Source organism: Oryctolagus cuniculus, chromosome X (assembly GCF_964237555.1).
Source record: "Oryctolagus cuniculus chromosome X, mOryCun1.1, whole genome shotgun sequence".
Lineage (NCBI taxonomy): Eukaryota > Metazoa > Chordata > Mammalia > Lagomorpha > Leporidae > Oryctolagus > Oryctolagus cuniculus.
This window is the reverse complement of record NC_091453.1, coordinates 21,427,675-21,571,853: the sequence shown is the minus strand read 5'-3', so window position 1 is coordinate 21,571,853 and position 144,179 is coordinate 21,427,675. Positions and strand designations below refer to the sequence as shown.

At 38.0% G+C, this 144,179-nt stretch overlaps 1 pseudogene; it reads left to right on the top strand.

Moving 5' to 3' along the window:
* Positions 1–31,805: 31,805 nt before the first annotated feature.
* Positions 31,806–93,098, top strand: LOC100358295 (large ribosomal subunit protein uL24-like; annotated as a pseudogene).
* The last annotated feature ends 51,081 nt before the right edge of the window (positions 93,099–144,179 follow it).

Genomic DNA, 144,179 nt, shown 5'->3' with positions numbered 1-144,179 from the left:
AAGGATCAAGTTAGGTCTGTTTGGAAAAGGTTGATCTCTACATACATGCCACAATGTAGTACTGATTTAGCAAAATGTGCTCCATTTCCATTAGACATATTTCCATGCACACACACATGCACATGTACACAGCCCACAAATCTTCACTATATTCAATCACAGATATCTATTTATCAAAAATACTGTAAATATTATATTTCCATATTCTCATTACTTCTCTAACTGTAGATATATTTTGAGTTATGTCTTGACCAATAGAAAGATTGTACTATGGAATGTTCTCAAGATTTTACATGCGGGAAAAAAATGGAAGATGAAGGAACAGCACGCTACACAGCGTTCAGAGAATAGGGTGGGAGGTATTCGCTAGGCAGAGAAGAGTAAACCACGCAGGAAGCCCCACGTGTGGAGGGAAAATAGGTTGAAACTCTGTGGTGAGTGCTAATGTGCACACAGAGAGCCACAGCCATGGACAGCCTGAGCCGGCGGCATTATTGAGACAGCTGGGGAAGGTCGGACTGCACCAATCCCTGGGGATAGAACCAGAGAGATCCTGGCACAGGTCCGGGTTGGAGCCCGGGACTCTGGCTCCGGGGAGCTGGCGGTCGCCTGGGGTCCTAATGGAAGTAGAGAGAGATGGCTAATTCAAAGAAATCTCTTCAAAACACAACCTGCCACTCAGCTGAGGGGGCGGGTACCATTTTAAATCAGTGCAACTCAGAAGCCTGCAGGCGCATACATAACAGATTACTGAAACGGGAAACCTGAACGCAAATGTGGGCAAGCATTAGACCAGGGAATCTGGTGTGCGCGCCTCACCCAGAGCTTCGAATGAAGGGGTGGGCCCACAGCCCCCACTGCCTCAGAGCTCAGTGGCAAGGTGGCTGGGCAGCTAGGAAAGACAGAGGAGCGTCAGCACCAACAGCACCCTGTGGTCCCGGTGTCTATGGGAGCCCTATAAGCTAACCTCCTGGGGCTTCTGTACCTACATGAAAAGGTGTAGAGCATAGCTGGCTTCTGAGGTCTAGCATGCCCAACGTGGGTATTACCCTGGAAATTGGCCCCACCCTAGAGCAGTAACCAGAGTCCCCAGGACAGACGCACAACATGCCTCCTGGTACTCACTGAAAGGGCAGACACTCCACAAAGCCACAGAACCATAACCCCAAAGATAAAAACAAAAAGAAGGCAGAATTAAAAAATGAACTTCACAAATGCCAAAAAATAAGAGTTGGAACTCAAGAAACAAAAATAGGGTCCGGCGCTGTGGCTCACTTGGTTAATCCTCCGCCTGTGGCGCCGGCATCCCATATGGGCACTGGTTCTAGTCCCAGTTGCTCCTCTTCCAGTCCAGCTCTCTGCTGTGACCTGGGAAGGCAGTGGAGGATGGCCCAAGTGCTTGGGCCCCTGCACCCGCATGGGAGACCAGAAAGAAGCACCTGGCTCCTGGCTTTGGATCGGCATAGCTCTGGCTGTAGTAGCCATTTGGGGAGTGAACCAACGGAAGCAAGAGCTTTCTCTCTGTCTCTCTCTCTCACTGTATAACTCTGTCAAATAAATAAATAAATAAATAAATAAATAAATCACCATAACCCCCCAGAGGAACACAACATTTCAATATTAGAATGTGAAGATGAAGAGATCAAGGAAATGCCAGAAATGCAATTTAGAAAATTAACCATAGGATTACTCAAAAAAGATTAGTAGCAAATCCACAATATAAAGAAAAGCATACATGGAATGAATGAAAATTATCCAAGGAAATTGAGATTTTTAAAGAGAAATCAAAATGAAATTTTAGAAATATGGGGCCGGCGCAATGGCTCACTTGGCTAATCCTCTGCCTGCAGCACCGGAATCCCAAATGGACTCCGGGTTCTAGTCCTGGAGCTCCTCTTCCAGTCTAGCTCTCTGCTGTGGCCTGGGAAGGCAGTGTAGGATGGCCCAAGTGCTTGGGTGCCTGCACCCGCGTGGGAGACCAGGAAGAACTGCCTGGCTCCTAGCTTTGGATCGGCATAGCTCTGGCTATAGTGGCCATTTGGGGGGTGAACCAACAGAAAGAAGACCTTTCTTTCTGTCTCTCCCTATCACTGTCTGTAACTCTACCTCTCAAATAAATAAATAAAAAATCTTTAAAAAATAATTTTAGAAATAAAGAATTCAATGGATCAAATAAAAGTGTGGTGGAAAGTCATTTTTTAAATTCATTTATTTATTTGAAAGTCAGAGTTACACAGAAAGAGGAGAGGCAGAGAGAGAGAGAGAAAGAGAGGTCTTCCATCCAATGGTTCACTCCCCAGATGGCCGCAATGGTCGGAGCTATGCCAATCCGAAGCCAGGAGCCAGGAGCCAGGAGCTTCTTCCGGGTCTCCCATGCGGGTGCAAGGGCCCAAGGACTTGGGCCATCTTCTACTGCTTTCCCAGGCCATAGCAGAGAGCTGGATTGGAAGTGGAGCTGCCAGGACTAGAACTGGTGCCCATATGGGATGCCAGTGCTTCAGACCAGGGCGTTAACCACTGTGCCACAGTGCTGGCTCCAAATGTCTTTTTTTTTTAGATTCATTTATTTATCTGAAATACAGAGTTATAGAGAGACAGAGGCAGAGAGAGAGACTTCCATCCATTGGTTCACTCCCCAGATGGCCACAATGGCTGGAGCAACACGGATCCGAAGCCAGAAGCCAAGAGCTACTTTCAGGGTCTCCTACTCAGGTGCAGGGGCACAAGCACTTGGAGCCATCTTCTGCTGTCCCAGGCCATAGCAGAGAGCTGGATCAGAAGTGGAGCAGCCAGGACTTGAACTGGTGCCCAAATGGGATGCTGGCACTGCAGGCAGCATTTCTACCCACTACGCCACAGCACCAGTCCAGCAGTGGTAAGTCTTAACAGCACACTTAATGAGCTTGATGAGGCAGAAGAAAGAATAGCTGAACTAGAAAACTTAAAAACAGTGTTGGAGATCTATGGGATACTATTTAACAACCAATATAAGGGTCTTAGGAGTTTCTGAAGGAATGGAAAGAGAGAAGGGAAAAAAGTGTATTTAGTGAAATAATTATTGAAAACTTCCCCAATTTGGGGAAAGAAATGGGTGTCCAAGTTGAGGAAGCACATAGAACTCCCAAAAAACATGAGCAGAAAAGACCTTCACCACAACACATTGTAGTCAAACTTTCCACAGTAAAATATACAGAAAAGATTCTGAAATGGGCATGTGAGAAACGATAGATAACTTTCAGAGGTTTGCCAATTAGATTCACAGTTGACTTCTCATCAGAAACCCTACATGCCAGAAGGGAATGGCAAAATATAGTCCAAGTTTTAAAAGAAAAATACTGTCAACCCAGAATACTGTACTCTGCAAAGTTTCCATTTATGAATGAATGCAAAATAAAGACCTTCCATAATAAACAGAAATTGAAAGAATTTGTCAACACTCATCTAGCCTTACAGAATACTTAAAGATGTGCTACACACAGAAACACAGAAAGATAGCCATCATTATGAAAGAATGAGAAGGCAGAAAAACCACCAATAGAAATAAAAAATAAATCCAAAGCAAACAAAAGGAATATTTACAGAAACATGGCAGGGTCATGTTATTATTTATCAATAGTCACCTTGAATGTAAATCGCCTCAATTCTCCAGTTAAAAGATACAGACTGGATGAATGGATTGAAAAACAAGGCCCATTTATTTGCTGTTTACAAGGAACACATATCACCTACAAAGATACACATAGACTGAATGTGCAAGGTTGGGAAAAGGTAGTCCATGCTAACAGAAACCAAAAAAGAGTGGGTATTGCCATCCTAATATCAGACAAAACAGACTTTAACATAACAACTGTTAAAAGAGACAAAGGAGGCCTGAGCTGTGGCGTAGCCAGTTAAGCCGCTGCCTGCAATGCTGGCATCCCATGTGGGCACCAGTTCTAGTCCCAGCTGCTCCTCTTCCGATCCAGCTCTCTGCTATGGCCTGGGAAAGCAAAAGAAGGTGGATAAGTCCTTGGGCCCTTGCACCCGCGTAGGAGACCCAGAAGAAGCTCCTGGCTCCTGACTTTGGATCAGCGCAGCTCCAGCTGTTGTGGCCAATTGGGGAGTGAACCAGCAGATGGAAGACCTCTCTCTCTCTCTCTCTCTCTCTCTCTCTCTGTCTGTCTCTCCTTCTCTCTCTGTGTAACTCTTTCAAATAAATAAAAAAATCTGAATAAAAAGAGACAAATGGCACTATGTAATGATTAAAGGATCAATCCAACAAGAATATGTGGCTATAATAAATGTAGATGCACCCAATTACAGAGTACCTGGCTACTTAAAAAAAGTTAATAGACCTAAAGGAAGACATAGACTCTAATACAATATTAACGGGGGACTTCAGTACCTCACTTTCATCAATGGACAGGTCAACCAGACATAAAATCAACAAGGAAACAACAGTTAACCGATACTATAGACCAAATTGACCTAATGGATGTCTACAGAACCTTCACTCCACCAGTGGCAGAATACACATTCTTTTCATCAATACATGAAAGATTCTCTAGAACTCACCATATGCTAGGCCACAAAGCAAGTCCCAACAAATTCAAAAAAAAAAAAAAATCAAAATCATTCCAAGCACCTTCTTGGACCACAATGGAATGAAGCTAGAAATCAAAAAAAAAAAAAAAAAAAACCTCAAGAATCTCTAGAACATATATTAACAAAGAAGACTGAACAGCATGCTCCTGAATGAACAGTGGGTAGTAAAAGAAATCAAGAGAGCAATAAAAAAAATTCTGGAAACAAATGCAGATGACAATACATCACAGTAAAACCTATGGGAGGGGCCATCACTGTATGTAGGGGCCTAGTATGTAGAACCACCGCCTACAGTGCCAGCATCCCATATGGGCACTGGTTTGAGTCCTGATGGCTCCACTTTTGATCCAGCTCTCTGCTATGGCCTGGGAAAGCGGTAGAAGATGGCTCAGGTCCTTGGGCCCCTGCACCCATGTGGGAGACCTGGAAGAAACTCCTGGCTCTTTGCTTCAGATTGGCACAGCTCCAGCTGTTGTGGCCATATGGGGAGTAAAATAGTGGATGGAAGATCTCTCTTTCTCTCTCTCTGCCTCTGCCTCTCTGTAACTCTGCCTTTCAAATAAATAAATAAATCATTAAAAAAACCATGGGATACAGCAAAAGCATATCAATTGGTTCCTGAATGAAGAAACTTGAAAGGTACCAAAAAATGAGCTATCAATGCATCTCAAGGACCTAGAACATCAACAACAAACCAATCCAAAACTAGTAGGAATAAAGAAATAATTAAAAGTAGTGAAGAAATAAACAAAATTGAAACAAAAACAATATCAGAAATCAGTGAAAGGAAAAGCTGATTTCTTAAAAAAAATAAACAAAATTGATACACCACTCGTGCAACCAACCAAAAAAGAAGGAAAAGACCCAAATCAATAAAATCAGAGAAGAAAAAGGAAGTGTAACAACAGATACCACAGAAATAAAGAGTCATCAGAAATTATTACAAAGAGTTGTATGTCAAAAAACTAGGAAACCTAGATGGCAAGGATAGATCTGGAAAGATACAATCTACCAAAATTAAGTCATGAATATACAGAAAACCAAAAAAGACCAATAACCAAGATAGAAATCAAATCACTAATAAAGACCTTCCTAACAAAGAAAACCCCAGGACTGGATGGCTTCACTGCTGTATACTATCAGACATTTAAAGAAGAACTAACTCTAATTTCTCAATCTATTCAAAACAATTGAAAAGGAGGGAATCTTCCAAAACTCCTTCTATGAAGCCATGAAGCCAGCATCAACTTAATACCAAAACCTAGAAAAGATACAACAGAGAAAGAGATCTATAGACCAATATCCCTAATGAACACAGATGCAAAAATTGTCAACAAGATATTATCCAATCAAATCCAACAACACATCAGAAAGATCACCCACCCAGATCAAGGATTTATCCCTGGAATGCAGGGATGGTTCAACATTCACAAATCAATCAATGTGATAGATCACATTAACGAATTGAAGAACAAAAACCATATGATTATTTCAATAGATGCAGAGAAAACCTTCAATAAAATACAACACCATTTCATGATGAAAACTCTAAGCAAATTGGGTATAGAAAGAACATTCCTCAACACAATCAAGGCAGTTTATGACAAACCCACAGCCAGCATCCTTTTGAATGGGGAAAAGTTGGAAGCATTCCCACTGAGAGCTGGTACCAGACAGGGATGCCCACTCTTACCATTGCTATTCAATATAGTTCTGGAACTTTTAGCCAGAGCCTTTAGGCAAGAAAAAGAAATCAAATGCATTGGGAAGGAAGTAGTCAAACTACCCACAATATGCAGATGACATGATTTTATATACAGGGGATCCAAAAGACTATACTATGAGACTATTGGTACTCATAGAAGAGTTTGGTGAAGTGGCAGGATATAAAATCAACACAAAAAATCAACAGGCTTTGTATACACAAACAATGCCATGGTTTTGAAATAACTCCTAAGATCAATACCATTCACAATAGCTTAAAAAATCAAATAGCTTCTAATAAATTTAACCAAGGATGTCAAGGATCTTTACAATGAGAATTACAAAATATTAAAGAAACAGAATAAGACAGAAAAAATGGAGAAATCTTTCATCTTCATAGATTGGAAGAATCAGTATCATCAAAATGTCTGAACTTCTGAAAGCAATTTATAGATTCAATGCGATAACAATCAAAATACCATGGACATTCTTCTCAGATGTAGAAAAAAATGATACTGAAATTCATATGGAAACACAGGGGACCATAAATAGCTAAAGCAATCTTATACATAAAAAACAAAGCCTGAGGCATCACATATCAGATTTCAAGACATAACCTAAGACAGTTATAATCAAAATAACATGATACTAGCACAAAAACAGATGGATAGACCAATGGAACAGAACATAAACGCAAGAAATCAACCCACTCATCTACAACCAACTTATCTTTGACAAAGGAGCTAAAACCCATCCCTGGAGCAACAACCATCTCTTGAACAAATGGTGCTGGGAAAACTGGACCTCCACATGCAGAAGTATGAAGCAAGATCCCTACCTTATACCTTACACAAAAATCCTCTCAAAATGGATTAAAGACCTAATTATCATCAAATTATTAGAGAACATTGGGGAAGCTCTACAAGACATTAGCATAGGCAAAGAGTTCTTGGAAAGGACTCCATAGGCACAGGCAATCAAAGCCAAAATCAACAAATGGGATTACATCAAATTGATAAGCTTCTGTACTGCAAAAGGAACAATCAGCAAAGTGAAGAGGCAAACAACAGAATGAGATAAAATATTTGCAAACTATACAACTGATAAAATATTAATAACCACAGTATATAAAGAGATCAAGAAACTCAACAGCATCAAAACAAACAACACAGTTAAGAAATGGGCAAAAGACTTAAACAGTTTTCAAAAGAGGAATTCCAAATGGCCAACAGACACATGGAAAAATGCTCAGGATCACTAGCTGTCAAGCAAATGCAAATCAAAACCACAATGAGGTTTTTTACCCCCATTAGAATGGCTTTCATACAGAAATCAACAAACAAATGCTGGCAAGGATGTGGGGAAAAATGTATCCTAATCCACTGTTGGTGGGAATGTAAACTGGTACAGCCACTGTGGAAGACAGTAGGGAGATACTTCAGAAATCTGAATATCAGCCTACCATATTACTCAGCCATGCCACTCCAGGGAATTTACCCAAGGGAAATGAAATCAGCATATGAAAGAGTTATCTCTACCTCCATGTTTATTGCAGCTAAATTCACAATAGCTAAGGCATGGAAGCAGCCCAAGTGCCTGTCAACTGAAGACTGGATAAAGAAATTATGGAATATGTACACCATGAAATACTACACAGCATTCAAAGTTGAACCCAGTCATTTGCAACAAAATGGATGAAATTGTAAAGCATCATACTTAGTGAAATAAGCCAGTCCCAAAGGGAGAAATAATGTATGTTCTCCCTGACCCATGATAACTAACAGAGAACATAAAAGGCAATTTGTGGAAGTGAAATTAACACTTTGAGAAGCAATGACTCTGAACAGCCCTTGTCTTGACTGTTGAGGAACAGTTTTTTTTTTTCTTTTTTCTTTCATACTAATCATTGAACTCTTTTTTTGTGTGTGTGACAGGCAGAGTGGACAGTGAGAGAGAGAGACAGAGAGAAAGGTCTTCCTTTTGCCGTTGGTTCATCCTCCAATGGCTGCCGCGGCCGGCGCACTGCTGCCGGCGCACCGTGCCTATCCGAAGGCAGGAGCCAGGCGCTTCTCCTGGTTTCCCATGGGGTGCAGGGCCCAAGCACTTGGGCCATCCTCCACTGCACTCTTGGGCCACAGCAGAGAGCTGGCCTGGAAGAGGGGCAACCGGGACAGAATCCGGTGCCCCGACCGGGACTAGAACCCGGTGTGCCGGCACCGCAATGTGGAGGATTAGCCTACTGAGCTGCGGCACCAGCCAATCATTGAACTCTTAACATACAGTAAACAATAAGTGTATAAAGTTAATTAAAAATAGATCTTAGTTAAAAAAAAAGACTGAGAATAAGAGTGGGAGGAGGAAGTGGGGGGGAGTGTTGTTTGAAGGCCAGGCATGGTGGGAAGAATCACCATGTTCCTAAAGTTGTAAGTAGGAAGTGTATGGAGTTTGTAATGTTAACTGTATAATTCTGTATACATTCTTATGGGCTCATTTCTAAGGGTACAGTTTAAAAATTTGTCATGGGACCACAAATCCTCTTAAGCTGGGGGTAAAAACAGTATTTTAAGTATTTAGCAACCATATAGATAGGATTAAGTGTTAAAGCAATCATGTAGATTGAATTAAGTGTTAAAGTGATCATATAAATAGGATTAACTGTTCGGTGGTAATGACAGTAGAATTAAAAAGGAGCAAATGCTCCAACATTGAAAGCAGTCCACACAGCAGACTCATAGAATGACAACAGCTTTAAGTAGTACTCTGACCTCAGAATCAGCCCTTAAGGCATTCTGGTCTAGCTGAAAAGCCCATGAAAGTATTTCAGGCATGGAAAGGCAACACACAGTGGCAACATGTCTTACATGAAGGATCTCTATGGGTGAGACCCAAGTGAAAATAAGGGGCCATTAAAGAAAGATGCAGTTTTCTCTGATGGGAAGAGAGAACTTCCACTTTGCTTATAGCCTTGTCTAAATACTGACAGAGTTTGTGGATTCAAAAGGCTTCCATAGCCTGGGTGGACAATGTCATGTGCCTCACTGATTTCATACATAAGAGTGTTAATTGTTAAATTAACAGTAGTCACTGTACACTAACTTCCCATGCAGGACCTCTGCTCCCAAAGTGTTGTATTAGAAGAGTTAGCACTAAATTGTTTTAAAAGACTTATTCCATTTTAGTGTATTTAGTAGAGGATATACTTATGTCTCCTAAGTTTTAGTTATGCTAAAGTGTTCAACTCCATTGCTTGTTTTCTTAGGTTCTTCTTTAATTAATGATAAAACTTGTTCCCAAAGACTTACTTTCTTTTAATGTATTAAGTGGAGGATATTCTTATGTGTCATAAGCTACAGTTATGTTTAAGTGCTTGCAAAAGATGTACAGTCTTGGGTGCTTCTTTAAAGTTTCTCAAAAAAAAGAAGTGAAATTAACTTTGAGATGCAATGACTTTGAATAGCCCTTGTCTTGATTGTTGAGAAAGTTTTTTTCTTTTTTTCTTCTTCCTTCATACACATTGATGAACTCTTCACTTACTATAGACTTAATCTTCTTTGTATAAAGTTAATTGAAAATAGATCTTAGTATAAAATAAGACTGGGAATAGGAGAGGGAGGAAAAAGAGGGCTGGAAATGTGGGTGGGAGGACAGGTATGATGGGAAGAATCACTATATTCCTAAAGTTGTACTTCTGAAATGCATGAAGTTTGTATTCCTTAAATAAAAGGTTTCTCTAGGGAAAAAAGATTTTACATTTCAAAGGGAAGGAAATGCTATCCCAGGCAATAATTTCTAGGAAGCGTGTTCATATGGAGGCAAGAGTCATAAAATCTAACCCTTTGATTCTCTCCAATGATCTCAAGTACCTAGAGTAAAAAGAAATCTTTCAAAAATTGGAGCCATGTCATGAATAACTTGATCTTTTGATCTAACCCTACTCAACTAGATAGATCAGCAACTAAATAGAATGTGAAATAATAATCTGAAGTTCTACTCTTAATTATTGCATAAAAGCAGCAAGACACATGGAGATCATGCAGGCTTAACCTGCTGCACCACAGCGTCGGCCCATCTAATATAGTTGGTTCTGGAGTAGCACTGGGGATTCACTGCGATAGTAAAAGAGAACATTATGACAAAATAGATTTCTCTCTCTGTGCAGAGCTATTTGGCACCACTCAGATACACTCTGAGGATTGAGTTTGGGCACTACAAATAGGCAACTCATAATGATTAAGCACGGACAGGCAGATGTGCAGTGTACCTCCATAGACAACTTGCCATGACTGCATCTTCAATTCAGCCTGTACTGAAAACACCTGTTAGCACTTTGAGTAGATTGCGAAGAACTGACTCCTTCCCTCCTTCTCACACTCTGCTGCTCCCTCTTCTAGAAAATTACCAGCCCGTTTTCCATTCTCCTTGACATTTCTAACAGCCAGCAGCTGCCATTAAGTAAGTGTGACCAATCAGGCTTCTGGTGGAAGAAACATGCCAGAGGGAAAAATTTTTTTTTTACACAAAATTGAAAAGAACTCCTTATTTTGTTATCATACTAGAAACATTACTTATTAACTAATACAAATCAGGGATTCAGGAGACACTATAAACAAGGTAAACATCAAAAGAAACATAAATAATTTTTACTTCTGATGTATAGTTTTATTCTGCCAATACTGTGTTGTTCTTTTATTTATTTATTTGTATAAGACACCAAGTTTAGCTTATTTCCTCTCAAAAACAGTGTATGATTTTATTTTCTCAGTCAATCATTTGTCAATGTCACAGGGATCTGGGGTGTTCTCTATTCCTCCTTCCTTCCTACTCTCTCTCTCTCTCTCTCTCTCTCTCTCACACACACACACACACACAAACACACACACACACTCACACACATACACACGCCAATCATGTTTTTGTCTAAGTTCACAACCCCTGCTTTAGGAAACTGGAGGGTAGGAATAAGGATTTATATTTTTCCCTTCTTTAGCTTTAATTCACAAAGCATCAGATGCTCTTTCATGCTCTACATACCTAGATGAGGTTCAAAAACCACCACTAACATATTTATTTTAATACATCACCTGAACAATCACATAGCAGATGCTGTGCTAAGCCCTGGGGTGATACTACTTCAAAAAGCTAGGCATCATTCATTACTTTTTGAACTCATAATCTAACAGGGAGGATAGATATTAAACATTTCATTGAAACCAGAATGAATATTATGAAATGCAGAGTACCACTAAAGGAGAATGTAATAGGGAGGCGTAACCCAATCCAAAGTTCAGAGAAGACTCCCATGATGTGCTTAGCATATTGGAAGAAGCAGAGTAAGCAAATGTAGAGAGAAGCAAGAAATTAGATAAGTAGCAAACACTAGCTATTGCTAAGACCAGGTAGCATTTAAAGACCATCATGATCCATTGCATGGTTTAATACAAAAAATAACACTGTTTTCATTCCACATTTAGTTTGCCATCTTCAAAATAGTGGAACATTTTCTGGGGCCGGCACCGTGGCTCACTTGGTTGATCCTTCACCTGCGGTGCCAGCATCCCATATGGGCGCCGGGTTCTAGGCCTGGCTGCTCCTCCTCTTCCAGTCCAGCCCAGCTCTCTGCTGTGGCCCGGGAGGGCAGTGGAGGATGGCCCAAGTGCTTGGGCCCCTGCACCCACATGGGAGACCAGGAGGAAGCACCTGGCTCCTGGCTTTGGATCAGTGCAGCGCTGGCCATGGCAGCCATTTGGGGAGTAAAGCAACGGAGGGAAGACCTTTCTCTGTCTCTCTCACTGTCTATAACTCTACCTGTCAAATAAATAAATAAAAAGTTTAAAAAAAAGTGAAACATTTTCTTCCCAATACATTACCATGCACAGAGTCCATTTTCAAAACCATTTTAAAGCATTTTTATTTTTTATCTTCAATTTATCTCAAAGGCAAATTGACAGGAAGAAACATATAGACAGAGAGATCTTCCATCAGATGTCTGACTCGCCAAATGTTCACAACAGCCAGGGCTGTCCCAGGTTGAAGCCAGGAAATAAGAACTCAATCCAGTTCTCCCGTATGAGTTGCAGGAACCCAACTACTTGAGCCACCACCATTGTCTCCCTAGTGTGCACATTAACAGGAAGCTGAAATAGAGAGCTAAGCCAGGACCCAAACCTAAGCACTCCAGTATGGGGTGTGGGCATCCCAAGCAGCATGGTAACCACTGCTCTAAATGCCCAGATCTCAAAATGATTTTTTGTAATGTCTATAAAGTTACTTAGATATTTAAATCCACTATTCACAATACTAGCATCATCCTCTACTTAATATAGGTTTATATGGTAATCATGTTCCTATATGCTTGTGCAGCAATTAATAATAATGTGGTTAGTTAAGGAATAATCTGATGATCATTTTATTCCAAGTTGACATCGACTCATGTGTGAGAATTCCCAAGACATCTATTACATGTAAGAAGCATTTTTTCTGGTTTATTGATGATTTTCTGCAGTTTACAATCCAAAATCTTACCCAAATGATGATTTATTTAATCTCAGTAGATGTCCATTTATACCTTCAGTTCATATATACTCTTATTATCTCATCTTATCCCTGTGTTAATGTTCTTACTTGTATCCACTGTTTTAAAACAGGAATGTAATTTAGACAAAACTTGAATGCAGAACACTTCCATTCTGAGAGTCAATGATCAGTTCTAGATCACGTAATGTGTTGCAACTGAGAAGAACCCTCTGCACTGCTCTCCTCATTAGATTTCCAGGTTTTTGAATATGCCACACAGCTTTCCACAGTCCTAACTTGTAGGTTAACAAGACATTCACAAAACTAGTAGGGATAAAAATGTGGGACACTGGACTAACATCAGTGTCTCCTGTATTAGTATACCTGATGTAGTACTATACAGCTGAATTTAAGGACTGTAATTAAAAACAAAATCAAAACAAACCCCTGCCAAAGCAAACCCCAAACTTTAGTTCCCATCTTTTAAAAAAAATAAGGGTCATCAGAAACTTGACACATAACACTAGTGTACTCAATGTTTTCACTGATTGCTACTAGAATATTTCTCTTTTTTAAAAAATAAACTTTTTACTGTAAATTTTTATTGATTTATTTTCAGCTTTTTGAAAGGCAGAGAGTGACAGAGTGAGATCTTCCATCTGATGATTCATTCTCCAAATCCTCACAACAGCCAGCAATGGGCCAAGCTGAAGACAGCAGCCAGGAACTCAATCCTGTTCTCCAACATGGGCAGCAGAGATCCAAGTACCTGCTTTCTTTCAGGGTGTGCATAAGCAGGAAGCTGTTTTTGGGTGCAGAGGAAGGACAGGAACCCAGTTTGATATGTGATGTTGTCCCAAGTGGCAACATCGCCATTGTACCAAAAACCAGCCCCCAAAAAATGTTTACTAAAAAATTGCAAAGGGATTCACAAGCTTTTAAAAACCCATAATTTGATGAAATAATATAAAATAAACTTAATTGATACACTCAATTTTATTTAAGGAAAATCTAACTTTTATAAAGTTAAGGAACAATATTTGAGAAAGTCTTTTGAATTTATTATTCCCGAATATTTTTAAAACATGAGAACAGATTTAATTTGTTCATCCTTAAACAGGAGACTGTTGTTTCCATTCATTTTGGCAATAATAATTTTGCTTGGTTTTTGATATTTACTCTGATATACTCTGTGGGTTATGTATCCCACTGGGTGCTAAATAAGTGGTTGCTATCCAACTGACTGACAGATGTGTTTGATCTCCTAAGTACCATGGTAGTGAGCACAGACAGATATCCAGATGCTAGGAAGGAGAAGATCGGAGATTTAGGGAGTGAATCAGGGCAAGGGAGGAGAGCAGTGCACCAAAGTGTTCCGACACTGAGTCAATGCACCATTTAAAATTCTCTCCTGCCAATTATTTCGAAACATATGTAGGGATTTAGTGAATCTGAGATATGCTTTAAAAAAGTATTAAATATTATTGTTATTATTAAATAAAGTAGGGTTCTACCTTGATCTTTCGTTTCCTTCCAAATATTTTTATAAATTTCAAGAGGTTAGCAAAGCTTACCAGTAGTAAAGCCTAGGCAGGCCCCAGAATACACCAAATATTTATAACCACCTCCCATTGGCCAGGTTCTGTATTCTGGCTCAATATGTAAGGACAAATAAGACATTTCCTCCCTGGAGGAGATCATAAACCCAGTCATACAAGTGAGGTGTTTTTCTTACCATTGGCATCAGACTTGTATTCACAGTGCCGACACTTGGAGGGACTGCCCCTTTCAGGAATAGACAAAGCAAATCACTTTCCTGGGAGCATACCTCTCATATACAAACCGATGGATCCAGAGCACACATGTCCAGTCATCTTCCTTATCAAGATCTTACGTTTCAGATCACTATTCACCCTCACTAAACATCCCAGGGCAAGGTACCAGCCTCCAAGTCCCCAAGCCTGTCAAAAGTGTTCAAATTAGCCAATCCTAAACTTGCCTGTGCTACCTTACTCATTCCTTTCTATAGAAACCACAGTAAAGTCTTGGTCACATGTCCCCCACTCCTTCCGCCTTCTAACTAGCCCTAATAGTTTGCTATATAGTCCTCTGTGATGTGCTGGGCTCTTGTTTTAAGGGATCTGTAATGACAACAAAAGTCTTCCTTCAACCGTCATTTCCATGTCTGTGTGTCTTACCATACCTGGTTAAAACAATCTTGCCTGGGGCCGGCGCTGTGACATAGCAGTGAAGCCACCGCCTCCAATACAGGCATCCCATATGGGTTGCCGCTTCGAGTCCCTGCTGCTCCACTTCAGATCCAGGCTCTCTGCCATGGCCTGGAAAAGCGGTGGAGGATGGCCTAGGTGCTTGGGCCCCTGCACCCACATAGGAGACCTAGAAGAAGCTCCTGGCTCCTGGCTTCAGATTGGCCCAGCTCCGGCCACTGGGGCATGAACCAGCGGACTGAAGACCTTTCTCTCTCTGCCTCTGCCTCTCTGTAGCTCTGCCTTTCAAATAAATAGATAAACCTTTTAAAAAACAATCCTGGTTGTCTTTATATTATAAAAGCATCAAACTATTCTTTGTTTAAAATAAAGGCTCTGTGATCATTATATATGGGCGGAGGACAGCATGGGTATGCTGATGGTAAGACAGCAAGCATCTACAATGTAGAATTTAAAAAGTTATGAATTCTTTGTAGTAAAAGAAGGAAAAATGCTATGAAATAAATTCAAAAGAACCATATCCCATGTATGTTCAGTGTATGGAAAGCAGTAACTTGAAAGCACTTATTAAAAGTAAAATTGAGTGCCAACATTGAAAGAACATTTCAGAAATGAACAGTCAATCTAAATGATAGAAACTCTATTTACCAATTTTATTTGAGCTGTTTCTTTGCAATCATGTTGCCAGGTTTTAGACAGGGTGGGTGAAAATATCTATGGTCAGAAAATATTGATGGTGGCAGTTGAAAGTACTTGTATATTGGAAGATTAGATTGAAACTCTGGACTGAATAATTTTATGAACTAATGAAAAATAATGGATCACAATGAAGTATTAAATGTTTACAGTAATATATGGAATATGATTATTAATTTCATTTAATATTGGTAGAATGCACTCAGTGTGTTTAATATTTTAAAATCAATTTTTCCTGTTCTTTGTAAGTCTATGATTATGAAATTATGATTAAATTAAATGTGTTTTGCTTTGGTGCAGAAGGAACAGGAGTAAAAGAATGAAGATGATATTTATTTTCAGAATGTGGTGAATAATATAATTCTTTCCTCTCCAGCACAGAAAAATTCCAATAGTCCCCATAACCATTTGCATGAAAACCATTTATAATGTAATTACATGCTTTATCAGTATCCATGATGTGGGCCTTCTTATGCCTGGTACTACCAGATCACTGGCTCCAAACTGGGCATTCCTGTCTCCCTATCACACACACATGCTTCATGGCAATTAATAGACAAAGCAGATGCCCTGTATTTTTTTTCCTGTTGTGTTTTTCTCACATTGATTAAATTGTTGTGTCTGTATTTGTGTATGCTCTGTGCTTAATATTTTAAAATGCAATTTTTGTATACAAGGGTACTTCAAAAATCACAGAAAATGCATATTATGAAAACTATATATGGGTTTCAAATATTTTGCACCACTTTTTTTTAACTCCATTTTCCATGAACTTTTTGAGGCACACTCATGTGTTTACACATGACAGTTTTATCTTTATTCACTTAAACAAAGAAAGAAAGCAAAAGCAAAAGTAGCAGGAAAACTGCATTATAAAGATTCTCAGTGAAATGTGTTTACTCTTCAGAGAGATGTTCACACCGTTATGTTTATCCTGAGAAAGCATCCTCTGAAATGTTGCAGCTGTGCAACCTAATGAAAATCCAGAGCATCTGTACCGTGACAGACATTTATTGCTGAGGCCCTGCTGACGGCCCACTGGTAGGCGTGGAAAATGTTCACCACCGTCTTCAAGAACATTCTTCAAACATTCCAGAATCATGATGACTGGCCCCATAGAAAGACACATTTATCAAGTCATTGCAGCAGATTGTGGATTTTTTTCTGCAGTTGATGTAAAATAGAATAGTGACATTCATCTAGAGTCAGAGGTCATGTTTGTCTAGGAAAGAAATATGCATAACAAAAATCTACTGCTTACACTGAGCTAAGAAATCTGAGTGGTCTATTGTAGCAGCAAACTAATAAAAGTGAAAACTGAGAAAATAAACTTTCACAGGGATGAAAGCACTCATGAATTCTCTCCATACATTAGATGCTTGGTGAAGGAAAGGGTAAGAAACTTTATATATATTGATTAAAATGCCTCATGCTCTGTGTTACAGGTTTTATCTTAGGTGATCACATTTTAATCACCATGATAGCTCAATAAATAATTATAATAATATCAATAACATTATTAGTAGTAAACAATTGCTGAGCACTTGCTATGTGCCAGATATTAGGAGTTATACATCTATGAGGAATTTTCAAAAGTTCATGGAAATGCATATTATAAAAAACTACATATATTTCAAAGTTTTCTTGCAACAAAGCCAACTTATCTTTTAATACATTTTTCCATGAACTTTTTGAAGTTCCCTTGCATTGATTCAGGAATAAATTTTCTCAATAAAGCTGAGTGGTAGGATATTTTAGAATCAAGGAGGTTGTGACACAAAGAACATGTAACATCCCCAAAAGCCAGAAAATCAAAGAGACTCAATACATTCAATACAAAAAAAAAAAAAAAAAAAAACTAGTGAAAGTTTCAGTAAGAAGTGGGGTTTGAGAATGAAATCAGGTAGATGACCAACTGCAAATGTGTGAAGAGCTGTCATCCACGGGAAGAATGAGATTCAAGGGAGTGTTCTTGAGAAGGCTATTGAAGCACTCTGTGACAATTTCCTCATCTGTACAAATGAAACAAATCCTGATATGTGGTACACAGATAATGTCTGCCACATGGTAAGATCAATACAATGTATCACTCAGCAAATATGCCAAGGTCCTTCTAACAATAGGTTTATATTTAGCTAGCACATTTTCAAAGTGCGAAGTTGTAGTATACCCTGACTGGCTTACATGCAAAAACTAGATACCTGTTTACTACTTTTGTCTTTTAACTTGTATGTGGATTTTATTATTGACAGTTCTGTAAGAATTTTATATCTAAGGAAAGAACAGAGATCACTGGGTGAGTATATTTAGGAAATTCTGGCTCATGAATTCTGTTTCCATGAGACAGAATTCTAAAAATTTACTTCATCTTGTGGTGGTTGTATTGGATATAAGGGTCTTTCTAAAAATTGAAGGAATGATGCCTAACTTCTTACTTACTCATTCTGTAGTTTTCCTACTAAAGTGATTCATTTGCAGAAGAACCTTTTTGTGGATTTGTCCTTTTCTTACATTTGTCTGTTGTGACATATTTTCCCTAAAATACAGCTGCCAGTTTGATCTACATGCTGCGTCAGCTGGAGGAGTATGAAATGCCTCGCTCACGATTCAGCTGGTCCAATGGAGTGGCTTTGATTTTCTTTTCCCAGCTGTTGTGTGAATTGGCTGCTCCTTCAGTGTGTTAGAACTAGTTTATGTTTCATCGAATTTAATAGCTTTAGAATTACTAGAAATAGCAGTTATGAGAGACATGAAGACGACAGCACCTCTTCTTCTTGAAGTTTAAGAGACACAAAATGCATTTCATCCCCTACTTTAACAGGTGAAGGCGAATATTACACAACATCCATGATTACAAAACTGTGATCAAGTTTTTTGGAATGTTCTAGAAATCTCCCTTCTTTAATTTCTCTCCATTTTAATTTTGGTTGCTTCATTTCCTTTATTTTAATGTTTTGATATCTGCGATGGAAATAACCCTTTACCACCTCAATTTCACACAAAATAAAAGACTAGATATATATACAACACTTATTTTCTGAATTAAATATGGTCTTTGCTATGGAAAACAGAGTAAGAAAAAACAGAGACTAGAGAAATATAGATATGGAATTTGTCATAAATGCTAGGTTCTGCCTCTCACCAATTTAAACCCACCCAAGCCATTTGATCTTCTTTCTAATCTCTCCTAATTCAGCAAATTCAAATGAATGTAATTTAATGGATCCTATATATTTTTTACCAGGGATAAAGACTTTCATCTTCTAGGGAGAGTCTAAGAGCTCTAAATGTAAATAGCCTGTGAAAAATGTAATACATGTAATTAAACTCACAGTAAATATATGTACCTGAAATATCCACTGTTTTAGGAGGGAAGATAATGTACTAGATCACTGAATAGTTGAAAATGATGACAGCTCTGTAGACAAACTAAAGACAAAACTTTCTCCCAATTCTTACTAGAAATTTCCCTGTGCTTAGCCAAATATAATAGAATTTTGATTCCAATTTAGCCTTCAGGTTATCAGTGAGGGCATCCTTCTTGTGTTAATCCTTGTTCTCTGAGTTGGCCCTATTTATTCTTCCCTCAAACAACCTAGTGAATCTGTCTTCCTGTATTCTTTCCCTCATACTTAAACTTGAATCCCTGAAAATGTCTAAACTAATATAGATATAAAAAGTCATCATACTTACTAATAATCAGTCATAATATTGTGAAAGTAGTAAAAAGAAAGTCTTAATTCCTTGATATTGTCTTTTCCTTACCAACTAAATCTCCACAAGGACTTGAAGGATTTGCACCATACTCCCAGGCACTAAATCTCTTCTTCACCTTGTATTTTTCAATGCACTTACTAAGAGTCTATTTGTTTCTGCCATCTTGACTTGATGCAAACAAATACAAAGAGAAGCAGTCATCATTTGGGTGCTTACAACCCTAGGTGGATAGCACTGTCAACTTCTTCCAAGGTAATTTTAACTGTATCTTTTATGACAAGGATTCTCTCCCTTTCTCTCATCTCTATAGTTTTGTTGATTTTATACTCAAAGTATCCATTTGAACAAGATCTGCGTAAGCTGGTTCTTTTAATGGTGCCAGGTGGCATGGCTGAGTGTTTGACCCACCTTTCATTTAAAAAAAGTTTTCTTTGCAGTGAGCCAGCAAGCCTTCTATTCCAGACTCAAACAAAGAGCTGAACAGACACAGGACACATGGCCTGTCTGTAGCCATCTGGTTCAAGCGACTTTCAACTACACCCAAATCTGTTCCCACCTGTGAATTCACCCTGTGAAAATAAGCAAGAGTCAAAAGGGCAGCCAGAGTTTCCCTGAGTCATTGCTCAGTTTAGGTTTCACATCTGACAGGAAGGATATATTAAGTCAGCTAACATCCCTCTCATGGCAAATACAAAGTTGGTTAAGTAATTGTAAGAACCAGAAAATACTTTGTATAAAAATGGCTTTATTCATACTGCGCAGTTTGGGGACTGATAGTCTAGTTTAGTCCTGCACTATTAGAAGAAATAGAAAACACAGTGGACTTTCATTCTGAGATATAGTTGTCATTTCAGTGAAATAATATGCCCTACAAGAAGACACAATTAGATGTGACTACCTTCTCTTTAGAAATTTTCATGTCTTGTCTGTACTGTATTAAATTCTCTCTATGTGCTAACAAGAGACCAGTAGCAGAATGGTAAAGTTCTGATGCTACCACCTAAACTCACAGGTACAAAGTGTGATGGTGGATGGAGGTTCCAACCTTTTCAGTACAATTTGAACAATTTTTGCATTTGCTTTTCCATGTCATCATATTTATTTTCTCTCTCATGTTAATTCATATATTTTGAACATATTTATTTTATGGCCTCAAGAATAGGATCATTGTTCTTTCATCATTCAGAGTTGCCAAGATATTTATATGATTCTATGCATTGTTTTGCATTTAATCAGTTTTAAAACTTCAGAGCTTTGAGCTAAATTTTAGATTACCAAGACTAAGAATGCAAAATTACTCATATTTTAGGGGAATTTTAAAAAATTTCATCTCTTAAACTGGCAACTGAAAATAACAGTGAATAAACAAAACACACAATCTTTTATACCCAGGGTTGACAAGTTTCAGGATAATGAGATCTTCAATGTGGCTGTACAATATGAATCTTCTCCTGGTTCAATTTTATATAAATTTGCTTATTTTATGACCTTTACTAGAATTTGTCATTGTTTTTAAATAGTCTCCTTGCTGATATGCTTGTCTCCTTAGAGTCAATTCTCAAAATAGCAGCCAACATAATTCCTGTAAAACAAGTCAGATCATGTCACTCCTCTACCTAAACCCACCCCTCAATGACTTTCTGCTTGATTCAGTAAGAGGTTTGGCAGAGTAGAATAGATTGTACATTCAAAATATTCAGTTTTAAAGAGTCTGATGAAGAGACTACATTTAGAAGTTATGGGATTAAGGAAAATGATAAGGAACAGTGAAACAATTAGGAACTAGGGGGAGGGAAGCTGTGGCCATACATGACTAAGACAGAAGTTCTTATTTCTCTTCTCTCCTGCTAGTACATCCTTCTAAGTGGCTAGACCCGAGTGGAAGTCACAGGGCAAGAGCTCCAGGGTGGTGCAGTCTATAGATTTCACTTCCTAAGGCCCACTGAAAGAAGATAGGAAAAAGGTGAAAAGGATATTTTCAAGGACAAACAAAGCATACCTTCTTCATGAAGCTGAAGGCTACAGCTCTTTCTATAACATACAAAGCCTTATACACACATCCTTCTTTCACTCTCTAACCTTTGCCTTTTTATCTACTAGTCTTTCTGCCAAACCAGTCTTCTTGCAGTTCCTGTAGCATGCACAAGGCATGCTCCCTCCTTATGGACTTTAAATAGGACTTCTATTATCTTTATTGCTTTTGCCTCATGTGTGTATCCCTGTGACTTACTCATTTAGTTTAGGGGTCTGTTCAACTGTCACTTTTTTCCTTGACCACTCTTTTTAATTTTAAAACTAATTTTAATTGACCAATAAAAATTATGTACTATATTTATAATATACAATATGATGTTTGGAAATATGCACATGATGCAGAATGGGTAAATCAAGCTAACTAATATGTGCATTGCTTTATATATCTTTAATTTTAGAATTAATTTTAAATATTTTTCATGCTTATTTCATATGTAAATATTAGGTATACACATGTACACTGTTTTTTGAAAGAAAGGATATTAATACTGATAATTTAGGATTCATAGCAAGGATCTTAAGTGAGGAAAGATATATTATTATGTAGAGGTGTAATTCAGTGGAAACAACATTTATAAGTATCTATATACTACAGAACTTGGAGCTAGCCTCTTCCTACACTCTATTTCCCTTCCCTGTCTAATTGTTCTCTCTGGAACTAACCTCCATCAAATATGCCTTAAAGTGTTATTTTTAGGAGATCATGTAATTGTGTATGTGAAGTATCTTAGAAGACTTAGAATATGACATTCAATAAATGAAAACTCTCCTCCATATTGTATCTTCTGTTTGACTGTTCATTACTCTCACCCTCATAGTCTAATGATTTATTCTCTTATTCCTAAATACACGCTGACCTGATACAATTCTGCATCTCTGGGGTCTGAATCCTCCAGTAAACTCCCCAAGGCTACAGGCGGCCCATCTCGGGTATTAGGGAAAACATCACTTCACTTGTTACATTGCACATGACTAGTAGAGTCTAAGGACAGCAGATAAAACATTTTAGATGTTTAGACTTGATGAAGGAAAGGCAGATCAACTGGTCACAGATTTAGTACCTATAGTGAAATATGAAATAAATAAACTTTCGTGTCAAAAGAAAAGTTCAATGTACCTGCCTGTCATCAAATCATTTATCATAGAACTTTATGTGGCAAAATTTTCAGGTTAGATCATTGCAGGTGTGATGTTGGAAGTGTCCTGTATTTTCCATTTGCTGGTTATTTCAGAGTGTAAGAGATGACAGGATATTTTATTTACTTTAATGCAGTCAAGTGTCAAGGTTAAAAGGCTTTAATGAGGTACTTTCTTACACCAAGTTCTTTGGGGAAACTCAAGAACTCTGAAAAATCCTCCTTTTTGAACCTCAAGTGGCTCACAGGATTTTACTTTCTTACTGACAAGAAAGCTGGACACAATGAACTCAACGATTTAAGTTTAGAAGAATATTCAGGAATAAAACAGATCATTGCTTATTTATTCAAAGAAATGCAGGTATGCAGATGCAAATTGGACATGTGGATGGAACAAACAACATCTGGAGACTCCATTTATTTCCCATTACCAAACTGCCTTGAGCTCAAAGAAATCAAATATTCTGAAGAATCTTATAACTATTTTGTGGGAATTATGTTAGAATTTTAGAAGATATTCAAAGATATTTAAGTATGAGTTATGTTGTGTCTGTGCCTATCTTTGAATTTAAATCTCTGGCTATGTCAAAGTTAGCAAACATCATCCCCATTAACATAGAATAATTTATGGAGGATCTGCCTGAACTAGAAGCAAATTCAACTGACCCAAAAGCATCCTTAGAAGTTTGGTATTGAGGGGCCAGCGCTGTGACACTGTGGGTGAAGCTGCTGCGTGCAGTGCCGGTATCCCATATGGGTGCTGGTTCGAGTCCCAGCTGCTCCACTTCCGATCCAGTTCTCTGATATGGCCTGGGAGAGCAGTGAAAGATGGCCCAAGTGCTTGGGCCCCTGCACCCACGTAGGAGATCTGGGAGAAGCTCCTGGCTTATGGCTTTGGATCAGTGCAGCTCTGGCCGTTGCAGCCATTTGGGGCCTGAACCACCGAATGGAAGAACTCTCTCTCTCTCTCTCTCTCTGCCTATGCCTTTCTCTAACTCTTCCTTTCAAATAAAGAAACAAATATTAAAAAAAGAAGTATGGAATTGAGTAGACAAATCTCAGGATTAACCACAAATTGCTGATGATTTAATTTAACTATGGAAATATTTCTTTTTTTTTTATATTTTTTTTTCATGTTTAATGCTTTATTCTTTTTTTTTTATTTAATGAATATAAGTTTCCAAAGTACGAATAATGGATTACAATGGCTTCCCCCCCATACCGTCCCTCCCACCCACAACCCTCCCCTTTCCCACTCCCTCTCCCCTTCCATTCACATCAAGATTCATTTTCGATTATCTTAATATACAGAAGATCAGCTTAGTATACATTAAGTAAGGATTTCAACAGTTTGCTCCCACACAGAAACATAAAGTGAAAAATAATAGATGATTTTTTTTTTAATGATGATGAAATCAGATCAGACCTATTGTCATGTTTAATCCCAGTGAGAGTCAAGTTGGGAGTTGATAGTTTTTTCTTTTTTTTTTTTTTTTTACAGAGGATCAGTTTAGTATGCATTAAGTAAAGATTTCAACAGTTTGCACCCCCATAGAAACACAAAGTGAAATATACTGTTTGAGTACTCGTTATAGCATTAAATTTCAATGCACAGCACATTAAGGACAGAGATCCTACATGAGGAGTAAGTGCACAGTGACTCCTGTTGTTGACTTTACCAATTGACACTCCTGTCTATGGCATCAGTAATCTCCCTATGCTCCAGTCATGAGTTTCCAAGGCTATGGAAGCCCTCTGAGTTCTCCGATTCTTATCTTGTTTCGACAAGGTCATAGTCAAAGTGGAGGTTCTCTCCTCCCTTCAGAGAAAGGTACCTCCTTCTTTGAAGACCTGTTCTTTCCACTGAGATCTCACTCACAGAGATCTTTTGCCAGAGTGTCTTGGCTTTCCATGCCTGAAATACTCTCATGGGCTTTTCAGCCAGATCTGAATGCCTTTAGGGCTTATTCTGAGGCCAGAGTGCTATTTAGGACATCTGCCATTCTATGAGTCTGCTGAGTATCTCACTTCCCATGTTGGATCACTCTCCCCTTTATTTATTCTATCGGTTAGTGTTAGCAGGTACTAGACTTGCTTATGTGCTCCCTTTGACTCTTAGTCCTTTCATTATGATCAATTGTGAACTGAAATTGATCACTTGGAATAGTGAGATGGCATTGGTACATGCCACCTTGATGGGATTAAATTGGAGTACCCTGGTATGTTTCTAACTCTACCATTTGGGGCAAGTCAATAATTTCACTTTGTGTCATGAAAATATTGAAAGGAAAGTTGAAAATCTTCTCCACTATATTGAGAATTGATAAAAGACATAAGTAAATGGACCCCATTATTCTCAATAATGGTTTTATTGTATTTTAAATTAGTTTTCTTTGAATTAATAAAAAATGTTCAATCTACCTGTAGGTACACATTATGCACTTTAGTATAAAATGCTTATGAAAATTATGGGGGGTGTCAGGTGTTATGGCACAGCAGGTTAAGCCGCTGCTTGGGATGCCCACGTCCCATGTTGGAGTGCTGATTTGTGGAGTCCTGACACCTTTGCTTTTGATCCTACTTCCTGCTGATGCATTCTTTGGGAAAGCAGAAGATGAATGAAGTTCTGGGGTCCCTGCAATCTATATGGGAGACCTGGAAGGAGTTCCTGGTTCTTGGCTTCAGCCTGGCCTTCCTGGCTGTTGTGGGCATTTGTGGAGTAACCAGTGGATGGAAGATCTCTCTCTCTATATATATATCTATTTCTTACTCTCTGCGTCTTTCAAGTAGACGAAAACAAACAAATGAACAAACATTAAAACATTTTGATAGTACCCACAGAATGCCATTATTTCTATTTTAGTTACTGGCTTGCCATACATAATGCTCCAGATATTTTCACCTGTATTATCTCTTTAATCTCCACAACAGAATTTAGAGATGGATGAAATAGTGTAGTTTTTCAAATGCTGTTGGTGAGGCTGAGAGGGTTGAATGGATGGTCAAAGTGATACAATAATCATAGACATATGATCTGTCAATTCATATCCACATATGTGCTTCTTTTCCCCATTTGGAATTGTTGGATGGATGAATCTAAAGAAGTGGTGTTTTGTCATGTGTTGGTGTTTTAAGCAAATTAACAGCTACCAGAGGATATCCATATCTTAAATCCCAAGAACTTGTGACTATGTTACCTTACATGGCAAAAGGGACTTTGCAGATGTAATTAAATTAAGGATCCTGAGCTGGGATGACTACACTATCTGAATGAGCCCACTGTAATCAACAGGGTCATTATAAATGGAAGAGGGAGGTAGGAGAGTCAGAATCAGAAAATAAGATATGATGAAAAAACTAGAGGTCAGAGTAATGGGACTACTGGAAGGGTGCCATAAAACAAACAATGCAGGCAGCCTCTAGAAGCTAGAAAAGTCAAGGAGATGAATTCTCCCCTAGAGCACCAAGAAGGAATGCAGCCTAGCTATCACCTTGATTTTAGCCTACTGAAAACCATTTTGAATTGCTGACCTTCAGAACTGTCTGATTACAATTTTGTGTTGTTTGAAGTCACTGAGTTTATGTTACAGTATTGAAATGCAATAAATATCAGTGGTAAGATGGGTTAGCTGTATAACATAATAACTACTATGAAAATTCTCCCAATACTAAGGCTAAAGTAAAAATATGTGGTTTATAAAATTTTCATTGATATCACCCACATTTTCTGATTTCTTATATCCATGATTATTATTCTTCTGTTTTTTCATGACTCATAAATAGAAGATCTCAGCTAATTGTATTGTAAATTCTATAAGTGCTAAATAAGGGGGTTTGTGAACTTAAATATAAGGTGGCTAGACTAAACCTAAACTTAATGTTAGCCTTTCTTCCACTAAACTCTTATAGTCACAGTGGCTGATTGTTTTCTCTCTAACTCACCTTTGATTAGCCACCTATGAGCCTTTGAACATGAGGGTCTCGCCATTGGCAATGCCTTTCACATCCTCTTAAGTGTATTCTATTAAGTTTTCAAGGACCCTGTGTCCAATTTGAATATTAACGTTTTCATTGTATCTCCCCTGGGTACCAGAACACTTGTTTGTGAACTCCTGTGTTTATGATTTAATGACTACATGCCAGATGATATGTTAAATACTTTCTGTCAATAAAATGTCTACTTGCTAGTAGATAATTTTTTATTTTCCTATATTATGTCCCTTCTTCCTCAATAAGTCTACCCTTCTACCTCAATAAGTCAAGGAATCTTGAGGAGACTGAAGAGTGGGCACTTATATAACACCACACTAAAAGTGGTTCTTGCTTCTCACTTTGTGACCCTCTAAACTTCATTTTTCTCAACTGTCAAAATGAGGACCTTACATTTAAGTCCCCCAAGAGTAAATGTGAAAAGTTATTGATGTGGTATAGGTGGAATTTCTTGGGGCATGAATTAGTCACTACATAAGTATTTGATTTTTACATCCTCCTGTTCATAAGAAATAATTACTGAGCTTTTGATGATTTGCAATTATGTCTTTCATCATTATTCTTAGGCCTCACCCAGATTTTTCAAAGAACATAGACCACAATCATTCATAAAGCCATTTCAGACACTGTCAAATAAAACACAAACAAAACAAAAGAATGACCACAATCCTGCAGGAGGAGACATACCTGGAGAAAAACTTGGAGGCTAATTTTGAACTGACCTTGGGAGGCATTTGTGCTGTACCTTGTTTTGGCTCCTCCTGATGTAGCAGTTCAATAATTTTACAGCTCTGGTTCCAAAGAACAGACAGGGGACACAGAGGACATCACATTTGATTCTCCAGTTTCTAGTTTGGCACATGTCATGGAATATTTTGAAAGAACTTCCTAGCCTTGAGATTAATTCTACTTCCAAATAGTCTTTAAATCCACTGTATTTTACTCCCACACTCTCTTTTAATTCATTTCTCTTGATTCCATATTCTTTTTTTGAAGGTGCCCGAATTGGAGCATGATTGTAGCCAATCAAATTTCAAGCCAATCTATCAATAGCAATAGCTCTGTTGTGTCTCCAGGACCCACCTACACTATTCATGAAATAAAACAGCTTCTTTGGGAACAAGTGGAATGTTTCAAAATAATTTATTCATCTCTTTTATCCTCTTAGAAATTTAAATTTGCCTTTAAAGTCAGACATGATGCTTATCAATTTGCCAATCTTGGAATTTGCACAGCCTGTGAAGACTGCTAGGAATAGCATTTTTGATCTGAATTATTACTGAAAAACTTTTGTGGGTTTTAAAAATCAGAAAACTTTTATTAAATTGGCTGCAAAAAGGTAATAAACATGTGTTCTTTCAGCAATATGCTTAACCTCTTTTCTCATATCATTTGGTTAGAGATTATAGATCTGTTCTCCACTGGGCTAATTACCAACATTTAGCTTATATAATTAAAGGCATTGACTTTATTTTCCCCACTTAGAAATGCTCAATATGAAGTGCAAATATAGTTTTTTCCAGTGTTAGTACATAACCTATTTGTCCTATCAGTCCTGCTTGTCCTCTAGCATTGCTGATGACACTAGACATTCCTGAAAAGGCTATTCATAGGGATTAATTGATTGGTGACATAATTAAAACATTAAATTCCAGCACAAATGTGAGGAATAGACAGCCAAACTTTAATAATGAGCTTTCAGATAGATGGAAGAAAATGCTCTCATGTGTATTGTACTTTTCATTTAGCATAAATAAATGCTATTGACAAAAGGCACTGATGATTGCTCAAAGAATAACTGGAACACACAGCTTAATTATAATGCATCTAAATTGAAAATATTAATAAAATAACGGTAAAATAAAGCATTATGTTAATGTCAATTGTTTAATCCATCAGTTTTTTTTTTTCTGAGACTTCTATAAATTACTATTAAAATATTTTTGATAGATGAAAAATGTTTTTAAGAAGTAGAGGGGAAAATTCAAATTGATACAAAATATTTTATCCTCTGTTGAGCCAGTATACATTTGATCTCCATACTTGAATGGTGCGTAGACCCAAAGGGCTCTCCGCATATAATGAACTACAATGTAGTTTGATGGGAAAGCAGGTTAGAATCAAATACTGTTGTAGCTAAGCAACTGAGGCCCAGCCAATCAGAGTAGCCAACCTCTTGGCCTTTACAGGGTAAAACCTGCCAAATTATTCACAAATTAAGCAAATGCTGAACTGCACCAATCAGGAAATATCTGTATGTTTGTTCCCCTCTTTCTAGTTATAAAAACTAGAACAACATGATAACTGAATCACCTTCAGTTTGGAACACTGCTTGGTTCTAGAACCTTTTCCTTTCCCAAGTAAACTTTGCTAAATTAAATTTGTCTCAGTTTTTTTTTTTTTTAAACACCTACTCATATCAAATTTAGGTACCATTACCCATCTTTGATAAACCACAATAGCCACATAATTGACTGTTTCACTTTCTTGATGTACATATGTTGAGTGAAATACATCTGCTTATACATTTCAAATAGTCTGCACTTGCCCACATAGAGCCACATTACACACCCCCACACAGTTTTCAATGAAGGCTTCTACAAGCTGGATAGAGAAGATCCATGACTAAAATTCAGAATTATAGAAAGTGTTAATCAATATTTTCTCAACAGTTTAAGTCCATTTTATTTTTTCCCTTTAACTTTTGGCTTCAAATGTATTTTATAACTTTTGGCTTCAAATGTGTTTTGTCTGACAGCTTGCACCAGTGTAGCCTACAACATACTGAGCTTTGAGTTACAAAACACAAATACCCAAATCTCACTGCTTCTTATTGGTGCTTAATAGTCTTATATGGTAGAGGCTGTTAACTGTGCTCAGGTGGAAAAAATGCTCTGTGTTAGGAGCTGTTAACCTTCTTACATCATTCTTCTGCTCAGAGTCAGAGCACAAGCTCCAGTGTGAAGCAAATGTGATTCCACTGGATACACAGTGAGTGAACTTGACCATAGCACCAATGGGAAGACTTCTGTGGTTAGCAGACAAGATTCAGCGCTTTCTGAGATCCATGATATTAATAATAGTAGTTTGTAATAACAGCATTTGCTGAATATCCATCAAATTCTGTTTTAAGCATTGCCTTGGGCTATGCTCCCCTGGAAACAGATTCTGAGCATGCAGTAGGCTTATCAAGGCTTCTTTCCTTACAGACTCCCATGAGAAGTGAGGGAAGCACCACTGGGCAACAACAGAAGCTCCAACCAATGCCATAGGGAACGTGGAAGCTGGATGGCTTTCCAGAGTTATCCTGAATTGAAGCAAGAGGAACAGACAAAATTGAAAATTATTTTGGCCTTGTACAGCCCCTGAGATGGGGGCATAACCTTGTTCAAATAGTTCCCCTCTGCAGAGGGCAACTCCATAGGGGACTCTCTTGTAAGTCATCAGCAGCTAATTCCACGCAGCTGTGAGAATGAGTGTGTCAGTTCTGAAGTGGGTATCTGGATGGTGCCCCACACCACTGACCATATACAAGAAGTCTTTAAAAAGTGCATGGAGGCCGGCGCCGTGGCTCAATAGGCTAATCCTCCGCCTAGCGCCGCCGGCACACAGGGTTCTAGTCCTGGTCGGGGCACCGGATTCTGTCCCGGTTGCCCCTCTTCCAGGCCAGCTCTCTGCTGTGGCCCGGGAGTGCAGTGGAGGATGGCCCAAGTGCTTGGGCCCTGCACCCCATGGGAGACCAGGAGAAGCACCTGGCTCCTGCCTTTGGATCAGCGCGGTGCGCCGGCCGCAGCGCACCAGCAACGGCAGCCATTAGAGGGTGAACCAACGGCAAAAAGGAAGACCTTTCTCTCTCTCTGTCTCTCTCTCTCACTGTCCACTTTGCCTGTAAAAAAAAAAGTGCATGGAAAATGTAAATTGTGAAAAACAACTATTCGTGGATTTCAGAATTGTTTGCACCAAATAAATTTATGTTTTAATTCCATTTTCCCACCAGTTTTTGAAATATGTCTTATATGTATTATTTCATTTAACATTCATGGCCATCCTAGGAAGTAGACACTCATTATCCATACTTCATAGATGAAGAAACTGATATTTAATGATTAGTAAATAGGGAGCCTTTGGTCTTTAAGCCTTTGGTCCCACACTCTGAAGGGAATGTATAGCATTATACTACTCTCAATTAGTGTGTAATAAACTTACTTGAAAATGTATGTGGGAAAATAACAGATTATTTCAGCTTTACTGTTAGACAAACTGTCTAAATTTTTAAAGCAATTGAAATTCATTTATATAATAAAATTTACTTTAAGATAGCACAAACCATCATTTGTATTTCAAGTTCCCTGTCAACTGAAACTCCATGTTGATTTAAACCTTGATGGTGTGTATAGAGAAGTTCATTATGTAACATTTGTCAACATAAGTAAATGATTAATTTTTTCAAAATGAACACTTTTAAGTCACAAGAACTTGAGGGGTTTATGGGTGAGGTCTATATGATATTAAAGGTAAACTATTAATTTCAATATAATCTAAAATATTCCAGATGAATAGAGAAAGATTAAACTTTCCCCAATGTATTTTATGATGGTAACACAACTTTAATAGCAAACTTGACAACAAAAGTTAAAAATATAGTCTAATCTGGGGATGGCACTGTGACTTAGCAGGAAAGCTGCAGCCTGCAGTACTGGCATCCTATATGGGTGATGGTTCAAGTCCCGCCTGCTCCACTTCCAATCCAGCTCTCTGCTCTGGCCTGGGAAAGCAGTAGAAGATGGCTCCAGTCCTTGGGTCCCTGCACCTGCATGGGAGGCCTGGAGGAAGCTCCTGGCTCTTTGCCTTCGGTTTGACCCAGCTACGCCTGTTGCGGCCATCTGGGGGAGTGAATCAGTGGATGGAAGACATCTCTCTCTCTCTCTCTCTCTCTCTCTCTCTTTCTCTGCCTTTGCCTCTCTGTAATTCTGCTTTCAAAGTAAATCTTAAAAATATTTATGTAAAAGTATAGTCTAATCTTACTTATGGATAGAGATGAAGCATTCAAAATAAAATCATATTTAATGAAGTCAGAAGAATGGCACATTGTGTCCAAGCAGGTTTTTTTTTTTTTTTTCAGAGAATGCAAGCAAGGGCTAATGATCATAAATTATATCAAAATAGCCTTTTTGCAGCCATCTCCAGAGTGGCAGCAACCAGAATGAAGTTCAGTCCCTTTGTGACTTCTGACTGAAGCAAGAACCAAAAAAAGCATTTCAATGTCCCTTCCCACATTCACAGGAAGATTATGTCTCTCCATCTTCCCAAACAGCTGAGACAGAAGTACAAAGTGCGAACCATGCCTATCTGAAAGGGCAATGAAGTGCAAGTTATGTTAGGACACTGTAAATGTTAGCAAATTGGCATAGCCCAAGTTTACAGGAAGAAATACATCGTCTGCACTGAATGGATGCAGCGAGAAAAGGCTAATGGCACAAATGTCCATGTAGGCATTCACCCCAGCAACGCGGTTTTCACTAGGCTAAAACTGCACAAAGACCACAAAAAAGATCCTCGAACAGAAAGTCAAGTCTTGCCAAGTAGGAAAGAAGAGCAAATATAAGGAGAAACAATTGAGAACATGCAGGAATAAAGTAATCTTACATAACTTTCATTAAAAACTGCTAAAATGAAGAAAAAATATATCAACATAAACCACTGTAAAAAAAAAGTAGGAAAGTTTCACCATCACATCAACAAATGCTGAAAAATCCTTTGCTAAAACGTATGGCTTCATTAATAAAGTACCAGGTAAAAAAATAAAAGGGAATTGCTTACAGCACACTTCCTACCAAAAACCAACAACAAATACATAGTAAATGAGAGTCACGGACTTCATAAGTTATAAATTGGGAACTAAAACAAAAACACCTGTCTTTTAGAGTCACGTTCTTTCAACATCTATTAGTATCCTAGCACTGCTATAACAAATTACAAAAAACTTTGCTTACAACAACAAAAATGTATTCCCTCACCAGGTACCAGTGGAAGACCCTTCCTTGCCTCTTGATTCTGGTGATTGCTGGCACTCCTTGGCATTCCTTGGCTTACTGGATAGGTCTCTTCAATCTCCACTGTCATCTTCACATAGACTTCTCCCCTGTGTCTATGTCCAAATTCACTTCTTTTGACAAGGACAGCAGTCACCCTAAAGCACTGTGACTTTATCATAAATTGATTACATCTGCAAAGAATCTATTTTCAAATATCACCTTCACAGGTAACATTGGGAATGATTTTAATGTATTTTGTGGGGAAATAATTCAACCCATAACAATCTACCAAAAGTTACAATAAGCATCAGCTTTGGCCCAGCAATTCCACTCCTGGAAATTTTGACCACAAAGTAAAAGCCCTGTTTTCAGGGGAGACAGAGACTTAGATTAGATATAAGTATATTCATATACATGTATATATGTAGTTTATTTTAATGTTGAATGTCATGAACTGAGGATTTTTGATATATTCAAACCATGTACTACATGCAGCAATTAAAATTAAAATATTTTAAAATAATAAATTACAGTTGGATCAGTTGTCATGAAGGATATTCTGCAAGGTGAGTGGTAATGAATAAGAAATACAAGATGCAGAGAATGATGTACACTACGATCCTAATTTTTTAAAATAATAAAACAATTCAGTAGTATACATATTTTAATATATTCCAAGTTAGTGTGGAAGAAAATTTAAGTACTCAAAGTTGTTGTTAACATGTATTAATTATTTGGGTGAATATAATGGAGGTAGGAAACACAAGAGAAAAAAAGGTTGATCACATCATGAAAGTAAAATGGCTGCATGAGAAGTCCTTTCAAGAATATATCATTCGTGTTCTTGTAATACTGTGTATGTGTGTGTGTGTGTATGCATACAGCTACATGTGCACATGCATGAATGCATGTGTGTGTTTAAAAAAATTACCCGCACAGCCAATATAGATATTCTTACATAAAGATTTCTAAACTGAGTAGACTTAGACAAGATCATTATACATAGTTTGGTTATATAGAGACATATAGTTTGATCAAGATTATAGCATATCAAAGAAGTAGGCAAAAAATCAATAAATAAGTAACAAATACATATTAATGGTAAAACTTTAAAAATGTTTAAAATTTTTCCTTAAAATAATACATACCATACCATACCATTTTCACATGTTTTGTGTGTATGAAGTAACATTTTACACTACTGAAATTATTTTAATTCCTATCATAGAATTTGATACAGGAATATTCCATGGAGTTCTAGAGATAGCACTGTGTCTTATGGATGCTTGTCCCTCCTGAATTAACGTGAAAACTTCCTTTCTTCAGTATCACACTCCATGTTAGCCAGTAGGTAGAATGTGAAACCCAAGTGGTCATATATATTCTGGGAGTAAGCAAGGAATATGATATTAAAAAGATCTCTTATTTGAAGTATTTTATCAGATAAAAGCAGAAGAAAAAGTGGTGCAGAATGGAGAAAATCCAACCAGAGTTTTTTAAACATGTGCTTTGGTGAGTTTACCATAGGTTTCTTAAGTCTTTGGGCTGGGTATGCCAGAAACTGGAATTTTAACTTTTCTATATCTTACTACACCACAATGATAAGATTAAATAAAATAAGCACTTAAAGGTGGAACTATTTTTCACTGATGGAAGCAGCTTTTTGAGAATTAAAGCCCAATCATAGAATCTATTAAACATAATACAAACCAAGCCCAATGTCACTGCTCTAGTGAGTATCCAGGCTAAATCAGATGTTTTTGTTAAGCCGTATGGATGCAATGATTTATATGATATGAAACCTTTCTTTAAAGTGTTTCCAGGCCAGGAAAGTAACTAAGTCCACAATTTAGCATAATTCACAAGAGATGTAGAAAACTTATAGTATAAGAGCAGATAAGACCATAAGCAAAAAAAAAGTAGTTTAATGATCTCCAAATTAAGTAGCCAAGAAGTACACATAATTAATTCCAATAAATGTTCATCTAATTCTCCAAGAAAGACTGAAAATATCCAATATTTCAAAATAGGTTCTTCTTTGTTTCTATTGCATTTAGCACATGCAGCATTTAAAAGTAAATGAAGGGAGAAGCCGAGCCGGGGGACCGAGCTGCGCAAGCCGTAGGGTCTGCGCGCCAGTGCTCGAAGGGGAGTGTGTGCCACACAGAAAACAGCGGGGAGACTTGGGACGTCCAGGGCTCCGAGTCCACACATCGGCGCTGGAAGGGGAGCGGACCTGCGTGGAGAGCGTGGGAGCCCACAGTTCGGGACACCAGCGGCAGACTCAACACACCAGCGCTGGAACGCGAGGTGAGCCGAACCTCAATAGCCCGAGACACTGGCAGGCAAGCGGAGAGAGGAGACTAGAGGGCATGACGCCCCGGGGGGGGGGGGGATCTTCACAAGGCTAACTGGAAGAGAGAGAGAGGAAAAAAAAAAAGGTGACTGGTACGGACACGGGTTTCTCTCTCTCCGCTCACCTCTCAAGGGCGAGCAAGACAAAGAGCAGGCGCCGTCTTGGACATACGTCATAAGCAGAGCGACCTCAGGTCTGCACCGGCCCTGAGCCTAGCAGAAAAACCTGACTCTGGGCGGGGCGAATTAACAGGAGATTAGGACCTAGTAAATTTGTGGTGCTACTGAACTGAGACTGTGAAAAAAGAGACGGTGGGGGAGAGAACTCACGGAATTCACGTGAGCACTCTCCAGAGATGCTACAATTCCGTAACTTTGGCAACCCAGTGGGAGACTGAAGGAGAATTTGAGCCCACTCTGAGGGCTGAACAGATTCCCTGTGTGGTCCTTGGGAAAGAACTTCTGATCTCTGGCTCCTGTGGGTATATCATTTGCCTGCTAACTACCTCCAACTTCGTTCAGCTGTGCAGAATAACTTCCCTTTTGAATAAAAAAAAAAAAAAAAAGAAAGAGAGAGAGAGAGGTTTACCACACCTAACCTGGGAGTGTCACCTTTGGCACACCAAACAGAGCTCTCAGGCCACACCCATCTCAAGCCCTAAGGCTCCATCAAAAACAGATAGTCCACTTAATCTAGAGTCATAGTATAACAAGAAAAAGCACCACAGTGAAGAAACCAAATATCTCCAATATGCCAAATAACAAATGCAAAAACCAAGGTAATAAAAACAAGGAAGTCACCATGAAGCCCTCAAATGAAAAAGACACCCCAATTCAAGATTATGAGGATGATGACATAGAAGAAATGCAAGAAGCAAATCTCAAAAAATTGATAAGAACATTAAGAAGTTCTCAAAAACAAATTCTTGAACTACAGAAATCCTTAATGGACAAGATAGAAAATCTCTCTCATGAAAATGAAATATTAAGGAGGAATCAAAATGAAATGAAGCAACTAGTACAACAGGAAACTGGGATAGTGACTGAAGTGAAGAATTCAATAGATCAAATGAAAAACACAATAGAGAGCCTTACAAACAGAATGGGTGAAGCAGAAGAGAGAATATCGGACTTAGAAGACAGAGAACAGGAAAGGATACAGTCAGACCAAAGAAAAGAAGAGGAAATTAGAAATCTAAAACATATTGTCGGGAATCTTCAGGATACTATTAAAAAACACAACATTCGGGTTCTAGGAGTTCCTGAAGGCATGGAGAGGGAGAAAGGATTAGAAGGCCTTTTTAGTGAGATATTAGCAGAAAATTTCCCAGGTTTGGAGAAGGACAGAGACATCCTAGTACAGGAAGCTCACAGAACCCCTAATAAACACGACCAAAAGAGATCCTCACCACGACACGTTGTAATTAAACTCTCCACAGTGAAGCATAAAGAAAAGATCCTAAAATGTGCAAGAGAGAAACGTCAGATTACTCTCAGAGGATCTCCAATCAGACTCACAGCTGACCTCTCATCAGAAACTCTACAAGCTAGGAGGGAATGGCGAGATATAGCCCAGGTACTAAGAGAGAACAACTGCCAGCCCAGAATATTATATCCTGCAAAGCTATCATTTGTGAATGAAGGTGAAATAAAGACTTTTCATAGCAAACAGAAATTGAAAGAATTTGTTGCCACTCGTCCAGCCCTGCAAAAGATGCTTAAAGATGTGTTACACACAGAAACAAAGAAACACGGTCATCAATATGAAAGAAGGTAAAGGAAGGAAACCAAGGAAGGAAAGCTCACAGCAAAAGATCACAGGGAATTCAAAGCATATATTAGAACTTATCTTTGGCAAATGGCAGGGCAAAGTTACCACTTATCATTAGTCACATTGAACGTGAATGGCCTGAACTGTCCACTTAAAAGACACCGATTGGCTGATTGGGTTAAGAAACAAAACCCATCTATTTGCTGCTTACAAGAAACACATCTTTCCAACAAAGATCCATACAGACTGAAAGTGAAAGGCTGGAAAAAGATATACCGTGCCAACAGAAATTAAAAAAGGGCAGGCGTAGCCATCTTAATATCAGACACCATAAACTTTACCACAAAAACCGTTAAGAGAGACAAAGAGGGACACTACATAATGATTAAGGGATCAATTCAACAGGAAGATATAACAATTATCAATGTATATGCACCTAACTACAGGGCACCGGTTTATCTAAAAGATTTGTTAACGGACTTAAAGGGAGACTTAGACCCCAATACAATAGTACTGGGGGACTTCAATACTCCACTTTCAGAAATAGACAGATCAATAGCACAGAAGATCAACAAGGATACAGTAGATTTAAACGACACTATAGCCCAAATGGATCTAACAGATATATACAGAACTTTCAATCCTACAGCTAAAGATTTTACATTCTTCTCAGCAGTACATGGAACCTTCTCTATGATTGACCACATACTAGGCCATAAAGCAAGTCTCAGCAAATTCAAAAGAATTAGAATCATACCATGCAGCTTCTCAGACCATAAAGGAATGAAGTTGGAAATTAGCAACTCAGGAATCCCTAGAGCATACGCAAACACATGGAGATTGAGCAACATGCTCCTGAATGAACAATGGGTCATAGAAGAAATCAAAAGAGAAATAAAAACTTTCTGGAAGTAAATGAGGATAACAGCACAACATACCAAAACTTATGGGACGCAGCAAAAGCAGTGTTAAGAGGAAAGTTTATATCAATAGGTGCCTACATCAAGAAATTGGAAAGGCACCAACTAGATGAGCTTTCAATTCACCTCAAGGATCTAGAAAACCTACAGCAAACCAGACCCAAATCTAGTAGGAGAAGAGAAATAATTAAAATCAGAGAAGAAATCAACAGGATTGAATCCAAAAAAACACTACAAAAAATCAGCCAAGCGAGAAGCTGGTTTTTTGAAAAAATAAACAAAATTGACACCCCATTGGCCCAACTAACTAAAAAAAGAAGAGAAAAGACCCAAATCAATAAAATCAGAGATGAAAAAGGAAACGTAACAACAGACACCACAGAAATAAAAAGAATCATCAGAAATTACTACAAGGACATGTATGCCAGCAAACAGGGAAACCTATCAGAAATGGATAGATTCCTGGACACATGCAACCTACCTAATTAAACCAGGAAGACATCGAAAACCTAAATAGACCCATAACTGAGACAGAAATTGAAACAGTAATAAAGGCCCTCCCAACAAAGAAAAGCCCAGGACCAGATGGATTCACTGCTGAATTCTACCAGACATTTAAAGAAGAACTAACTCCAATTCTTCTCAAACGATTCAGAACAATCGAAGAAGAGGGAATCCTCCCAAATTCTTTCTATGAAGCCAGCATCACCTTAATTCCTAAGCCAGAAAAAGATGCAGCACTGAAAGAGAATTACAGACCAATATCCCTGATGAACATAGATGCAAACATCCTCAATAAAATTCTCGCCAATAGAATGTAACAACACATCAGAAAGATCATCCACCCAGACCAAGTGGGATTTATCCCTGGTATGCAGGGATGGTTTAATGTGCGCAAGACAATCAATGTGATACACCACATTAACAGACTGCAGAAGAAAAACCATATAATTATCTCAATAGATGCCGAGAAAGCATTTGATAAAATACAACACCCGTTCATGATGAAAACTCTAAGCAAACTGGGTTTGGAAGGAACATTCCTCAATACAATCAAAGCAATCTATGAAAAACCCACAGCCAATATCCTATTGAATGGGGAAAAGTAGGAAGCATTTCCACTGAGATCTGGTACCAGACAGGGATGTCCACTCTCACCACTGCTATTCAATATAGTTCTGGAGGTTCTAGCCAGAGCTATTAGGCAAGAAAAAGAAATTGAAGGGATACAAATTGGGAAGGAAGAACTCAAACTATCTCTCTTTGCAGATGACATGATTCTTTATTTAGGGGACCCAAAGAACTTTACTAAGAGACTATTGGAACTCATAGAAGATTTTGGCAAAGTAGCAGGGTATAAAATCAATGCACAAAAATCAACAGCCTTTGTATACACAGACAATGCCATGGCTGAGGAAGAACTTCTAAGATCAATCCCATTCACAATAGCTACAAAGACAATCAAATACCTTGGAATAAACTTAACCAAGGACGTTAAAGAGCTCTACGATGAGAATTACAAAACCTTAAAGAAAGAAATAGAAGAGGATACCAAGAAATGGAAAAATCTTCCATGCTCATGGATTGGAAGAATCAATATCATCAAAATGTCCATTCTCCCAAAAGCAATTTATAAATTCAATGCAATACCAATCAAAATACCGAAGACCTTCTTCTCAGATCTGGAAAAATTGGTGCTGAAATTCATATGGAGGCACAAGAGACCTCGAATAGCTAAAGCAATCTTGTACAACAAAAACAAAGCCGGAGGCATCACAATACCAGATTTCAGGACATACTACAGGGCAGTTGTAATCAAAACCACATGGTACTGGTACAGAAACAGATGGATAGACCAATGGAACAGAATTGAAACACCAGAAATCAACCCAAACATCTACAGCCAACTTATATTTGATCAAGGATCTAAAACTAATTCCTGGAGTAAGGACAATCTATTCAATAAATGGTGCTGGGAAAATTGGATTTCCACGTGCAGAATCATGAAGCAAGACCCCTACCTTACACCTTACACAAAAATCCACTCAACATGGATTAAAGACCTAAATCTACGACCTGACACCATCAAGTTACTAGAGAACATTGGAGAAACCCTTCAAGGTATTGGCACAGGCAAAGAGTTTCTGGAAAAGACCCGGGAGACACAGGCAGTCAAAGCCAAAATTAACTATTGGGATTGCATCAAATTGAGAAGTTTCTGTACTGCAAAAGAAACAGTCAGGAGAGTGAAGAGACAACCGACAGAATGGGAAAAAATATTTGCAAACTATGCAACAGATAAAGGGTTAATAACCAGAATCTACAAAGAGATCAAGAAACTCCACAAAAACAAAACCAACAACCCAATTAAGAGATGGGCCAAGGACCTCAATAGACATTTTTCAAAAGAGGAAATCCAAATGGCCAACAGGCACATGAAAAAATGTTCAAGGTCATTAGCAATCAGGGAAATGCAAATCAAAACCACAATGAGGTTTCACCTCACCCCGGTTAGAATGGCTCACATGCAGAAATCTACCAACAACAGATGCTGGTGAGGATGTGGGGAAAAAGGGACACTAACCCACTGTTGGTGGGAATGCAAACTGGTCAAGCCACTATGGAAGTCAGTCTGGAGATTCCTCAGAAACCTGAAGATAACCCTACCGTTCGACCCAGCCATCCCACTCCTTGGAATTTACCCAAAGGAATTTAAATTGGCAAACAAAAAAGCGGTCTGCAGCCTAATGTTTATTGCAGCTCAATTCACAATAGCTAAGACCTGGAACCAACCTAAATGCCCATCAACGGTAGACTGGATAAAGAAATTATGGGATATGTACTCTTTAGAATACTATACCGCAGTAAGAAACAACGAAATCCAGTCATTTGCAACAAAATGGAAGAATCTGGAACACATCATGCTGAGTGAAATAAGCCAGTCCCAAAGGGACAAATACCATATGTTCTCCCTGATCGGTGACAACTGACTGAACACCAAAAAGGAAACCTGTTGAAGTGAAATGGACACTATGGGAAACGGTGACTTGATCAGCATAGCCCTGACTGTTAATGAACAACTTAATACATTATCCCTCTTAGTAGTTTTTTTGTCTGTTCTATGTAATATGACTGGTTTAATTCTGTAATTAATACACAGTTATTCTTAAGTGTTAAAAATTAACTGAAATGTGATCTCTGTTAAACATAAGAGTGGGAATAAGAGAGGGAAGAGATGTATAATTTGGGACATGCTCAAGCTGACTTGCCCCAAATGGTAGAGTTAAAAACATACCAGGGGATTCCAATTCAGTCCCATCAAGGTGGCATATACCAATGCCATCTCACTATTCCAAGTGATCAATTTCAGTTCACAATTGATCATAATGAAAGGACTAAGAGTCAAAGGGAGCACATAAACAAGTCTAGTACCTGCTAACACTAACCGATGGAATAAATAAAGGGGAGAGTGATCCAACATGGGAAGTGAGATACTCAGCAGACTCATAGAATGGCAGATGTCCTAAATAGCACTCTGGCCTCAGAATCAGCCCTAAAGGCATTCGGATCTGGCTGAAAAGCCCATGAGAGGATTTCAGGCATGGAAAGCCAAGATACTCTGGCAAAAGATTTCTGCGAGTGAGATCCCAGTGGAAAGAACAGGTCTTCAAAGTAGGAGGTACCTTTCTCTGAAGGGAGGAGAGAACCTCCACTTTGACTATGACCTTGTCTAAACAAGATAAGAATCGGAGAACTCAGAGGGCTTCCATAGCCTTGGAAATTCATGACTGGAGCATGGGGAGACTACTGATGCCATAGACAGGAGTGTCAATTGGTAAAGTCAACAACAGGAGTCACTGTGCACTTACTCCTCATGTAGGATCTCTGTCCTTAATGTGCTGTGTATTGAGATTTAATGCTATAACGAGTACTCAAACAATATATTTCACTTTGTGTTTCTATGGGGGTGCAAACTGTTGAAATCTTTACTTAATGTATACTAAACTGATCCTCTGTAAAAAAAAAAAAAAAAGAAATTATCAACTCCCAACTTGACTCTCACTGGGATTAAACATGACAATAGGTCTGATCTGATTTCATCATCATTTAAAAAAAATCATCTATTATTTTTCACTTTATGTTTCTGTGTTGGAGCAAACTGTTGAAATCCTTACTTAATGTATACTAAGCTGACCTTCTGTATATTAAGATAATCGAAAAGGAATGTTGATGTGAATGGAAGGGGAGAGGGAGTGGGAAAGGGGAGGGTAGTGGGTGGGAGAGACGGTATGTGGGGGAAGCCATTGTAATCCATAAATCGTACTTTGGAAATTTATATTCATTAAATAAAAGTTAAAAAAAAGTAAATGAAGGGAGCATTGAGTTATAGGTGACTTTTTGAGCATTCTGTACAAAAGGTTGCCCTGGAAAGTACACTTTGCAAAGCTGAGAAGCAGGTGTGCATTCTTTTGTACTAAGAATAGAGCAGAAAAATTACATTAAGTGGTCAGCATCATGCTAAAAACAGCTGGTTTCTCAAGTGGAGAAAAGTCTACACGAAGTTGAAAAGTATAAGCACTGAGTTTTAGTTCTGATTTTTCCTTCATTTCAGCCTGATGTGCTTAGATAAATCATTCACATTTTTTAAAATTACAAGAGGAATTAAAAATCCATTGAAATATGAATCGAAACTAAGTGACAATAGTAATTCTTTATTATTGAGTTATAGGAAGGTTAAACATGTACAAAAATGTTTTTATCTGAATGTAAGGCATCACTATCAAAATACTTACGGATAATGGAAGGCATCACTATCAAAAATACTTATGTGTAATATGGGGGTTAAACATAAGTTGTTTCAAATGACAATGCAATGAACAAATAATCTCTAAATTCATATTAATTCTCAACTTGAATAATAATTAATACAATGATATGGATATAAATTTCATGGATATTTTATACTGTGGTTGAGAAAAATGAATATTTGAATCATAGAAGAGTAGGATCTGAATTAGGATACAATTAACCATTGACATAATTTAAAATAGGATACCACAATTTATTAAAACTGTATTACAGAGACTTAGGACCTGGCTCAGATTTATGAAAGTCTTGGAAATCATCATTCCAATCCTTATAAGAATAAAAAACTGGACAAGCTGAATATTAGCAACTTTTCTTGGACACATCAGATAACTGACATTGCAGGGAATACCACCAACCCCGAATTTGGAGAGATGAACTCCAAACCTACGCATTTATTTTCCTAGAGCAGGAGTCATTGGGTAGATGCTGTGTAAATAAGAAGAAATCTTAAACTGGAAAATGTGATGAATTAATAGAAGACAAGTATGAGACCGAGAAGGTCCTAGAAATCATAGTCATGTTGAGGTACTCACGTTTTTCCAGGTTTTTCCTATAGGAACCCAGGCTCTCACAGGATCAAGAATCCTGGGAAAGATCCCTGCTGATCTCCCTCTAAATGGCCCTAGTGTTTGTGAACGTCACCCAGATCCTTCATCTTTAGAGAACAAAAGGTTTAATCTCCAGGAAGTCCAACACTGCTACTTGGTACCAGAGACATCTCATTAATCTGGGTGAAGGGAATGCTGCTCTATCATAGCTTCCTTGTGTTACTTGAGGGAAAAAAACTAAATATATAGTGGAGAGGACCTTAAGTACACAGACTGGGAACACTAGAGAATAACCTGTGTAGTGGAGGACAGTTAGAGATCAGGGGATGAATAAGCAGAAACACTTGTAAAGGGCATAGTCCCTAGGCACAGGCCCATAATGCACTCCAAAGACTAAGATTAGAAAAAACATCAGTTCCTTCATATCCCAGTACCTCATCACCATCACAATCATAAGCTCCCAGGAATAGGAACAGTGGTTTCCAGCTGAAAGAGTAGTAAGAGACAGATTCACTCTAAGAACTAGTATAAACAGAAGTCTCAGAGTAAAGAGATGAATTAAAAAAAAGCAAAAATGACAGTGGAGGAATTTGAAACCTCTTTGTACCCATAGCTACAAAAAATACCAAACACAACCAATTCCTGGCCAGGATAAAATAAATTGTCATAGTAAAGCTCTTTTTAACTCAGTATTTACTACACTATATGATACACCTGACTTTCAGCAAAAAATTAAAAAGCATGCCAAAGGGAGAGATTCCAAGATGGAGGAACAGGGAGCTTTCTGCTATAGGATAGGGAAGATAGTTAAAAAAAAAAAGTGGAGAGAGTGTATTCTCAGGAAGAGTTAGGGATAAAACCGCAGTGGAAATTCTATGGAAGGAAGAGGAACACCATGGATCTGAGTGCAAGGTGCAGACATGCAGCATGAGCACAGGTACAACACAGAAGCCTAAGAGCCGAGAATCTGAGTGCCAGCTATGGAGAGTGAGATGAGAACAAACTGCAGCAGCCTATGCCACTGGCAATAGAGCTAGGGAAGAGCCTACCATGAGCCCTGTGGGGGCAGGGTACCTGACAACCTAGAGGAATAAAAGGGCCATGTTTCTCTCTTCCTGTCCCCCTGACAATGGTGTCTGGCAACCAGCTAAGGGAGGACAGACTCCATTTTGGACATATACAACACCTGTGCCAGTTCGTGTCTGCACATCCAGCAACCAGCCAAGAGGAGATGCCTGAGTCTGGGTGGGAGAACTGACAGGAGGCTGGGTACCCATGCAGGACTGTGAGGTACCCCCAGCCTCCCAGCATGACACAGGCTCTGGGGCTCAAACTGCTTAGGTGGAACACACACAGGCTAGCCATAGTTCCTTCTCTGTAAATGGGACAGACTGGGGGTGGGGAGAAGATCCTCAGCACCCCATGACTGTGGGAGCTGATATTGTGGGAACACTGTGACTGCACGAAAGGGTGCAGGGTGTAGCTGGGTCTCTGGGCAATCCCAGTGAGCAGCTCCACACATTCATAACTACCTGATTGCCTGCAGTGTGTCATTGCAATGGGATCTGTGCTCACACTGAGGAATGCACAGATCCTTTATGCAGTCCTATGGCAGTGTTGGAAGAGTATTGCACCCACTGTGGGCTAACGCCTGGGCATTGATCACCTTGGAAGAGAGGAGGTGAGGGTTTGAATACAGCAACAGAGCTGATCAAAACCTCCCTTCTGATAAAAAAAAGAGAGATCTGCTACACCCAACTTGGATGTCATCCTGGATAATCATTCCACTCTGCAACACTGACCAGAGCTCCCTGGCCACATCCAGCACACACCTCTGGGTAGTCACTGAAAGAGCAGACACTCCACTAAACCACACAGGCATAGTCCAAAGATAAAGCCATCTAAGGAAAAGAACCAACAAGCATCTCCACAAATGCCTAAAAGTAAATGCAGAAATTCAAGAAACAAGAATGACAACATGACCAGTGCACCTCCAAAGGAACACAATAACACTTCATTATTAGAATGTGAAGATAAAGAGATTGATGAAATGCTGGAAATGGAATTCAAAAGATTAATTATAGGATTATTCAAAAGCAATCAGAAGCAAACCCATGAATTAAGGAAATCCGTACATAACATGAATGAAAATTTTTCCTATAAAATTGAAATTTTAAAGATAAATCACAGTGAAATATTAGAAATTAAGAATTTAATAGATCAAATAAAAAGATGTGGTGGAAAGCATTAACAACAGACTTGGTGAGGCAGAAGAAAAAATATCCAAGATAAAAGACAAATCTTTGGAAATTTTAGAGTCAGACAAAAAAAAAAAAAAGAAGAAATCAGAAAAATTAAAAACAGTGTTGGAGATTTAGGGGATACTATCAAATGACCAAATATGTGGGTCTTAGGAGTTTCTGAAGATGTGGAAAAAGAGAATGGATTTGAAGGCCTATTTAGTGAAATACTTACAGAAAACTCCCCCAATTTGAAGAAAGAAATGGATGTCAAGTACAGGAAGCACATAGAATTCCTAATAGACATGACCAAGAAAGACCTTCACCACAACACATTGTAGTCAAGCTTTCAACAGCAAAACATGAAGAAATCATTCTAAAATGTGCACAATGGAAATATCAGATTACTTTCAGAGGATCTTTAATTAGACCCACAGCTGACTTCTCATCAGAAACCCTACAGGTTAGGAGAGAATGGCGAGACAGAGTTCAAGTCTTAAGAGAGAGAGGAAAAAAAAACCCTGTCAACCCAGAATACCATACCCTGAAAAACTTCCATTTAGAAATTAAGGTGATAATAAAGACATTCCATAACAAACATAAATTGAAATAATTTGTCATCACTCATCTAGCCTTATAAAAGATGCTTAAGGATGTGCTACACACAGAAACATGGTCATCACTATGAAAGAGTGTGAAAGCAGAAAATTTCCCAGTAAAAGTTCAAAGGAAATTCAAAGTAAACAGTAGGAATATTTATGGGAAAATGACAGGTCCTAATCATAACTTATCAATAGTAACCTTGAATGTAAATGGTCTCAAATCTCCTGTTAAAAGATGCAGATTGGCTGAATGGATTTAAAAAAAGACCCATCTATTAACTGCCTAAAAGAATCACACCTTACCAACAAAGATACCTGCAGACTGAAAGTGAAAGGATGGAAAAAGATAGTCCATGCTAACAGAAACCAAAAAGGAGCCGGTATACCATCCTAATATCAGACAAAATAGACTTTAACATAACACTGTTAAAAGAGATGAAGAAGGGCATTATGTAATGATTAAAGGATCAATTCAACAGAAAGATTTGACTATAATAAACACATATGCAACTAATTACAGGGCACTTGGCTATTTAAAAGAAATGTTAATGGATCTAAAGGGAGACATAGACTCTAATACAGTAGTAACAGAGAACTTCAATACCCTACTTTCAGCAATGGGCAGATCATCCAGACAGAAAATCAGCAAAGTAACAACAGATTTAATCAACACTATGTATCAAATGGACCTAACTGATATCTACAGAACTTTTCACTCCAAAATTACAGAATACACATTCTTCTCACCAGTGCATGGAACTTTTCTAGGATATACCACATGCTAGGTCACAAAGCAAGTCTCAGCAAATTAAAAAAAAAAAATCAAAATCATATCATGCATCTTCTCTGACCACAATGGAATGAAGCTATAAATCAACAACTGAAGAATCTCTAGAACATATGCATACGCATAGAGACTGAATAACATGCTCCTAAATGAACAGTGGTTCATAGAAAAAAAATAAAAAGAGAAATAAAAAATTTCTGGAAATGAATGAAGAGGACAATACAACATATCAAAACTTATAGTATTTGGCAAAAGTAGTGTTAAGAGGGAAGTTTATAGCAATTTACCTACATCAAGAAATTGGAGAGATACCATAATTTGGTACTGTATCTCATTTATAATATCAATGTATCTCAAGGTTCTAGAAAACAACAACAAACCAAACCCCAAATTAGTAGGAGGAAAGAAATAATTAAAATTAGAGAAGATATAAACAAAATTGAAACAAAAAATTAAAAATATCAGTGAAATGAAGAGCTGTTTTTTTGAAAAAATAAAATTGATACGCCATTGGCCCAACTAACCAAAAAAAGAGGGAGAAGGCCCACATTAATAAATTAGAGATGAAAGAGGAAATGTAACAACAGATACCACAGAAATTAAAAGAATCATCAGGAATTATTAGAAAGAGCTATATGCCAACAATCTTAATTGCCAATGTAATGGTATTAAGAGGTGAGGGCTTTAGAAAGTTATTAAGACATGTGGGTAGAGACTGTGTGCTTTTTAAAGATTTATTTATTTACTTGAAAGACTTAACAGCAAGAGAGGGAAACACAGACAGGAGAGGTTGTCTATACACTGGTTCACCCCCAAATGACCACAATGGCCAGGGCTGGACCAGGCTGAAGCCAGGAGACATCGGAGTTTCTTCTGGGTCTCCCACGTGGGTGCGGCAGTTCATGCACTCGGGCTGTCCTCTGCTGGTTTCCCAGGCACATCAGGAGGGAGCTGGATTGGAAGTAGAGTAGCCAGGACTTGAACTGGCACCCATATGGGATGCATGGGTTGCAGATGTTGGCCCAACCCGCTATACCACAATGTTGTCCCCAAGCCCTTCTTAATGGAACTTTTTTTTAAAATAAAGATTTTATTTATTTATTTGAGAGATAGAGTTATAGACAGTGAGAGAGAGACAAAGAGAAGGGTCTTCCAACCACTGGTTCATTACCCAAATGGCTGCAATGGCCTGAGCTGAGCTGATCCGGAGGCAGGAGCCAGGAGCTTCCTCCAGGCCTCCCACATCGGTGCAGGGGGCACCTTCTTCTGCTTTCTGAGGCCACAGCGGAGAGCTGGATCAGAAGAGGGGCAGCTAGGACTAGAATCAGTGCCTACATGGGATGCAGGCACCACAGGTGGAGGATTAATCTACTGCGCCACAGTGCTGGGCCCCTAATGGAACTTTTAAAAGAACATAAAGGGGTCTAACTTTGTGGCACAGTGAGTTGTGCCCCACCTGTGACACCAGTATGACCTATGAGCTGTTGGTTAGAGTCCTGGCTGCTCCACTTCTGTTCCAGTCCCCTGCAAATATATTTGGGAAAGCAGCTGAAGATGGCCCAAGTGCTTGGATCCCTGCCACCCATGTGGGAGACCCAGATGGAGTTCCCGAGTAGGACCATTTGAGGAGTGAATCAGCAGAAGGAAGATCCCTGTCTCTCTGTGTGTGCTTCTGCTTTTCAAATAAATAAATCTGAGAGAGAGAGAGAGAGAGAGACTTAATGGAGAAAGTTTGTCCCTTCTGCCCTTCCACCTCCTACCCTGTGAAGATACAGCGTTCCTCCTCTCCATAGGATGCAACATTTAAGGTACCACTTAAGGCTCCAAAGATCAGATCCTCACCAGACAACCAAACCTACCAGTATTTTGATCTTGGACTTCCCAGGCCCAAGAACTGGGAGAAAATACATTTCTCTTCTTTATAAATTATCCAGTTTCAAGTATTTTGTTATAAGAAAACAGAATTGATTAAGAAAATAAAACTGACACACATTTAAGGAGCAAATGCATCTAGTACACTCTCTTCCAGTAAATATAAAAGGAAGGGCTACTCCCCTGCTCATTGCATGCAGCTAGTATCAACCACATACAAAACCAAAGGAAGCCATGGAAGAAAAGGAAACAATAAACTATCATCACTCATGAACACAGATATAAAAAATTTCAGTAAAATGTTGCCAAATTACTTATTTATTTATTTATAACTTAGAATTATGGGGGGGGGGTCTTCCATCCTGTTTCACTCCCCAAATGGCTGCAATGGCCAGAGTTGGGCTAGGCTGAAGCCAGGATACAGGAGTTTCTCTGGGGTCTCCCACATGGATGCGGGGACCCCAGTACTTTGATCCATACTCCATTGCCTTCCCAGGCACATTAGCAAGGAGCTGGATAGGAAGTGGGGCAGCTGGAACTCAAACCGGCACCCATATGGGATGTCAGTGCTGAAGATGGTGGCTTTAACTGGCTGTGCTGCAGCACCAGCCCCAGCAATATATTTTTAAAATTATGTACCAAAGCCATATAGGCTTCAACTAAGGATGCAATACTGGTTTAATCTCTATAAAGCAATCAATTTCACCATGTTAAGCTATGGAAGAAAAATTACATGAGCATATCAGTAGATGCAGAAAATAATTCAATCACATGGAATACCCACTCATAATAAAAATTCTCAAAAACCTTGAAGTAGAAGAGAACTTTCTTTCATAATAAAGGGTAAATATGAAAAACTTACAACTAACATAATGCTTAATTGTGAGAGGCTGAATATTTTCTCCTTTAGATCAGACTCAAGGCAAGTGCAAAAAGGCAACAGAAACAGTAAGTCACACATATTGGAAAGAAGTAAATAAAACTGTCTTTATTTGCTAATGAAATATATGTCTATGGAGAAAATGCCAAAAAACCTACAGGTAAAAAATATCTCCTGGAACTAATAGCAAGCTTGACAACAATAGAAGTTACAAATAATGTGCAAAATTCAATAACTTTCACCTATATCAGCAATGAACAAAATGAATTTAAAATTTAAAAACAAACAAAATTTATTATAACATCAACATATTTAGATATGAAATAAACAAAATATGAACAGTATATATATGTGGGAAACTACAAAACACTGATAAAATTAAAGGCATATTTAAATGTGAGTTAGTGGACTGAGTTCATATTCTTGTATTGGAAAACTCAATATTGTTAAGGTTAAGATATAAATTCTTTCTAACTTCATGTATACATTCAACACAATCTCCCTGAATATTATATAAAATTATTTTGCTGACATTACAAATTGGTTCCAAAATTTATATGGAAGAAGAACAAAGTTTGAGGACTCACTCCACTTAATTCAAAAACTTACTATAAAGGCTACAATAATCATAACAGAATACCATTGGTGAAAACATAGGACCATAGATGAAGAGAAAAGAGGAATTCATTCTGTGCTGCAGGGAATATAAAACAGTAGGGATGTAGTCACTCTGGAAGACAGTTTAAAAGGGTGTCTTATACAGTTAAACATAGTCCTACTATGGAATCAGCAATCACATTCCTAGTTGGTATTCATCCAACTGATTTCAAAATTTATGTCTTCGGACATACCTGTATAAGCTCCTTTACAGTGACCTAAATAATAATCAACAAAAAATGGAGTAAAACAAGATGTCCTTCAATAGGTGAAATGATAATCAAATTTTGGTACCTCCATAATATCCTGAGATAAAAATTAATAAGCTTGGAGTTGGTGCTGTGCTGTAGTGGGTAAAGCTGTCGCCTGGGATGCTGGCATCCCAGGTGAGTGCTAGTTTGTGTCCCAGCTGCTCCACTTCAAATCCAGCTCTCTGCTAATGGCTGGGAAAAGAAGTGGAAAATGGTTCAAGTGTTTGGGCCCCTGCCATCCATGTAGGAGACCCTGATGAAGCTCCTGGTTCCTGGCTTTGATCTTGCTCAGCCCTGATGTTGCAGCCATCTGTTAAGTGAACTAGCAGATGGACAATCAATCTCTCCCCCACCCCTTTCAACTCAGACTTTCAAATAAAAACATAAAATATTTTAAAAAGGAATAATTTAATTTAAACACAAGATAGTTGAATGATAAATATAGTTTCTTAAGTGAAAGAAATCAGATTTATAAGACCAGATCCTAGAGGATTCCATTTACAAAACATACTGAAGAAAATGCAAAACTATAAAGACAGAAGATGATCCAGTGGATTCCAGGTGCTTAAGGAAGTAGTAGTAAGGAAAACATAGGATATCTTAGGTTGGTGAGACTAATATGTATCATACTGTATTAGTAGACACATGACGCTATGCCTTTTTTTTTCTTTTTTTGCCCCCCCATAATTTCCCTCCCAATCACACCCCTCACATCTCCCACTCCCTCTCCCATTCCATTCACATCAAGATTCATTTTCGATTCTCTTTATATACAGAAGATCAATTCAGTATATATTAAGTAAAGATTTCATCAGTTTGCACCCACACAGAAACATAAAGTGTAAAATACTGTTTCAGTACTAATTATAGCATTTCTTCACATTGGACAACACATTAAGGACAGATCCCACATGAGAAGTAAGTACACAGTGACTCCTGTTGTTGACTTAACAATTTGACACTCTTGTTTATGGCGTCAGTAATCCTCCTAGGCTCTAGTCATGAATTGCCAAGGCTATGGAAGCCTTCTGAGTTCTCTGACTTCGATCTTATTCCAACAGGGTCGTAGTCAAAGTGGAAGTTCTCTCCTCCCTTCAGAGAAAGGTACCTCCTTCTTTGATTGCCCGTTCTTTCCACTGGGATCTCACTCGCAGAGATATTCCATTTAGGTCTTCCTCTTTTTTTTCCAGTGTGTCTTGGCTTTCCATGCCTGAAATACTCTCATGGGCTCTTCAGCCACATCTGAATGCCTTAAGGGCTGATTCTGAGGCCAGAGTGCTATTTAGGACATCTGCCATTCTATGAGTCTGCTGTGTATCCCGCTTCCCATGATGGATCGTTCTCTCCCTTTTTGATTCTATCAGCTAGGATTAGCAGACACTAGACTTGTTTGTGTGATCCCTTTGACTCTTAGACCTATCAGTGGGATCAACTGTGAACTGAAATTGATCACTTGGACTAGTGAGATGGCATTCATACATGCCACTTTGATGGGATTGTATTGGGATTCCCCTGGCATGATTCTAACTCCAACATTTGGGCCAAGTTCAATTGAGCATGTCCCAAATTGTACATCTCCTCCCTCTCTTATTCCCACTCTTATATTTAACAGGGATCACTTTTCAGTTAAAATTTAAACACCTAAGAATAATTGTGTGTTAATCACAGAGTTCAACCAATGGTACTAGAACAAAACAAAGAGAAAATACTAAAATGGATAAAGTATTACATTGTACATCAACAGTCAGGACAAGAGCTGATCTAGTCACTGTTTCTCATAGTGTCCATTTCACTTCAACAAGTTTCCCCTTTGGTGCTCAGTTAGCTGTCACCGATCAGGGAGGACATATGATATTTGTCCCTTTGGGACTGGCTTAATTCACTCAGCATGATGTGTTCCAGATTCCTCCATCTTGTTGCAAATGACCAGATTTCGTTGTTTTTGACTGCTGTATAGTATTCTATAGAGTACATGTCCCATAATTTCTTTATCCAGTCTACTGTTGATGGGCATTTGGGTTGGTTCCAGGTCTTAGCTATTGTGAATTGAGCTGCAATAAACATTAATGTGCAGACAGCTTGTTTGTTTGCCAATTTAATTTCCTTTCGGTAAGTTCCAAGGAGTGGAATGGCTGGGTTCAATGGTAGGGTTATATTCAGGTTTCTGAGGAATCTCCAGACTGACTTCCATAGTGGCTTAACCAATTTGCATTCCCACCAGCAGTGGGTTAGTGTCCCTTTTTCCCCACATCCTCGTCAGCATCTGTTGTTGGTAGATTTCTGAATGTGAGCCATTCTCACTGGCGTGAGGTGAAATCTCATTGTGGTTTTGATTTGCATTTTCCTGATTGCTATTGATCTTGAACATTTATTCATGTGCCTGTTGGCCATTTGGATTTCCTCTTCTGAAAAATGTCTATTGAGGTCCTTGGCCCATCTCTTAAGTGGGATGTTTGTTTTGGTGTTGTGGAGTTTCTTGATCTCTTTGTAGATTCGGGTTATCAACCCTTTATCTGTTGCATAGTTTGTGAATATTTTTTCCCATTCTGTCGGTTGCCTCTTTACTTTCCTGACTGTTTCTTTTGAAGTACAGAAACTTCTCAATTTGATGCAATCCCAAATGTTAATTTTGGCTTTGACTCCCTGTGCTTCTGGGTATTTTCCAAGAAGTCTTTGCCAGTACCTATATCTTGCAGAATTTCTTCAATGCTCTCTAATAATTTGATGGTGTCAGGTCATAGATTAATCCATGTTGAGTGGATTTTTGTGTAAGGTGAAAGGTAGGGGTCTTGCTTCATGCTTCTGCACGTGGAAATCCAGTTTTCCCAGCACCATTTATTGAATAGACTGTCTTTACTCCAGGGACTGGTTTTGGATCCTTGATCAAATATAAGTTGGCTGTAGATGTTTGGATTGATTTCTGGTGTTTCTATTCTGTTCCATTGTTCTATCCATCTGTTTCTGTACCAGTGCCATGCTGTTTTGATTACAACTGCCCTATAGTATGTCCTGAAATCTGGTATTGTGATGCCTCTGGCTTTGTTTTTGTTGTACAAGATTGCTTTAGCTATTCAAGGTCTCCTGTGACTCCATATGAATTTCAGCATCATTTTTCCAGGTCTGAGAAGAATGTCTTCTGTATTTTGATTGGTATTGCGTTGAATCTGTAAATTGCTTTTGGGAGAATGGACATTTTGATGATATTGATTCTTCCAATACATGAGCATGAAAGATTTTTCTATTTCTTGGTATCCTCTTCTATTTCTTTCTTTAATGTTTTGTAATTTTCATCATAGAGATCTTTAACGTCCTTGGTTAAGTTTATTCCAAGATATTTGATTGTTTTTGTAGCTATTGCGAATGGGATTGATCTTAGAAGATCTTCCTCAGCCATGGCTATGCCTTTTTTTTAACTTTTATTTAATGAATATAAATTTCCAAAGTACAGAATATTGATTACAATGACTTCCCCCCCATAACGTCCCTCCAACCCACAACCCTCCCCTTATCCACTCCCTCTCCCCTTCCATTCACATCATGATTCATTTTCGGTTCTCTTTATATACAGAAGATCAGTTTAGCATACATTAAGTCAAGATTTCAACAGTTTGCTCCCACACAGAAACATAAAGTGAAAAATACTGTTTGAGTACTAGTTATAGCATTAAATCTCAATGTACAGCACACTAAGGACAAAGATCCTACATGAGGAGTATGTGCACAGTGACTCCTGTTGTTGAATTAACAAATTGACACTCTTGTTTATGGCATCAGTAATCACCCTAGGCTCTTGTCATGAGCTGCCAAGGCTATGGAAGCCCCCTGGGTTCACTGACTCTGATCATTTTTAGACAAGGCCATGGTCAAAGTGGAAGTTCTCTCCTCCCTTCAGAGAAAGGTACCTCCTTCTTTGATGACCCGTTCTTTCCACTGGGATCTCACTCGCGGAGATCTTTCATTTAGGTTTCATTTAGGTTTCCTCTAGTTTTGAAGACCTTCCTTGTTCTGTACTCCCCATTCCCATTCCTGTATTTCTTATCCTCAAAGCACTTATCTACATCTTTATTTATATAAACATCTTATTTTAGAATGGATTTAAATTTACAAATAAATTGCAAAGATAGTGCTGAGACTTTTTACATACCCTACACCCAGTGTCCCCTATACTTAGCTTCATATATCTATTACAACTAAGAGTTCAACATTGTTACATTACTATGAAATGCCCTATGTATTATTTGTGTTGTATTAGCTCCACTACCACCACCAAAGCCCTTTCCCTATTCTAGGATCTTGGATAGGACAGCACATTATGTTTTGTTCCATTTCCTTTGCCTCCACTGATTTACTAGTTTCTCAGTCTTCATTTTTTTTGTGTGACCTTGACAGTTTTGAAAAATGCTTTTCATATGTTTTTTAGAATGCCCCTCAGTTTAGGTTTGTCTTTTGTTTTTCTCGTAGTTAGAATCATAGTTATGGATTTTGAGGAGAAAAATCAGAGGTGAAGTGCACTGTTGACTTTGTATCACTATTAACATTGACCTTGACACTGAGACCAGGGGTTGGGGGGGGAGAATTTGTGAAGTTTCTCCACTGTTTTGCTCCACCTCCTTGAAAACAGAGTATCTACATAAATTATTTGGACATATTCCACATAGGAGATTTCTGTTTCCCCCATTTATTTATCGATTTGATTATTTATTTATATCACTATGCACTTACAAATATTTATTTTATGCCTTGGGTTATACTCCAGTGTAAATTTGTTTCTTTATTAGTCTGTTTTTACAGCTTTGATGTTTGAGAACACTTTCAGTTAGGTCCTGTGTCTCCTTGGCATGCCTGAAACTTTTGATTTATAAGAACTTTCTTACTTTCAGACACTCCAAAATGCTCTAGGCTGATCTTACCTATGTTCTGGCACTGTTCTACAATCAGTGATTTCTTCAAGAACCTTGGATCTTTTTTTATTTATTTTTTTAAATTAAAAATTTTTTTTTACAGGCAGAGTGGTCAGTGAGAGAGAGAGACAGAGAGAAAGGTCTTCCTTTTGCCGTTGGTTCACCCCCCAATGGCCGCCATGGCTGGCGCGCTGCAGCCAGTGCACAGCGCTGATCTGAAGCCAAGAGCCAGGTGCTTCTCCTGGTCTCCCATGCGGGTGCAGAGCTCAAGCACTTGGGCCATCCTCCACTGCACTCCCTAGCCATAGCAGAGGGCTGGCCTGGGAGAGGGGCAACCGGGACAGAATCTGGCGCCCCAACCGGGACTAGAACCCGTTGTGCCTGCGCTGCAGGCGGAGGATTAGCCTATTGAGCAGCAGTGCTGGCCAGAACGCTGGATCTTAATGGAGAACAGTATTAGGAACAAGATCTGGTTGCTGGTTTTGTTCAATGCTACTAAGATACCATTGCTTATAGACTATGTCAATAATAGAGCTAAGATTTTATGTATGTGTACTGACCAATGTATATACAATACCTAAAATTATTTCTATTTCTATCCACCTGTATTTATTTTAAGCCACATACATGTAAGTTAAAAGTAATATATCCTTCTCTATCCCTTGGTTACCTGTAACATTCCACTCCAGCTGTAAGAAGCTTGGCTCCTATCATATGCCAACATTTACTTGTTTATTCAATCCCAGTAAATATACACGTGGCACCAGAATTGTTACCCATATCTCCATGAAACCTTATCAGCTAGAGTATAGTCTTTATGCACCTTGCTTTTTCTCCACTTAGTACCATTTTTCTCTTCCTTTTTAATGAGGTTATAGCATATATTTGTGACAGATTTACACTTAACGATTACAGACTGAATTCTATTCTGCTTCTCCTCAACTTCCTGGTTAATGTTTTTTTCATTACACAAATTAAAGTTCATTGTATAGGACAGCTTAATACGTTGTCCCTCTTAGTATTTTTTTGTTTGTTCTACTTAATACTTTTGGTTGAATACTGTAATCAATACACAATTCTTCTTAAGTGCTGAAACTTAACTGAAAAGTGATCACTGTTAAATATAAGAGTGGGAATAAGAGAGGGAAGAGATGTGCAATTCGGGACATGCTCAAGCAGACTTGCCCCAAATGGTAGAGTTAGAAACGTGCCAGGGGATTCCAATTCAATCCCATCAAGGTGGCATGTACCAATGCCATCTCACTAGTCCCAGTGATCGATTTCTGTTCACAGTTGATCATAATGATAGAACAAAGAACCAAAAGGATCACATAAACAAGAGTAGTGTCTTCAAATACTAGCTGATAGAATCAAAAAGGGAGAGAATGATCCAACATGGGAAGTGAGATACACAGCAGACCCATAGAATGGCAAATGTCCTAATAGCACTCTGGCCTCAGAATCAGCCCTTAAGGCATGCGGATCCGGCTGAAAAGCCCATGAGAGTATTTCAGGCATGGAAAGCCAAGACACTCTGGGGAAAAAGAAAAAAAAAAAACCTAAATGAAAGATCTCTGCGAGTGAGATCCCAGTGGAAAGAACGGGTCATCAAAGAAGGAGGTACCTTTCTCTGAAGGGAGGAGAGAACTTCCACTTTGACCATGGCCTTGTCTAAATATGATCACAGTCAGTGAACCCAGGGGGCTTCCATAACCTTGGCAGCTCATGACAAGAGCCTAGGGTGATTACTGAGGCCATAAACAAGAGTGTTAATTTGTTAAGTCAACAACAGGAGTCACTGTGCACTTACTCCTCATGTAGGATCTCTGTCCTTAGTGTGCTGTACATGGAGTTTTAATGCTATAACTAGTACTCAAACAGTATTTTTCACTTTATGTTTCTGTGTGGGAGCAAACTGTTGAAATCTTGACTTAATGTATGCTAAACTGATCTTCTGTATATAAAGAGAACCGAAAATGAATCATGATGTGAATGGAAGGGGAGAGGGAGTGGGAAATGGGAGGTTTGCGGGTGGGAGGGACGTTATGGGGGGGAAGCCATTGTAATCCATAAGCTGTACTTTGGAAATTTATATTCATTAAATAAAAGTTAAAAAAATTTAAAAATAAATAAATTTAGCAAAGAAAAAAAAAAGTACAGGCCAATATCCTTAATATCCTTAATGAAAGTAGCACAAAAATTTTCAACCAAACACTAGCAAACCAAATCCAATACTATCAAAAAGATCACACATCATAATTAAGTGGGAGATATCCCAGAGATATAAGACTGGTTCATTATTTGCAAATCAGTAAACATCGTAAATCACATCAACAGAATGAAGAACAAATACCATAGGATAATCTCAGTAGATGCAAAAAAAAAGCATTTGATAATAGTCAACATCCCTTCAGTTTAAAATCTCTCAACACATGAAGTACAGAAGACACATATCTCAAAATAGTAAAGGCCATTTATGGCAAACCAACAGCTGATATCATAATGAATAAGAAAAAGCTGAAAGCATTTCCCCTCAGATCTGGAACAACACATGGATGTACACGTCACCACTCTTATTCAATATAGTATTGGAAGTATTAGCAAGAAAAATTATGGAGGATAAAGAAACAAAGGGCATCAAATTGGAAAAGAGGTATTCAAAATATCCATGCTTGCAGAGGACATGAAAAATTTAAACACTCCACCAAAAAGCTGTTAGAACTGATGAACCCATTCAGTAATGTTAGAGGATACAAAATCAACAGACATTTTTATACACCAGTGAAGTCTTAGGATACAAAACCATCATAGCATTTAAAGTACTTTTATTTATTTATTTGAAAGACAGAGATAAAGAGAGAGAAGGGGAGAGAGAGAGGGAGAGGGAGAGGGAGAGGGAAAGGGAAAGGGAGGGGGAGGGGAGGGGGTGGAGGAGGAGTGGGAGGGGAGGGAAAGGGAGAATCTTCCATTTGCTAGCTCACTCCCCAAACAGCTACAATGGCTGGGGCTGGGCCAGGCTGAAATCAGGAGCTTGGAACTCCATCCCTGTCTTCCACATAGACTGGCAGGAACCCAAGTCCTTGGGCCATTTCCTGCTACTTTCCCAGGTGCATTAGCAGGGGCCTGTATCAGAAGCAGAGCAGCAGGGACTGAAACTGGCACTCATATGGGATACTGGTGTCCTAGAGAGCAGCTTAACCCTCTGAGCCAGAACATCAGCCCCAACATAGTATTTTTAGATACCAATAATGATATTTCAGAAAAAGAAATCAAGAAATAGAGTCAATTCACAGTATCCACCAAAAAGTCAAATATTTAGGAACAAATTTAACCAAAGAATTGAAAGATCACTACAATGAGAATTCTAAAACATTGATGAGAGAAATCATCAAGGACACAAATACATCCCTTACAGATTGTAAGAATTAATGTCATTAAATATTACCTAAGGCAATCTACAGAGTCAATGCAATCCAAATCAAAATAACAATGATTTATTTTCTAGAATTAAAAAAAATAATCCTAAAATTCATAGGAAATCATAAAAGACCCAGAATAGCCAAAGTGACGCTAAGGGAAAAATATAATTCCTTCTCAAATTGTCAATTTCACTTCTACAGATTGCCCTTTAGGAGCTCTATTAGTTATCACAGGTCAGGGAGAACATTGGGTATTTGTCCCTTTGAGACTGCTTATTTCACTAAGTATGATGTTTTCCAGCTTCATCCATTTTGTTGCAAATCACCAAATTTGGTTTTGTCTGTTTGTTTGTTTGTTTGTTTACTGCTATGTAGTATTCCGTGGTGTGCATATCCCATAATTTTTTTTATCCAGTCTTCAGTTGATGGGCATTTGGGTTGATTCTACAATTCAGCTATTGTGAATTGAGCTGCAATAAATCTGAGGATTAGCCTAGTGAGCCGCGGCGCCGGCTGCCAATTGATTTTTAACAAAGGTGCCAAGAATATAAGATAGAGAAAGGATAGTCTTTGCAATAAATGATGCTGCAAAATTGGACATTATACACAGTATTGAATTCGATCCTTACCTCCAACCATATATAAAAATCAACTCAAGGTGGATCAAAGTGTGATAGGTATAAGATTTGAAATTACAACATTTCTTGAGAAAACAAGGGAAACAATTCAATACACTGGTTTAGGTGACGCTTTCTTGGAAAAAAACCCAAAAATACAGCCAACAAAACCAAAAATATGGGATTATATTAAACTCAGAAACTTCTGTACAGTAAAAAAAAATCAGTTGAATGAATTGACATAAGACAGATGGAAGAAAATATCTGCAAGCTTCTTATCTGATAAAAGATTAATATCCAAACTATACGAGTAACTCTAAGAACTCAACAATGAAACTACCAATCCATTAAGAAATGGGCAGAGGAACTGAATAGATAGTATTCAAAAGAAGAAATACAGTAAGAAAAAAAATACATGAAAACATGCTCACTCTTGCTAGCCATCAGGGAAATGTAAATCAAAACCATAATGAGATATCACTTCACTCTTGTAAGAATGCCTATTATCGGGCCGGTGCCGCGGCTCACTAGGCTAATCCTCCGCCTTGCGGCGCCGGCACACCGGGTTCTAGTCCCGTTCGGGGCGCCGGATTCTGTCCTGGTTGCCCCTCTTCCAGGCCAGCTCTCTCCTGTGGCCAGGGAGGGCAGTGGAGGATGGCCCAAGTACTTGGTCCCTGCACCCCATCGGAGACCAGGATAAGTACCTGGGTCCTGCCATCGATCAGAGCGGTGCGCCGGTTGCAGCGCGCCGGCCGCAGCGGCCTTTGGGGGGTGAACCAACGGAAAAGGAGACCTTTCTCTCTGTCTCTCTCTCTCACTGTCCACTCTGCCTATCAAAGAAAAAAAAAGAATGACTATTATCAAAAAGTCTAACAAATGCTGGCCAGGATGTGGACAAAGGAGAAATCTTATACGCTGTTGGTGGGAATGCTAATTACTGCAGCTGATGTGAAAAACAATATGGAGAATTCTTTATAAATGAGAAATGGAACTGCCATATGATCCAGCAATCCCACTACTGGGTATACCCAAAAGGCATAAACTCACTGTATCAAAGAGATATCTGCTCCACCATGTTTATAGCACCACTGTTTACAATAACCAAAATATGGCGTCAACCAAGGAATCCATCATCAGGTTAATGGAAAAAGAAAATGTGACAAAGACATATAATGTAATACTCTTTCAGTATAAAAAATGAATTAAATCCTATCATTTGCAACAAAATGGATGAAACTAGATGGCATCATGTTGAGTGAAACAAGTCAGAGATAGAAAGACAAATACCATGTGTCCTTTTTCATATGTGGTAACTAAAATTTAAAAAAAAAAAAAAGAAAAGAAAACTCAATCTGAACACTGAATCTTGATTACTAGTGGCTGGAAGTATTAGGGGAAATTCAAGAAGTTTGGATATAAGAAACATGCTGGGTATGAATCATTAATTGTGACAAAGATACTAATAAAGGGGAAATAGAGTAAGGGGTATATGGGAATGATTTATGCTACTATCTCACAGTTTTTGTTTTGTAAACTTATTCTGAAGTAAAATTTCAAGAAAAAATATTCAGAAAAAAGTCATCCATACTGAACAACAACATCAAACAGAACATAAATTGCACTTTGCAAAAGAGAGACTGACTGACTGACGCAGAGGCTCAAAACCATCACACTCCAGTCATTAACACACCAAAAGCATTGGTTTTATTCAATCTAGAAGGATGGCCAGAGATTCATTCTAACAATTGCCTTGTAGCCAGCAGTGAAAGGGACCTCTGTGGAGACCCAGACTAGAAGAGTACACTCCGAATAATCATCTGGAGATGGGAGGGTCAAAATGTGTTGGTCATAAGTAAGCAAACTTGAAAGACTATTTGACGGAGAACTAATAACATGCATATGCTGAGCTCCTAGTACGTGTCCAGGAAAACATTAGGATGTACAAGGATGTTTGTCCATGGAAGGGAAACTTTTCCCTTAGTTAGCAGAAACTTCAACTGCATTTTTCTATTAAATTCAGGGTCTCTCTAAACACCAAGCGGTTTATTTCTTTAATGTTTGACATTCTGCCAATTACTTTGCGACCTTGAAATCCTAACTACATCTTGATAAAGCTTCCTTATCTATAACACTAGAATAACAACATAATCCTTCTTAATCGAAAGGCAGGGATTTAAACTGGATGGCCATTGACAATTCTTCCAGAGCGTCATCTGTCCAACTTGTAAGGAGCGTAAATCACATAAGTCATTTGCTTGAGGTTCCAAGTTTGTCTGCATTCATTCTGCTCCTTTTTCCTTTTCAGAAAGGGCAGCTTCCTCTCTTGGAATGCTACATTGGCCAAATTTCTTATTGCTCATGATTTGGAAATAACCAAGTAAAGTTATTTTTCCTAGGGGAGACATCTTGATCAGAAGAAATCAAATAGATCATTTCTCCTCAGCTACAATGCCAGTCTTATTCTTAGCAGTGAAAAACTTTTCCTGATAAGATAACTCATCCCACTGAGTCCACATTGATATGTGTTTACAATGCAGAAATGGGGATCGGATGATTGTTTTTTTTTTTTCTTTTTGCATGTACCACATTGCTATTAACTCTATCTTGGCGAACAATTAAATATTCCAATTTACAAAGTGATAGGTATTGAAAACTTTATAAAATATTTTCTTTCTTTTATGAAAAGGGATACTTTTTTCCTAAGTGTATTCATTTATTCCCAAGAACCTCCAAGACTCTGAAAGGCATGAATGGGCTTCACATTACTGGTAGTCCTTTTTTAAAAATCTATTAATAATTCAGGGGCTGGAGCTGTGGGGGAGCAGGCAAACGCCCTGGCCTGAAGTGCTGGAATCCCATATAGGCGCCGGTTCGAGTCTCGGCTTCTCCTCTTCTGATCCAGCTCTTTGATATGGCCTGAGATAACAGTGGAAGATGGCCCAAGTCCTTGGGTCCCTGCACCCAGGTGGGAGACCTGGAAGAAGCTCCTGGCTCCTGGCCAAGGATCAGTGCAGCTCCGGCCATTGCGGCCATCTGGGGAGTAAACCAGCGGTTGGAAGACCTCTCTCTCTGTCTCTACCTCTCTCTGTAACTCTGTCTTTCAAATAAATAAAATAAATCTTTAAAAAAATCAATTAATAATTCAAAGCATGTTAAAGGGGTGCTTCAGAAGCAAAACAACACTTTTGAGAAGATACTTCCAAATTCCTTATGGGGTTGTTTAATATATATATAATGTTTCTACAATGTGTTCTCACCTTTATAAAATGTGATGACCCTCTATCTCTTCCATGGGATATCACTTGTCTCACAATATAAATGGATATAAAAGCTTGGATAAGTAGCTTAACTTTTAGATAATCTAGTTCATCTTTCATAAGATTAACATCTTAAGGCAATCTGTAGAAGAGAGGAAAACCTAAGTCCATCTGCTGTTAAAAAAACAGGTATTTATATCTTAAGGCTTTTATTATATTTTTATTTTGAAGATTTATTTTAAAGAGAGAGAGAGAGACAGAGAGAGAGAGAGAGAAAAACAGATCTTTGATCTGCTGGGTGCAACAGCTAAGGCTGGGCAAGGCTGTGGGTGGCAGCGGCCCAAACACTTAGGCCATCTTCTCTGTTGCTTTCTCGGGTACATTAGCTCAAACTGGAACTCTGGCATTGCAAACAAGAGCTTAACCTGTTGCACCATAATGCTGCCCCCTTTAATGTTTCATAAATTATTTGGGGGCTGGTATTAAGACACTTCTTGCAATGCCATCATCCCATATTGGAGGGCCAGTTTGTATCCTGGCTGCTGAGGAATGAACTGATGCATAGAAGATCACCCCCCTCCCTATCACTCTGCCTTTCAAATAAATAAAATAAATCTTAAATAAAGATTTCATAGATTAGCTTGTTTAAGTCTTAAAAAGACTCTGAAATGTAGTTAATACAGGTATGCTATCTCTATTTCATAAAAGAATATTTCATGGATGAGTTAACTAAGAGATGTCATTAATTCTCAAAAGTACATACATTAAAAAGAAAAATAATAATAACAAAACATCCCCCTTGTCTTTGACATGTGATCCAATGATTAATTTCAGGCTATAGAACTTTGAATGAAATTATTTGTGTTAGTATAAAAAGTGCATCACTCTACTTTCTCCAATTCTAACTTTAGGTAATTTTGTAGCAATATCTACTTTTTACTATACATAAAAAGTTTTCAAAAATTTCACATAAAATGCATTTATGAAAAATGCTTGGATTTCATTTTTTCACCATAACAAACTTATGTTTTGAAATTTAATTTTCCATGAACTTTTTGAAGTATCCTCATATATTAGACATGGTTTTCAAAAAGATTCATTTGCTTTCACATCACTTTTATAAAAGAAGTCTAAACACAAAACTCATTGTGATAGTTGATATAACCATGAAGGATGGACAACTGTCTCCTCAAATTAACCTATTTAGAAGAAACTGTACCCACTTTTCTGATACTCATCTTAAATGTCCACAGAGATTTAGATTCTGGTGTAATCTGTGTATGCTAAAGTATGCATTATCTTATATACACTATAGAGTTAAGTAGTAGGAAATAGAAGGGGGTAGCAAGATTTTCAAAGTGACTATTTTATAGGTGGGGTGACTATGAGTATATACCTACAAGATAATAAAGGATAATAAGAGTAAGATTGGGATTAGTACAAAGCAGTCATTTAGGTACAATTTAACTCACTTGTTTCTCCAAGTTTGAGTAGAAAATAGGTTTCACCCTACCTTATCATACTCATTGATTCAGGAAAAATGCTTCCTAAATATTTAGATTAGCTTGGATAGTTCACTATTTAGTTAGAGAGCTAACTTGCAACAAATAGTAGTGTTTCCTAATAAGTACACATAAAAGGTCTTGTGGTCTTATAATGAGCTTAAATACTTCTTTTGAAATAGTGACAGATCCTTGTTCATCTATTATACACAAAGAACTGTCCTTTGCACAATAATTATCACCATTGTTGGTTTTCAATAATGTTAATTAACAACAGAAGCAGTATAAATTCCTGATTATTACATCAAAGTTTATAATCAGCTTAACCAGAATAAAATTGAGATTTATCATCGACCTTTGGAGTCCGCTGAAACTTAATTTTCTTGTGATGTTTGATGTAGCTTTAATTTATAGCCATGAAGCAATTTTTTTTATTTTTTATTAGCTAATAATTGCAGATTATCATGAAAAATAAGACAGTAACCTAAGTAGTTTGGGGTGACCAGTGAAAATTATGTAGCTTTACATTTGAACCAGTGGCTTAATTGTATTATTAGTATCTGAATTTCCATTAAATAAAATAGTGGTGGCAGTATCCATTCCATGAATTTTTAACGATAAGCTCTAAGTACTTTTATTAAATTTTAGAAACATATACATAATCTAAGGAGGTATATATCAGAGTGAGCAATTAGCTTAGCACTTTAGTTGTCCACATCCTATATGGGAGTAACTGAATTCAATTCCAAGTTCAGGCTTCTAACTCCAACTTCCTGCTAAGGCAGACCCTTTGAGGCAGCACTGATGACTTAAGTAGTTGGGTTCTTGCAACCCACATGGGAAACCTAGATTGCATTTCTGGCAATAACTTTGGCCCTGGCCCAGATCTGGCTTTTGTGGGCATTTAGGGAATGAATCCATGGATGGAGGAAGGGGAGCACTCATTCTCTATCTCTGTCTTTCAAACAAATGAATAAATAATTTTTACAAAGGGGTGGGCATTTGACTCAGTGATAAAGATGACACTTGGGATGCCCAACTTCCATATCAGCGTTCATAGGCTTGAGTCCTGCCTCCACTCCCAAGTCCAGGTTTTGCTAATGCACACATTGGGAAGCAGAAGATTATGGCTCAAGTGATTGAGAACTTGTGACAAACAAGCACTCTGGATTGAGTCTCCTTGTCACAAATAAGGAGATCTGGATTCAATTCCCTGTGGAGGAAGATCTCTCTGTCTCTTTGCCTTTCAAATAAGTAAAAATCAAATAAATTTTTCAAATTAGAAATAAAAATAAAAAGCTAAACATCCTTTATTGAAGTTCAGTTAAAGGGTATAGTACTTCTTAGGTCAGGAGTTTGGCCTAGCAGTTAAGACACTGCTTGGATGCACACATGCCTTTTGGAATGCTTGGAATTGAGTCCTGTCTCCACTCCCACTTCCAGATTCTTGCTGATGGGTGCCCTGGGAGGTATCAGATCATAGCTAAAGTACTTAGGTCTCTACCATCTATTTGGGAGACCAGAGTTCCCTGTTCCAGCTTTGTTGCTGGTATTCAGGGAATGAGTAAACAGGTAGGATTTCTCTCTTGCCCCTTCTCAAATAAATTTTAAAAACTGAACCAAAATGAATATATTTCTTAGTAGCAGGTACATTAAAGGTAGATTTTTAGAAGGATCAATAATATCGCTTGTCCTTGTGCAAAACCTATCTGCATATCAGAGAACATTACTCAGTGTTCTGTTTGTGGAAGTTTGTGGAAATTATCTTCTTCCATATTCACTAAAATGGAAAGCAGATCTTCAGCTGAGAATGAGTGAATAGGAAAAGTTGAGTGTGGTACCAAGATCACATCAAACTCCTGTCCAAACAAGTGAACTTCCTATAAAATAATGGAGTATCCTTTCTGAAAATGAGCCATGGAATGAAAGACACATTACTCCTTTTAAATTAAAACTTTTCAATGATATGCCCCTGGAAGAGTGGGAGTCTATCAACATTTAGGAAAAGGTTTGTTGTAACAAAGCTCAATGAGATTTAAACATATTCCTTTAGGAGAAGAATGTTATGAATCTAGCTTAACAGCTGCTTTTGGAAACCTCAGTTAAGACATGGAAGACAAAGGGATATTGTAAGAAAGCACACTTGTAAACAATGGCTGGAGCTGAGCTGGTCTAAAACGGAAGCTAAATGCTTCTTCAGTGTCTACCACATGGGTGCAGCGGCCCAAGTACTTGGGCCATCCTCCACTGCTTTTGCCAGGCGATTAGCAGGAAGCTGAATAGGAAGTGGAGCAGTTGGGACAAGAACTGGCACCCATACGGGATGCAGAACTCGCAGGCACCAGCTTTACCTGCTATGCCACAATTATGGCCTGACAAGTGGTATTTTCATTGAGCAAGAAAAGGCTGTACTGTCAAAAATAAAAACCAGTTGGTAAGCAGTAGAGAAAAATATGTCTGAATTGCAAACGGAAAAATAGGGTTTTTGATCTGGCTTAAAATAAAGTTTCAATATATAACTTTTAGCTTATGAGCTAATGACTAACATTTCAGCAATGTCACAGACTCATAATAATCAAATAGAAAACTCTCACTTATCACATATTCTCAGTCTAGGAAGTAACACTTTTGGTAGATAACCATGAACATTGTATAAGAAATTTTTTTGTGATGGGGACCAATAATCTAACAGGAGAGGCACTGTAGCTTAATGGTTAAAAAAATATGGTTCTGGAGCTACATTGTCTGGATTCAAACAGTGTTGCATTACTTGTTAGCCGTGTGACCTTGGACAAGTCAATTCAACATTCTATGCATCAGTTTCCAGATATGTGAAAATGATAATAATACCATCAACAAAAAGGATTGTTGTGGTGATTCAATGAGACAGAGCTTAAATCAGTGTAAAATCTTCTTAAAACTAACATAACCATCAGAGCTGTCTTCAATATAGTGATTATATATATATTATATATAGTTTTGTTCTTTTAATACATTGTCCATATTTCTGAAATATGAAGTAATATAAAATACATGTCAATATTTTCTTCTCAATATGAGCCCCTATCACTTTTTAGGACTATATTTTTGATGGATTTAAACAATTATACCATGAATCACAACTGTTCTGTGTATGTAACTGAAAGAGAATCCCCTTCTTAGTCATTGGTGTTCCCTTCAGGATTCTGCACCTGATGTGGGATATTTGTTCAGGGACCCTGGACAGAATGGCTAACACAACTCTTACATACTATGAGTTTGGATATCCAAACTAAATATTTTCAAAAGTTTCACTAATTAGTCTTATGTCATCATTTCAAATTTCCACTCAGCTTCTGTTGAACATATTCAAGTCTTCCAAAGAACCTCTTAAAATGAGGTACTTAAAACATAACCCAGTATGAAACATATGGTCTGACAAATACTGAGTGCTATAGAATTATCACCTCCCTTAATGTGGACAACATTCTTATAAATGAAATAAAGAATAAAATACATTCGAAACAGCTGATTTATTAGTATTTTACTACTACTGTGTTCTTCTGACAGATGTTATTCATCAAGAAAAGTATTCATCATTGACAGAATGTACCACAGCACTTTTTTTTTCTTTTAACAAAGAACTGAAGCTGATTTGATATCTAATATCTATGTGCTTGTAATTTACCTTGCTAGGGTCATCTAGAGTCATAAAATCACAAATCACTATTAAAGTGTCTAAATCTATGAGTTATATCTCTTGGAGCTATATCTTTTCCCTAACCACTGACATATAATAGATTATGAAATCTTCACGAAAGATTTGAGTAGTACTCAATATTAGCTTAAGAGTTATACTGGCCAACATATATCAAACATGTTAAACTTTCTTATCAATATTTACTCTTATGGTATGACCTCACTGAGTATATTTTGGGTAAATAGTGTTTTTTTAAATCAATGTATTTTAAAAATCAGTGAATATAGAAATTCTACCATATGAATTTCTTTTGTGACAAGTCAAAACCTAGGCCAGCACTATGAGATCAAAAGTTTCCTCTCTTATTCCCACTCTTATATTTAACAGCAATCACTTTTCAGGTAAGTTTCAGCACTTAAGAATAATTGTGCATTGATTACAGTATTCAACCAAAAGTATTAAGTAGAACAAACAAAAAAAAATACTAAGAGGGATAACATATTAAGTTGCTCATCAACAGTCAGGGTGAGAGCTGATCAAGTCACCGTTTCTCATAGTGTTCATTTCACTTTAACAGGTTTCCTTTTTGGTGCTCAGTTAGTTGTCACCTATCAGGGAGAACAAGTGGTATTTGTCCCTTTGGGATTGGATTATTTCATTCAGCATAATGTTTTCCAAATTCCTAACAGGGATCACTTTTCAGTTAAAATTTAAACACCTAAGAATAATTGTGTGTTATTACAGAGTTCAACCAATGGTACTAGAACAAAAAAAAAATACTAAAATGGATATGTGCAATTCAGGACATGCTCAAGCTGACTTACCTCAAATGGTAGAGTTAGAAACATACCAGGGGATTCGAATTCAATCCCAACAAGGTGGCATGTACCAATGCCATCTCACTAGTCCCAGTGATCAATTTCTGTTCACAATTGATCATAATGATAGGACTAAGAACCAATGGGATCACATAAACAAGAGTAGTGTCTGCAAATACTAGCTGATAGAATAAAAAAGGGAAAGAACGATCCAACATGGGAAGTGAGATACACAGCAGACCCATAGAATGGCAGATGTCCTAAACAGCACTCTGGCCTCAGAATCAGCCCTTAAGGCATGCGGATCTGGCTGAAAAGCCCATGAGAGTATTTCAGGCATGGAAAGCCAAGACACTCTGGGGGAAAAAAAAAACCTAAATGAAAGTTCTCTGCGAGTGAGATCCCAGTGGAAAGAACGGGTCATCAAAGAAGGAGGTACCTTTCTCTGAAGGGAGGAGAGAACTTCCACCTTGACCATGGCCTTGTCTAAATATGATCAGAGTCGGTGAACTCAAAAGGCTTCCATAGCCTTGGCAGCTCATGACAAGAGCCTAGGGTGATTACTGATGCCGTAAACAAGAGTGTCAATTTGTTAAGTCAACAACAGGAGTCACTGTGCACATACTCCTCATGTAGGATCTTTGTCCTTAGTGTGCTGTACATTGAGATTTAATGCTATAACTAGTGCTCAAACAGTATTTTTCACTTTATGTTTCTGTGTGGGAGCAAACTGTTGAAATCTTGACTTAATGTATGCTAAACGGATCTTCTGTCTATAAAGAGAATTGAAAATGAATCTTGATGTGAATGGAAGGGGAGAGGGAGTGGGAAAGGGGAGGGTTGCGGGTAGGAGGGACTTTATGGGAGGGAAGCCATTGTAATCCATAAGCTGTACTTTGGAAATTTATATTCATTAAATAAAAGTTAAAAAAAAGTTTCCTTAGGAGAGTAGCAAACACAGGCTCAGATAGTGCTCTGAATGTAATATAGACACAATTTTCTGTTAGTTTAAGTTTATCACCATTGTAATATTTTCAGTTTATCAGTTAGAAGACAGAAAATAATTATACATGGCATACATATGTATATGTAAAGACATAAATATATCTCTATACATATACAAATATAGATATATTTCACATATTTTAAAAGAGAAGATAAATTTAAAAATCCTTTGAGACTCTCATCTATAGTGACAAAACAATTATAATAGAAATCACATTATTTTTGAACAGTTTAGTATGCTATTATTGGAATGAAACCTTGTGTTAAAAATTCCCTCTGGACTCAGAAACATGAAATGCAATAATCAGAAAATGACATAAATGAAAAAAAATATTCATGGGCATTAAGTCAGGGTTTTAAAAGTAGGCAAAATAGGAGAAAAACATAAAAGAAAATGAAAATACCAATGCCTCTGGCATCCATTTAGGACACTAGTCAGAGAAAAGTGTAATTTTTGTAACTATTTAGGTCCTTCTTCCATATGATGTCATTAAGAAAAATGGCAGTATTTTCCTTCATATCACTGATAAGGAGATTTGGGCAATATTTCAATAACCTCACTTCAACTAGTAGAAAATTTAAGGTAGCACAGCAAAGGAAACAATCAACAGAGCAAAGAGATTAATATGCAGAATATTTAAAGAATTCAAGCAACTCAACAGCAAAAAACACATCATCAATTAAAAAAAAATGGGCAATAGATCTAATCAGATGCCTCTTAAGGAAGATATACAAAGGGCCAACAGGTACATTTAAAAATACCCAACATCATTAATCATCAGAGAAATTCAAATCAAAATAGCAATGAGCTATCACCTCATACCAGTAAGATTGGCTATTATAAAAAAGACAAAAGATTAGAGAGTTTGGCAAGGCTGTGGAGAAAGGGGAACACTTGCAGTGTTGGTGGGAATGTAAATTAGTACAGCTATCATGGACAACAGTATGGATGTTCCATTAAAAACTAAAAATAGAACTATCATATGATCCATTAATCCCACTTCTCGGTATATGAGCCACAGAAATGAAATCCATCTGTTGAGGAGACATTTGCACTTCTATGTTTATTGTGGCAGTATTCACAATAGCTAGGAAATGGAAATAATCATCCCTCAACTGATAAATGGATAAAAAGATACATATACCAAATATAATAGTATTCACATGAAAAGGATGAAATCTTGTCATTTACAACAACATGGATAGAAATGGAGGTCATTATGGTAAGTGATAAAAGTCAAGAACAGAAAGATATCACATGACCTCACTCATACATGGAACCTAAATAAAAGAAACAGGTAATCTCCTAGCAGTTAAAAATTTGACTATGTTTACCAAAGGCTGAGAGGGAAGTGGGGAGGGAGGAATTGGAAAAGGTTGATTGATGAATATTAGGTTATAGCTTGATAGGGGTAAGGCGTTTTGAAGTTCTATTACACAGCAGGGTGAAGATAGATAATGTTAATTTATTATATATTTCTCCTAAAATAATAGAAGATGGGATTTTTGATGTTTTCACTATAAAGAAATGTTAAGGGGCCAGTAATGTGGTACAGCAGGTTAAGCTGCTGCATATGACACCAGCATCCCAAACTGGAGCAATGGTTTGAGTCCTGGCCAGGCTCTGCTTATGATCCAGCTTCTGCTAATGCACCTGGGATAATGGCTCAAGTACTTGAATCCCTGCAATCCATATGGGAGATCTAGATGAAGTTCTTGGCTCCGGGCTTTAGCTTGGACTAGTCCTGGATATTGGTGGTCATTTGGGGAGTGAAGCAGTAGACAGAAGATCTCTCTCTTTCTGTCTCTTTCTTACTCTATGAAAGAAAATATAAAAAGAAAAGAAAAAGAAAGAGAAAGAAAGAAAAAGAGAGAAAAGAAGAATCTTTTGAAAAACACACTATATAAAAGACAAATGTTAAGTGTTTGAAAGGATAAATATATTAACCCTAATGGAAAATAGAATTAAAGGTGAAGTTTGTTCTGGTGCAAAAATTGAAATCCATATATAGTTTTTAATAATATGCATTTTCCATGAACTTTTTGAAGTTCTCTCGTATAACATCATGTCATCAGTAAACAGTGAGGATTTCAGTTCTTCATTTCCTATTTGAATGCCTTTTATTTATTTTTCTTGCTTAATTTCTGTGAAATTCCAGTACTATCTTGAATAGAAGTGGTGAAGGTGGTCATTATTATTTTATTCCTGCTTATAGAGAAAAAGCTTTCAGTTTTTGTCATTGAGTAGAATGTTAGCTATGGGCTCATAATATTCTGTTGAGATACACTTTTACATATCTGTTTTGTTGAGGAATTTTTTAATAATAAAAGGATGTTGAATTTTTTCAAAATTGTTTCTGCTTCTACTGCGACCATCATATGTTTTTTGTCCATGTACCACTTGTTGAATTCTTTATTTAGGGGATCATTAAGCCATTGACTTTAATGTTAATTAAAAATATATTATTATGGCCGGCACCACGGCTCAATAGGCTAATCTTCCACCTGCAGCATTGGAACACCGGGTTCTAGTCCCGGTCGGGGAGCCGAATTCTGTCCTGGTGGCTCCGCTCCTCTTCCAGGCCAGCTCTCTGCTATGGCCTGGGAGTGCAGTGGAGGATGGCCCAAGTGCTTGGGCCCTGCACCCGCATGGGAGACCAGGAGAAGCACCTGGCTCCTGGTTTCGGATCAGCGTGGTGTGCCAGCTGCAGTGGCCATTGGGGGGGGTGAACCAACGGAAAAGGAAGACCTTTCTCTCTGTCTCTCTCTCTCTCACTGTCAACTCTGCCTCTCTCTCTCTCTCTCTCTCTCTATATATATATATATATAAAATCACATTCCAAGATGGCAGAATAGAGACATGACACTCAGATTTACACAAGACAAACTTAATATTTAAAAAAGGAGAAAGAGTATGCTCTCAGGATAAAGTTGCGGGAGAACTTCAGTGAGAGACCCTGCCAGAACAGTGGAGGCCATCCAGACCTGTGCTGACAGAGCAAAAATACAACAGAAGACCCGCAGTCTTGGATTCGGGGAGGAGATGTCTGTTCATGCAAGCCAGGTGAGAGGGGACTACATCAGCCCATGGTGCAGCTGATACAATGGGAGGGAGAGCTTATTGAACTGCTTTTGGAGTTCCATGTGGATCTTCAATGACAGGCGGCAGGAAAAAACAATGGTGGTGTGTCTCTCTCTCCCTCCCCTTCTCCCTGTTACAGTGGAGACCCGAAGTCAGCTGGGGGAGGACAGATGCTATTTTTGGACACAGGCAGGTGGCACCCACACCAGATCATGTGCACCCACCCAGCAATAGCTGGGGTCGCCCCCTACCCAGTCTGTGAGGATCACAGTAATTCAGAGGAAGCCCAGGAGGAGGGCCTCCAGTTGCCCAGCAATGGGAGGGGAGGGGGAGCAGCCCCTATGGAGGGGAAGTGCCACCTGCAGGACTCTCCTACCCACCCAGTACAATTGAGATGCAAGCAAGTGGGGGCCACATTGTGCAGGTACTTTGGGCGCCTGTGAACCATAGATCTAACCAGAGAGAAAAGCCTGCCTTTCCCACCAACACGGAATCTGGTTGGGAGAACCACACACAGACAGTGTCTCTGGGGACACCTTAGTTTTCTCATAGACAAGATGGGCTAGTGGGGCGAAGAGGCCCCACTGGCACCCCATGATCCAGGGAGCCCTGGGAGCTGAATCTGAGAAAACAACGACTGCATAAGAGGAGGCAGAGTGTGGCTAGTTACTGGGCAACGACAGAGCAATTCACAGCAATTTCTGAGCTCCTCGGTTGCCTATAGCAGCTCATAGCAAAGGGAACCGTGCTCACAGGAAAGACCTCACAGATCAAATGTGCAGTTCATAAAGCAGTGCAGATGATAGCTGAGCACACTGGGGACTAACACCTGGACAATTACCAACTGGGAGGAGAAGAGCTGCTTTCACCAACAGAGGTGACTATTCCTCTCAATCCAGTCAACCAGAGGAGAGCTGCCACACCCAATTGAGGTCTTACCCTGGATACTCACCCCACCCTGGAATACTGAACAGAGCACACTGGCCAAAGTCAGCACATACCTCTTGGTATTCACTGAAAGTGCAGACATCTCACTAAGCCACAAAGACACAGATAAAAGATAAAAGCCACCAGACCAAAAAAAAAAAAAAATTCTACAAATGCCAAAAAAGGCAAAAACTCAAAAACAAGAAAAAGTAAGACACTATGAGACCCCCAAAGGAACACTTCAACATTTTAGCATTAGAATGTGAAGAAGAGATTGAGGAAATGCCAGAAATGGAATTCAAAAAAATTAATCATAATATTACTCAGAAACAATCAGAAGCAAATTCACAGACTAAAAAACTATACACGACATGAAAGAAAATTTTCCCCACAAAATATAGATCTTAAAGAGAAATCAAAATGAAATATTAGAAATGAAGAATTCAATAGATCAAATAAAAATGCAATGCAAAGTCTTAACAGAGTTTGTGAGATAGAAGAAAGAATATCTAAGCTAGAAGACAAATCTCTGGAAATTTTACAGTTGGACTAATACAACATGAAGAAAATAGAAAACTAAAAAACACTTTTGGAGATCTACATGATACTATCAATATGACCCAACATTTGGGTCTTAGGAGCTTCTGAAGATGAGGAAAGAGAGAAAGGATTAGAAGGTCTTTTTAGTGAAATAATAAGAGAAAATTCTCTAATTTGGAGAAAGAAAAGGACATCCAAGTACAGGAAGCACATAGAATTTCCAATAATCATGACCAGAAAAGATCCTCACCATGACACATAACAGTCAAACTCTCCACAGTAAAACAGAAAGAAAACAGTCTAAAATGTACACAAGAGAAATGCCAGATTATTTTCAGAGGAACTCCAATTAGACTCACAGCAGACTTCTCATCAGAAACACTACAGACTAGAAGAGAATGGCAAGATATATTCCAGGTCTTCAGATGAAACATCTGTCAACCCACAATACCGTACCCTGCAAAGCTCTCATTTATGAATGTAGGTGAAATAAAGACTTTCCACAACAAACTAATTGAGTGAATTTGTCACCACCATCCAGCTTTACAAAAGATGCTTAAAGATGTGCTACACATAGAAAAACAGAAACACGATAATCACTATGAAAGAAGGTGAAGGCAGAAAATCTCCCAGTAAAAACAAAAAGGAAATCCAAAGTAAAAAAGTAGGAATATTTAGAGAAATATTGCAGAGCAAAGTAATTACTTATCAATAGTCATCTTGAATGCAAATGGTCTCAACACTCCAGTTAAAAGACACAGCCTGGCTAAATGGATTAAAAAACAAAACACACCTCCTTGCTGCCTACAAGAAACACATCTCATCAAGAAAGATACTCACGGACTGAATGTAAAAGGATGGAAAAAGATACTACATGCTAACAGGAATAATTGGCTATTATAAACTATATGAACCTAATTAGAGGAACCTGGCTATTTAAAAGAAATGTTAAGGGATATAAAGGGAGACATAGACTCCAATAATATAATACTGAGGGATTTCAATGCCCCACTTTCAGCAATGGACAGATCAACCAGACAGAGTCAGCAAGGAAACAAAAGTTAATAAAAACTACAAATCAAATGGACCTAATAGATATCTACAGAACTTTAGTTCCTACAGCCACAGAATACACATTCTTCTCAGTAGTACTTGGAACTTTCTCTAGGATTGACCACATGCTAGGCCATAAAGCAAGTGTTAGTAAATAAAAAAAATCAAAATCATACCATGCATCTTGTTTTGCTACAATGGAATGAAGTTGGAAATCAACGATTCAGGAATTGCTAGAATATATGCAAACACATGGAGACTGAAAACATGCTCCTGGGTGAAAAATGGGTCACTGGAAAAATAAAAAAAAATTCTGGAATCAAATGAAGAAGACAATAAAACATATCAAAGTTATGGGATACAGCAAAAGCACTGTTAAGAGGAAAATTTATAGAAATTAGTGCCTACATCAAGAAATTGGAAAGGCACTAAATAAATGAACTATCAATGCATCTGAGGAACCTAGAAAAAGAACAGCAAACTGAACCAAAAACTAGAAGGAGAAAATAAATAATTAAAATTAAGGAAGAAATAAATAAAATTGAAACAAAAAATACAAAAGATCAGCAAAACAAAGAGCTGGTTCTTTGAAAAAACAAACAATATTGAAACACCATTGACCCAACTAACCAAAAAAGGGAAGGAGAAGACCAAATTAATAAAAATTAGCGATGGAAAAGGAAATGTAACAACAGAAATCACAGAAATAAGAAGAATCATCAAGAATTACTACAAAGAGCTGTATGGCAAAAACTGGGAAAACCAGAAATGAACAGATTCCTGGACACATGCAACCTACTTAAACTGAGCTGGAAAAATACAGAAAAGCTAGACAGATCCATAACTAAGAAAGAAATTGAAGCAGTAATAAAGACTCTTCCAAAAAAGAAAAGCCCAAGACCAGATGGCTTCACTTCTGAATTCTACATGATATTTAACGAAGAACTAATGCCAATTCTTCTCAAGCTATCCAAAACAATTGAAAGGGAGAGAATCCTCCCAAATTGCTCTTAGCAAGCCAGCATAATGTTAATTATTAAACCTGAAAAAGATACAATTGAGAAAGAGATCTATAGACCAATTTCCCTGGTGAACATACACAAAAATCCTCAACAAAATACTAACCAATTGAACACAACAACACATCAGAAAGATCATTCATATGGACCAAGTGAGATTTATCCCTGCTATGCAGGGATGGTTGAACATTTTAAAGTCAATGTGATATATCACATTAACAAATTGAAGAACAAAAATCATATGATTATCTCAATAGATGAAGAGAAATTATTTGATATAATGCTACATCTTTTCATGATGAAAACTCTAAGCAAATTGGGTATAGAGGGAACATTCCTCAACACAATCAAGGCAATTTATGACAAACCCACAGCCAGCATTCTATTGAATGGGGAAAAGTTGGAAGCATTCCCACTGAGATCTGGAACCAGACAAAGATGTCCACTATCACCATTGCGATTGAATGTACTCCTGGAAGTTTTACTCAGAGCTACCAGGCAAGAAAAAGAAATCAAGGGGATACAAATTGGGAAGGAGGAAGTCAAACTTTCCCAATTTGCAGATGACATGATTCTAAATAGGGGATCCAAAAGAATCCACCATGAGAATATGGGAACTCATAGAAGGGTTTGGAAAATAGCAGGATATTAAATCAACACACAAAAATCCAAGATACTTTGTATACACAGACAATGCCATGGTTGAGAACGAACTTCTAAGATCAATCCCATTCACAATAGTTACCAAAAAAATCAAATACCTAGGAATAAACTTAACCAAGGATGTCAAAGACTCTACAATGAGAGTTGCAAAATATTAAAGAAAGAAATAGAAGAAGATACAAAAATGGAAAAAAATCTCCCATGTTCATGGATTGGAAGAATCGATATCATTAAAATATCCATACTACTGAAAGTAATTTATAGATTCAATGTGATGTCAATCAAATTACCAAAGACATTCTTCTCAGAGCTAGAAAAAACAATGCAGAAATTCACATGGAAACTAGCTAAATCAATCTTATACAACAAAAACAAAGCCGGAGGCATCATAATACCAGACTTCAAGACATACTACAGGGCAGTTATAATCAAAAGAGCATGTTACTGGTGCAGAAACAGATGCACAGACAAATGGAACGTAATAGAAATGCAGATATCAGGACAAACATCTACAACCAACTTATCTTTGACAAAGGAGCTAAAATCAATTCCTGAAGCAAGAACAGTCTCTTCAACAAATGATGCTGGGAAAACTTGACCTCCACATGCAGAAGAATGAAGTAAGACCCCTACCTTACACCATACACAAAATCCACTCCAAATGGATTAAAGATCTAAATGTATGACTCAATATCATCAAATTATTAAAAAACTTGGTAAAACCCTGCTAGACATTGACATAGGCAAAGAGTTCTTGGGAAAGACCCAAGAATCACAGGCAATCAAAGCCAGAATTTACAAATGTGATTACATCAAATTGAGAAGCTTCTCTCCTGCAAAAGAAACATTCAGCAAAGTGTATAGGCAATTGAAAAAGAATGGGAGAAATTATTTGCAAACTACACAACTGATAAAGGAATAATAGCCAAAATACATAAAGACATCAAGAAACTCAACATCAACAAAACAAACTACCTAGTTGTTAAATGGTCAAAGGACTTAAACAGACATTTATCAAGAGAGGAAACCAAAAAGGCCAACAGACACATGAGAAAATGCTCAGGATGATCAGCCCTAAGAAAAATGGAAATGAAAACCACAATGTGGTTTCACCTCACCCCTATTACAATGGCTTTCATACAGACATCAACAAAAAAAAAATGCTGGTGAGGATGCAGGGAAAAAAGGTATGCTAATCCACTGTTGATGGGAATGTAAACCATCAGAGCCACTATGGAATACAGTATGGAGATACCTCAGAAATCTGAATATAGGCCTACCATATGACCCAGCCATCCTACTCCTGGGAATTTACCCAAGGGAAATGAAATCAGCATATGAAAGAGTTATCTATACCTCCATGTTTATTGCAGCTCAATTTACAATAGCTAAGACATGGAATCAACTCCAATGTCCATCAACTGAAGAGTGGAAAAAGAAATTATTGGATATGTACACCATGAAATACTGCATAGTCATTAAAAAAAAAAAAGAAATCTGGTCATTTGCAACAAAGTGGATGAGCCTGGAAAACAATGTACTTGGTGAAATAAGACAGTTTTAAAAGGACAAATACTGTATGTTCTCCCTCACTTGTGATAACTAATAGACCACCTAAAAGGCAATCTGTAGAAGAGAAGTGTTCACTTCAGAAGCAATGACTCCAAACAGCCCTTGTCTTGGCTGTTGAGGAACAGTTTTTTTCATAGTATTTGTTGAACACTTTACTCAACATACAGATAATCATGAGTATAATGTTAATTGAAAATAGATCTTACTGAAAAATAAGAGTAGGAATTAGAGAGGGAGGAGGAATGGAAGTGGGAATGTGGGTGAGAAGGTGGGAATGTTGGGAAGAATCACTATGTTCCCAAATTTGTAATTGTAAAATATACAAATTTTGTAACTGTAAAACTGTGTAGTTCTATATATATTACTACAGACTTACTTCTAAGGGTACAGCTTTAAACTTACCAGGGCCATAATCCCCTTAAGCTGGGTGGTAAAAATAGAATTTTAAGTGTTAAGTGAGCGTACAGGTAGGATTAACTGTTAAAGTGATCATAAAAATAGGATTAAGTGTTTGGTAATAATAATAGAATTAAAAAGAAGTGAATACTCCAACATGGGAAGAAGTCCACACAGCAGACTCATAGAATGACAATTGCCTTAAGTAGCACTCTGACCTCAGAATCAGCCCTTAAGGTATTCAGGTCTGACTGAAAAGCCCAGGGGAGCATTTCAGGTATAGAAAGCCAAGATACTATGGCAAAAAAATGTCCTACATGAAGGACCTCTGTGGGTGAGACCCCAGTGGAAAGAAGTGATCACCAAAGAATGGTGTATTTTTTTTCTGAAGGGAGGAGAGAGCTTCCACTTTGCTTATGGCCTTGTCTAAATACTGATGGAGTTTGTGAATCCAAAATGCTTCCACATCCTAGACAGCTCATATCAAGAGCCTCGGGTGATCACTAACATTATACATAAGTGTGTTAATTGTTAAATTAACAACAGTAGTCACTGTGTACTAACTCTCCATGCAGGACCTCTGTCATCAAAGAGTTGGATTATGAGAGTTAATAGTAAAGAATTACTTCATTTTAGTGTATTAAGTGGAGCATAATCTTTGTCTCATAAGCTATAGTTATGTCTAAGTGCTCGCAAAAGATGTCATTCTTGGGTTCTTCTTCAATGTTAATTAAATTTCTCAAAAAAAGAATACTTAAAATAAAAAATTAAAAAAATATAAATTAAATCTAAGAAAGTTTTATTTTTATTGAATTAAAAATTCATCTTAAAATTCATCTTAAAATAATCCTTCTGGTGTTCTATTGCACAGTAGGGTAACAATAGTTAACAATAACATATTGTTTATTTCTAAATATCTAGAAGAAAGACTTTTGCATGTTCACACTACAAAGAAATCTTGTATATATGAAGTGATAGATGCTAATTATCCTAATTTAATCATTAAAATGTATGCATGTATCAAATTATTACATTGTACTCCATAAATATGTACAATTACTATGTGCCAATAAAAACAAATCATCTAAAAACATATAACATGTTTAGGTCTTTTTGCAAAGACTCTCTTCGACAGCAAGAATATAACCCTCATGTGTAGAAAAATCACTTCTATTCTGTATATATTGTAAATTTTTCTTGATAAAGTATATTATTTTCCTAAAAATATATATATAATCCAAAAAAAAACTATTATATAAACACAATAGAATACTACAAACAACCTGAAAAAAAACTTCTGTCATTTGCAACAACATGGATGAACCTGGAGGAAATCATGCCAAGTGAAATATCTGAGTCAGAGGAAGACAAATCCTGCCTGATGTCACTTATACATGAAGCCTAAAATGTCGATCTCAAAGAGACTGGAATAGTGCTTCCAAAGGCTGAAATAGAGAAAAAAGCTTCAGACAGTTAGAAGGAATAAGTTTTCATGATCTGTTGCATTGCATTTTGGACTCCATTACTAATAATGTATATTTCAAAACTTCTAAAAGAATGGATTTTTAAATATTCTCATCACAAAAAAATGACATAACAGATATGTTACTTTGTTTAATTTAATTTCTCCATAATGTATACATGAATAAAACATCACATTGCACACTATATATTCAATTATTGATTGTCACTTAATTACAACACCTTTAAGTTCATTTTATAAAGTCTAAAAACGATGACTAGAGGCCACTGTTACATATGAAATATATGAAATTCAATGCTCAAATCTTTTCCCCTCTTTTAACACACAAAACTCCCTAGAACATTAAAAATAATAAAGTCCAAGTGGTGTTTATTCCAGAAATGCAAAGATAACTTATTCTTATGAAAGATATTGGTGTAATAAATCATATTGATAAAAGTAAGGGGAAAAAAGCAAATATGATTATCCCCACAGATGCAGCAAAAGCATTCTACAAAAGTCAAAATAGGGGATGGATTATGTCTTCCAAAAGTTAGTGTCTACTGGGAAGCTCAAAAAATGACCTGATTTAGAAACAGAATCTTTACAGTTGTATTTAGTTAAAGTAAGGTAACACTAGGTTAGGAGGACTCCCAAGAAGTGTATGTGATAATGAAGACAGAGATCAGAGAAATACAGCTACAAACTAAGATTGTAGACCCTACAAATCAAGAATTGTAGAGCCACCAGAAACTAAGAATGATTCTTCCCTAAAGAAGCATAACCCTGCTGACAGCTTGACTGTTGGCTTTAGGCCTCCAGAACTGTGTGATAATAAATTCTTATTGTTTTAAAAATAAATAAGTAGGCCGGCGCCGCGGCTCACTAGGCTAATCCTCCGCCTAGCGGCGCCGGCACACCGGGTTCTAGTCCCGGTCGGGGCGCCAGATTCTGTCCCGGTTGCCCCTCTTCCAGGCCAGCTCTCTGCTATGGCCAGGGAGTGCAGTGGAGGATGGCCCAGGTGCTTGGACCCTGCACCCCATGGGAGACCAGGAAAAGCACCTGGCTCCTGGCTCCTGCCATCGGATCAGCGCGGTGCGCCGGCCGCAGCGCGCCGGCCGCGGAGGCCATTGGAGGGTGAACCAACAGCAAAGGAAGACCTTTCTCTCTGTCTCTCTCTCTCACTGTCCACTCTGCCTGTCAATAAATAAATAAATAAATAAATAGATGAACAAACACAGAGCTTGCCTTGAACTTGACCATGTTAGAATAGGAAAGATATCACTTTGGAATTTCTAAACACATACTGATTCCGAAGCAAGTCAATTTGCAGCTCAGTGTCATTCAACTTGGCAAGTAAAGATGAATCTTCCTTGGGAAATTATCTTTACTCTGAGCCTAAGAAATAGCCACACAAATACAATGTTGCAAGAAGTTTTGCATACAACAAAATATTATAAAATACATAAAGAAATGAAGCACCATGAGCAAGTTAGAAAAAATGGTAAAATTGTATATACAAAATATCGTAAGTAGGAATCACCGGATAAACAATGTAAAAATATTTAAAATGTGTATATATCCTCAGAATCCTGAATATAGCCCTACCATTCAACCCAGCCATCCCACTCCTTGGAACTTACCCAAAGGAAATTAAATTGGCACTTTACTTTTCAAATAAATGAACATTTAAAATTTAAATTTAAAAAAGTTACCAAAAAATCAAATGGAATATCTGGAAATTAAAAATAAAATATTATGACACTGTAACATAAGTATTCAAGATCAACTATGTAGCAGGTTAGTGAATGATGAGGAAAATTAATAATTGATGGATATGAAGAAATTATCTGGAATTATAGTAGTGGTAAGGAGGTAATAATTATGTTGGAGATAGGAAGGGAATTGAAAAATGGACTGAGAAGAACTTATGTCTGAATAATACTGTTCCATTCTCTCTATTCTGCCTAGAAATCCAGAGATATATTAGCAGAGATTTTTCAACAACTGTTGAAATATGCCGAATCCATAAGTATTTCAAGTATACATGATACATTTTAATGACACACTTTATCATAAAGAAAATAAAAATTTTAATTTGAATTAAAATGTTAATTTGAATCACATACAACTGTTCTTGAAAACAAAGCTATTAAGTAGAATTCTGTAATAAATAATAATTATAAAAACATAATCATAAATTAATAAAACATATTTCAAACAACTCATGGAGCCAGTGAATTAACCATGCTGAAAAGACAGATTGGGGAAGGAACATTATTAAATACTAGAAATCAAGCATTCATATTGAGAAACAGAAAAGTTGAAAATTGTAGTCCAAAGGTACAACTGACAAAGAACAACAGTAAGGGCAGTACAATGAAGACATAATATAGGTAAAATTATAAATTAATAAATTAGAAACAAATAATAAATCAAAGATAAAGTGAAGAAAATCCACATTGTTGTGTGTTTAAAAAGATTATTGAAATTGACAAAAAGGTAAGAAGAGAAAATAAAAAAGGAGAACATTACAAGTGCCATAGAAAATAATAAGTTGAGAAAATGAAATAAACAACTACATGTCAGGGGTAGTTGTTTGCCAGGTATTTAGGAATTCCACATCTTATGTCTGAACATCTGGGTTTGAGGCCTGGCTTCACTCTGGATTCCATTCTCCTGCTGATATAGAAACTGTGAGGCAGCAGGTTATGGCTTAAATAAGTAGGTCCTGGCCACCTACCAGGCAGGCATGCACTGAATTATTATTTTTTTTAAGTTTTATTTATTTTTTTGAAAGTCAGAGTCACAGAAAGAAAGGGAGAGAAAGAGAGAGATTGTCCATCTACTGGTTCACTGGCCAAATGGCCACAATGGCCAGGGCTGGGTCTGGCCAAAGCCAGGTGCCAGGAGGTAGGAGCTTCTTCCAAGGTTTCCCATGTGGGCAGCAGGGGCCCAAGCATTTTTCAATCCTCTGCTGCTTTTCCCGGGCATTTAGATGGGAGCTGGATCAGAAGTGAAGCTTCCGGGACTCGAACTAGTGCCCATATGGGATGCTGGTTTACAGGCAGCAGCTTTACTTGCTATACCACAAAGCCTTCCTCATGCACTAAATTCTTGCTCCTGGTTTCAGCCAGGCCCAGTCCTAGCCACTACCAACATTTGGAAAGAACATCAATAGATGCAAGCATTCTCTTTCCCTCTCCTTTTCCCCCTCTCAAATATATACATGTAAAATATTTAATTTAAAATAAATAAATATTAAAGAACATTGACAAAAATATTAAAAAATAAGGTTTTTATAAATGAGTACTTAAAGAAATATAACCAGTGGTTTAAAAACTTCCCATAGGAGCCAGGGTTTGACATAACTAGTTAAGACACTGCTAAATGAGATTTTCACTCCCTTTTGCAGTGCCTGCATTAGAGTCTTAGTTCCGTTCTCAATACTGGAAAGCAGCAGGTGATAGTTCAAGTAGTTGGACCCCTGCCACCCACATGGGAGGACTGGATTGAGATTCACGCTCCTGATTTCAGTCTGACCCAGCCCTGGCTGTTGAGGGCATTTGGACAGTGAACAAACGGATAGGAGATCTCTCTTTCTCTTTCTCTCTAATAAATAAAAACAAAATTTTAAAAGTGAAATGATTACTATAAAATAATTTAAAAAATCTTTTCACAAATAAAGTTTCATTGCTAGCGTGTTTTTCCAGTGAGCTCTAAGAAAAAATTTGTAAACTTACTCAAAATATTACGCATTCGGGCTGGCTTTGCGGCATAGCAGGTATAGCTGCTGCCTGCAATGCCTGCATTCTATATGAGCACTGGTTTCTCTCCTGGCTGCTCCACTTCTGATCCAGCACCCTGCTAATGTGCCTGGGAAGGCAGTAGAAAATGGTCCAAGTGATTGAGCCCCTACACTCACTTGGGATATCTAGAAGCAGCTCCGGGCTCCAGGCTTTGACCTGGCCCAGCTCTGGCGATTCCAGCTATATGGGGAGTGAACCAGTGGATGGAAGACCTCTCTCTCTCTCTATCTCTTTCGCTCTCTCTTTCTCTCTCTCCTTCCATCCTTCCCTCCCTCCTTCCCTCTCCCTGTGTAATTCTGTCTTTTAAATAAATAAATACATCCTTAAAAATTTCCAGTCTAGAAAAATCCACTTATAGTAATAAAAACTAGTATAAGCTTGATATCATAAAACAAAGAATAATATAAACATGAATCAAACATGAATCAAAACATGAATCAAAATCAGAGGTTTGCAATATTTTTTCTATAAAAGGTCAAGATGGCAAATAAATTAGCCTTTGGGGGACAGATGTTCCCCATTATATACTCAACTGTGCTATAATAGAATGAAAGTAGTCTCAGACAATATTTATTTATTTTTTTAACTTTTATTTAATGAACATAAATTTCCAAAGTACAGCTTATGGATTATAATGGCTTTCCCCAGATAACTTCCCTCCCACCTGCAACCCTCCCATCTCCCGCTCCCTATCCCTTCCATTCACATCAAGAGTTATTTTCAGTTATCTTTATATACAGAAGATCAATTTAGCATATATTAAGTAAATATTTCAACAGCTTGCACCCACACAGAAAAAAAAAGTGTAAAATACTGTTTGAGTACTAATTATAGCATTAAATCACAATGTACAGCACATTAAGGACAGAGATCCTACATGAGGAGTAAGTGCACAGTGACTCCTGTTGTTGACTTAACAAATTGACACTCTTGTTTATGGCGTCAGGAATCTCCCTAGGCTTTTTTTTTTTTTTTTTTGACAGGTAGAGTGGACAGTGAGAGAGAGAGACAGAGAGAAAAGTCTTTCTTTGCCGTTGGTTCACCCTCCAATGACCGCCACGGCCGGCACACCGCGCTGATCCGATGGCAGGAGCCAGGTGCTTCTCCTGGTCTCCCATGGGGTGCAGGGTCCAAGCACTAAGGCCATCCTCCACTGCACTCCCAGGCCATAGCAGAGAGCTGGCCTGGGAGAGGGGCAGCCAGGACAGAATCAGGCGCCCCAACCAGGACTAGAACCCGGTGTGTCAGCACAGCTAGGTTGAGGATTAGCCTATTGAGCCGTGGCACCGGCCTCCCTAGGCTCTTGCCATGAGTTGCCAAGGCTATGGAAGCCTTTTGAGTTCACCGACTCTGATCATATTTAGACAAGGCCATGGTCAAAGTGGAAGTTCTCTCCTCCCTTCAGAGAAAGGTACCTCCTTCTTTGAAGACCTGTTCTTTCCACTGGGATCTCACTCACAGAGAACTTTCATTTAGGTCATTTTATTTTGTCAGAGTGTCTTGGCTTTCCATGCCTGAAATACTCTCATGGGCTTTTCAGCCAGATCCGAATGCCTTAAGGGCTGAATGTGAGGCAAGAGTGCGGTTTAGGACATCCGCCATTCTATGAGTCTGCTGTGTATCTCGCTTCCCATGTTGGATCGTTCTCTCCCTTTTTTATTCTATCAGCTAGTATTTGCAGACACTAGTCTTGTTTATGTGATCCCTTTGACTCTTAGTCCTATCATTATGATAAACTGTGAACTGAAACTGATCACTTGGACTAGTGAGATGGCATTGGTACATGCCACCTTGATGGGATTGAATTGGAATCCCCTGGCACGTTTCTAACTCTACCATTTGGGGCAAGTCTGCTTGAGCATGTCCCGAATTGCACATCTCTTCCCTCTCTTATTCCCACTCTTATATTTAACAGGAATCACCTTTCATTTAAATTTCAACACCTAAGAATAATGGTGTATTAATTACAGAGTTCAACCAATAGTATTAAGTAGGACAAAAAATGCTAAAAGGGATAAAGTATTAAGTTGTACATCAACAGTCAGGACAAGGGCTGATCAACTCACTGTTTCTCATAGTGTCCATTTCACTTCAACAGGTTTCCTTTTTGCTGCTGGGTTAGTTGTCACAGATCAGGGAGAACATATGATATTTGTCCCTTTGGGACTGGCTTATTTCACTCAGCATGATGTTTTCCAGATTCCTCCATTTTGTTGCAAATGACCGGATTTCATTGTTTTTGACTGCTGTATAGTATTCTATAGAGTACGTGTCCCATAATTTCTTTATCCAGTCTACTGTTGATGGGCATTTGGGTTGGTTCCAGGTCTTAGCTCTTGTGAATTGAGCTGCAATAAACATTAATGTGCAGACAGCTTGTTTGTTTGCCAATTCAATTTCCTTTGGGTACATTCCAAGGAATGGGATGGCTGGATTGTATGGTAGGGTTATATTCAGGTTTCTGAGGAATCTCCAGACTGACTTCCATAATGGCTTAACCAGTTTGCATTCCCACCAACAGTGGGTGAGTGTCCCTTTTTCCCCACATCCTCTCCAGCATCTGTTGTTGGTAGATTTCTGTATGTGATTCATTCTCACTGGGGTGAGGTGAAACCTCATTGTGGTTTTGATTTTGCATTTTGATTTTTCATTTCCCTGACTGCTATTGATCTTGAACATTTTTTCATGTGCCTGTTGGCCATTTGGATTTCCTCTCTTGAAAAATGTCTATTGAAGTCCTTTGCCCATATCTTAAGTTGGTTGTTTGTTTTGTTGCTGTGGAGTTTCTTGATCTCTTTGTAGATTCTGGTTATTAATCCTTTACCTGTTGCAAAAGTTTGCAAATATTTTTCCCATTCTGTCGGTTGCCTCTTCAATTGCCTGACTGTTTCTTTTGCAGTACAGAAACTTCTCAATCTGATGCAATCCCAATGGTTAATTTTGGCTTTGACTGCCTGTGCCTCTGGGGTCTTTTCAAAGAAATCTTTGCTGGTGCCTATATCTTGGAGGGTTTCTCCAATGTTCTCTAATAATTTGTTGGTATCGGGTTGTCATTTTAGGTCTTTAATCCATGTTGAATGGATTTTTGTGTAAGGTATAAAATAGGGGTCTTGCTTCATGCTTCTGCATGTGGAAATCCAGTTTTCCCAGCACCATTTATTGAATAGACTGTCCTTGCTCCAGGAATTGGCTTTAGATCCTTGATCAAATATAAGTTGGCTGTAGATGTTTGGACTGATTTCTGGTGTTTCTATTCTGTTCCATTGGTCTATCCATCTGTTTCTGTACCAGTACCATGCTGTTTTGATTACAACTGCCCTGTAGTATGTCCTGAAATCTGGTATTGTGATGCCTCCAGCTTTGTTTTTGTTGTACAAGATTGCTTTAGCTATTTGTGGTCTCCTGCAACTCCATATGAATTTCAGCATCATTTTTTCCAGGTCTGAGAAGAATGTCTTTGGTATTTTGATTGGTATTGCATTGAATGTATAAATTACTTTTGGGAGAATGGACATTTTGATGATATTGATCCTTCCAATCTATGAGCATGGAAGATTTTTCCATTTCTTGGTATCCTCTTCTGTTTCTTTCTTTAAGGTTTTGTAATTCTCATCGTAGAGCTCTTTAACGTCCTTGGTTAAGTTTATTCCAAGGTATTTGATTGTTTTTGTGGCTATTGTGAATGGGATTGATCTTAGAATTTCTTTCTCGGCAGTGGCATTGAATGTGTATACAAAGGCTGTTGATTTTTGTGCATTGATTTTATATCCTGCTACTTTTCCAAACTCTTCTCTGAGTTCCAATAGTCTCTTAGTGGAGTTCTTTGGATAAAGAATCATATCATCTGCAAAGAGGGATAGTTTGAGTTCTTCCTTCCCAATTTGTATCCCTTTAATTTCTTTTTCTTGCCTGATGGCTCTGGCTAAAACTTCCAGAACTATGTTGAATAGCAGTGGGGAGAGTGGGCATCCCTGTCAGATAATATTTAAATAATTGAACATGGCTATGTATTAATAAAAATTTATTGACCAAAAAAAGGTGATATACTAGATTTGGTCCTTGGCCATAGTTTCTATAACCTTGATCTGGATGCAAACAATCCTAAATAAAATATTAACAAATGTAAGAATTACTTTTGATATATATTAACCAGATCCCTTTTACCAGTCAGTATACACATCCTCCTGCTGTTGTCACACTTCTATGGCAAACTGATTTCATCCACATGTCTTGCACATGCCCCCCCCACTGGGAACATTCAGTGGTGAACTGATATGAATTTTGAAATGTTCAACCCCCTTGTCTCAAGGAAGGCAATCTCAGGCGTGTTAGCTCCAAAACCAGACTTTACCTGACACTATATTTTTACTTGGTTCTTTCCTTTTCCCAAATTGCTTTTTCCTCCTTTATAGATTTTTCATGTAACACAATCTCTAAAATACATTTGCAATTGAACATCTGTATGCTTTTAGTTTCTTGAAGTAAGATATAAATTGAATCAAGCAATGTGGACGATGTGGAAAAATATAGTTAAATTAAGTTTCTTCAAGGATATAATTCACCCAAGTGACAGAATTAAAGAGAAAACCATATGATTTTCAGTAATATTTAAGTTCATTTAATTAAAGAAAATCTACTAGCAAGTTTGGTATATAAAGGAACTTCTTTAGTAGCAAACATAAAATTCAATGATGAAATAAAGAAATTTTTTAAAGATAATGAAGAAGATAAAAATGCCAACTGTCACCACTTCTGTTTAGCATTGTACTATATATAAGAAAAAAAAACCAGAAAGGTCACAAAGGGATACAGAAATTTGTCATTATTCAGTAAAGATAACTCTCCACATATACACCTAAAAATAACTATAGCTAAATTATATAAATAATATAAGGCCTCAGCAGATCTGCAAGATAAACAAAATCACATGCAATCTAATCTGCACAGAATTACAATTATTGTAGTTGGAAAATAAAATACAGAGGCAAGCATATGGCAAAATGGTTAAGACACCCATATTCCATATCGGAGTCAAAGGGTTTGAGTCCCTAGCTCCTTTACTAATTCAGTTTTTTCTAATTCATCTCCTGCATGGCAGAAGATGATGGTTCAAGTACTTGGTCTCTGCCGCACATGTGGGAGACCCAAAATGAGTTTCTGGCCCCTGGTTTCTGACTTGTCCAGACCTGGCCATCACGGGTATTCAGAGAGTGAACCACTAGATGGGAGTTCTCTGCCTCTCACACACTCTCTCTATATATATCTACCTTTTCAAATAAACAAATGACTTTAAAATACAATAACAATAATGTATGACAAAGAAGAAGCCTAACAAAAGTTGTGCAAAGTCCTTTTCAGAGGTAATTACAAGATTTTTGTTCAAGAAAACCTAAATGAAAAAGACAGTAAATGTTAATCATACATTATTTTATATTTTCCATTTCACTTCAATCAGAATTTCATTTGATATGCAATAATATCACAATATTTATCCATGTCATTAATATTATTTTACCATTGTAGATAAAGTGTAAAGAACATATGTTTAAGCGTATGGATTTGGCAATTAATCAGCCAAGGTTAAAAGCCCAATTCTTCCAGTACTGTGAGATTTCAGCAGCTACTTAACCTGTCTGTACCTCAATTTGTTCATTTATGAAGTGAATATAAAGTATTTATCTCATAAGTTTATCATGAGGACTGAGCTACTCTCTGCGATGTAGTTAGTAGAGTGGTGTCTTTTATAACATCTGCTTGTTCCCCAGATCTCCTGGTTTTCTTTCTGCATCCTGTGTTGTGTCCCACGAGGCTATCATTTATGGACTGAGGCCACCAAGCCCTCAGGCTTTAAGCTGAGTTTAATATATAAGAGGTACTAGCAAGAGATTAGAGGACAGAAAAAGATCAGAGAATTGATTTCCCTGGCTTATCACCCTCAACATTCATCTCTCAAATGGCTCCTATAGATTTCCTACTTCCTTCAATGGATATCTACAAGAGACGTATCCATAATCTTCAGGCCTAGAGCATTATGAGCCCCTTTCTGTGTTCAACTCAGAGGTGTTACTGTACTATCATGTATTTTTGCATAAAGCACGTTCATATGCCTGAAAATAATCGATTATTTTCCATAGTATTAGAAAATGTATTCAACCAACTAGACAATATTATTTTTTAAAATAGCACTGACAATTTTTAAAAGTTATCTAGGAAGAAATCTAATAGAAGGATTTCAGATATAATGCAGAAATTTTATTGATATAGACATAAGAAGAGCTAGCATATTTTAGATGAGTAGGTTAAATTCATGGATGAGGAGATCATATGTTGTAAACATATCAAACTATCCTGAATTAGTCCATGAGTTTAATCATAGCTACAAAAAAATTTTTGCAGGAATTGAGAAACTCATCCAAAAATTCATATGGAAATGTAAAAGAGTCATAATAACAAGAAAATTTTGAAGAACTCTAGAAAGAGTACTCTGTACTAGACATTAAGACTTATTATAAATATGAAGTTTTATGTAATATTCACAGTAATTTAGGGGTAATCAATACAACCATGGAAAGAAATAAGGTCTATAAATACATTATCATGCATGTATACTTAGGCACACATTCTAAGATTTTAGTATAAAAGAAGTTACATTCCAAATGCATGGGGGGAGAATGTGCTATTCAGTATTACAAAGGACAGTGATAACTCTGGCCATTTATAAGGGAAAAAAAGTTTTCACTATGTACGCGCTGATCAAATATGAATTGAAACTTGATGTGAAAAAATAACTGAAATATTGGAAGAAAATGTAGGAAAATATGTTCATGGCATGGCAATAACAAAGGATAATAAAAAAGACAAAGAAATTGAAAGTGAAAAAAATTATAAATCAATTTTAGCAAAATCAAAGCCTTATTCCAAAAGATGTTACAAAGCTAAAGTATGAACCATAATATCAGTTAAAATGTTTGGAAATTCTAAGTCTAAAAAACTAGATATTATTGCACATAATAAATAAAGATGTCTATACACATACACACACGTATGAGTATATGCATATATAAATGAGAGTACTTCAAAAAGTTTGTGGAAAATTGAAATAAAAGTTAGCTTAATTTGCTACAAAATATTTTGAAATATATAAACAGTTTTTTCATAATATATATTTTCCATGAAAAAAGTTTTAAGACAGCTTGAATCCATGGATTTCAAAAATTTTTGCCCAAAGTAAACTTACTTTTAATTCCATTTTCCTCAAAGGGTACACACACACAAATGGCAGACCTCAAAAAGTTCACGGAAAATGGAATTAAAAGGCAGACATTTGGCCTAAGTGGTTAAGATGTTGGTTAGGATGCCCACATACTCTATTTGAATACCTGTGTTAGAAAGAAACCCAGCCCCAGCTTCTAACTCCAGTTTTCTGCTAATGGAGACCCTGTGATGCAGTAGTGATGGCTCAAGTGATTCAATCCCTGCCATTATGTGAGGGACCTATAATGAATTCCAAGTTCCTAGCTGCAGCCCTGTGTCCAGCTCCAGTCATTGTAGGCATCTGCAGAGTGAAACAGTGTATAGGAGTTCTCTAACTCTCTTTGCCTCTCAGATAAATCAGTAATGCTCATACTCCATGAACTTTTTGAAGCCCCTCATATATATGCTGCCAGTCCTCCATATCTTTAGGTTCTACACCATCAGGATCCCACCAACTGAGTATTATAACTATTTTTTAAAATGAATGTGTTTTGAACACATGTCGATCCCCCTCTTCATGGAGGAACGACACTAAACCCTGCCTAGGTTTCCTATCCGAGTCACGGCACCATTATGTCGCTCCCCCTCTTCACGGAGGAATGACACAGGGCCCTGCGCTGTTCTTTTGTCTGCTCGGCCCTTCCCGGGTTTGCTGCTGGTTCTTCCCGGGTTGGCTGCCGTCCCTTCCACCTCCGTGGAAGGGCGGTGCCCCCTGCCACTTTCCCCACTTCTGCGGGGGAGTGGCACACTGCCAGCCGGCTCTCTCGGGGGCTGCTCAGATGTTATCTGGATGTTCCTCTTAGATGTCCCTGGTGCATGTTGTCTCTCTCCTCCTTTATAGTCCTCTTCCACCAATCCCAACTCTGCTACCCACACGCCGAGTACACTGCTCTCCTCCAATCAGGAGCAGGATCAGCTCCTGCAGGTCATTGGTCAAACTGGAGGCGGCTGCGTAGAAGCTGTTTACTCCTCTCCCAGCGCCATATTGTGGGAGAGCAGATGCATAGAATAAGTCTTAATTCTAGTAACTTAGTCTAGTCCGAGTTGCTCCCCACAATTCCCCCTTTCTTTTTATTTTTTGGCGTTGATACGCGCCTGTCTTCGGTGCCCAGTGGCGCACACTCTGCTCTGCTTGCTGGAGTTGCCCACAGGTGCTTACAAGCCCTACCAATCAGGCAAACCGAATCCGGGTCCTCTTTTCGCCATGTTGAGGAGGTTTTTAGGTGCTGATGTGTGCCAGTGTTCGGTGCCCTGCAGCACATGCTCTGCTCTGCTAGAACTGCCTGCAGGTGCTTACAAGGCCTACCAATCAGGCAAACCGAATCCGAGCCTTCTCATTGCCATGTTGTGGGGAGGCCTTATTTTTCTCTTATTTCTCTATCTCCGGGCATTCCTATTTCTGCTATTTTACTTCTATCTGCCAGCATTCCTATTTCTCTCATTTTACTTCTAAACTTCTATTTCTCTTATCCCCGCAGCTTCCTGGCGCCCGCTCCGCGGCGGCTTCTCAGCGCCTCGCCCCGCGGCGGCTCTGCGCGGCTTCAGCCCGCGCTTCTCATCTGCATGGCTTCCCAGCTTTGTGCACGCTCCGAGGTCTCCGCGCCCCTTTGCGCCCGCACCACAGCCCCGCGCCAGCCCCGCGCTTCCTATCTGCTCACGCCCCGTGCGCTCTCCCCGCTCGTGCCCCACACGCTCTCTCTGTGCGCGGCGGCTTTCGCGAATCACACAGCCTAGCTCACGTTTCCGCTTCTCGGTTTTCAGTCTAAGTTCCCCGGGGCTAACCTGACGAAATGCAACCTAGCTTAAGTCTCCACTTCGGTTTGGCTTCCCGTCTTTTGCTACCTGGGCTAATCTGATGGATTCCAACCTAGCTTACGTCTCCGCCTCCGGTTTTAGCTTTTCGCCTTTTGTTCCCCGGGCTGACTTGAAGAATCCCAACCTAGCTTACGTCTCCGCCTCCACCTGCCCCCGCAGCTTCATCCTCCCTAACATTTTTCTCTACCCGGTATGTTTCCTAACTTTTCTTCCAACAATATTCCCCTCTCATTTCTCCTGGCTTCTCCCCACAGACCGTATCCAAGTCTGTTTGTTCTAGCTTTCACTTTCACTTTTAATCTCCTAGCTTCCCCACCATAGTCTGCATCCGAGTCTATGTTTCCTCCAGCTTTCACTTTCGCTTTCAATCCTAACTTCTTCCGGCACTTTTTCCATCCGGCTTTTCCCCAGGCTCTTTCTAATCTCTCTCCAGTATTTTCCCACTTTTTCCCGTTTCTTCCCTCCTAGGTTTCCTATCCGAGTCACGGCACCATTATATCGCTCCCCCTCTTCATGGAGGAACGACACTAAACCCTGCCTAGGTTTCCTATCCGAGTCACGGCACCATTATGTCGCTCCCCCTCTTCACGGAGGAATGACACAGGGCCCTGCGCTGTTCTTTTGTCTGCTCGGCCCTTCCCGGGTTTGCTGCTGGTTCTTCCCGGGTTGGCTGCCGTCCCTTCCACCTCCGTGGAAGGGCGGTGCCCCCTGCCACTTTCCCCACTTCTGCGGGGGAGCCGCACACCACCGGCCGGCTCTCTCGGGGGCTGCTCAGATGTTATCTGGATGTTCCTCTTAGATGTCCCTGGTGCATGTTGTCTCTCTCCCCCTTTATAGTCCTCTTCCACCAATCCCAACTCTGCTACCCACATGCCGAGTACGCTGCTCTCCTCCAATCAGGAGCAGGATCAGCTCCTGCAGGTCATTGTTCGAACTGGAGGCGGCTGCGTAGAAGCTGTTTACTCCTCTCCCAGCGCCATATTGTGGGAGAGCAGATGCATAGAATAAGTCTTAATTCTAGTAACTTAGTCTAGTCCGAGTTGCTCCCCACAAACACAGACTTTTTTTCTTGTCATTCTTTAAACAATATGGTATAACAAGCATTTACACATATTTATATTGTATGAGGTATGATGAGTACTGAAGTGATGATTTAAACTATAAAAGGATTTGAACATCTATAGATTTCAGTATCCACAATGGGTCCTGGAACCAATCCCTTGCAAATTCTGAGGGATGACTGTATATAGTATATAAAAAAAATGTGTGGGCTGGCGCCGTGGCTCACTTGGCTAATCCTCCCCCTGCGTCACTGGCACCCCAGGTTCTAGTCCTGGTTGGGGCACCAGGTACTAGTCTCGGTTGCTTCTCTTGCAGTCCAGCTCTCTGCTGTGGCCCAGGAGGGCAGCCGAGGATGGACCAAGTGCTTGGGTCACTGCAGCTGCATGGGAGACTGGGAAGAAGTACCCGGCTCCTGGCTTTGGATCAGCGCAGCGCCAGCCTTGGCTGCCATTAAAGGAGTGAACCAACGGAAGGAAGACCTTTCTGTCTGTCTCTCTCTCACTGTTTATAACTCTCTCTCTCTGTCTCTCTCACTGTCTAACTCTGCCTGGCAAAAAATTTAAAAAATATGTGTGGTATGTATGTGTGTGCTTAACAAAAGAAACAACCTGAATGGATAATGCCATAGAACTCTGTTTTACCTCATTATTAATCAGAATAATAATTATAAGAATAATTTGCTATTGCAGAGTCATCTGATTTGTTTGTACTTAAAATGTCTATTACTACCAAGTTTTGGCAGGAAAAAACAAGAGAAATTGCCATAGCATGCTGGTAGGAATATGAAATATTTGTTTCATAAAAATATGTCTTCCAAATTCAGAGAAGATCTCTTCCTACCTGCTGAGTCATAAAATTAAGACTGATTTTTATAGGCAGTGAAAATAAGTTTCATAATTTCAAAGAATATACATCATTCAGAAAAAACTTATAAATAAATCCCAGTTTGCTTGTTGTTTGAGATGATATTAGGTAGCATTCTGTTCTCATCTGTACAGGCATTGCAGCCTTTTCTTGATAAGGTCCCTTCCCTTCAGTCATTTTAAAATTGTTAAGTGTGACTAGTAGAGTTGATTAGACTTCAATTTTAAAATCAAAATACCTGAGTCATATTTTTACTGTGGCAAAGCCCATAAAAACCACTAAATGCTGTGTACACATATAATTTAAAATAATAAGGAACAAGTTCAGAAGAAAATTAATTAGGTCCTAAAACAAGATAAGCCCTTAAACCTGCTTTCTATCTACACAATTATTCTTTCTCTCAACACTGATATGATGGTAATAATTTTATAAGCCTAGTTTAAAAACCAATCTGAATTTGAAAGAAATTTCTATTACTTTTCTTTTAGCTGCAGAGTGTAGTACATAAATTGGAAATATTCACTTGTCAAGGGTACCATTTCCCATTTTTGGTTCTTTTCTAATTTCCATTCTAAAAGTCATTCTCTATGTGTGATGCCATGGCAGGATTGCTAGAGTGCAGTCTCAGACACCCACAAAAGTAGAAGATCTCAAATTTGACAAAGCAAGTCACTGACACAGACAGCATTCCCCAAGCTGCAAAATGTCTCCATAAATAGAATTATTTAAATAATCTTTTATAGAATTGCCAACTACTTTTTATCTAGTTTTATTTCTCTAGTCCTAACAAATTACAGGAAAACAATAAAATTAATGAAACCCATTGTATTCCACTTATCCAGCTTAGATAAATTATCTAGATAATAAGGTTTCAAATGAATTTTGAGATGTCAAGTGGTTTTCCAAGGCTTTTAAAAAGTTCAAACAGGATCCAGGGAGGTAGGCACCAACCCCAGCAAACCAGGTGAGAGGGGAATCCTCAGGCTCACGGTGCGGCTGATACGGTGGGAGGGAGAGCTTGGTGAACTGTTTTTAAAGTTCCCCACAAGCCCGCTAAGACAGCAGAAGCAGGAAGAAAGAAAAAAAAGAAGAAAAAAGAGACTGTGCATTTCTCTCCCTTTCCCACTCCCTGATACAGCAGAGACCCATAGCCCACAGGGATAGGGCTCATGCCTTTTTTTTATTTTTTTGGGCACAGGCAGGTAGCTGCTGCCCCACCTCCTGTGTTTGGGCCCAATAACAGGAGTGGTACCCCACCCAATCAACGAGGGCCACAACAATTCAGAAGAATTCCTCCCCACCCCATGTCAATTGTATGGCACCACTTACCCGGCAACAGGAGGGGAGGGAGAGCCACCACTAGGGAGGGGAAGGTCACCTGTGGGACTCTCCTAGCCACACAGCACCAAGAAGTGAGCAGGACTACAGTGGGCAGGTGCTTTGCACCCCCCAAACACAGAGGTAACCAGAGAAAAAACCCACTCACCCCCAACCAACTCCGAAGCTGTTTGAGAGGACTACACACAGACAGCAGCTCTGGGAACACCTTAATTTACTTATAGAAAGGACTGGCTACCAGGGCAGAGTGGCCCCACTGACAATCCATGACCCAGAGAGCCCTGAGAGCTGAGTCTGAGAAAACAGTGACTGCATAAGACGAGACAGAGTGTAGTTAGGTCCTGGGCAACCACAGAGCACCTCTCCACTCTCCGAGCTACTCGGTTACATATAACAGCTCCTAACAGAGGGAAACTTGCTCACAGGAAATACTCCACAGATCAAATGTACAGTCCATAAAGCAGTACAAATGAGTGTTGAGCACACTTGAGACTAAAACCGGGGAGCCCATCAGCTCAGAGGAGAGCCACCACACCAAATGGGGGTCTTAACCTGGATACTTGTCCAACCGTGAAATACTGAACCGAGTGCCCTGGCCACACCCAGTATGAAACTCTTGGTATTCACTAAAAGTGTAGACATTCCACTAAGTCACAGAGATACAGATCAAAGATAAAAGCCACAGGACAAAAAAAAAATTCTACAAATGCTGAAGATCAAATTAAAATATTTAAAAATAAGAATAAGGAAGTCACTATGAGCTCCCAAAGGAACATTACAGCCCTTCAATATTAGAAAGTGAAGACGAAGAGATTGAGAAAACCCAGATATGGAATTCAAAAAACTAATATTGGATTACTCAGAAGCAATCAGAAGCAAATTCATGAACTAAAGAAAACTATACCCAATATGAATTTAAATTTTTCCCATGAAATTGAGATCTTAAAGAGAAACTAAAATGAAATGCTAGAAGTGAACAATTCAATAGATCAAATAAAAAATGCAACGGAAAGTCTTAAAAACAGAGTTGGTGAGACAGAAGAAAGAATATCTAAGCTAGAAGACAAATCAGACTAATACTACATGAAGAAAATAGAAAACTAAAAAACAATTTTCGAGATCTACAACATACTATCAATATGACCCAACATATGGGTCTTAAGAGTCCCTAAAGGAAGGAAAGAGAGAAAGGATTAGGGGATTTTTCAGTGAAATAATAAGAAAAACTTCCCTAATTTGGAGAAAGAAAAGGGACATCCAAATACAGGTAGCATATAGAACTCCCAATAGACATGACCAGAAATGATCTTCACCATGACATATTATAGTCAAATTCCCCACAGTAAAACATAAAGAAAAGATTGTAAAATGTGCACAAGAGAAATGCCAGATTCCTTTCAGAGGAACTCCAATTAGATTCACAGTGGACATTTCATCAGAAACTCTACAGGATAAGAGAGAATGGCAAAATACATTCCAAGTCTTAAGAGAAAGCATTTGTCAACCCAGAATACTGTACCCTGCAAAACTCTCATTTATAAATGAAGGTGATATGAAGACCTTCCATAACAAACAGAAATTGAACGAATTTGTCACCACCCATCCAGCCTAACAAAAGATGCCTAAGGATGTGCTATACACAGAAACACAGAAACATGATAATCACTATGAAAGAAAGTGAAGGCAGAAGATCTCCCAGTAAAAGCAAAAAGGAAATCCAAAGTAAAAAAACAGAAATATTAAAGGAAAAATGACAGGGCAAGTTGTTATTTATCAATAGTCACATTGAATTTAAATGGCCTCAATCATATAGTTAAAGTACACAGATGGGATGAATGAATTTAAAAGGAAAACCTGGGTCCACCGCTGTGGTGTAGTGTGTAAAGCCTCTGCCTGCCGTGCCAGTATCCCATGTGGGCATCAGTTCAAGTCCCAGCTCTCCACTTCTGACCCAGATCTCTGCTATGGCCTGGGAAAGCAGTAGAAGATGCCCCAAGTGCTTGGGACCCTGCACCCACATGGGAGACCTGGAAGAAGTTCTTGGCTCCTGGTTTCAGTTTGGTGCAGCTCTGGCCGATGTGGCCATTTGGGACCTGAACCAGTGGATGGAAGACCTCTCTCTCTCTGCTTCTCCTTCTCTCTCTGTATAACTCTTTCAAGTAAGTAAATAAATATTTAAAAAAAAAAAAAACAAAATAAAAAGAAGATCCAGCTATTTACTGCTTATAAGAAACACATCTCACTAACACTGATACTCACAGAGTGAAAGTGATAGGATGGAAAAAGATAATCCATGCTAACAGAAACCAAAAACGATCAGTTGTACCCATCTTAATATCAGACAAAATAGATTTTAATACAAAAACTGTTAAAAGAGACAAAGAAGGGCACTATGCAATCGTTAATGTATCAATTCAACAGGAAGAAATTACTACTATAAAAATATATGCACCTAATTAGAGGGGACCTGGCTATTTAAAAGAGATGTTAATGGATTTAAAGAGAGACATAGACTCAAATATAATAGTCATGGGGGAGATCAAGACCACATTTTCAGCAATGGACAGATCAACCAGACAGAAAATCAGCAAGGAAACAACAGAGTTAATCAACACTGTAGACCAAATGGACATAATAGATACCTACAGAACTTTATATCCTACAGCCACAGAATACACATTCTTCTCACCAGTGCATGGAACTTTCTATAGGATTGAGTACATGCAAGGCCATAAAGCAAATCTCAGCAAATTCAAAATAACTGAAACCATACCATGCATCTTCTCTGACCACAATGGAATGAAGTTGGTAATTAACAACTCAGGAATCTCTAGAACATATGCAAACAAATGGAGATTGAACAACATGCTCCTGAACAAACAGTGGGTTATTGAAGTAACCAGAAAAGAAATCAAAAAGTTTCCCGAACCAAATGAAGAAGATATTATAACATATCAAAACATGGGATACATCAAAAGCAGTGTTAAGAAGAAAATGTATGGCCAGCGCCATGGCTCACTAGGCTAATCCTCTGGGTTCTAATCCCTGTTGGGGCACTGGTTCTGTCCCAGTTGCTCCTCTTTCAGTCCAGCTCTCTGCTGTGGCCTGGGAAGGCAGTGGAGGACGGCCCAAGTGCATAGGCCCTGCACCCACACGGGAGACCAGGAGGAAGCACCTGGCTCCTGATCAGTGCAGCATTCTGGCCGTAGTGGCCATTTGGGGGGTGAACCAATGGAAGGAAGACCTTTCTCTCTGACTTTCTCTCTCACTTTCTAACTCTGACTCTCAAAAAAAAAAAAAAAAAAGAAAAGAAAAGAAAATTTATAGCAATTACTGCCTACATCAAGAAGTTGCAAAGGCACCAAATAAACAAACTACAATGCATCACAAGCACCTAGAAAAACAATAGCAAACCAAAGCCAGAACTAATAGCAGAAAAGAAATAATTAAAATTAGAGAAGAAAGGGCTGGCGCCGCAGCTCACTAGGCTAATCCTCCGCCTTGCGGTGCCAGCACACTGGGTTCTAGTCCTGGTCGGGGCGCCAGATTCTGTCCCGGTTGCCCCTCTTCCAGGCCAGCTCTCTGCTGTGGCCAGGGAGTGCAGTGGAGGATGGCCGAAGTCCTTGAGCCCTGCACCCCATGGGAGACCAGGATAAGTACCTGGCTCCTGCCATCGGATCAGCGCGGTGCGCCGGCCACAGCTCGCCGGCTGTGGTGGCCATTGGAGGGTGAACCAACGGCAAAGGAAGACCTTTCTCTCTCTCTCTCTCACTGTCCACTCTGCCTGTCAAAAAAAAAAATTAGAGAAGAAATCAACAAAATTGAAACAAAAACAATATAAAAGATCAGCAAATCGAAGAAATGGTTTTTTGAAAAAATAAACCAAATTGACACACCTTTGGCCCAACTAACCAAAAAAGGGAGGGAGAAGACCCAAATTAATAAAATTAGATATGAAAAAGGAAATGTAACTGCAGACCCCACAGAAATAAAAAGAATCAGCAGAAATTACTAGAAAGAGCTGTATGCCAACAAAATAGAAACCTAGAAGAAATGGATAGATTCCTGTAAATATATGACCTACCTAAAATGATCAAGGAAGACATACAAAACCTCAACAAACTAATAAACAAGAAAATTTGAATCCGTAACAAAGACTCTCCCAAGAAAGAAGAGTCCAGGTCTGGATGACTTAGATGCTGAATTGTAGCAGACATTTAAAGAAGAACTAACTCCAATTCTTCCCAAGCTATTCAAACAACTGAAATGGAAGGAATCTTCCCGAAATCTTTCTATGAAGCCAACATCACCTTAATTCCTAAACCTGAAAAAGATACAATAGAGAAAGAGAACTACAGACCAATTTCTGTGATGAACATTGACTCAAAAATCCTATCCTCAACAAATAGTAGCCAATTGAATCCAACAACACATCAGAAAAATTATTCACCCGGACCAAGTGGGATTCATCCCTGATGTTCAGGGATGATTAGCATTTGCAAATCAAAGTGATATATCCCATAAATAACTGAAGAAAAATCACGTGATTATATAATAGATGCAAAAAAAAAAACCTCAAAAACCACATTTGACAAAACACAACACCCTTTCATGATAAAAACTCTAAGCAAATTGGGTATAGAAGGAACATTTCTCAATACAATCATGTCAATTTAGGACAAACCCATGGCCAGCATCCTATTGAATACTGAAAAGTTGGAAGCAGTCCCACAGAGACGTGGAACAAGATAAGGTGGCCATTCTCACCATTGCTATTCAATATATTCTGGGAAGTTTTAGCCACAGCCATTAGGCAAGAAAAACAAATCAAAGGGATACAAATGGGAAAAGGAAAGTCAAACTATCCCTATTTGCAGATGACATGATTCTATATATAGTGGATCCAATAGACTCTACTAAGAGACTATTGGAACTCATAGATGAGTTTGGAAAAGTAGCAGGATATAATATCAACACACAGAAACCAACAAATTTTTTATACACACGCAATGCCACAGAGGAGGAAGAGCTCCTATGATCAATCCTATTCACAATAGCTACCAAAAAAATCAAATACCTAGGAACAAATTTAACCAAGTATGTCGAAGACTCTACAATGAGAGTTACAATATATTAAAGAAAGAAATAGAATAAGATAAAAAATTTTAAAAAATCTTCTATGTTCATGGATTGGAAGGACCAATATCATAAAAATGTCCATACCACTGATAAATACTTATAGATTCATTGTGATACCAATGAAAATACCAAAGACATTCTTCTCAGATTTAGAATAAATGATGCTGAAATTCATATGGAAACACGGGAAACCCTGAATATCTAAAGCAATCTTATACAGCAAAAACAAAGCTGGAAGCATCACAATGCCAGATTTCAAGACATACTATAGGGAAGTACAAAAACAGTTTCATACTGGTACAAAAAGAAATGGATAGACCAATGGAACACAATAGAAATGCCAGAAATCAAACCATCTACAACCAACTTATCTTTGACAAAGAAGCTAAAATCAATCCCTGGAGCAAGGACAGTATCTTCAAAAAACGGTGCTGGGAAAACTGGATATCCACATGCAGAAGCATGAAATTAGACCCCTACCTTACAGCTTACACAAAAATACACTCAACATGGACCAAAGACCTAAATCTATGACCCAATGCCATCAAAGTATTAGAGAGCATTGGAAAATCCTACAATAAATCAGCGTAGACAAAGAGTTCTTGGGAAAGACCCCAGAGGCACAGGTAATCAAAGCCAAAATTGACAAATGGAATTACATCAAACTGAGAAGCTTCTGTACTGAAAAAAAAAAAAATCAGCAAAATGAAGAGGTAACTGACAGAATGGGAGAAAATATTTTCATATTATATAACTGATAAAGGATTAATAACTGGAATATATAAATAGATCAAGAAACTCAACAGCAACAAAACATACAACCCAGTTAAGAAATGTGCAAAGGTTTTAAACAGACATTTTTCAAAAGAGGAATTCCAAATGGCCAACAGACACATGAAAAATGTTCCGGATCGCTAGCTGTCAGAGAAATGTAAATCAAAACCACCTCACGCCTGTTAAAATGGCTTTCACACATAAATCAACAAACAAATGCTGGCAAGGATGTGAGGGAAAAGGTACCCTTATCCACTGCTGGTGGGAATGTAAACTGGTAAAGCCACTATGGAAGACAGCATGGAGATACTTCAGAAACCTGAATACATGGCCAGCACCGCGGTTTACTAGGCTAATCCTCTACCTGTGGCGCTGGCACCCTGGGTTCTAGTCCCAGTTGGGGCACCGGATTCTGTCCCGGTTGCCCCTCTTCCAGTCCAGCTCTCTGCTGTGGCCTGGGAAGGCAGTGGAGGATGGCCCAAGTCCTTGGGTGCCTGCACCCCATGGGAGACCAGGAGGAAGCACCTGGTTCCTGGCTTCGGATCAGCGCGGTGCACCGGCTGCAGTGCGCCAGCCATAGCGGTCATTTGGAGGTGAACCAACGGAAGGAAGACCTTTCTCTCTCTCTCTCTCTCTCTCTCTCTCTCTCTCTCTCTCTCACTGTCTAACTCTGCCTGTCAAAAAAAAATAGAAATCTGAATATAGACCTACCATATGACCCAGCCATCCCACTCCTCAGAACTTGCTGAGGAAAAATGAAATCAGCATATGAAAGAGTTATTTGTACTTCCATGTTTATCACAGCTGAATTCACAATAGCAAAGACATGGAATCAACCCAAATGCTCGTCAATTGAAGACTGGATAAAGAATTATGGGATATGTACACCACAGAATACTAAACAGCGGTAAAATAAAACAAAAAACTCCCAATATCCGATCATTTGCAACAAAATGAATGAAGCTGGAAAACATCAGATGAGGTGAAATAAGCTATTTCCAAAGGAAAAAATACTATATGTTCTCCCTAAACTGAGATATCTAATAGAACACCTAAAATACAACTTGTAGAAGTGAAATTTGTACTTTAAGAAGCAATGACTTTGAACAGCCCTTGCCTTGATTGTTGTGGACAGGCTTATTTTAATTTTTTTTTCTTTTTTTCATATTAATTGTTGAACTCTTAACATAGTAAACCATATGTGTGTAAAGTTAATTGAAAAATAGATTTTAGTTAAAAATAAGAGTGAGAATAAGAGATTGAAGAGGAAGGGAGTTGGGAATGTAGGTGGGAGGGGGTCACACAGGGAAGAATCACCATGATCCTAAAGTTGTAACTGTGAAATGTATGAAGTTTATAGCTATAAAGAAGTAGAGTTCTGCATACATTCCTCTAGATTTACTTCTAAGGGTACAGCTTAAAAATTTGCCATGGAACTCCCAGTACCCTTAATCTGGGTGGTAAAAATAGCATTTTAAGTGTTACAGTGGATAGGAATAAGTATTAAAGTGATCACACAGATGGGATCAAGTGTTAAAGCGATCATATAAATAGGAATAAGTGTTTGGTAATAATAATAGAATTAAAAAGGAGTGAATGCTCCAACATGGGAAGCAGTCCACACAGCAGACTCATAGAATGACAATCTCCTTAAGTAGCACTCTGACCTCAGAAACAGCCCTTAAGTAATTCTGATCTGGCTGAGAAGCCTAGGGAAGCATATCTGGCATGGAAAGCCAACATACTATGGCAAAAATGTTCTACATGAAGGACCCCTGTCAGCGAGACCCCAGTGGGAAGAAGTGGCACCAAAGAAGGATGTACTTTCCTCTGAAGGGAGGAGAGAGCTTCCACTTTGCCTAATGACTTGTCTAAACATTAAGGAGTTTGTGGATCCAAAAGGCTTCCACAGGCTAGGCAGCTCATGTCAGGAGCCTTAGGTGATCATTGACGTCAAACATAAGAGTATTAATTGTTAAATTAACAACAGGAGTCACTGTGCACTAACTTCCCATTCAGGACCCCTATCCTCAAAGAGCTGTGTTATCAGACTTAATAGTAAAACTTGTTCTCACATAATTATTTCTTTTTAGTGTATTAAGTGGAGGATATTCTTATGTCTCATAAGTTATAATTATGTTTAAGTGCTTGCAAAAGATGTATCATTTTTGAGTTCTTATTTAAAGTTAATTTTCTTTAAAAAAGCAAAATTTTCTTTGAGATGCAATGACTTTGAACAGCCCTTTTCTGTACTGTTGAACAGTTTTTGTTTTTATTTTTTTCTCTCTTCTTTTTTCTTTTTCTTCCTCATACAAAGTGTTGAACTCAACCTAGAATAGAGTGAATCTTCTGTGTATAAAGTTAAATGGAAGTAAATATTAGTAAAAAACAAGACCAGGAACAGGATATGGAAGAGGAGGAGGTGTAGGGGTGTGGGTGGGAGGGCAGGTACAGTCAGAACAATTATGTTCCTAAAGTTGTATTTATGAAATGCATGCAAATAAACAAAAACAAAAAAAGTTCAAACAGGAAAATGGAAGATGAAATAAAAATGTGAAATTACCCTTTATTCTTCACAGTAACAGCTGTTAGCATTTCAATCACAATGTTTACTGTAGCAAAGAATCTTGTGATGACCATATTGAAAGTACTTACTTATCACCAAGTACACTACTACTGATTTTTTTTTTTTTGACAGGCAGAGTGGACAGTGAGAGGGAGAGAGAGAGAGAGAGAGAGAGAGAGAGAGAGAGAGAGAAAGGTCTTCCTTTTCTGTTGGTTCACCCACCAATGGCCGCTGCAGCCGGCGTGTTGCAGCTGGCCCACCGCACTGATCCGAAGCTGGGAGCCAGGTGCTTCTCCTGGTCTCCCATGCAGGTGCAGGCGCCCAAGGACTTGGGCCATCCTCCACTGCACTCCCGAGCCACAGCAGAGAGCTGGACTGGAAGAGGAGCAACCGGGACAGAATCCGGCGCCCCAACTGGGACTAGAACCCAGGGTGCCAGTGCTACAGGTGGAGGATTAGCCTATTGAGCTGCAGCACCAGCCACTACTGCTGATTTTTAAGGTATACATCCAGAACTGGAATTGCTGGATTAATGTACACACAGTTAAAATTTCAGAAAATATTACCAATGTCCCCCTTAAGGACTGTACCGATATATACATAAGTCAACAGTATATGAAACTCAGCATGTCCTTGCCCCCTTGTTCACAGTGTCAATAATGAAACACTCAGTATTTTATAATAGCAAATGTGAATATGCATTCCTGGCCTTCTCTGATCTTAACCCAAGGATAGTGATAATATTCTCTCATATTTTCATCCAGTCATAATAAAAATTTGTTTAAGCCCAGAATCAAACTAAAATATTTACTTGTATGTGGGGTGAGGTACATAATTCACGTTTTCTTTCTAAGTGGACAGATTTTTTGTATTAATGCCATAAAATACCCCCCTCCTTTGTCCACCATTATAAAATAATGTCTTAACCACTTATTAAGTTGTATACATAATGATGATATATAATGAGTGTGTCTGAATTCTCTAGCCTACTTCATTGCTCTATTTTATACATTTAGTACACTTTTAATAATATTTATAATATCTCTATATACATATATCACAGAAATCTTCACTTTAGTCTTTTGTTTATTTATTATTCATTCATTCATTTCCAAGGTAGAGAGACAGAGCTTCCATCCACTGGCTTTTTCTCCAAATGCCCGTGACAGCACCCAAATCATCAGTTGCTTATTTAAAATATTCTTGGGAGTTATTTCTTTAAGATAATTTTATAATCCTACCAAATTACATATTTTTCTACATTTCAGTTAATTTAAACCAATTTAGGATCTGATAAATTATATATTTTCATTATGAGTCATTATATTCACAGCACATTTAAGTCAAGTAACTTGAATTTTGCTTTTTTGTTTGTTTATTTTGTTTTGCTATTGAATTGGATGACTTCTTTATATTTTGAATGTTAACCTCTTAGTAGATATATGGTCTCCAAAAATATGGATTTCTCCCATTCTATAAGTTATCTTTCATTTTGTTGACTGTTTGCATCAAACTAAAAAGTCTGATGTAGTCTCACTTCTTTCTTTTCACTTTTTTGGTTGTGCTTCTGGTCTAATATTTAAAAATCATTACCAAGATCAATCTCACAGTGGCAGACCTTGACCTAGAAATTAAGCCATGTCCCCCATTAGAGTGCCAAGGTTAGACATCAGGTTTCACTCCTAATTTCTGTTTCCTGTTAATTCAGACCCTAATTAGCAATGGTGATGGCTTATGTAATTGGGTTCTTGCCACTGATATATGATACTTCAAGAGGGATCCTGGCTCTCTTCATCAGTCTGGCCTAGCCCCAGCCATTGTGGGCATTTTGAGAGTTAACCAGGAGAGGGGAGGCCTCTCTCTCTCTTTCTCTTGAAATAAATAGATCGGCGCCGTGGCTCATTTGATTAATCCTTCTCCTGCGGTGCCAGCATCCCATATGGGCCCTGGGTTCTAGTCCTGGTTGCTCCTCTTCCAGTCCAGCTCTCTGCTGTGGCCCGGGAGTGCAGTGGAGGATGGTCCAAGTGCTTGGGTTCCTGCACCTGCATGGGTGACCAGGAGGAAGCACCTGGCTCCTGGCTTCGGATCGGCGCAGTGCCAGCCGTGGCGGCCGTTTGCGGGGTGAACCAATGAAAGGAAGACCTTTCTCTCTGTCTGTCTCTCTCTCTCTCTCACTGGCTAACTCTATCTGTCAAATAAATAAAAATAAATAAATAAATAAATAAATGTCAAGGAGCCTTTTCAGTATGATTTCTTCTAAAATTCTATGGCTTCAGATACTACATAGAGGTCCTTAAGCCTGGTTGTTTATATATTCAGGTTTTCTTTCAATTTGAAATAATTTATATTTGAATGATGTATATTATTTCAGAAAAAATTTTCTCAATTCTGATACACCTTAGTGTAATAGGAGAAACTATTTCTTTTTAATTAGTATCTTCTATACATTTGGTTATGGGTCATTTCTCACACTGTGTGCTTTTTCTCTTTTTACACCTGCTCTCAAAACAAATGTAAAGCTCATCTACTCTACTGATCCTTCCAAAGAAGTAACGTTCACTGTCCTTATTTCTCAACTATTTTGTTTTCCCTTTCTTCTGCTTTATATATTTTTATATTTAAAATATATGTTTGAAATTATACCTTAAAATAAATGCATTTGAGGGTTACATATTTTTCAAAGTTATTAAGTATTTCAACTTTCCTCATTTTCATATTGTTTATAATTCTAACATCATTAATTTTAAATGTCTATCTTATTTATATGATTTTTGTTATCACAACTGCAGTTAATCTTTATAAAGGATAATTTGGAATTTAGAGTTATTCTATTTTATTTTATATTTTTATTACATTATATACAGTGAAGATAATTTGAGAAATTTTTCCTTTTTTCTTTTTAAAATTTTTATTGAGTTTATTTTGGGTCATTTTGCAGTTGATTTTCCCAACCATGTTTGAAAACTTCATAAATTTTGTTCTTATCTTTCCTATGCATATTTTATTTAAATCTTTGATATCACTAGACATTTTTGGTGTACATAATTTATCTCTTTAAAATGTTAAATTGATGTCCTACTAAGATTAATTTCTCTTTAAAATGATTATTTGTACTTTGCCTTCAGTATTGTAAATGTTATCATAGACAAAATGATTCAAGACTCCTGTGTTTTCTTTGATTGAATTTTTTAAGATTTATTTATTTATTTGAAAGTCAGAGTTACACAGAGAGAGAAGGAGAGGGAGAGAGAAAGAGAGAGAGAGAGAGAGAGAGAGAGAGGTCTTCCACCCACTGGCTCACTCCCTAATTGGCCGCAATATCTGGAGCTGCACTGATCTGAAGCCAGGAGCCAGGAGCTTTCGCTGGGTCTCCCATGCGGGTGCAGGGGCCCAAGGACTTGGCCGTCCTCTACTGCTATCCCAGGCCATAGCAGAGAGGTGGATGGGAAGTGGAACAGCAGGGTCTCGAACCGGTGCCCATATGGGATGCCGGTGCTTCAGGCCAGGGCATCAACTCGCTGTGCCACAGCGCCGGCCTTGTGACTGAAATTTTTATGAATACAAAATAAACCATTATGTCCACTTAATGTATACACTATCAATTCTATATTATCTGAGATCTATATTGCACTATTCATTATCTTTTTGTAAGCAATGGTGAATACCTTATGATTCTTTTACATTTAAAATTTTAATGTATTTCATTTTAGGCTCTTTGTGTTCAGATTCCCGCATCCTATTTTCTTCCTCTAGTGGTTACATTATTCCATTGCACTACAGTTCATCTTGTTTTTTAAATTTAATAATTATCATTTTAAATGGAAAAGTTAAATATACCAGAAATTATATAACAGATTACTACACACCTATCAGTTATATTTAATGGACATTAACATTTTTCATTTTCAATGATATTAATTTCAATAAATATTTAAACTTCCATTGTACTACCGATAGCAAGATAAAATCAACAGCTACTTTCCCTTCTGTAAATAACAGCAGTTAGATTATACAGTTATATTTTCCTTCTGAAAACAATAGCAGTTTTAATATATTATCACTCTGTAGTTTTCCCATCAGCAAGTTTTATCACTTTTCATAGAAGATTTTACTTTTAGTTTGTCTTTTTTTAAGACACTCTGTATTGGTAATTGTTTAATTTAATTAACATTTAATTACTAATGTCTATCTCACTACTGTTTTGTGTTTCTTATATCTTTGTTCTTTTGGTGAATGGTTATGAGCTGTGGGTAATTTCTACAAACAAGGTGTACAGATATTAACATCTGTGAATAATTATCTGATGCAAAATGTCATTATTTTATTGATTTGGTATGGAATTCTAGAAAGCAAATCAAGGTTTATATTTATATAAATGAACACAGAGAGATAGATTGATTAATTCCATTCACTGGTTCATTCCCCAAATGCCCACATTGCCAGCCAGTGCTCTGCTGGGGAGATGTCAGGGGACAAGAACATAATCCAGTTCTCCCAAGGGGATGGCAGGAACCCAGTCACTTGAGCCATCACTGCTGCCTCCTAAGGTATACGTTAGCAAGAAGTTAGGGTCAAAAGCTGGAATTAGGTATCAAACCCAGGTACTTGATATGGAGCATGAGCATCTTGACAGCTGGGCTAAACGTCTGTCCCACACATTAGTTTACCCTCTACCTTTGAAGATGCTGAATAATAACCTTCTAGCTTCCATTATTAGTGATGAGAATCTGATTGCAAACTGATATTCATAATTATAGTTAGGTTCTTTCCAGGTCCACCTGTACTTATGATTTTAGAATTTCTCCGATTCTTGATGTTCTAAAATTTTCTTAGATCACTACTAGTAATGGGTACTTTTGGGCTCATTCATCATTTGACCCTTAAACCTTGAAAAGTTTGTGTTTTTTTCAGCTCCTATAAATTTTTTTCTTATTTTTCATAATATTTGTATTATTATTTTGTTTTGTTTGGACATGGTCAAAGGCTAATGATTCTCCATATCTATTTACTTTTCATTATTGCACTTTTTTCCAAATTTTTATGCCTCTTCCTTGCTCATGTTGAGATTTTATCTTCATATCCCTAATTCTTTTTCATCTGTGTCCATTTTATTGATCATATCTTGAATCTTATCACTATGTACATGCACATATTCTGTAATATTCTTCTTAATTTTTGCTCAATTTTTATTGATTGTTCCCATATCATTTTAATATCTTAGAATCTCACTCAACAAACTATTTAGGGGCTTAGAACTTTCAGTCTAAGTCTAAATTTTCTATGATGCAGAGTCAAGTTTTTTTCCCATTCTTTCAATATTTTTCTTCTTCATGCTATTGCTTTCCTGCCATACTCAGTGAATCTTGATTTTCAATGAATTTTTATCAGTTAAAAACTGTACTGGTGACAGGAGACAACTGATAAGTTTTCTTTGAACCTGCCTGTGTCTATTTCCCCACCTATGAGGAGTAACTGTAAGCCTAGTGTGTGGAAGCAGAAATTTTAAACATTCAGGCAAAGGTTCTAGGTGTGGGATGGCATTCTGAGCCTCATTTGCTAAAATAAAGAGATTTTCCCCTCTGATGTATAGGGCATTTTTGTGCCTTTATATCCTGAGAAGTCCTGCCTTACCATTCACTCCTTCCCTTGCAGTTTCTTTTTGAAGATTCTGAATTACCTCACCTATTCTCTCTCAAAGACTACATGAAGAAGACTCCTTTTTTTAAACCAATAGAATTTAGGTAGGTCAATTTATTTTTTAGTATTTCACAAGTATAATCTTGGAAGGGCTATTTGAAAAATTTCAACGTTAACTGTTAACTCTATCAACATGATCAAAATGTCTTTAACTTTTGGTCCTTTTAATACAGATGGAGAGTCATAAAAGTGCCATAAATGCTAGAGTCATAGTAAAAAATTAAAGGGAATAATATTGAAGGTTTGTTTCCTTTCAGCTGCTATTTAGTTGATAAATAACATAATACACATTAATGGCTATCATGCTCACTGGTTGAAACTATTAAAACAGTATTCAAATCAGTGGTTTTATTCTTATTTAGAAGCAAAAATTACTTTGATCTCAGTTTTACAAGATTTGGTAGGCAATCAAGGAAAAGAGATACACCGGAAGAAGATTGGCAGTGCATGCTGAATTAGAGTTGGGTGAGTGGCTCCTATTAGTCATTATCCAGAATAGGATGGTGTATTAGAAAAATGTGTCCTAAATTGTGGCATATTGGGAAGGGTTTTAAGGACTGATTGAAAACTGTTCACTCTCCTTAATGCAGTAGATCTCAACTATGGCTGCACAGAGGAATCAACTTGAAAACATTAAGGAAATCTCAATGACCACACTACAATCCAAAAGAACTAAGATATCTAAAAGAGGGGCCCAAGAATCAGTGTTTCTTGAAACTATCTGCGTAGGCAGGCATTTTGGTGCAGAGTGTTAAGCCACTTCCTGTGTTACCCACATCCTAAATTGGAGTTCCTGGTTCAAATCCTAGCTACTCCATGCTTCCCATCCAGTTTCCTGCTATTATGCCTGGGATGCAGCAGATGATGGCCCAAGTAAATTGGTTTCCACCACACATGTGGAAGACCCAGATGGAGTTCCAGGATCCTGGCTTCAAAAGTCATCAAATTATTCTCCTGCCTGCTACCTGGCCCCCCACCGATCAGCTGGAACAGTGCTCTTTTTTGGTAAACTAATCACCTTATGTCATTCTATTTTTTTAAAATTCTTAAGTCTTCCCCGTTGCTTCAGAATTTAGTCAAAATTTCTTAATGTGGCTTGCCTGATTTTTCATGATTTGGCTTGACTCTGCTTATCAGACACATCTTTCACCATTTTGCTTTAAAAATGCTCTAATCATGCTGATTTTTCTTCACTTACTTGAATTGCCATGCTCTCTGTCTTTGGGGCATTAGCATATACTTGTCCCCCTATCTATCCACTCTGCCCTTTCACAATATTATTTAGCTAAATTCTATTCATCCTTCAGACTTCAGCTTAAATGTGACTTTGTAGAAAAACTAGCTCTGATATTCCCAAGTGTCAGGTGCCACTCTGATGTTTTCCCTTGCATTAAACTTTCCCAAAAAATACCGTGAGTTTGTTACTTAAGGTATACTAAGCTGATCTTCTGTATATTAAGATAATCGAAAATGAATCTTGATGTGAATGGAAGGGGAGAGGGAGTGGGAAGGGGAGGGTTGTGGGTGGGAGGGACGGTATGGGGGGGAAAGCCATTGTAACCCATGAGTCGTACTTTGGAAATTTATATTCATTAAATAAAAGATAAAAAAAAAATACCGTGAGTGATTATTTGTCCCAAACTGTCACTAGAATATTATCTCTATTAAGGTATAATCTATGTCAAAATTATTCAATCTGTCACTGCTAGTACCTAACATTACTGGCACATAAGATTCCAAAAAAATATTTCTAGAATGACTACATGAACGTGAGAAATGAAGAATAAGGCAGGTATATCTTGAGAACACATAATAAGAATTATCCTTCATTCTTTTCAATAAAGTAATAAAAATTTGTTGAATGCAAACTTGTCATCTCAGGAACTTAAAACATCTCATCAGGAAGCTCTGCATAAGGTTAATTAGCTGACAGAAGTTCAAAAGGTATTTTTAGTATTTCTCATGACTGTTTTCTTTCCACTTTTCTTGGGTTCTCTATTAAATAATCTGTTTAACATTTTATCAAGTGCCCTAAAAATGGTGACAATTGTTCCTTTTTGCATGGGAAAGTCCTTATTTATGCCTGTTACTCCATTGTAATTAATCATGTCCCTTTTCATTGGCAAAATTGTCCAAATTTAGAAAATTAATTATATGGTCCCCTATCTAGACATTATTTTCTTAAACTTTCAACAGAATTTTATTTATGCCTCTTGATAGACAAGTACCATTTACATTTAAATGAACACCCATCCTACCCTCTCCTGGGATTTATCCAGAATGCCTAAACACAATTTGTAGATATTTACAAGAAAGAGAAAAGACTAGACTCAAAAGGTTGGAAGGTAAGAAGATTAATGAAGGTAACTCCTCAGAACTAGTGAACATGAGACTGTTGGAGGTGTTCATCAATGAAAATTGTTATAACCACCCCTCAAAAAGGTTATCTCAGAGGTACCTTCTGGCTTGTCAATGTCTCTTCTCTGTCTTCTCTTCAGAAAGCTAGCTACATGCTAATATCAGAAATCTGACAATATTTTATCTTATTACATTAACATGCACTATTATATGTAAAGAAAATAAGTTTTTTCCATCTGCAGAGATTTAAACTCATAATTCATTTTAGTAAAATTTGACATAGAAAAACAAAAGCGTTGAAACAAACACCTATACTTTGCTGATTACTGATTAATAAGCCGTGCAATGGCATAGGTTGATGGAAACCATGCAATGGCTTGGCCTATGTTGTGTTCAGTCAAAAGGCAGCTTTCCAATGATACATTTTCACTGTGAGAATGACTTCCAATTTTTAAGTGGGAAAAATCAAGATGATGATTCCTGATGTCAGACAACAGGAATAGATCTTGTACAGAGCACAGCCAACAAGCTTTATTTCTGCTGTAATGATGTAATTATCTGCTTCATTTCAACTCCAACTTATCAGAATATAGAAAAACATAAGAGGAGGAGATAAGTAAGCAGAGATATCCTTTTTCCTACTGACATTTTTTTTTATCTTCTAAGTAACAGGTTTTTTTTTTCCCAACAAGGGTCACATAGGTAATACTTGAGCTAAGTTTAGGTATTTTCCAGAAGCAAGATGTTCCAAGATTATCATGTATAAAGAATATGAATAATGAATCTCATTATACAAAAAATATTTAGCACAATTTTAACAGTAAAACCAAAATGTCTCTGACATTTGTTGAAAACACCAAGAAAATTCATAAAAACAAACACAAGAGTAAGGGCATATAATGATTATAATAAAATACATGGATTAAACTTCATATTGCTATGCTTGTTTTTATTGCTACTTTATAAAATAAAAGCAATGGTGGGGGAGTCTAGAATTAGAGAGGACACAGCTGCTCACCAAACTTTAATACTTAAATGTTCACAGTAGGAGATCAGATTTTTTTAGGAACAAAACTGAAATTCTAAAAACTTCTCGATTTTCTTGCTGCATATAGATGACTTTCACTTTCCAATGGGAAAATGCTTTTTCTCAAATGGGAAATACATGATATAGGGGTGTGTGTGTGTGTGTGTGTGTGTGAGACAATGAAATATAAATTAGAATAACAAGGTAATATTTTAGATGTGATTACCACAGCTTCCTGATAATGTACATCCTGGGAGGCAACAGTGATGGCTCAAGTATTTTGGTCTTTGCTACCCATGTGGGATACCCAGTTTGAGTTCAGGGCTCCTGACTTCTGCCTGACTCACTGCTACAGGCTTGAGAAGTGAGCCACTGGATGGGAAATCGATCCTTCTTTCATTCTTATCTTTCAAATAAATAAAACAATTAAAATATATGAGGGAAAATATTACAAACAACTCTTCTTCCCAATCAGCTTTGTGCAAATGCATCCTGGAATGCATCAGATTATGGTTGAAGTACTTGGGTCCTTGCCACCCACATGGGAAACCTGGACAGAGTTCTAGGCTCTTGAATTCAGCTTGGCTCAGACCTGACTGTTGTAGCCATTTGGGTGTGAACCAGAAGATGGAAGATCCCCCGACCCCTTTCCCCTGCCCTGTCACCTTTCAATTTATGCCATAAATTCTACAACTTAAATGAACCAGGAACATTCATTAAAAGACATTGATCACAAAAAGACCTTCAAGAAGATAATGATGACATGACCAGTGGAATATAGATTAAAATAATTTAATTTGTGTTAAATATTTCCAACAAAGATGTTAACTCAAATGGCTGCACTGTCAATTATATTAAATATTTAAAAAGTAAATGAAGTCTATAAACAGCCCCACCCCCCAAAAAAAAAATCCAGAAAATGTAAGAGAAAGGAACACTTACTGATTCATATTATAAGACTAGCAGTACCCTAATCCCGAAAGCAGAGGTGGCATTGTGGTGCAGCTGGTTAAGCTGCTGCTTGGAATGCCTGCTTTCTATGTTGGGATGCCAGTTCCAGTCCTGGTTACTCTTCTTCCCAATCAGCTTTGTGCAAATGCATCCTGGAATGCATCAGATTATGGTTGAAGTACTTGGGTCCTTACCACCCACATGGGAAACCTGGACAGAGTTCTAGGCCCTTGGATTCAGCTTGGCTCAGACCTGGCTGTTGAAGCCATTTGGGTATAAGCAGAAGATAGAAGATTCACTGACCCCTTCCCCCTGCCCTGCTGCCTTTCAAAAAAATTTTTAAAAAACATTAAAAAGAAAAGATCCTACATCTGGTTTGTGATTCCAAAAATAATAATTCCCAAACCAGATAAGGATATTTCCAGAAATGAAAACTATAGACTAGCATTCCACATGAATATAATAGTAATAAACCTTACAAATATTAGTAAATTGGATCCAGCAATATATAAAACGTGTTCTCCTAGGAATGTGAGGTTTTTCAATATTCAAAAATCAATGTAATATCAGACTAAAGAAGTTACAAGAAATGATAATATCAATAGATGTAGAAAAATGCATTTGAAAAAACTCCAATATCCATTCTTGACAAAAACTCTTAGCACATTGAGAGTACAAGGGAACTATGTCTGCCCGATTAAGGATATATTCTAATAAATTAATAACTAAAATCCTACTAAACAACAAAGGTGAAATACTTCCCTTCTAAAATCAAAAAAAGACAATAATGCCCCATTACTTCACTTCTATTAAACTGCACACCAACTTGTTCAATAAAACAAAAAGTAAAAGGCACAGATATTAGAAACAAAGAAATAAAACTGTCTATCTGTAACAAGTTTTTCTATATGGAATCACCAAGGAATCTAGGTTATTTTAAGATTATTTAAACTAATAAATGATTCTAGCAAAAACACTAACAGACAAAATTCAATGGTATTTCCAAGTACCAGGATTAAAAACTTGAAATTAACTAACCGAGCGCCAAAAAGGAAACCCGTTAAAGTGAAATGAACACTATGAGAAATGGTGACTTGATCAGCCCTTGCCCTGACTGTTGATGAACAACTTAATACGTTATTCCTCTTAGTATTTTTTATGTTTGTTCTACTTAATACTGTTGGTTGAATACTGTAATCAATACACAGTTATTCTTAAGTGTTGAAACTTAACTGAAAAGTGATCACTGTTAAATATAAGAGTGGGAATAAGAGAGGGAAGATATGTACAATTTGGGACATGCTCAAGCTGACTTGCCCCAAATGGTAGAGTTAGAAACATACCAGGGGATTCCAATTCAATCCCATCGAGGTGGCATGTACCAATGTCATCTCACTAGTCCAAGTGATCAATTTCAGTTCACAATTGATCATAATGATAGGACTAAGAACCAAAGGGATCACATAAACAAGACTAGTGTCTGCAAATATTAACTGATAGAATCAAAAAGGGAGAGAATGATCCAACATGGGAAGCGAGATACACAGCTGACTCATAGAATGGCAGATGTCCTAAACAGCACTCTGGCCTCAGAATCAGCCCTTAAGGCATGCTGATCCAGCTGAAAAGCCCATGAGAGTATTTCAGGCATGGAAAGCCAAGACACCCTGGCAAAAAAAAAAAAATGACCTAAATGAAAGATCTCTGCGAGTGAGATCCCAGTAGAAAGAACAGGGCCATCAAAGAAGGAGGTACCTTTCTCTGAAGGGAGGAGAGAATTTCCATTCTGACTATGACCTTGCCTAAATATGATCAGAGTCGGTGAACTCAAAAGGCTTCCATAGCCTTGGCAACTCATGACAAGAGCCTAGGGTGATTACTGATGCCATAAACAAGAGTGTAAATTTGTTAAGTCAACAATAGGAGTCACTGTACACTTACTCCTCATGTAGGATCTCTGTCCTTAATGTGCTATACAGTGTGATTTAATGCTATAACTAGTACTCACAGTATTTTTCACTTTGTGTTTCTATGTGGGTGCAAACTGTTGAAATCTTTACTTAATATATGCTAAACTGATCTTCTGTATATAAAGAGAATTGAAAATGAATCTTGATGTCAATGGAAGGGAAGAGGGAGCACGAAAGGGGAGGGTTGCGGGTGGGAGGGAAGTTATGGGGGGGGAGCCATTGTAATCCATAAGCTGTACTTTGGAAATTTATATTCATTAAATAAAAGTTAAAAAAAAGAACACTATCCGGCACTTGATAAGCATTTTATGGATATTTGTGGATGGATGATGTATTAAATTTAAAAAATGAATAAAAAAACCTTGAAATTAAAATTAAATAATCAATATTGCATGGATAATAGCACCCAATACACATGAAAAATGTGATTTATATCTACCAAAATATGTTTGGGGACCAGGTACTATAATTCAGAGATTAAGATGCCAATAGGGATGCCCACATCCCATATTGGAATGCTGGGTTCTAGTCCCTGCTCTGCTTCCAATCCAGCTTCCTTCTAATTTGAATCCTGGGAGGAAACAGGTGTTGGCTTAAGTAACTAGAACCCTGCCACTCATGTGGAAGATGTGAATGGAGTTCCAGGATCCTGGTTTCAGCCTGGCTCAGTCCTGACTATTGTAGGCATTTGGAGAGTGAACCAATAAATGGAGAATCTATCCCTCACTGTCTCTCCCTTTCTCTTTCTGTGTTGCTATTTCAAATAAAAATAAATACACACACACAGACAAACACATATGTAGGTTCTGTGTGCTGAAAACTACAAAACCCTACTGAATGAAAGCAAAGGAAGGGATAAATAAATGGAGCGATATACCATGCACATGGATTGAAAGAGTAATGTTACAGTAACAATTTTCCCAAAACTTATCAATGAGTTCAACATAATTCAAATCCAAATTTTAGTAGGAAATTTGTAGATATCAAAACTTTATTCTTTAGTTGATATTGAAAGGCCAAAAACTACAATAGCCAAAGTAAGTTTTAAAAGGAAAATTAGAGGCTAGCACTGTGGCATAGTAAGCTAAGCCTCCGCCTGTGGCATCAGTATCCCATATGGGAACCAGTTTGGGCCCTGGCTGTTCATATTCTGATCCAGCTTTCTTCTAAAGTCTGGGAAAACAGCAAAGGATGGCCCAAGTGCTTGGGCCCCTACACCTGCATGGGAGACCCAGAGGAATCTCCTGTCTCCTGGCTTCGGATTGGCCCAGCTCTGGTTGTTACTACTATTTGGGGAGTGAACCAGTAGATGGAAGACATTTCTCTCTGTCTCTCCCTCTCTCTGTCTGTGACTCTACCTCTCAAATAAATAAAATCTTAAAAAAAATTGCCAAAGTTGTGGAACTCATTCTATCAGATTCCAAGGCTTGCCATCGAATTACGACTGTCAAGAAATGAGATATTCCCAAAAAGTGAAACACAGATTTATAAAATAGAATAGGGTCCAGAAATAGACTTTTATAGATATGGTCAACTGATGTTTGGCACAGGCTAAAAGGCAATTCAATAGAGGAATGGCAGTATTTCCCAATGGTGCTAGAACAACATGATTCTAAAAGATTAAATAAAAGGTAATCCTAAATCTATATTTTGTACACTATACTTAAATGAACACAAACTGGATCATAGACCTAAACTTAAAACTATAAAATTAGTAGAGGAAAACAACATAGAAAAATTTTGCTACATAGGATTAGGTAAAGATTTATTAGATAGGAAATCAAAGCAAAAACCATTAAGGAAAATATTTTAAAATCCTATCACAAAATTAATCAAAATTAAGAATGTGTGTATGTGAAAGACACTATTTTAATATTGTCTGAAGAATGATAATACCAAGTCATAGCTCATAGACAATATTTGCAAAACACATATTTTAAAAGGATTTGTATCCAGAATATATCAGTAACTTTCTAAAACAGTAATAAAAAACTAAAAACGCAATTAAAAATAGTCAAAAAATTTGGTGATATAACTTTCCCAAAAAATATATGGATGTCGGGGCCAGCGCCATGGTGCAGTCGGTTAATCCTCTGCCTCCAGCGCTGTCATCCCATATGGGCTCCAGTTCTAGTGCAAGCTGCCCCTCTTCCAATCCAGCTCTCTGCTATGGCCTGGGAAAGCAGTAGAAGATGGCCCAAGTGCTTGGGCCCCTACACCCACATGGGAGACCTGGAAGAGGCACCTGGCTCCTGGCTTTGGAACTGCGCAGTTCCGGCCGTTGTGGCCATCTGGGGAGTGAACCAACAGAAGGAACACCTTTTTCTCTGTCTCTCCCTCTCACTCTCTGTAACTCTACTTCTCAAATAAATAAATAAATAAAATCTTTAAAATATATATATATGGATGTCAAATAATTATGTTAAAAGATTTCTTTAACAACAACAATCTTACAATAACAAGTTCTGGAGAGGATGCAGAACAACTGTAGATCTCTGTGGTAAGAACACAGAATGGTCCATGTGCTCGGGAAAATTGTTTGTCACTGTCTTATAAAATTAAGTATATATTTACCATATGATCCAGCAATCTCACTCCCATGTATTTATCCAAGAGACATGAAATCTATTTTTACACAAAAGCCTCTATGTACATGTTTAAAATAGATATTTTCATAATCATAAAAAATTTGAGACAGCTAAAATGTCCTTCAACTAATGCATGGGTAAGCAATAATATATATCCATACAATAGAATACAACTGTTTGGTTGTAACAAGACTGAACCTTTGAGATATACAACATAATGAATCCCACATGTCAGACTGAAAAAAAAAACTATCCACTATGTACTTCCACTTATATGATATTCTGGAAAATGTAAATGTATAGAAACATAAAAAACACACAAAACATGCAGCAGTGTTCTCCCAGGGTTAGAAAGGGATGGATTTTAAGTGCACAGCACAAGGAAAATTGTGGGGTTTAAGGAACTCTCAGATTTTGTTTCTGGTGATTGTTACTCAATTAAATGCATTGACTAAATTCTTAGAAATTTGCTACCACAGGTATGATTTCTATTGCCTATAAAATTTAGAAGTGAATGAAATGTAAAAATATATATGAGTGGATAGCATATTACAAAGCTATCTGGGCAAAAGCCTTTCAAATTACTTTTCAGTAGTTTTTTGCTTTCTTATTGCAATACTGAAGCCACCAGCCAAAAAAAGTAGAAAAAACACAAAGAAAGAACTAAATCTTCATGATAGATTTAAGGTAAAATGAAGATGAAATATAGGAGCAGAATGAATGACTAAAATCTTCCCAATATTCCCTATTTTCAGCTTTATATTTCTGTGCAGATTTCTTACTTCAGCAAAATTTCCTGAACACACAGTGGGGAATGACCTACTTGCTCATTGTGGAACTAGAGCCCCTTCTGTTTCCAATCTGACTTTTGATTCCCCTGGCCCCAGTTCTGAGTAGGTATCCTCCATGATTAGTTACGAGAATTCCTTTTATGTTTACAACCATTCTTATCCGAGCTGACACACTATGTCTTTCTTTCAATGAATCATTACAGCATGAGGTGGCCCAGCGATGGCTCTGGGAATTAGCTGTTCCTTCCCATCTAACAGGCATGAGCAGGTTTCTTTGATTGCTGTACAGTCCTTTTGGTGACCTCAGCAGCTGGAGCATGAAGTCTTGGATTACAAAACAGAGTCTTCAGCCCCAGTGCACCCTCACTGGAGCAGTGAACAGAGACTGAAAGCACCAATTCAAGCATCAAAGAAACGATATAACAAGAAAAGATGGATCGTAAAAAATAACAGAGGGAAGTGGCACCTTTAGTAATTGAGCGCACATCAGTGGCACCTTTAGTAATTGAGTGCACATCAGTATTGATTTTAAAATGATTTTATTGTTTCGAAAATGTCATTGTGAAAAAATTTTCTTTTTCTTTTTTTTTTCTTTTCTTTTTTCTTTTTTTTTGGCCAGGCAGAGAGAGAGAGAGAGAGTTATAGACAGTGAGAGAGAGACAGAGAGAAAGGTCTTCCTTCCATTGATTCACTCCCCTAATGGCCGCCAAGGCCGGCACTGCGCCGATCCGAAGCCAGGAGTCGGGTACTTCCTCCCGGTCTCCCATACAGGTTCAGGGACCCAAGCACTTGGGCCATCCTCTGCTGCCCTTCCGGGCCACAGCAGAGAGCTGGACTGGAAGAGGAGCAACCGGGACAGAATCCGGCACCCCAACCGGGACTAGAACCCAGGGTGCCAGCGCCGCAGGCAGAGTATTAGCCAAGTGAGCCATGGTGCTGGGCGCAAAAATGTTCTTGGTATTACTCATACAGAAGAAATAATCTATGTTCAAATCAAATAAACTGAAATTTGTCCAAGATCCCATTAATAAAATCTTTCCTTCTGTTATGCTACTGTCTGCCCCCACCTACTGCCTTAATGACAAGGGTGCAAATAAGGTAACTGTTATTTGTAACTGCCCTGAGAGGATGAAGTGATGATGCTAAGAGAAGAAATGACCCTCTCTCAGTCACAGTTTTACCCTCTTTCCTTCTCCTTCAGATTTTCATTGAAGGTTAACTCCAGGAGTTAACACCTCTGCGGAATACAGTGTAGGAGGCTGTGAGTCATAGTTCAGTCATACTTCAAAAGAGTAAGAAATAAATCACATGACAGTTCACTTTTCATGTTCTTCTTTTGCTTTTGATGAACCCATTAACTAGTTCCTATGTGGGTAGATTCCATCAACTCACAAATGTAAATTCTAGATTTTCTCAATCAGTGAATTAAAATGTTAAACTTATTTTCTATCAGTTTACATGGGAAATTTATAATTTTCTGACCGATAAGTTGAAATACAGGGTTAGCTGAGGATGTGTGAAAAGGTATCTGAATGGCAGCAAAGAGATCATCAGTATTTCTTCATCTTGTTCACATTTTGTATTTTTTCTTCCACATTTTTTTCCATAGGAATAAACGGGGAAGAAGGCTTTCCATGCTGGGAAAGCATGGCATTGTTGCCATATGTGGAGCACATAAAAGTTGTCTCATCTGGAAAAACATGGCTGACACATGAATGATGTGGCATTTGGAGGCATTCATGCAAGGAAGGAATGTTGGGCATCCTATGTTAAAAGTGCTCCATCATTTTCCTAATACCAAAATGAAGAGGGAGGGATCCAGGATTTGGTGTATGAGTCTCCTGTATCAATGCTACTAAATATGCTTTATAAGTAGTTGAAATTCATGGGGGAATTTATCACTGTAAACCCTGAATTTTTCAGCCTATGTCTGCCTAAATTCTGCACAGAATCCAGTCTACCACAAACTTTGACATGCCAGAAATGACAAGTTTAAAAAAAGCTAACTTTGTTGAAGAAATCAGCTATGTAAAAATCACTAACAGCTTTGTTAGAAATATGACAATGAAACACTCCACATTTTGTGTAATAACACCCATATTAGGAGGAACGATTTTCAAAGCTCTTCGTTCATTCATCAAATCCATTTCCTGAGGGGCAAATACTTTGATCAATGCTAAGATTTAAAAATAAAAATCAGGGGCCAGCGCTATGGTGTAGCGGGTTTAAGCCTTGGCCTGAAGCACCAGAATCCCATATGGGAGCCGGTTCTGGTCCCAGCTGCTCCTCTTCCGATCCAACTCTTTGCAATGGCCTGGGAAAGCAGTAGAAGATGGCCCAAGTCCTTGGGACCCTGCACCCACGTGGGAGACCTAGAAGAAGCTCCTGGCTCCTGGCTTCGGATTAGCACAGCTCTGGCCGTTGCACTCATCTGGGGAGTGAACCAGTGGATGGAAGACCTTTCTCTCTGTCTCTACCTCTCTCTGTAATTCTGTCTTTCAAATACATAAAGTAAATCTTAAAAAATATGAAATCAGTCTGGCTTCTTTTTATTTTGTGCAAGCAAAAAAATGAACAAAAGACGAAACCAGAAATGATTGGGAGCCATTGAAAGACTGGTGGCCACAGTTGGGAATGTATCGTGCCTGCAGGGTGGCATTTCTAAGAAATACCCAGTTTTTCAATGGAGTCGCATTCCCACCCTCATTGCCACTGATCTGTGTGTCCATGTGAGATGATGCCACAATCTGGCAAGACCAAGTCTCTCCTCTGCTTACTGCTGTTTCACTCTGGCTGTTTGAAAATACGTCCTCGTTGCTGCAATGATCTCAATGTGAGTCCTGGAATGTTGCTTTTTTTTCTCTTTAGTTTGTGTTCGTTCAAGCTGGCTATTTCTTTGGCAGTCTATTTCAGTTAAGGCAGTAGGAACGAATTGTGTTATCCAAACAGAAGGCAATAAAATCACAGCTGGGCGTTACCTCAGCAGCAGGCGCCTCATTGTGAGCACCCTCATATTGTCTGACTGATTCTTTCCTAAATTGTCTAAATGCTGAGAAACGTCTGTCACTAGACATCACTGTGAATCTGAATCATCAAAGGAGCTCAGTTTCCTCAGAGATTTTGAAAATAGTCTCCATGTGGTTCTGGAAACACCCTCCTTGGACTTAACCTTGCTCAGAGCTTGGCTCAGTGACACGGTAACCTTTATCCTCTTCTCTAAGGAAACAGCCACGTTTTCCTCCCTCATACATGCAGAAATACAGGTGCATTGTGTTTTGATCAGACATATGGGCAGCAAAGTAGTATGCAGGTGGTTTAGACTATTCTGAAGATAGCTTAGTAGTAGAACTGTTTGGGCCTGACCTAGGGCTTCAGCCTGCCAAGCACAGTGTAAACAGGAGTGAAAGTCTGAGAGCAGGCATAACAGAGAAAGAAGGGTGATCCCATCTTACCAGGGTGGCAAGCCCACTTGGATGACTCGCATTTTCTATTTTTGTAATGTCACCCACCCTCACTGTGTCATATCTTGCTCTACAGCTTGTGTTCCTGTTCCAAATGTGTTATGCCCCTGTTCGTCTCCAGGAAGAGAATATGCCTGCTGATTTAGTCAGGCTCACATTGCTCATTAGACTGGATTTGTGGAGTGAAAAATAGCATGAATTTAACAATGCTACTAGACTCTATGCAACTATCTTATCAAATTTCATTCAATAGATAAAAATAAACTAGAGCTGGGGCTGGCATTGTGGTGCAGCAGGTTAAGCTGGCACTTGGAATGCAGGCATCACATATCACAACACCAGTTCGAGTCCCAGCTGCTCTGTTACTTTTTCTTTCTTTTTTAAAAAATATTACTTATTTGAAAGAGTTAGAGAGAGACAGAGACAGAGACAGAGAGATGAGAAACACACACACACACACAGATCTTCTATCCACTGATTCACTCCCCAAATGGCCACAATGGCTGGGAGCCAGGAGCTTCTTCTGAGTCTCCCACATAGGTGCAGAGGCCCAAGGACTTGGGCCATCTTCTGCTGCTCCCCAGAAGCATTATCAAGGAGCTGGATATGAAGTAGAGGATTCAAGCCAGTGCCCATATGGGATGCTGGCTCTGAAGATGGTGGCTTAACCCACTGTGCCACAGCACCTGTCCTTTCTCTGCCTTCTGATCAGTTCCCTGCTAATGTGCCTGGGAAGGCACAGGAAGATGGCTGAAGAACTTGGGACACTTCCACCCACGTGGGAGACTCAGATGGGGTTCCAGGTTCCTGGATTTTTCTTGCCCAGCCCCAGCCATGTGGGGAATGAACCAGTGGATAGACGATCTCTTTTTCTCTCTCTCAACAACTCAGCTATTTATTTTGGCAAAAGAAAACCTAGCTGTGACCCTCTCAAGATAACACAGGCTTTGGCCAGCACCGTGGTACAGCAAGTTAAGCCTCCACTTTGGACACCAGCCTCCCATATCAGAGTGTGGGTTTGTGTGCTGGCTGCTTTGCTTCCAATCCAGTTCCCTACTAATGCACCAGGGAAGGCAGTGGAAGATGGCTCAACTTCTTGAGCCTCTGCCGCACGGAATGGAGTTCCTACCTCCTGGTTTCAGCCTAGCCCAGCCTGCATTGTTGCAGACACTGGGGAGCAGGTTGGTGGGTAAAGGATATATTCTCTCTCTCTACCATCCCCCCAGAAGCTCTGTCATTCAAATAAACAAAGAAATATATACATAAATAAATAAATTTTAGAAATAACAAAGGATTTTATATTTCTCTCATGCTCTGCAGAAGTGTCTATTCAGAGAATTGTGAATTGCAGAGATTTAGAAAAAGGCAAGGGTTCACAGAACCAATGGCCAGTCCCCACTGCCTCTATTTATACACAATTTATTCGACTTCAAACTTGTCCACAGCCTTGCTTATCCTCTAGCCCCATGATGGGAAGTAAGAAACAAAGGAAAGTCTGTATCTGAGAAGACTTCTCTAATAACTTTCTTTCATAATATCATAGTACAGACCATGGTTACAACTTAAACTCTTTTTCTGGCTCATAAGGTCTTGGAAATCAAAGGCAGATCTTGTAACAATGAATATGACTCTAAAATGAATAAAATGAAAATTCAAAGAATTTTGCATCTTAGCAAATGGCCATAGGCTCGCTCTCTCTCTCTCTCTCTCTCTATCATTTTATTTATTTATTTTAAATGTAGAAAGAGAAGAAGAGACAGAAGGAGATTTTTCATCTGCTGGTTCAAACTCTAAACAGCCACAGTGGACAGTGTTGGGTCAGACTGAAGTCAGGAGCCTTGAACTCCATTCAGGTCTTCCACATGGGTGGCAGGGTCCAAAGAACTTGTGTCATCTTCCACTGCCTTCCCAGGCACACGAGCAAGGTCCTCGATCAGAAGTGGAGTAGCCTGGACTTGAACCAGTGCTCATATGGGGTGCCGATGTTTCAGGCAGCTGCTTAACCTGCTGCACCATAACGCCAGCCCCATAGGTTTTAGCTTTTATATATTCTACTACAATGAAAAACTGTTGACATTAGAATTAATTTGAGTGAGGATTTTGTGAATTTTCAGTTCTAATCCTTGAACTTTTAAAATGTAAGTCTTTACATCACAATCTTTAAAGTTTTATAAAGGCAAGCAAAAACTATGAATTCTCTAGTGCTGGTAATATTATAAGATGAAAACGCTCCTAGCTTGAAACTGAACAAATTCTGGTTTATATGAATTAACCACATTGTGCATATAAAAACAATAACAACCAGAAGCATTTATTAAGCACTGATTATAGGTAGGCAATGTGTCAGGTAGGGAATGGTATCAGTCAGTTTTTTTTTTTTTATCTTTTATTTAATGAATATAAATTTCCAAAGTGTACGACTCATGGGTTACAATGGCTTCCCCCCCCATACCGTCCCTCCCACCCACAACCCTCCCCTTTCCCACTCCCTCTCCCCTTCCATTCACATCAAGATTCATTTTCGATTATCTTAATATACAGAAGATCAGCTTAGTATACCTTAAGTAAGGATTTCAACAGTTTGCTCCCACACAGAAACATAAAGTGAAAAATAATAGATGATTTTTTTTAAATGATGATGAAATCAGATCAGACCTATTGTCATGTTTAATCCCAGTGAGAGTCAAGTTGGGAATTGATAATTTCTTTTTTTTTTTTAACAGAAGATCAGTTTAGTGTACATTAAGTAAAGATTTCAATCGTTTGCACCCCCATAGAAACACAAAGTGAAATATACTGTTTGAGTACTCGTTATAGCATTAAGCCTCAATGTACAGCACATTAAGGACAGAGATCCTACATGAGGAGTAAGTGCACAGTGACTCCTGTTGTTGACTTTACAAATTGACACTCCTGTTTATGGCATCAGTAATCTCCCTATGCACCAGTCATGAGTTTCCAAGGCTATGGAAGCCCCTTGAGTTCTCCGACTCTTATCTTGTTTAGACAAGGTCATAGTCAAAGTGGAGGTTCTCTCCTCCCTTCAGAGAAAGGCACCTCCCTCTTTGAAGACCTGTTCTTTCCACTGGGATCTCACTCACAGAGATCTTTTTGCCAGAGTGTCTTGGCTTTCCATGCCTGGAATACTCTCATGGGCTTTTCAGCCAGATCCGCATGCCTTTAGGGCTGATTCTGAGGCCAGAGTGCTATTTAGGACATCCGCCATTCTATGAGTCTGCTGAGTATCTCACTTCCCATGTTGGATCACTCTCCCCTTTATTTATTCTATCGGTTAGTGTTAGCAGATACTAGACTTGTTTATGTGCTCCCTTTGACTCTTAGTCCTTTCATTATGATCAATTGTGAACTGAAATTGATCACTTGGAATAGTGAGATGGCATTGGCACATGCCACCTTGATGGGATTGAATTGGAATCCCCTGGTATGTTTCCAACTCTACCAATTGGGGCAAGTCAGCCCGAGCATGCCCCAAATTATACATCTCTTCCCTCTCTTATTCCCACTCTTATGTTTAACAGGGATCACATTTCAGTTAATTTTCAACACTTAAGAATAACTGTGTGATAATTACAGAATTAAACCAGTCATATTAAGTAGAACAGACAAAAAAAAAATACTATGAGGGATAATGTATTAAGTTGTCCATTAGCAGTCAGGGCTATGCTGATCAAGTCACCATTTCTCATAGTGTCCATTTCGGTATCAGTCAGTTTTTTAGCAGAAAGTAATGCCAGCAACCAGAGACAGTTCACTGAAGAGATTTAGTGAAGGGAATACATATACGGAAAACCACTAAGGGGTGGTGAAGGAGCACAATGCTAGTATCAAGGAAGAATGGTAACTGGGCCTGAGGATTCCAAGGGGGCCAACAATTGGAACTCCAGTAAAGCCTATTGCTATAAGGAACAGCCATCCAATAAGAACCCAAATCCCTGAGAGAGAAAAGAAATCATTGCCAAACCTGATCTAGGAAGAAGGGGGATCAGGAAAATAAATACTCTGAAATTTTGTTGGGGTCTCATTTTGCCAGGGAGCAGTATGGCTCAACTGATGCAGTTCACTGACATTACTCTCCAGAGGCACCAGGCCATGGTGGAAAAGGGAATAGAATGGAACTGAAGAGGCAAAGAAGAAATACTTAGCACAGTGACATAGATAAATAAGTTAGTCTCCGCCCCTCCCCTTATCCCCCAGATCAGGTGATGAAAATGTGTAGCCTCTTAGAGAAATACCAAACAGCTCAACTGAGTGATGCCTAATAAAATACCCACAATAAAACAGTGTCCATCACCATTATATGATGTTTACCTTTGTTACCTTATTTTCATACAAAAAAGATAAATTATTTTCAGGCAGTATCTGTTGTCTGTTTTCTTCCACTAGAGATTTGGCCAAGGATTTTTTGTGTTGGGACAGTGCTTACTAGGTTTTCTAAATTGTTTCCTAGACTGCTACAGCATCTGTGACAGAATAGATTACCTTTAAATAATATACATTTCTGAAAACTGCTACTCAAATTTAAAGATGGCTTTCTACTCTCACAGGCTCAGTCATATCCAAATAAATCTAAAATAAAGATCATTTAGCTGCTTTTCCAAAGAATCTCTCACCTCCTCTGTCATCAGCATCAAGCTTCCATAATAGGTGCTGAGATTGCAACTGTTTTAGGATAACATTGATTAATCATGTTTCACAGAATTACTAAGTCATCCCTGATCCACTGTTGCTGCTAGGTAGGATGAACAGTAAGTTTTTCCTCTTTTGATCTGGAGATAGTCCAAGTACATTAAGGGCCTTACAATGCTGCCTCCAACAAAAATAAACATGTATACACCCACCTAGAGCATCATAGTTTATTGCCAAACTTGGGATTGGTTTTGGGCCCAAGAAAGCTCTAGATCCTTGGGTAGCTTCACACACTACTAACTTTTCAAAGGGAGTTTTAGGACTGGGATTAAGTTGGGATTGAAAACTCACTGCCTCTTTATGAGGTGAAACAGAATTTTGGCCTTCTGCCATCACATTTATATTCCTGGAAATTAGCCAAGATTGGATGGAGCACTGTTGACAGCTACAATCTCTAAACGCATTTAAAAGGGAATCAGGAAAGAGAACATGTCACTGCAATAAATAGGTATTTACTGCTGCTGTCTCCTTGATCTTACCATTACTGGTTCAATAAGTCCTCGGGCACTAGAGTGTTAATGAACAAAGCACCCAGTTTAAAAACATGACTTTAAATCCAAGAGCCTTCAGCTCATAGAAACTCATTTCTATTTAAGACTTCCTATCCATTTTACAATCTCAGTTGGAGAAAAAGGAAGAGAGAAGAAACATATACACAAGATGTGCTAAAAAAAATAATGTTGATGTTAGTCATAAAATCTTGGAATTCTAAATCCTCCTTCTGGTCCAGGAAACCCAGATGCTGAGTCTTTTCCTTATGATTTTCTAAATCTCTTGGAACATTTGCATATGTATATGTATTTAATATTAACACAAGATGCTTGTGTTCAAAACACAACCGTAATGTGTATTTTGGCTATCTGGGCACTTAGAATGCCCTGGAAGGATGAAACATCTTTTATCTGATAACTGGTGGTTACACCTGGGCAGAAAGGGAGCTAGCAGTCTCATTGGATCTCTGTGGAGAAGGATGTGCCCTGTAGGAGCCACACCACATGAGCCCATTGGGAAGCCTCCAAACTCTCAATAGTGAAACTAATGTGTAATCAGGGTTCAGAGGCTATATACTCTTTGATAACAGACACTTGTCAGGAAGATTGGAGTCTGCTTTCATAATGTGTGGCCTGCTTTCTCTAGAGACTGGACTCAGATCTAAAGGGGAAAAAATCAGAAGCCAGATTAGGTCAGTTCTTTGGAGAAACAATAATGATAACCCTGAGAGTTAGTAGTCATTGAATATTTGCTCTATTTTTGTATAAATTACATGATTTAATGCTGAAAACAGATCATAAAGTACTATTATTAACCTCTCCCTTCAATAAAAAAGGACCCTGAGGCACAGAAATGTATTTTTTTCAAAGTTTCTGGACTACCAAGAAAGTTATTCTCAAGAATACTAGAGTATTGCCAGCGCTGTGGCATAGCAGGTAAAGCTGCCACCTGCAGTGCCAGCATCCCATATGGGCGCCAGTTCAAAACTTGGCTGCTCCTCTTCCCAACCAGCTCTCTGCTATGACCTGGGAAAGCAATGGAAGATAGTCCAAGTCCTTCAGCCCCTGCACCCGTGTAGTAGACCTGGAGGAAGCTCCTGGCTCCTGTCTTCGGATCGGCACAGCTCTGGCTGTTGTGGCCATCTAAGGAGTGAACCAGCGGATGGAAGATCTCTCTCTGTCTCTCTCTGTCTCTGTCTCTCTCTCTCTTTCTCTATCTCTCTGCCTCTACTTCTCTGTAACTTTGCCTTTCAAATAAATAAATAAATCTTAAAAAGAAATACGAAGGTTAACTATGAAAAAAGGAAAAATTAAATGAGTAAAATTGTAGAGTAAAAGGGAGACAACACAACTGACACCACAGAAATATAAAGGATCACTAGAACTATTATGAACAGCTATATATCAACACATTTGATACCTATATAGAAATGGACAAATGCCTGAACACACATACCTTGCCAAGATTAAATCATGGAGAAACAGAAAATCTAAAACAAAAAAGAATGTGACTGAATCAGTAACAGAAATCTCCTATCAGAGAAAAGTCCAAGATCAAATGGCTGTATTACAGAATTCTACCAAACATTTAAAGAAAAAGTATCATCAATTCTCCTCAAATTACCTCAAAAACCTGAAGATCAATGAAGTCTCACAAATTCATTCCATGAGGTCAGCATTATCATGACACCAAAAGCAGACAAGGACAGAACAAAAAGAGAAAGCTATAGGCCAATACCTATGATTAAATAAATGCAGACATCTTCAAATACTAGCACACTAAACCCAATAGCACTTTAAAAATATTCACCATAATCAATGGGGTTGTACCCCAAGGATGCAATGGTGGTTCAGCATATGCAAATTAACAAGCATGATGCACCACAGCAACAGAATGAAGGACAAAAAGCATATGATCATCTCAACAGATGCTCAGAAATCATTTATTAAAATTCAGTGTAACTTCATGATAAAAATTCTGAACAAATTAGATGTATATGGAATGTAACTTAATGTAGGAAAGTCCATATTTAACAAAGCTATAGCTAATATTATGCAAACTGGGAAAAAGCTAAAAGCTTTCACTCTGAGATCTGGAACAAGACAAGGATGCTCACTTTCACTGCTTTTATTTACAGTAATACTGGTAGTCTTAGCCAGAGCAATAAGGCAAGAGAAGAAATAAAAAGAGCATCTAAGTTGGAAAGGAGGAAGTAAAACTGTCACTGTTTTCTGATAATATGATCTCATAAACAGAAAGCCATAAGGACTCCACTGAAAATCTGTTAGGACTAATAAACAAACTCAGAAAAATTGCAGCATATAAAATCAACACACAAAATCTGTAGTCTTTCTATATTCCAATAGAAAATTATCTGAAAAACGAAATAAAAATGTTTTCCAGTTTACAATACCTATAAGAAGTAACAAAATATCTAGGAATAAATTTAACCAATAAAGTGAAAGACCTGTCCAATGAAAACTATGAAATACTGATGAAGGAAATTGAAGAGGACACAAAAAATGGACAGATACCATGTGTTCACATATGGAAATAATCAATATTGCTAAAATGTTCACAGTACCCAAAGCAATCTACAGACTCAGTACAATTTCTATTCAAAATACTAATGACATTCTTCACAGAACTGGAAAATAAAAATACTGAAATTCATTTAGAACTACAAAAAAAAAACCTTGAATAAAAAAGCAAAGCAATCTTGATCAAAAAAGAACACAGCAGGAGGCATTACACTAACGGAATTCAGAATATATCACAAAACTATAGTAGTCAAAACAATAAAGAACTAGCATAAAAACAGACTACATTAATGGAAAAGAATAGAAAGCCTACATGTAGACACATGCATTTACAGCCAACCGACTTTTGACAAAGTTGCTAAGAACAAGTACTGGGCAAAAGAACAATCTCTTTAACAAATGATGCTTGTAAAATTAGATGTATACATGCAGAAGAATGAAATGACAAATATCTCTCACCATATATACAAAACTCAAAATGGAAAAATATAAGACCTGAAACAATGTAAGTAGTAGAAGGAGAAAAAAAGAAATACTTCACGACATTGGAGTGGGTAGTGATTAAACTGTATAAGACCCACAAATCTCAGAAAACAAGAGCATAAATAAGCAAAAAGGACTTCTTCAAGCTAAAAAGTTTCTGTACAGAAAGGAAAATGACAAAGTTAAAAGACAACCTACACAGTGAGAGAAAATATTCACAAACTATATTGCTGACAACGTATTTAACATCCAGAATACAGGGACATATGTTTGGCATAGCAGTTAAGACACTGCTTGGGATGCTTCCAACCAATATTGAAGTGCCTAGGTTCAAATTCCAACTCTACTTCCGATTCAAGTTTCCTGCTAATGTACACACTGAGAGGCTACAGGTGATGACTCAAGTACCAGGGTCCTTGTCACCTATGTGGGAAACCCAGATTGAGTTCCCAGTCCCTGGCTTAGGCCTCTGCCCAGCTTGGGAATGTTGCAGGCATTTGCAGTATGAAACAGTGGATGGGAAACCTGTCTCTCACTTTCTCACTCTTTCAAATAAATAAGAAAAAAAAAATTGAATATATAAGGAACTCAAACAACTCAATACCAAGACAACTAATAATCTGATTAGAAAATAGGCAATAGACCTAAATAGACATTCCTAAAAGAGGACATACAAATGACAAATAGATGTATGGGAAAGTGCTTAACATCACTAGCTATCAGGCAAGTGAACATCAAAACCATTATGAGATGTCACCTCATCCCAGTTAGAACGGCTATTTTCAAATAATACAAAAGATGGAAAGTGCAAGCAAGGATGTGGTAAAAGGAAACTCTTATACCCTGTTAGTAGCAATGTAAATTAATACAACTGTTATGCAAATAAGTGTGGAAGTTCCTTAAATAATGAAAAATAGAGTCAATTTATGATCTAGCCATCCCGTTACTCGGTATGTATACCCAAGATAAATGAAATCAGTATTTTTAAAAGACATATGCATCTTCCTATATTTACTGCAGCACTATGCACAATAGCCAAGAAATGAAATCAAAAGTGTCCATCAATGAAAGAATGGATAAAGAAGTTGTGATACACACACACACACACACACACACACAATGGAATAATATTCAGCTACATCTGAAAGACAAATTTATGTCATTTGTGATAATATGGATGGAACTGAATAACATTGTGTTAGGTGAAAGAAGAGTAACTACATGATTTCATTTTGATGTGGAATTTTAAAAACTTTATCTCATAGAAGTTGACAGTATAGTTGTTATAGGCCAGGGAGAGTAGGAGGAAATGAGGAATGAGGAAAGATTGGTTGTAAGTTACAGTTAGGCAGGAGAAAAAATTTATTGTATTCTATCACACAGTAAGGTGACTATAGACAACTATATTGTAGTATGTATTTGTAAAAACTTAGAAGAAAGGATTTTAGCTGTTTTCACTACAAATAAAAGATACATGTTTGAGGAGATAAATATGATTGCCCTAATTTAAACATTACACAATGTATACATGTATCAAATGTTACGTTACCCCATAAACATGTATAATTTTTGTGCCAATTGAGAATAAACAGATTTTTAAAAAAACAATTCCATATTCCTTTTACTATACTACACTGCCTCAGGTCACAACTCCTCTAGGAATCCCTACAAGTAACTGTTTTGGTTTCAGAAAAGAAATCTTCATTTTAAATAAGTGAAACATAAAAAAGTAGTTGTTAATACATAATTGTGTTAACACAATTGCATTAAATAATATTGTATTAAATAATACATAATACATAATAGGACATGAAGGGAAATAAATATTAATGGTGTAATTTAGTAAGTTCCAAGAGACTTCCCCAGGTGTTTAACTTAGGTTGTATCTTAATCAACACTTTCAGTAAAATTCTTCAATCAATTGAAAATAACAGAAACCTCAACTATTTCTATTATTTTGCTGCCCTTTACCCCAGAATGTTGGTTTATTTACCTATACAACTTGTCTCATGAATATGAGGCAGCAGCTTCATGCTAGCCTCTTTTCCACTTGATACACAAGAAGAAGGGGGCTTGAAAAAGAAAGAGGTGACCACTGTATAAAAAAAGCAAATACTTTGCCAGCAAATTACAACTCACACAAATATTTCATTGATGAGAAATGTGTCCAAAGGCATCTCTTGTTACAAAAGAACTTGAAAAAACTATTTTAGCTATTCACATTGCCACATGGCTCTAGTAGCATTTAATAATATCCTTTGCTTCTAGTATGACTAAGTCTTTTAGGCTCACCTTCCACATTTCCATCCCCAGGTGCATAATGAACCCTTTCTACAGGAAGCCCTTGCTTTAAGTTTTTACATCTATATTTATGATTCTATTTACATAGACTTTGCTCGTCATTCATTTCCTCTCTATCTCTTGCTGTGCCTCCTGTGGCCGTTGTTTTTCAATGTTCTCCTTGTAATTTAGTCTTCATTTTCAAATTTTGTTTTTGTATTAATTTATTGACTAGTTTCATTCAAATTGTTTATCAATCTGTTTTCAGGTGAATACTTTGTTTTCTGCATACCATTTCTTGAGTTCTTCCATTTGTGCTTTTTAGTTCCTACATAACTATAATTGCTCTTAAGGGGTTTATTTCCGTTAGTTTTCAGTTGATTGTTTTAGTTCTTTAGGCATTGCTGAATCCTCTGCTTTGTGGAAACTATTTTTTGATCAGGCTTTCTATTATCTGTAGGAATATATGGTGCTCTTGTTCATCTTTCATCTCTATGTTTAGGAAGTGCTTCCTCTTTTATTTATTACTGGCATTTAAGTAAGATGGATCTTCATAGCTTTCAAGTTGCAAGATTGGGTGAGGGTCAAATGGTTCCTATCAGGATAGCATTTTAAGCTTCACAGCTCACTGCTTCCTCGTGTCTCCACTGTGTATGTCTCAAATATGATCCTCTCTGTGGCAAGGCCTACTCTGAGCCCAGTCTTGTTCAGGTTAAGTTACTCTGCTAGCCTGGATCTCCTAGTTCCCTTTTAGCACTTTCTTCCACCATGATGTACTCTTAGAATCTGTTTCTTGCTGTCACGTTTTACTATCTGGTACCTATGGTTCCTGAATACATTCTCAACCTTATCTCTTCCATCCCCAGAGATCGTGACGTAGTTAACCTCAGTTATAATCACAGTGGCCCTCTCTCAGGTGGGATACTCTCATTTGGGAAGCAACTATTTGCTGGAGATGTTTGAGATCCACTCACCCTTAGAATCCCTTGACCACTTTGTCCTAACCCGACAGTTTTCTCAAAATCATCGGCTCACTGTGTGACTTCGCTTGATGGAATTTATATACAACTCAGAATCTGCTATTTTTTTCTGTCTCTTAGCTTCTTTTAAAATATAATTTGAAGTTGTTTTTTAAATTTTTTCCTTTTTGGCTGGTGTTATGGCATAGCAGATTAAGCCACCCCCTACAGCACTGGCATCCTATATGGGCGGCCAGTTGGAATCCCAACTGCTCCACTTCCAATCCACCTCCGTGCTAATGCACATGGGAAAGCAGCAGAGGGTGGTCCAAGTGCTTGGTCCCCTGCACCCACGTGAAAGACCCAGAAGAAGCTCTTGGCTCATGGCTTCAACCCGGCCCAGCCACAGCCATTGCAGCCAACTGGGGGAGTGAATCAGTGGATGGAAAATTTCTCTGCCTCTCTCTCTGTCTCTTTCTCTGTCTCTCTCTGTCTCTCTCTCCCTTTCTCCCTCTCTCCCTCTCCCTCTCTCTGTAACTCTTTCAAATAAATAAATAAATCTTAATTTTTTTTCTTTTTGCTTCTCCATATCTTTTCTAGGACAAAGGAGATATTCCAAAATTAGCTGATTACAAAACTTCTTTTTAATGATTTATTTTATTTATATTAAAGGCAGTTACAGAGAGAGAGAGAGAGAGAGAGTTAGAGGGATTTTCCATCTGCTGGTTCACTACCCAAATGGCCTCAACAGCCAGGACTGGGCCAGGCTGAAGCCAGGAGCCAGGAGCTTCATCCACATCTCCCACATGAGTGCAGGGGCCCAAGCACTTGGGCCATCTTCTTCTGCTTTCCCAGGCACATTAGCCGGGAGCTGGATCAGAAGTAGAAGCAGGCAGGACTTGAACTAGTGCCAGCATGACAGGCGGTGGCTTAACCCACTACACCACCACACCAACTCCTGATTGACTATAACCTGCTTGATTATAAAGTTTGATGTCTGATTTTTGCTAACAAGTTAGAAGAATATTATTTGTTATGTGCTGTTAAGGGCCAGACTCAGTGTTATGTGCTGTGGATATAATGACTCAGTACAACAAACCTGAGGGCTAATTGCTGCCATTATCTCATTCTCAGATTGAGTAACTGAGGTCCAGGAAGGTTAAGTAATTTTCTTAACCTACCACAGAGTTGAAAGTAGAAGAGCTGAGATTCAAAACCAATTTTCTCTAAACCCCAGGGCCCAGACTCTGACCCATAAGATGATTTGCCACTTTTCATACAAACTTTCATCAACCAGGATTCAAATTATTTATGTAAATTTGCCATTCTGAATAGAGTAGTGCATCATTTCAGTCTAATGTAGACCAAACATAAAGATCTTCATTTAAAATCTACACTGAGTGTGGGTGCCTGAGAATTTCACAGAGTACTCATTTAACCTTGAAAGCAGAAAGATGACCTCTAATTTTAGATATGAGAAGATAAATATATCCTACTTTGCAGCAATACATATTAAAATGGATCTCTTTAACCTTCTTTTCAAAATTTGACAAAAATACTGAGTTAAAGATAAACACAGTTAAAAAATACAATATTTTCAAAATATTAGACATGTTCAAGCCCTAAGGTACTATGTTAATTTACATATTTTGTCTACCCCGAAAAATTTTATCTATTCATCTGTCAAAAGCTTCTGTAAGCAAAATGCTATATTCCAAACAGAAAGCAAATAAGAATATAATTTTAAGGTTATACCTTTGTGTGATTTAAAGGAAATGTCTAGAATGCTTAACAATTATCTATAATATGGCAGAGATTTTTAAAATAAATAAATATGGGGCAGGCATTGTGGCATGGTGGGTTAGGATGCCTGTATCCCATATAGGAGTACCTGGGATCAAGTCTTGTCATCAGATCCATCTCCTTGCTAATGTGCACCATGGGAAGCAGCAAATAATGGCTCAAGATTGGGCTCCTGTCATCCATGTGGGCGACCCATATGCCAGCCCAGGTTTATGTTGGCATTTGATGAGTAAACTGGCAAACAGATGATCTGCTCTCTCTCTTTCACCTTTCTCTCAAACTGCCTTTTGAATAATAAAAATATACATTTAAAAATAAAATGCACAAATATCAAGGTAAAGTATAGAATTGACAATTACCAATAATATATATATATTATATACACAATGTATATGACATGGAAATGTGCATTTGATTTTATGTATGTACATAGCATTTATATTATTTCTATCTTACATAAAACTATATTATATGTTTGTGATAAATGACCCTTAATCCTTATTTTACAACCAACCTGAGGCTGAAAGAGGTGAAAGACCTTTTAAGAACTACTTTAGCCCCTCAATGTTAAGTCTGGAGATAAGAATGCAGGACTCCCTGACACCCAAAGTCCTTCTTAACTTACTGTGCAACACTTCAATTTTGAGGTAAACAAATTCATAGAAATAGAAATGTAATTTTGCAAGGATACATATTTCAAAGAAACAGGGAAATTGAATGTAGAGATAGTTTTTAGGGTGAAATTTAATTTTCCAGTAAATGATTAGTTTATGGACACTGGTTTATTGTTTTTGAACCAAAAGCATTAAGATGGATTCAAGGGCAGGTATTTGGCCTAGTCGTTAAACTATCATTTGGGATACCTACATCTTATATCAGAGTGGCTGGTTTTTAGTACTGGCTCTGCTGCTTAGTCTCCTTTCCTCCTTATATGCACCCTGGGAGGTGGTTGGGGGGTCCTTGCCACCCACATGGGAGACTTGGAATGAGCTGCCAGCTCATAGTTTCTGCCTGCCCCAGTCTCAGCCACTACAGGTATTTGGGAGTAAACCAGCAGACTGGAATTCTTAGTCTGTTTCGCTCTGCCTCTCAAATTAGATAAGTTAATAAATAATTTAGGTACATTCATGAAGTAACAACACTGTTTAAATACTCCATACAACATCTGATATTTCTCACTATGGCACCTACCTCATGAGGTCAAAGCCCAAAGGCAGAGCCACAACTGCATAGAATTCATATGAACTGAATAACAATTGAAGTCATTTGCATTGAACATCAATATATTATTTCATAATACCAACCAATCTACACATTGTGACAGAATTTTCATCTAATATTTCACTTAAACATAATCAACTACATAAAACACATACCAATTTTTATTTTCCTCATGCTATTCAGTGGACATCAGCAAAATGAGTGCACTTGAGGTAAGGACAGTAATTGCCAGCTAGTTCCCCTGAAGCTGCATGATGACAGACTTTATGGGGCTCTAAGCACTATACAAGAGCAAAGACCATTTTATTTTCCTCCATTAGTTGGAGAATATTGAGCTCCAATTCCATATGGAATGGAACTGAATTGCTGCTGTTGGGACATTTATGACACCCAACAGCCTGAATGATTTTGTCTGCACAGCAGTTCAGAATATACACCAGTGTTTGTAAAGCCTAAAAATGCACGTTATTTAAATGACACCAGCTAGAAAAATGTTCCTCTAAAGTCTATGAAAACATTGAAATTCATTAACTCTTCAAAAGTGAGTAAGTGCCCTTTGTGGTTAAAATTAAATTTTTCTTTTTTGAGAACAGTCAAGTATTAGGTGTCAATACACATTCCCTTGTAAGAGAGACAAAGTTTGTCTTTAATTTCCAAAATCAATTACTAGTCAATTGACAATTATTTATTCAGGGACAACAATACTATAAAATTCAGAGAGCAAGGTGATGAGGGCAATGCAAACTAAACAAACAAACAAACCAACCAAACATAGATGCACTTCTCTTACTGGTGTTGTGGTATAGTGGTTAAAGCCACCACCTGCAACACCAGCATCTCATATGGGTGCTGGTTTGTGTCTCAGATGTTCCATTTTTAATCCAGCTGCCTACTAATGACTTGAGAAAGCAGCACAAAATGGTCCAAGTGCTTGGGTCCCCACACCCACAAGAGAGACCTGGATAGGGTTCCCAGTTCCTGGCTTCGGTCTGGCCCAGCCCTGGACTTTGCGGCCATCTGGGGAGTGAACCAGTGGGTGGAAGATCTCGCTCTCTGTCTCTCCCTCTCTCTCTGTAACTCTGACTTTCAAGTAAATAAATTAATTTAAAAACACATGCACTTGTCAATGATTTCCCAGCTTGTAGCCGTATAAAAATATACACACATGCAAGCATATGAAACATCTTCAATATAAATTATAATCTTTCTGTCATTCAACCAAAATCCTTCAATTTGCTTCACATTTTCCCTAGTGTAAAATGCAAATTCCTTAGCAGAGTCTATAACTTGCCAAAGCATAGGCATCCCTCCCCTCCCCCATGATCTCTAGTATTAATTCAATGTTTTTTTTTTCATCTCCTCCTCAGTCTACTCCATCCACAGTGAATTCCTTACCATGATTGGAAAACTCTGATCTCAGAGTCTTTGTAACAGCAAACCCCACTATATGAAATGCTCTGTCTTCAAAAAGCACATGACAAAGCCTTTCATGTCCTTCACATTTTTGTTCCCATGAGACATTCTTGGTGTTATTCTGAAGAAGTTCAACCTTGATTTTTTTTAAACTCCAAATTCTACTCTGTTTCTCTGTGATGGTGATTTTAGGTATTTAGGATGACTGGAAGCACACACTCAAGAACTTGAATATCACTTAGCCCTTATTTATTTCAGTATGCACCTCTAAAAATTATGGGAACTTTAACACGAAGAAAATTTCATAACTATGAAAATACACATAATGATTCCTTTGTACCATTTAATACCCTTCCCATTGCCCAATTTTCCAGTTTACAAAATTTCTCACAATAGTTATTTTTTCTGAATCAGGATGCAAACGCAGTTTATACTTTAAACTTCATTATAAAGCTTTGTAAGCTATTGTTAATCAAAAGCAGTGCTCTTTCCACATTTTTTTCTTCATGACAGAATCAGAATCTGGGTAAACTGCGTAGTACATTGCCTCAGAATCTGGACTTGCCTAATTGTTTACTTAGGGTATCATTTATCTTATTCTTCTGTCTTATTTCCCACAATGAAAATGAGGTCTAGAGTCTTGATTTGATACATAATCCATGCTTTTGGCAAGAACACTTCACAAGTAATGATGAATGTGACCTATCACATTAGGCCCATATCATGTTGTTTGAATCTCCTTTATGGATAAAGTTGATAATAAAACACTGATGGTAAGGGTGAGGACAGACTGACCTGTTTGTTAAAAAAGTTCACCCCTAATATATTATCCAGTGGTTTCATTTGTTAAGGATAATTGCCTGAATAAATAATTTTACTTGTGATTTATAAGTGGTGGGTTTCTAATTTTATCATTTCCTACACAATTATTTACCGGAGTCCTTTTTTTAAGGAAAAAATTACCTAATCCAGTTAAATCAAGTTCAAACATGAATGGCAGAATGAATGTTTATTTTTTGTTTTCTTCCCTTCCATGTTATTGTTCACTATAAAGAATTGGTATACTAAATAAGGTTTTGAATCGGAAATTGAAAATCTACTATTGTCTATATTTTTATTTGCCTTCATAATGGTCTTCCAGCCAATTTCTAAAATGTAAAGGCATTAACAATCTTAAAGAAACAAAAGTATGACTCACAGTTAACTTCTAATGCACTGCTAATCTAAGCTATAGAAAAAATTGTTAGAAGCTTAAGAATTTAACTAACCACTAACTGGTAACTCACAGATCTTTTTAAAATTCTAAGCATGTATCTACTACTAAGTAGTTAGCTATTGTCTTAGTCTATTTCCTGTTGCTATAACTGAACACCACAGACTAATCTATGAAGAATAAAGATTTATTTGGCTGACAGTTCTGAAGGCTGGGGCTGATACTGTGGCAAAGCAAGTTAAGACGGTTTTAGTCTTGGAGGCTTCACTTTTGATCCAGATCCCTGCTAAATGCTCTGGGGAAGTCAGCAGAGGATGACCCATGTGCTTGGGCCACTATTATCCACATAGGAGAACCAAATGGAGTTCCAGACTTCTGGCTTCAGCCTGGCCCAGTCCTGGTCTTTGACTGCAAAGGGGAGTGAATCAATCTTTCTCCCTCCCTATCTCATTCTCCCTCTCTAACTCTGCCTTTCAAATATATTTTTTAATTTTATAAGTGAAATATATTTATATTCCCATTAAGGTAAGGGATTTCTTTAATTTAGATTTATTATTTTCACTCTGCTACCTTATTTTTTTTACTTTTTAAAAAATCTTATTTAAGGTATACAAATTTCATGTATAGAGATTTAGGAACATAGCAATACTTCCCACCCTAACCTCCTTCCCACCCACACTTCCACCCTTCCTCTCTTCTTCGCTCTCTTAGTTTTTACAATGATCTACTTTCAGTTTATAACTCTATACTAAGTAAAGAGTTCAAAAATAGTATAAAGAAAAAATACTGTTTATCAACAGTAGAGAAAAGAATTGTAAACAATCATCAAGGCCCAAAATGTTTATTTCACTCTTATACATTATATTTTTGGTACTCTACTAGTTACACAGATCAGGGAAAACATATGGTATTTGTTTTTTGGGGGACTGGATTATTTCACTAAGTATAATGATTTCCAGTTATGTCCATTTTGTTTCAAAAGACAGGATTTCATTTTTTAAAGGCTGAGTTGTACTCCATAGTGTATATATACCATAATTTCTTTATCCAGCCATCAGTTGATGGACATCTAGGTTGATTTCATATCTTAGCTAATGAATATTGAGCTGCAATAAGCATGGGGGTACCAATAACTATTTCAGATGCGTATTTCATTTCCCTGGGGTAAATTCCCAGGAGTGGGATGGCTGGGTCATATGGTAGATCTATTTTTAGCTTTCTGAGGTATCTCCATACTATCATTCACAATGGCTGTACCAGTTTACATTCCCACCAACAGTGAAGTAGGGTACATTTACCCCCACATAATCACCAACATTTACTGTTTGTTAAATTCTGTAGGAGTGCTATTCTAACTTGGGTGAGGTGAAACCTCATTTGTGGTATTGATTTGCCTTCCTCTGATGGTTACTGATCCTGAGCATTTTTTCATGTGTCTGTTGGCAGTTTGAATTTCCTCTTTTGAAAAATGCCTGTTCAAGACCTTTGTCCATTTCTTAATTAGATAATTAGATTGTTTGTTTTGTTTTTGTCTTTTCTTGAGTTCTCTATAGATTCTGGATGTTAATTCTTTATCAGTTTCATATTTTGCAAATACTTTGCCCCATTCTGTCCCTTGCCTTTTCACTTTGCTGAGTATTTCTTTGGAAGTGCAGAGGCTTCTCAGCTTGATGTAATCCCATTTGTCAATTTTGGCTTGTGCTTCTGCGGTCTTTTCCAAGAAGTCTTTGCCTATGCCAAAGTCTTGCAGAGTTTTCTCAATGTTCTCCTCTAGTGATTTAAGGGTATAAGATTGTAGATCCTTGATCCATTTTTTTAAAAGCTTTATTTTATTTATTTGAAAGACAGAATTAAAGAGAGAGGAGAGGCAGAGAAAGAGGTCTTCCATCTGCTGAATCATTCCTTAGATGGCTGCAACAGCTGGAGCTGTGCCAATCCGAAGCCAGAAACCAGGAGCTTTGTCCAGGTCTTCCACGTGAGTGCAGGGACCCAAGGACTTGGGCTATCTTCTACTGCTTTCCCAGGCCACAGCAGAGAGCTGGATCAGAAGAGGAGCAGCCAGGACTAGAATTGGTGCCCATATGGGATGCTGGTGCTTCAGGCCAGAGCGTTAACCTGCTGCGCCACAGCGCCAGCCCTGATCCTTGATCCATTTTAAGATGATTTTTGTATAAGGTGTAAAGTAGGGATCTTGTTTCCTACTTTTGCACACAGAGATCCAATTTTCTAAGTACCATTTGTTGAAGAGATTGTCGTTTCTACAGGGATTGATTTTAGCTCCTTTGTCAAAGATTAGTTGGTTATAGATGCAAAGATTGATTTCTGGATTCTGCTCCATTGGTCTACATATCTATTTGTGTTCCAGCACTAGGCTGTTTTGATTATAACTGCCCTGTAGTACATCTTGAAATCTGGGATAGTGATGCCTCCAGCTGTGTGTGTGTGTGTGTGTGTGTGTGTGTGTGTAAGACTGCTTTCATTATTTGGGGTCTCTTGTGTTTCCATATGAATTTTAGCATCGTTTTTTCTAGATCTGAGAAGAATTTGCATTTTCTATTTTGATTGGGATCACATTGATTCTGTAAATTACTTTCAATAGTATTAAGTCTTCCAATCCACAAATATAGAACATTTTTCCATTTTTTGTCATCTTCCACTTCTTTAGTGTTTTGTAATTTTCATCATAGAGATCTTTCACCTTCTTGGTTAATTGTAGCCCAATGTATTTAATTTTTTCTGTAGCTTTTGTGAATGTGATTGATCTTAGAAGTTCTTTCTCAGCCATGGCTTTGTTGGTGTATACAACTGAAATATTAGAAATGAAGAATTCACTGTCACACAAATTTTTCTTTAAAATAAAAGATCAGGTGGCCATGTCTGATGAAGACTTTCTTGCTAGTGGTGACTCTACAGAGTCCCAGTGTGTTACAGAGCACTGACCAGGGAAGACAGGATAAGCTTGCTAACTTTCATCTCCCTTCCTCCTCTTATGAAGCTGCTGGTGAAATCATGAGGACCTTTCCCTCATGAACTCATCTAATCCTAATTATCTCCTAAAGGTCCATATCCAAATACCACTAACATATGACTCTGGGGTTAAGTTACAACATGATTTTTGAAGAAGTTAAATACCCAAATCATATTTATGCATTGTAAATGTCTTTTATCAAATGTAGGTGTACATTTGAATGTTTTATTCACTGGCACACACTTATTATGTCCACTTTTATGTTAACAAAGAAAAGTAACTATGAGATGGTAACTATGTACTTTCTTTTCATCAAATAAGGATGCTTTTTTGAA